Below are 144,179 nucleotides of genomic sequence, written 5' to 3' on the forward strand. Positions count from 1 at the left end.
TATATCCCATTCTCGCCCGACAGAGAAGACGGAGATCAGTGATCAAATCGATCTCTTCAGACCTCAAACCTGCCAGCAACGATTTCACCTCTGAAATCCTCTCTAATGGTGAAACCTAACCCTCAATCGGACTCACACCTCTCATAAACCCCCAATCGGACTCACACATCCTTGATTCCCTAACCCCAACCCCCTTCTCTACTAGTACTATCGCCTCCCCCATCTCTGCACCCCTTCTCCCACTCCCTTCTCTACTGTCTGGCTGCCCACTTTGAGTAGTTGCTACGGTCGAAACAGAGGTTTGTCTCTTTCTCTCTCTCTCTCTCTCTCTCTCTCTCTCTCTCTCTCTCTCTCTCTCTCTCTCTCTATTTATGGTTGATTTGAGTTTAATTCTTACTTGTGTCTAAGAATTGGGTAGATTAGCTCTGGTCTATTAGGGTGAATAGCAGAGATGGTTTTGCAGGAATTTGATTTTTATTTTTGTAACTTCCTTCGCAAAGTATAACTTCTGAAAACTTGATGCAGTGCTTGATTTTTTAACATATATCCAAGAAAGCGAGCGATACTTGCTGGATCTGATGCTGATATAATCATTCTCATTCCTAATGCAAGCTTTGAAATAAGCGCAGCTACTCACCACACACGCTCAGACATCAACGTCTTTGAAGGAAAGAGAGGAAAGGTAATTTTATCATAAAAAATTATTTCTTATATTGGCAGTGAATTGGTTACAGCAATATGATTCAGGACGGAAACAGTTATATCATATATTCATCTACTAACAGTTAACTGCTTGTCCCGCTTGCGACTTATCATGCTTTGCTTTAGGCCATCTAAGCTTAGATAGCCTCCCTATTGAATGGACCATACTAATTTCATCTATTAAAGTTATTGTCTTATATACCTGATCTCTATCATGAATGCTTAAGGTTTTTATAGAACTTATCTAAATGCTGAAATTATAGTCTGCTACCAGCATTTGGACAGAAAATTTATGTTTTTTATCCATGCCATCTAATGGATAGGCCTTACTTTGAATGGACCATATGCCCCAAAATCACAATGATTGTGTGAGCCTAGTTACAAAATTAAAGATGTGAAGATAGCTTTTACAAGAGTCACAAATCTTCTTTCATCTCACACTGCAACTACTATTATATACTGTTAAATATCAAACAAATTGGTGAGGAGCTTGCAAGGACCTTAGCAGCTAGAGTTGGATGGAAGGTGTATGGCATAGCTCGTAAAGCTGATGAACTCCAAATTCCAAGTTCTAACTATCAGTTCATCTCATGTGACCTCTTAGACCCAATTCAAACTACAGAGAAGGTCTCTTTGCTTGAAGATGTAACTCATGTGTATTGGATCACTTGGGCAAGCCAATACCCATTGGATTCCCCTGAGTGTTGTGAACAGAACAAAGCTATGATGTCCAATGCTTTGAATGCTATTCTCCCTAAAGCCAAAGCATTGAAACATGTCTCTCTTCAAACTGGAGGTAAGCACTATCTCTCTCTTACTAGCCCTTCTAATAGTAAACCAATTCTTTACTATGAAGATAGCCCAAGAGTTGATCAAGGTCACATCTTCTACTACATTCTTGAGGATTTGTTGATGGAGAAACTTGAAGGGATGATGGCTTGGTCAGTTCACAGACCAGGATTGCTTATTGGGATTTCTAATAGAACTTATTATAACTTCATAGGTGGGCTTTGTGTCTATGCTTCAATATGTAAATATCTTAACCTTCCCTTCTTATTTGGAGGTTCAAAAGAGTGTTGGGAAGAAGTTTATATTGATGGTGCAGATGCAAGGCTTGTTGCTGAACAACATATTTGGGCATCAACAAATAAAAATATCTCATCTACTAAAGGTCAAGCATTTAATGTCACGAATGGTCCAAGCTTCACTTGGTTTCACATGACCTCTAGCCCTGCTGCAACAGGGCAGCAGCTCCCAGTCTCCATCTCTTCTACAATGCTTCTTATATTTTGTCTCCTTCAACTTGTTCGGCCCATTCTACTCTTCTTCTTTCATTTTCTTCTTTAAAACATCATCATCAACATCTCTTTACCTTGTGATGGGTGTCAGCTTTATATCGCTGCAACCAGTAAGGCAAGTTGGTTGGACCCTTGACCATGTCTTTGGAATTGCAAGAGCTAAGAAGAGAGGAAGATGGGTTTTGCTGGCCTGATGTGAATATGGCTGCCTCTTTTTCAAAATTGGAGATACAATTAGCACAACAGGTGAGACTGTCTGCTTCTTCCTTAGGAGTGAAAGGTTTTGTTTCTGGCACTAGAGATGTGTTTGGAGAGAGAGAGATACCTTTGAGTCAAGGGCACTACAAGAATGAAAAAAAGAAAAGAAAAGATTAAATCTAATGCAAAAAAGGAATTTTAAAAAAAAAAAAAAAAAGAAGAAGAATCTCTAAATTTTCCAGTCAATAAAATATATTTTATTCACATTTGGTGATTATCAAAAGAAAATTTCTTCCAGATATATTCTAAAGAAGGGAAAGTGCAGGCTCAAATGGTAAATAAACTTGTGGTTTAGCCGAAAATAAACAATTAGATCAGTAAGTAAATGAACAAATAGAATGTATAAATAAAAAGATAAAGTAAAGAAACTAGATTGAATTTAATAAGTGGACCCTCTTTGAGAAGGTTAAATTAGAAGATATTTGGAAAAAAAAAAAAATCAAAACAATGATTACTTATGTATTTGTTTCAAAGACTCAATCATGAATATTAGAAACACAAATCCAAGCAAAAATTCAAGGTTTTTCTTGATATTTGGTTAAACATTTCATGGAAAGTTGACTGTAAGAACATCATACATGAATTATGGGTCATAGGAATCATGGCGTCTATAAAACAGAAACTAGGAATTTGCTAAAACAGTTCTATTCAAAATTATGCACTAAGATCAAGAGAACAGCTTTAGAAAACTCCAACAGCTTGGAATAAGAGATATACAAGTAATATAGGCAGCAAGAATTAGAAAATATGGACATTACAGAACCTCTTGTGTGTCAATCTTGTTATGTTTTTTGGATGGTGAGGTGGACCTTCTTAGATCCCACATTTCTGAGTGGTCAGTTTTCATCTTGGTCTGCATTTGTTTATCAACCATGAGACGGTCACTGGGTTGCTCAATTGAATTCCCAGATCCACATATCTGCTCTGTTCCTTTTACCTCAGCTTGGGACCCAGACTTCCAATTCAAATTTAAACTGCCTTCTAACCTGTTTGCTCTTGGTTGCTTTGCTTCCTCCTTGATTTAAGGCCATTGGCTGCACCCTTGGAATGGAGCACAATGGTGAAGGTCAGAGCTTTAAAATAGAATGGCAGACAAAGATGTCAATGAGGTATTCAAGATTGATTAAAAAGGAAAAGTAGGAACTTCCTGACTATTCTAGGGCTCTTAACTATTCTCTCTTTCTTAAAGGAAAAAAACTTTTAAAAACTGAAACTCCTAAAATTAATAGACTTTTTTAGATCAACATAAGACTCATCTAGAGTAAGACTGCGTACAAAGGAAAAGGGGGTGAGGGGTGGACGTTGGTTACCAATTGCTCACTAGGTGGGGGGCCTGCTGTCGATCCCTTTTGGCATTTGTAAAGATGCGTTTGAGAGAATTAGATAGCATTTGGCACCAGCTTTGGCAGGAAATTTAATGGGACGTATATAACTGTTCTCTGTCAAAATTTATTGCTTTCTAGTTGTTTTTATGGTTTTGTCATCCTCCCCAACTCTTTTTTAGCTAAAAGAGGAAGGATTTTATTTGGTTCATGGAGAGAGAGAGAAGGTTCCATGTTGTGGCCTTGTGGGTGTTATGAGAACAGATAGAAATTTCCATAGTAAGCCATTAATGAGAAGTGGGTCCAGACACTCACCTAACCTGAAGACAATCCTCCTATTCTTTTCCCTATTCTCCATTCCTTTTTCTTCTCCTTCCTTTTCTCAGTAACCCTCTTTCCATTGCATCGCCTTTTATCTCCCCCCCCCTTCCTTTTCTCAGTAACCCTCTCTTCCATTTCCCTTTTCTTCATCACCTTATACTTGATCCATAATGAGCTACTACACAATTATAGAAGTTCAGAGGAAAAAGACTAGAACAGCTGAGAAATAAAGATTACAACCATTCAGAACCCTTTTTTACTAAAAGTCCAAAGCAAATAAGCTTTTTTTTTCCTGTGATGTTGGCCCTAGAACCTTCCTTTTTTTTATTTGTTGTCTTTGACTTCTTCTTCTTCTGCTTGGTTTATCTTCTAACATGGATCTCTTATTTTGAGCTTGAGCTTGAATTTCTGCCTTTATTTGATGAGAGAATTGCATCAATGGCATCCTTTACTTGAGAAAACCAAACCACACCTGATGACTTTAAAGGGTTAGGTGCCATTGCACAATCCCTTGGTTTCATGGCAAATGCACCAACTACGTACACAACCCACAAAAGGTGTTTCAGGTTTGAAGTGTTTGGGCCTGAATGTGTCTTGGGTCACTAAATGGAATGACAATTAGCTTAAAAGAATGGGGAACTCTGTCATTTGTATGGTTCTCCCACATGCTTCAATGCATGTGGGGCAAAGTATCCTCTAGTCGGTCTGGCTTTTCGATGGCAAAAGAGCTTGCACTCCCATTGGGGTTTTTCCCTCCCCACCCCCACCCCCTATATTGTTATCTTGTTCTTTTAGTCCCAGGTTATAGTCATCATTTGTTTGGGAAGAAATTTCCCATTCTTTTTCTTGGGTTGGCTCAGTCTCGATGGAGTATATTGGTTTAGGAACCCCATATATGGATCTCTTTTTAGGCCAAAGCAGGGAGGGTTTCAGGTATACAGTGTATATGATTTTCCTTTTCATCAGAGAATCAGCATCTGGTGGGAGGAAGGTGTTCGATAATTGAATTGATAATTTTTGGTGGAATGTTGTCAGCTTAGTATGTCTTAATTTCTTTGTTCGTAAATGAGGGTTTTGGTTTTTCACAGGGCCTCTCGTGTGAAGGTCTCTGCTAATGTAAAACAGCTATTTATTCTTTATGTCATCTACACTCATACATTAAGAACTCTGTATTGTCCAACCCCCACTTGAATATTCTATACTGTTTCTATGGGATGGCGTTTAATCCTTGTCTCCCAAAATATTTAGCTGGTTGTTTATTCTTGCCATTTTTTGGTGCTTGGCTTCCCAGTTTCCAAGAGTAGAGGCTCCTTGGAAAACTGTGGAGAGTTTTTCCATTGGAGATCACATTGACTACTGCAAGTCTTGAGTTGAATTGGTAGAGTTTGGTCAGAAAGAAGGTTAAATGTTTACTCCTGTATCATCTTAGAACTTTCTTTCAGACCAACAAGTTCTGATGCAACTTGACTAGTATCGCTGATCTGTTCCTGGAATATTTATATATTCATGAATTTATTTATGCTGGCGTTTTCTATCACAAAAATCTCATTTTTAGATTTATTCATCAAGGGTTTTGAATAAGTTTCTCTGGTTTGGGGCTCTGTCATGGCATATGCTTCAACTCATGTCATTAGAATGAGATTATACTTCAAGTTAACTATATATTGTCCCCTATTATCATCAAATCTTGTATAATAATCTGAGGCCCTGCTGATTATATTTTTAATTATCAGAATCTCTGACCTTCATTTCGATCAATGCAAGTTCTATTTGGCCATAAATGTTCTTTGATCTTCATTTTTGCATTTTTTTTTTCTTCTTTTAGTCGGTAAAGTAGCTGAGAAATGAAACTTACCTCTTGAAGCAAGATCTACAAGTCTTTTGAATAAAAAGCTCCAAAAAGCCACAGATTTGTTGTAATACTTAAGAAGATACAAATTCTATTCTTAATCCCAAATGTAGCTCATAAGTTAGGAATTTATATCAAGTCTGTTCTAGTTCTTTGTGGCAAAACAAACAACTATTTTCAATATGAAATAACTTTGAAAGGTGGAGAGGAGGTTTTCCAGCCTTTAGCTGTCCTTTCGTGTCCATGGTGGCTAGGTGGAGGAGGTAGAGGACTATTTGAAAAAAAAAAACATATATATTGAAGAAGAGAGAGAGAAATTAAGAGCAAAAACGTTAAAGAAAGGAAGGAAGACATTCTTTTGAGCATTTTTGCAATAGCTATTTACGTGTTTTAGGGAAACAGAACTCTGTTCGAGAGTGTGACTTACACTAGCACTCCCATGAGTTTCTCTCTCTCCTCTCCATATGAAAAGACAGCTCTGTCCCTTTGTTTTAAGGGAGAGAGAGATAGACACTAGGTTTTGAATGGGATGCAATAACTGTCTCAGCTGTCGGAGTGTTCCTTGGTAAGTAGGTTTTCGCTCTTGTACAGAAGTGTTTGTTTTCCTTTTATTGTTGGAATATATATATATCATGATTCTTTTTTTTTTTCATTTTTTTGGTCATGTTGTTTGAACTTTATGGAATTGATGTCGGAATGACAACCTATATTTAATTAAATGTAGTGTTAGTGATTAAAAATGGTAGTTTGATTTGGCAAGATGATGACTTGGCAGGTTGGATATGGTTTGCCACTTCTTAGTGTCAAGATGATGACTTGTCAACATGATCCCTTTTTGTTTCTTTTTAGTCTTTCAAAGGATTTTAACTTATGTCTAATTTGTTTCCTTCAGGTGCAATGAAGTAAGAAGCTAGAAAGTTCCAACTATGAAATTCGAAAGGATGGAAATTGGAAGGAGGACTAGATTATGATGATCCTGATCTGCAATTTGGAGAGCAATGGTGATGATGTTTCTTTGGAGAGCAAGGAGGACTAGATTAATTATGACTTTTTCTCTTTGGGTTTTTATTTTTTTGTTGGTGTTTTGGTTAACAACATTGATGGAGAGTTGATTGAAAGTGAATTTTAAAGGAATCCTTTTGAGTTTTTTGTGTTAATGGAAAGCAATGCATTAATCCTTTTGAGTTTATATGGATTTTATAGTTAATATTTTTCTTTTATGGAATGAATATTATATATAGATGTAAATTACAGGTGAAAATTTTTCTTTCTAATTACAAAAAATGAATACCATATAAATGGGAGAAAAAAAAAAGAAGACTTTTTGGCGACGGTAAACAGATTACCGTCGCTAAAAATCCATTTTCCCCGACGGTTATTTAAATGTTCGTCGTCTAATATGTAAATTTATCGTGACGAATAAAACCGTCGTGAAATATATATATTTAGCGATGGAAACAAATACCGTCGCAAAAAATATATTTATACTGACGAAAACACAAAATGTCGCCATAAATGTATTTTTAGCGACGGTAATATAATACGTCGCCATAAAAGTATTTTTAGCGACGAAAAAAAAAAAAATGTCGCGAAATATCATTTTGCTAGACGGTAGAAGTTTTACCGTCGTGATTTTCCCAGATGCCAGTTTAGCCAACGGACTGGCGACGGTTAAATTTACCGTCGTCAATATTTTTAGCGACAAAAATCTATTTTTAACGATGATTTTTTATCGTCGCCAAAAATCAAATTTCTTGTAGTGTGGGTATCTACATGGTAAAAGAAGATGATGATTTGGGGAAGATAAGGGTGTTTTGGTCTTTTCAAATTTTAGCAAATAGGTAAGGGCAATTAGGTCTTTTCAAGTTTTAGAAAAGATAGAAGAAAGGGTAGTTTGATCATTTTTTAACATTTAACACTTGGTGTGGACTTAAATGGCATTAGGGGGTAAAGCAGGGGTGGTACGTGGAATATTGAGCGATGGTATGTGGACTTATCAGAAGCTTAGAGGGGTACGAGGAATATTAGGTGCATTACAGGGGGGTCCGTGTACTTTACCCTTATTTATATGGAGAAAAGAGTTATTGTATCATATTGATGAGGGTAATATCTTCACTCTTTGGATTTAATGGCCGCCAAGTTCAAAGCTGTTTGGACGATTGAATCGATTTCAGTTGTGTGCTTATCGATCGCTACCATGTCAGAGAAGAAATAGGAGGTTTGACCGATTCTATTTCGGTCACTATTTTGTGATTTCTTTCATTGCACAGACAAAATCGGTCAAGTGCATAATAAAAAATACATTGACCGATCCATGTTTGGTCATGCAAAATTTCTAAAGAATGAAATTGGCAACGGAATTGGTCATTGCAGATTCCGAAACAAATCGAAAAACAAACTCCACTGAGTCGAAACCCTGGAGCCAATTTCAAGTTGCATCAGCCTATCCCGAACCGATTGCATGGCCCTGGCCTCCCTAACCGAATACGGTCGCATATACACAATCCCATCAAACTAGCGTGATGACACCATTCAACGGGATTGTGAGGGACATTGTTTATACCCTATTTTTACAAATTTCGTACTCTACTTTCTGTCATTGATCGAAAGACTATACATGGTTTAAGACCGTGCATTGCACATTGTCAAAAGATGTTGCTTTTTGAATTTGAACAACAAAGTGGGAAGGTGCTCCAGGAGATTGGTCACTTAACCACCTAAAGATAAATTCAATTCAAATGAGAAGTGGAAGTTACTGAAACTACCCACAACTCAACACTCTGCAAGTTTAGTCTATATATAAGTATTTCATCTTTTACTTGAAAGGGGGGGGGGGGGAGGGGATCAACATTCGGAAGAGCTAGGCATCATGTTCTTAGCAACAACAGACTACTTAACATTATATTAACATCAGTAGGCCAGAAACGAAGACATCATGCTATAGCATCAGCAGGCCATGACAACCATGTGATCTACCAACATCAGCATGCTAGTGGCATCATGTTATCAGCATCAGTAGGTTTGAAATGAAAGCATCATGTTCAATATCAGTAGGTCCTTAGCACCATGTTGTCAACATCAGTAGGCCAAGAATGGAATGTTGATCTATCAATTTTTTATTTTTTTTTTTAAATCAACATCAATATCTTTCTATCTTCCTCTTCTTCCATTGTAATTTTCACTTTTTAAAAGTCCTTGGATTACCAAGGCTCTGATAGAATCCATCATCGCTTGGAGCAAATCAGAATAGTTTTCTCAGCCAACAACGATCTGTAGACTAGAAGAAATTCGAGGAAAACACTACTGCACGAGAATGACCATAAAAAAACCTACTGCACGAGAATGACATACGACCTAGCTCTTTGCAGAATCAATTTCCTCTCTCTCTCTCTCTCTCTCTCTCATCAAAAAAGAAGAAGAAAAGACTGAACCAAAAACTCAAAACTTAACAGAGAAATTCAATGCAAGAGGAAACTATGAAGTTGTCAATTGTCTTTTCCCTAGGAATGAAGCAAGAGAAAAGTAAGGTTATTATATTAACAATCGTACTATAGATGGAATATAAAAGTAAAAGAAAGACAACGGATGGACTTTAACAGAATGAAAATCTCTGTTTGGCTTTTGACACGTGTCGTCCAACCACTGTTGCAGGAGAGTAACTACTCTCCTTGCCACAGGAGATGATCCAGACTCGAGATATTGGGCGCACCGGATTAAATAGTTAGGGATTTCCTATCAGCATTTCAAGAATCAGGAATCGGATCGGAAAATTGGCCGGATCAAAATCGGTCAATACCAATCCCAATTTCTACCGATCCTAATCAAATACAAATTAGAATCGAATGGGCCGATTCATGTTCATTTTCTTTGTATTATAACTTGAATCAGATCAATTCCTTAAATCAATTTCTAATTCTTGAGTCAATTATGTTTTCACCTCATGGTTGGATCGGATCTATTCAGGTCGATTTGGATCAGTATCGACTCTGATCGATTCATATTTGATTCCTATTTTTAAAACCCCTACCCACCGGGTCTCAAAAGATTTCACTTGGTGGGCCTCTTTGCGGCCTCCGGCTTCAGCAAATGAATCTATTTGGTTACAAGTGAGCAAAAGTAAGTGAAATTGACTATGAAAAAGATTAAATGTCATTATGACAAATAATGATTTAATGTGTGTTTACACCCTATTTGGATCATTTGATCAAAACACTATTAATTTTCAAATTCGGTCAACAGAGTGGAACCAAAATTCCATCCTATCGGTCTGAGTGGATAGATATTCTAATTGACCGTAATGACCTACTCAAAGGTGGTTACAATTGATAAAGCATATGGGGAATCATGAGAAGTTACTTAACCACCTAGTAACTGCAAGAGAGTACCAGCAGAACTAAAAAAGAATGTTGGCGATGAAGAACGGACTCTCGAATCAACTGAATAAATTTATCTTTTTTCATTTTTCTTTTTATTTTAGGAGTAGATAATGAAGACTTTTAGATTTTACTTGTCTTTTTAAGATACATCTATTAGCATCAAGTTGTAAGCTTCAACAGATATATTTCTATAAATAAGCAATTTGATTTCAAAGTTCTTATTCTTCTTCTTGGCATTGCAATTTTTATATTTAAAAGCCCTTGTAGCGACCGAAACACTGGAAAGAACTCATTCTTTCTTCATTAGAAGTCAAATTCAATTCATTTTATGGCATGTTTGCGCATCTTCAACTTACGCTGTCGATGCCAGAAGATAGTGGTAACCATATGTGTCTAATTTATCTTTTGCGTAATAAATCGTTGTTTGGTCATGTAATCCCTGCACTAGCATGGTGACCAATGAAAGTGCACACAGAGACATCAACACTTATTAGGTTTTTTTTAAAAATTTCAGGAGGGGTTAGGCAATAATTTTGTGTGCTCCCAATGAAAGTATGTTGTAGATTTTCTTACTGAGGTAAGAATGTTAGGGTCCAAATCTCTGGTAGGTAGGGTTATGAATGGATTGGAATGACAAGGAATAAACCGATCCAACAATCCAATGGATCACTCATTCAGTAATCTATATTCGAATCCAATAAGGATTTGAATACTCTATTAGATCTTGATCCTAATCCAATCCAATTATATAATATTTTATAATTAATCTTTAAAAAAAAAGAGGTTATTATTATTAGTAAGGTTTTATTTATTTTTTTTTAAATGTCATGAAGCATCTATTCTGCCATGTGAATAAATGATATATCCATTCTAACCATTGGATAGAGAAGAAAGGGTTTAGATTAGCCTCGTGTCAACAACTAATCCAATCAAATACCCCCATTTTGCATCTAATCCATGCATGTTCAATTAGTACTCTAGATATTATTGTGCATTCTAACAACTATGAGTGGGAGTTGACGGTTTAGATTAAAAAATATAAAAATGGATGACTTAGATTTGTCTTGTGATTTTTGGAGCATCACCTTCTTGTTATGTGGATAACTACCAAAAATAAAAAAGATATAAAACTGCATGTATACAATTTTGACAAAAGTTAAAAAGGAAATAATTGAAAAATGTCTCCAAATTAGTTTTTCCTTTGGCCTTATTCATTTCATACATATTCCTATGTAATTCTCTTCATATAATCCTAATAGATTCGATCCTTGTTGGATCAAATTATGTATAACTGGATCCAATTGGTTCACTTGTTTGAACAATTCTTAGTGGATCAGGTTATGAATAGATTGGATCATAGTCAACATTTAATGGACTTTTAGACAGTGTTTGGTATGCATTCTAGCTCAATTTCACATTCTTGGGTGATAAAAACAGTTGTTTTTATTATTCGAAAATGCGAAATCGACCTAGAATGCATACCAAACACAGCCTTAAAGCTTTACCTTTGTCATATAGTCAATTCATTTTGGGCCTACAACTTGACAAGTGAGCAAAGGACCTTAAACCCTACCTACTTATAAAATTCTAGTCCAACCTAATCTGCTGTTGTGGTAAATATTAAGGCTTGACAAAAAGCTTCAACTTCAACCCAAAACCAAAAAAAGGTTTCAACCATATATAGCCAATTGCCTCTTGTTATATAGTCCTTGTAAAATACATGGCCATGAATGATGGTACACATTTTATTCATTGAACTTGTGATTCTCAATTAATACCTTTGTGTTGTTGGTGAAGCCTGATTTGGTCCACAAAGTGCGGTTGAGACCTACGGAGGGCCGTTTCGGCCTTGAAACGACCTCGGAATGTCGAAAAATAGCGGGGCACCATGCCTAAGGCTTGGAGTTGTGTTGGGCTCTTCGAGATCTTGGAAATGAGTACTTTTGAGCCATGTGTTATGTTTTGGTCCCGTTCAGATTTTTTGGCAATTTTTTTGGGCTAGGGGCATTTGTGTACTTTCTGGGGTTAGGGCTTCCATATATAATGTTCTTATCTCTTAGAGATAGGGTTATGAGGGTTGTAACATTTTCAAAGAAAATAGTGAAACCTGTTCTATTGCTCGACCGTGGATGTAGCTTCCATTTTGGAGGTGAACCACGTAAATCTCTGCGTTGTGCGTTGTGTGTACTCTCTTTATTTTCTTTTTTCTTCTGCAAATCGCCATTTCTGGGCGTTGTTTTCTTAACACTTTGTTGATTGTCTTTGTGACTATATAATCTTTCCTAGGAGATGCAAGTTTGGCTTGATGAAGAAGGAGAGGAACGACTTTGTTCAAACAAGATCGTCTTTGGCTCCCAAATTAGAGTAATGGAGAAAGGTTTATCGTTTACTCATATGATCATCAGCAATAGATTGAACAAAATATTAAGGGTAGGAACAATTAAAAAAAAGGCATAACCAATGCACTAGGCTCCTTTCACTTGGGGTCTCGAGGACGTAGCATTGCGTGTGAAAATCTCCGATGCTTGGTTCGCCCACGGATGAGCTGCAAAGACCAAGTGATGAGCACAAGAGAGCCGGTGTGGCTCGGCCTAGGACTCTCCGATGCTAAAGTTAGATCACCGATCAACAACAGAATCGCTAGTAAAAGTGAGATGATGAATGGTGCTCCATACCGGGTATTTATAGAGTGAGGATGAGATGAGGCGGTTGGGAGAGTCCTAGTATGGTAGGAGTCCTTCTTTTGGAAGGCTCTCTCGCGTGAGCGGAGTGGAGAGCTATTTTTGGTCGGACTCTTATTAAGGTAAGAGTCCATATAAATTGTGATTTCATATTGCGCTGGGATCATGGCTCGATCCTTATCCCGTGATTCTCGGGATGTCTTGACGTGGCCCCGCGATCCCGGTGGGGCGCTATGGTAGCCTCCGTGGAGGAGGGCTCGGCCTAGGAGGTAGGCACTGGTAGGTCGGTCTTGGCAGCCACCTCGGCTGGGAGGTCGGTTTGAGAGGTCGGCACGGGAGGTCGGCTGTTAGGTCGATCTCGCGATCGGCTCGGCTTAGGATGTCTGTGTATGCTCGGTCGGGAATTTATGGATCGACTTGTGTGGCTCGGCCTTAGCCCACTGACTTGTGTGAGCTCGGCCTCGGCCGGCCTCGGTGCTCGGCCTCGGCCGGCCGGTGCTCGGTCTCGGCCTCGGCCGAGTGCTCGGCCTCGGCCTCGGTCTCGGTGCTCGGCCTCGGCCGGGCTGACTTGTGCGAGCTCGGCCTCGGCCTCGGCTTCAGTGCTCGGCCTCGGCTTCAGTGTTTGATCTCGGCCTCGGCTTCAGTGTTTGATCTCGGCCTTGGCTTCAATGCTCGGCCTCGGCTTCGGTCTCAGTGCTCGGCCTCGGCCCCGGCTGACTTGTGCGAGCTCGGCCTCGGCCTCGGCTTTAGTGTTCGATCTCGGCCTCGGCCTCGGATTCAGTTCCAGTACGTTTACGTGGTAGCTTTTGGTTGGTTGGGGGATTTTATGACACATCACAGGCCCCCCCACTCATTAAGGCTCGGCTCGTCCTTAATGAGTGTCATCTTTCGGTCCGCTTAACGGTTTTGTTCTGAGGCTAAGTCCGAGCTCTTTTCCTTTGGTGATTTGACGTTGTACTGTCTATCAGTTGGGGTGTCTGTGCCACAGTACTCGGCGTAATGATGATGCTCGGGATTTTGAACCGTCTTTTGATTTGGATCGTTGAATCACACTGAACTCTTCCTCTTCTTTTTTTTTCTTTTTGGTATGTACGAGGCCGATGCCTCTCTATGTCTTGTGTGCCGAGCAGTCGGCTCTTTAATCAATGAAAATTTCTTTTCTCAAAATTTGTCTAACTGTTTTAGCTCGGCAATTTTAGCCTTCTTTTCCTTGTGTATGTTGTTCCATTTGATGTTGTGGCCGAGCAGCCTCCATAGTTGAGCGTAATGCCTTAGCTTAGTTTTGGACTTTGTTCAGCTCGGCCATGGGGAGAGTTTGCTCTTGTTGGTTCAGACGTCGGCCAGTCTTTGTGGGCTGGTCTTATGACTTGATTGCCTATCTATGAGGGTCGGTCTTTGAGGTCGGCCAGGTCTATGAGGACCGGTCTTATGACTTGGTTGCCGACCTATGAGGGTCGGTCTTAGAGGTCGGCCAGGTCTATGAGGACCGGTCTTACGACTTGGTTGTCGATGACTTGGTTACCTTTCACCCTATGAGGGTCGGTCTTTGAGGTCGGCCAGGTCTATGAGGACCGGTCTTACGACTTGGTTGCCGATGACTTGTTGCAAGTGCGCTAAGCAAGTGGAGAAAAGACTTTATTTCATTGAATCAAGAATGTCGAGGCCGAAGCCGAATACATAAATGCTTGTCATGAGTGCGCTTGCAGCGAATACTTAACAAAATTACTGAAAAATTTCTTCAAATTTTCTCGAGTTCCAAGGCCCCAGCACCGTCTTTGTTAGGTCTTCGTCATTAAGGGAGAATGGGATGAGGTCTTCCACGGGCCTTCTGCGCCTTTTGGTGAGGTCATCCAGCTAGTCTTCAGGGAGGTGCTCAACGCACATAGCCATTCCTCGGACATTTTCTTTGTTTTGCTTTACAAAGGTGGCGTAGCACTCTTGAGCTCTCATTTTATCACCTCGGATTTCTCCGATGCCGTTCTCGTGGGGAATTTCATCTTCAAGTGTATTGGCGAGATGATAGCTTGGAGGGCGGTAACCGATGGGCGACCAAGTATGGCGTTGAAGGCCACCACCGACCGTACCACCATGAACTTGACTTGGATCGTCGCTTGGTATGGAGCTTGCCCGAACGTGACCAGGAGGTCTATCGACCCCTTGATCGTGGCAGCGGCCTCGAGAATCCATGGAGTGAGGTGGCTTCGGTTTGAGCGCCTCATCCCGAAGCCGAATCGCCGATACACGTCCGGCGACATAAGATCCACGGATGCTCTCTGTATCGATCAATACCCGTTGAATGGGTCTCCTCGCTATTTCTACCTGTACCACCAAAGCATCATCGTGAGGTAAACTTATACCTTCGAGGTCGGCCTCGAGAGAAGGAGATGCTGCGCTTCGGACCTTTGCTCGGCATCTCCGCTACTCCGACGAATCGTGCATTCGCCTTCGCCCGGGTGGATTCATGTCCGGCCCTCCGAGGATGGTGTATATGGGAGCTCCTTTCTCATTGCTCGGCCCGGATCCGTCATCCTTCTTTTTGGCTCGAGACCTTGTCCGTTTCACGCTCGGTCCTCCCGGCTCTCGGACCTCGGCTCGGGCTTCCTTTGATCGTGGTCTTCGGGTCATCGACTTCCATGTTCTTCTCGGCTCCCCTTGATGTATCGCTTCAAGTGCCCAGCTTTGATCAGCTCTTCGATTTTCGTTTCAGTGGTAGCACTCCTCGTTGTCGTGGCCTTCGTCCTTGTGGAATAGGCAGTACTTGTTGGGGTTTCGGGATGACCCGGCTTGCATCGGTCGAGGTCGACGTATGTACCCGTCGTCTTGAATTTGCATCAAAATTTCCTTCCGCGACTGTTTAAGGAGTGTACTCGGACTACGAGCTCGGTCTCGAGCTCTCGGCCCCGCTGATCGTCTTGGTCCGCTTTTCATCCCTTGGTCATCGATCGCTGACCTTTTCTTCTCTCCCTCGTTTTCATTCCCCTTACGTGCTTGGAGAACGTCTTCCATGTTCGCAAACTCGTTACACTGTTGAGGAGCTCGGCCATACTTTTGGTCGGCTTCGAGCCAAGTCCTTGATCAGTCTTCATGTGTAAGTCCATTGCTCATTGCGGTGTGAGCTGTGGCCTCATCCAGGTCTCTAACATCCAAGGATTCTTTATTAAACCGGGAGATGTACGATCGGATCGACTCGTTCAACCTCTGTTTCACGCTGAGGAGGTTCACCGTCGTCTTCTTATGCTTCATGCTACTTTGGAAACGCGTGACGAAGGCTCGGTAAAGTTGGGCAAAGCTTGTAATAGAGTTCGGCGGTAGCCATGAGAACCAAGAAGTTGCCGCACCCTTTAAGGATGAGGGAAAGCTCGGCAAGAAACAATCTCGATCCGCCGTACATGGTCATCATTGCGTTGAAGTAGTTGATGTGGTCGGTCGGGTCGGTAGTCCCATCATGCCGGTCAAAGGGAGGTGGTTTGAATCCCACCGAAGCGATGCGGTCATGATCTCGGCGGATAGGGTGACTCCGAGCGGTGAGTAGGCATCCGGAGTTGCTTGTTTCTTAAGCCCTTCAACTTGCTCGGTCAGCTCCCTTAGCTTTTTCTCCATTTCGAGACTGAGCTCGGCCATTTTGTTCCTCGGCTCGGATGGGGTCTTGTACTTTCTCCCGAAGTAGGCCGTTATGGTCGGCCAGCTCATCCGATGAGGTCGGCCAACCTGATCCTCTCGCTCGTGTTGACGAGGCCGACCATTATGGTCGGCTCGGCCAACATCACTTCTCCTAGTGCGCCCGTCATCTCTCGTGGTGAGACTCATGTGGGCTCCTTTGTCCATCTCTCGGCGAAGTGGGCTTCGTCGCGAGGGCTATGGTGAGAATCCTCTTCTTCCCTTGTAGCGCGTCGCACTCGGGGCTCTTCACGTCGGTCTTGGTGTCTCCTCTGTCCTTCATCGTCACCAAGTCATCCAGAAAAGATCAATCTCCGCGTAGCTGACCCTACTGGCTCGATGGCCTCTGCGGCCCTCGGGCTTCGACGATGTCCTCGCTCATCTCGCCGATTACTCCCACTTAGTCGTGAAGGTGGAGTTCTTCGGCCTCGGGGATGGGATGATGCGGCTCGGCTAAGCTCGGCCCTCAGCCGATCACGATCACGGTCTTGTCGTGGATCTTCTATTTCACGTGTAGGTGCCCGCGGGGGCACAACCGGTGGCTGACCCATTAGCCCGCCCTGAGCCATCTGGGTCATGAAGGTGCGCAACATCTCGTTAGTTTGAAGCATCTGCAATTGCAAATCCATGACCTCGATTATTCGTCGGCCCTTCAGGATCCAAACTCTCTGGCAAAAGTGGTGGCGGCGACAAGTTCAATCCATTCGGCTCGGCCGAGTTTGGTCTACCGTCGTCGCGTCAGTACACTTTCCCCATTGCCCCGTTCACTGGTGGAGTGGGATTGACAGTGTACCAGCATTGCGTGAAGCACCTCCCCTCGTGGGGGTCTTTCTGGCGCCCCTTGCCGCGCGTCTCCGGGGTGGCGATTGTCTCGCCTGCCTATTAGGTTGCAAGTCATCTCCTCGAGAGGTTGAGCCATGTTGACTGATCTCGTGTGCACCATTGTTGTTTGCTCTTGAGGTTGGTAGAAACGACAACGACTTGCTGATGTCGTTCCCACGCAGGGCGCCAAATCTGCTTGCGTGTGAAAATCTCCAATGCTTGGTTCGCCCACGGATGAGCCTGCAAAGACCAAGTGATGAGCACAAGAGAGCCGGTGTGGCTCCGGCCTAGGACTCTTCGATGCTAAAGTTAGATCACCGGTAACAACAGAATCGCTAGTAAAAGTGAGATGATGAATGGTGCTCCATACTGGGTATTTATAGAGTGAGGATGAGATGAGGCGGTTGGGAGAGTCCTAGTATGGTAGGAGTCCTTCTTTTGGAAGGCTCTCTGCGTAGAGCGGAATGGAGAGCTATTTTGGTCGGACTCTTATTAAGGTAAGAGTCCATGTAAATTGTGATTTTGTATTGCACTGGGATCGTGGCTCGATCCTTATCCCGTGATTCTCGGGATGTACCGACGTGGCCCCGCGATCCCGGTGGGCGCTATGGTAGCCTCTCGTGGAGGAGGGCTCGGCCTAGGAGGTCCGCACTGGTAGGTCGGTCTTGGCAGCCACCTCGGCTGGGAGGTCGGCTTGAGAGGTCGGCTCGGGAGGTCGGCTGTTAGGTCGGTCTCGGCGATCGGCTCGGCCTAGGATGTCTGTGTATGCTCGGTCGGAGTTTATGGTGACTTGTGTGAGCTCGGCCTCGGCCGGCCTCGGTGCTCGGCCTCGGCCGGCCGGTGCTCGGTCTCGGCCTCGGCCGGTGCTCGGCCTCGGCCTCGGTCTCGGTGCTCGGCCTCGGCCCCGGCTGACTTGTGCGAGCTCGGCCTCGGCCTCGGCTTTAGTGCTCGGCCTCGGCTTCAGTGTTTGATCTCGGCCTCGGCTTCAATGCTCGGCCTCGGCCGGTCTCGGTGCTCGGCCTCGGCCCGGGCGACTTGTGCGATCTCGGCCTCGGCCTCGGCTTGATGTTCGATCTCGGCCTCGGCCTCGGATTCGATCCGATGACGTTTACGTGGTAGCTTTTGGTTGGTTGGGGGATTTTATGACACCATCAGTAGCCTTACCTCTTCTTTCTTAGAAAAACTACTGTTAGACCCTAAACCTATAACCACTTGATCACAATAAAGCAACCTTACCAATGCGCCAAGTCCCGCCCTCTTAAGGGTAACAACAATATCATATGAAATTTGAAGTTACTACTTCAAAAGCCAAGGAATGGAGTAACTCCAATTCTCTGAAAGTAGAGCCATTTTGCACCAACTAAAAAAACCCACTTCTAAATTCGGATCCACATCTGTCTGCTCCACATAAATGAAATCATATCACATTATCACCCAAAAGATAGAACAATCACAACCGTCTATTGCTTAGATTAAAAAGATAGATGCCCTGAAAGGTGGATTCTTTTTAATCCCACATCGGAGAACCACTTGAGGGAACAAGGGAGGAAAGTGTATAAACAACGGAAATCGAGAAACCACAAACATACTTACCTGGACGGGGTCGATGGGTGATCATGAGGGCCCATGGCCTAGGTTGGTGACCTCCATTGCACTTGGGAGGGGTGTCCGTCTAACATCTCCCCAAGTGGGAGAGTGCACGTCATAATTTGTGGTAGAGGGGGTACGCGTTCGCGCGGCCCTACCCAATTCTCTAGTTCAAAACTGTTCTATGTAAAGATAGATAATTTATCAATAAGTTGTTAAAGTAATTCTATTTTGTTTCAGTGTATCAAAATTAATATTATTTCATATTCTTTCCTAATTATTGTTCTAATTCTTTTTCCGTATCATCTTTCTGAGTTCAATTGAGAGTGTTAAAGCCCATACCTCTTTAATAGACTTATATTCTGTAAATTCACAATAGTTTTTTGGGTATAATGTGTTTCAGGCGTTACATTGTTAATGACTAATTTGACAAATTGATTGTGCATTCAATTGCAGATTCAATTGCAGTGGATGAAGTTGGTTTGAATTCCTCTCCCACCTTCCCTCCTCACTTGGAACTTTTAACATCTTACATGTGGGTGTAATAGTCTGAAGAAATGATTTTTTTTTTTGGTCTGCACCACTGCTTAGAGTGATCCAATTTGGGTTGAACATTTTCCTTTTCATTTTTCTAGTAAATTATTGCTGAAGAAGACTTGTAAGAATGATCCAAGTTGGGCTATATTCCCTTGGTTGCCAAAGGAGTGGCCCCCTTCAAATTCACATTCATCTGGCGGTCCTTCAGTTTAATTACTTTCCCTGATCCAACAACAGTATTCAAACATTTATCTTTTTCATAAATACTTAATTTTCTCCACTCTATCAAACCAGGTTGAATCATCCATGATGGTAATTATGATTGTACAGTTTCGGTTGGATCTCTTCTGATGATTCAAAAAAATAAATAAATTATCTTTAATCCTGTGTATATCTCCTGCAGTGAGAGTGAGAGTGAGAGCAAGAACCAGCTCAACTTCCCTATTTTGCAGCTCAGGCAAGTCATAGTAGTATTCCCCTATTTTGTTCTTAGCCCTTGGTGTAAGCTTAACGGTAAGGGGTTAAGCCCTTGAATAGAACAGTCAATCATCATTTAATAAATGCCTGAATCTGCAGTAAGATCTTATAAGTCTGTCCAGATGGTTGATCCAGAATTATTTATTTGGAGTTGTTGCTCTGTTCCACCATACTATTTCTAGCCTAGAAGATTAGGATCATATGATTACACTCCTTTATCAAAGTTTTGGACCATCAATCGGACGGTTAGGTTTCTTCGAAGTGATCTGTTAATCTGTTAAGGGACTAATCACAGTTGTTTCACATAAGGTCCAATCCAATTCCTTCATAATGTTATGTTTGACAATGTTTCATCTAGATGTGCATTCTCCATGAGTGATCATTTCTTCATTTTCTTACCAACAGGTTCAAGGATTTATGTGGAACAGACATTGTAACGAAATCATGAGTGGCCATGGGTGTTCTTTATTTTTGGTAAGTTTTAATCAAATTCATTCATCTTATGTAGAGTCTCTCTGATATCTTTAGAGAGACTCTACATAAGATGAATGATGAATTTGGCTATAACTTACATTTTTACACTTTACAATGATTCATCCAGATGTGTATTCTTTATTTTTCGTCGTAAGTTCTTGTCATTGTTTTAAGTTTTAATCATTGTAAAGTGTTCATGGTCATGGATATAAGACAGATATGAAAGATAAATATTGTGAATGTCACAGTCAAAATGGTGTTTAAGAACAAGTTGATCTCCAAACCTCCACTGCATTGGATACTAGTTCAAACTGAAGCACCTATTCTTTTGTTTGATGCCTCTTCCACCACCTTCAAGAACAAATGTCGAATTTGTCTCGCCACTGCTAAATAAGATACACCAAAAGAAAGGCCCTTTGTGCTTCCCCATCAAACCTACTCCCACTACAGTGTGTTCCTTGCTTCTTGCAATTGACAGGGTCTTCTTGTCTCGAACAAGAATGTGAGAAAAGGTTTGTGAGGGATCAAGATACTTAGACTGACATCTTCCTATATTTCCTGATATGGTGCTAAATGTTGGTAGCTCTACACCACAGCTGGGTGCAAAGACCACAGTGAAGTCATCTTCTATAGGTCGGCAGCTTACGGTATTGTTGCTAGTGTAGTTTCCTTTGCATCCCTCCATATATTGCAAGGCTTTGCACACAAGACCAGCATTGTCCTTTAGTCTCAAAAGCTTTTTGGGCTATTCTTTCTCATTAGTTATATCAACAAACTCATTTGTTTGGGTTTCCTGTTAAGAGATTAACTCCCAATGACCATGGACAAATAAAAAGTATAGGAAACAACAGAGTACAATGATTATAATGGGAAAATATTTGGAAAAATAAAACTGATTAGAGTATGGTATCAAAATGCATTTATCATGAGACTTGTGTAAATTTAAACACATGCGTGACCTTGCAAATCCCAACGTAACTACACTACATCATCCAACTCTACTATGGATCTATTGTCCACTATCATTATCATAAAATAAAGAAGTATAATACATATAATGCCATGAGATTGATCTTTTGACATAGTTCTGACCACATTGTCTTCTTTCTTACTCTTTCTCTTAATCTGTGCTTCAGACAGTTAATTGCTCCTGTTAGCAAGACCTATCTGAAAATGAACTCAACACATAATTGTTGGGAGAATTAGATTCAAAAGATTTCAACATCATTTCAATAATAAATATTTGAGATGTCCTATTTTCTTCACTTGATAAAGAGGCATCTCCTATCTTGATACTCAACCCTTTGAGTTTTATTTTAAATAGCAACATCTGGTTGACATTTTGTTTTGTATGGAATATCTAAACTGATGTGTGCGATCAACTTGTTCCCCTAGCATGGCATGATTTTTGGAGGAACAAAAGATAGAACGTTAGAAGAGTTATGCTGAAAGAAAGCTTCACACTTATGATGAGAAGAACCCATCTCCGATCTTTTGGGGGTGAAGCCCTTCTTTGCAGGATGAACATGTCTGAGCTTCTGGGCAAGAGCCAAAATAAACTCAATTACATCTTGGTACTGACTGTGGAGAACTTCCTTGAGTGCCATCTCTCGTGTTCAAGTTGGGCATGGCCAAGTCAATCCACCATTGCTGGATTGCTTCTAAGGCAGAAGCATATTAGGGTTGGAAGGCAGATGGTCAACATTCCCTCTTTCGTGGTAAGAGTGTACTCGCTGAAACACACTGATTTCTCACCCTCAAGTCGTCTAGTGCAGATCCAGGAAGAGCAAAGAGAAAAAACATGAACCAGCTGCCAAGAAGGTTGCTAGCAGGGATGGAGACAAAGAGGACGAAGATTGAGCCTTAGTTTAAACAGTTTTTTTTTTTTTTTTTTTTTATACCAACAGTAATCTATGCTTCTAGTTTTGTGTTTAGATTGAAAGCTCCCACTTGAGCTAATGTTATTAACCTCGACAACTCATGCAAAATCATAGTACTAAACTCTGTAAGTTCATATGTGCACTGTAGCAAGTCGCCTTTTGACTGTTAATTTGAAGAATTAGTGAGTCTGTCTTTCTAATCAAGAAAATAATAAAGGGAGGGTTACTTTCAAAGATATGCTTCTGGTTGTTTCACACCCACTTCTCAGAAAAATTTCCAAAGAAATGGAAAGGAAGAAAATACAATCATCTAATAAGGAATTAGTGCACATAATGAACTGGGCACTTGAAAGTTGTCTGAAGAAGGGGGAATGCAGAACTCATGCACTCTTTATATTGTCGAAGGCATGTTCTTCCTTTAATTTTCTTTTCAATTGATATTTCATTTTATGGGGTGTTGGCGATGGGGTTTGGAATGCTTGAGATTTTTCACCATGAATGTTGACAACAATTAGAATGATGATGTCCTGCCTAGAGTCTCACAGTATATGAATCCAGAACATCACTATGAAGATTTGGAAAGCATTGTATGAGTTATTGTTTAGTTGGAAACAGACAAAAATTTCTTCATGGTGTTTGAAGAGGCATTGGCCTATACCTGAAGCCAACATTGTAAAGATGGGTCCTGCACTCAACAGAACAGTACAGATATGAACTCTCAATGTCATTTTTAAAAAATAAAGGGAGGGAGAACTCAAGCACTCTTTATATTGTTGGTACTGCACTTGTCAAAAAGAGAGAATTGGAATGCTTGAGATTTCACCATGAAAGTTGACAACAATTACAATGAGGATGTCCTGCCTAGCGTCTCACAGCATATAGATCCAGAACATCACTATGAAGATTTGGAAAGCATTGTAAGAGTTATTGTTTGATTGGGAACAGACAATTTCTTCATGGTATTTGAAGAGGCATTGGCCTGTACCTGAAGCCAACATTGTAAAGATGGGTTCTGCTCTCAACAGAACCGTACAGATATGAACTCTCATTGTCACTTTTACTGAAGGCCATATGCCACAAGATTCAGATTTAATGCAATATACAGGGAGTGAGTGGAAGAACCAAAAAAAAAAATTGAAAGCTCCAATCACAGGGAAAGATCTAATGGAATTAACCAGAAGCAATTTAGTGTCTAATTAGAGAAATTCCAAGATGAAGTCTGGGAATTCTAAGAAGAAGCAACTACAACTTTGCCCATAGAAATACAAAGAAGTTGAAATCTGAGAAGAATAAAAAAGGTCCCTTTACGCGCAGAAAGAATAGGCAAAGAACCCAAAGTGGAATCAACCAAGTAGAAAGAGATTGATAAGTAACCTGTTCATGCCCAAAACCATATCAACAAACAGTATGTTGCAAAGAATGAACCACTTGAAGTAACAGAGTTTGGACCCCCTCATCACGGCTGGCACCAGCTGCTTACTTAAAATGGGATTTGTTTCTCAAGGGATCTAAAAGGGAAGGGAAGCAGTGAAGTCACAAAAAACAGAGACTGTGGAAGTGGGTTTTTTCCTTGTTGTAATTGCTTTACTTTCAACAAAGGAGCCCCTTCTAGAGAGGTCAGACTAGTTCATACTTAAAATTTCAGATTATGTGTTCTTACCCTTCGGCCTAAAGTTTTGTATAGCTCATATATGCTTGTGAACAAAAAAATACCAGTTTTTTCAGTTCAAGCAAACGGGTTCCTCTCCTCTTAATCCCCTGCTTACTTAAAACAGATCCGTTCATTAAAGAAGTGAATAAAAAGAGAAATTTCAGATACTGGATTCTTCTTCTTCCTTCACGCACTTTCTAGATGGCAAAACAGGTTCCCTTCTTCCGCCACATTTTGATTTTGGTAGTGTAAAAAACAGCCCAGAAGAGAACTAATAAAGCTTAAGAAAAAGACCCACCCGGCATTCAGTGGTAATGCCCTAATGGGAAATTGATCGCATCTTCCTTGAAAAAGGGAAGACAATGATCTAGCTTTGCAGAGTGATATGGGTACAGATAAGGGTGCCAAAAATCCAAAATGGAACTCGAACTGGAACTGACCATTTACGATTGAATCGAGCTAGACCGTAGAGAAATAACTCGATTTTGATATTATTGGTTCTATTTTCATTTCTGTTTTGATTTTCACAGAAAAACCGACGGTTTTAAATTGAATAGCAACTAATAAAAATCAGACTGGATAGAAACCGGTAACACTAGAACGAATAAACTCAATTTTCTGTACTGTTTTATGTTCGAGCAAAAGATGATTCTGTGTTTCTAAGGGACTATTTCTATGATGGTTTTTTTATAATGAAAGAATGTACAGTAAAAGAATCCGCAATATATATTAAGATGGTAAGCTTTAGTTATTCTATACTTATTAATACTCTCAAACTAGATGATATGAATTGAATTAAGGGGTACAAAAGCGAAAATAACCGTGAACCAACACTACAAACCACATATGAACTAGAATTAAACGCATTACATATATGAACCTAATATTGAAAATCGAATAAATCCGGAATGCAAAACAAATCTGATCTCAAAATTTCACTTTTTAATCTACCATCCCATAAAGACCCTAGCCCAACTCTAGTAGCCTTAACCTAAACCCAAGCCCAGCCTGATCCTTTTAAGACCAAGTACCCAGCCCAACCCTAGGAACCTTAACCTAAATCCAAGCCAAGCCTGACCCTTCTAGGACCAAGTATACCCTCGACCTAACTTGGTTGGGCTTTGTAGGACCAAGTACCTAGCCCACCAAGTATACTCGATCCTAGCAAGATTTTACAAGGCCGGGAGGCTATTACGGGGGAGCCTTACCCCCTCCACACGATTTTATATATTATGTAAACTGATTGGATCGTATGATCAAGAAAGATTGAACTATGTTTTGGTAGGGGTGCGCCAAGCCCGTGCAGAAGTGCAACGCATGGACGACGCTCGAGGACCCCAGTAGCAAGCTACTGTGGTGGACCTTCCCCCAAGAAAAATTAATTTAATATCATGTGGGTCAATGACCCACGTATCAGATATTAAACTGATAAGAACAGATACTACACTTGATCTTAGCCAAAAGGCCGAGAAAGGTATGCTTTGAATATTGGCTTATTCTGGTTTTTATAAACAACCTCAGCTTACTCCTCTGTCTTTTATTAGCGATGTGGGACTATTTACTATTTTGATGTTGTCTAATTAGGGTTCTTATAAAATCCATCCATTTTCCATAGGAGAATGGTGGTAGTACTTCAGACCAAACTGTGTGAATCTTGATTAATAATATCCAAACAGAAAGTGCAATCCTATCAGATCATCTGAGACTAAAGGTGTATATATCAAATCCTTTTAGAGTAAGGCAAAAAACTATAACTAGTAGTGATTTAAAGTAACTAGATTAAGGTGAAATATTATTATTTGCCTTCATCTCTTCACTAAGATGAGAAGATCTCCAGAGAATTTTTGGGCTGCTTTTGAAAACCAGAATCATGAAGGGTTTTCCTTCAGAATTGAAGATTTCATTCATTGTGTCAAACGCAGCTCAAGATTCCATTCATTATTCTGTTACTATTATTACTGCTGCTCTCCTTTCTTTGCAGCTGAGTCCATTTGCTATTCTTTCTAACACTTTCCAAGCCAAGTCATGCTTACTTACACCTAGAGATCGAACACTGATTCTCTTACATGCTCAACCTACAATCTGCGTAACTCGAAGGAGGAAAGGATACATCAGTTGTGCTTTGCAATCATCAACTTTGAAGAATTGGACAATAACTATTTGATTTGATTACATGGTTTTACATCTCTAGAAAACTATGTTGAACTGGCTAGTTCTCTATTTTTCTTGGGTTTCCTATTTATATTGTGGTTTTAAATTAGTAGTTAGTTAATAATTATGTTGGCTTGAACAGGCTCAGGCACCCTAAATTAAATATTTGATTTAGAACCCACATATAAATAACATAACAATTTTTCCACCTTTACTGTGATGAAACCTTGCTTTGGGTGTAGTGTTGGATTTATGTGTCCATCAAACCCGGTTCGGTCCGGTTTACATTGTATTGAACCGTTTATGTATTTTGGTTTAATATTATCACATGCGATATAAATTTTTTAAGCATTATGTTTCTATAAGTTTTACTTAAAATGGTAGACACGACTAGGGTTTGGACTGGGCACCCTTATCATATGGTCGTTACATTGGGTATGCCTAGATATGTTGATGTCTGGGTACGAATGCGAAAACACATTATGATGTGCATTGACGAAGAATTTACTGTTGATTCCCTCATGTATTAATGCCAGATGTAGCATGGAATAGACATGTGTCACCGAGAACCTATACCTAAGAGGACCTTGTCACTACGAAATGTGAATGCAATCTTTGGATCATCAATGACTACGATTCAAAAGAGTCTAAGCCGGTGTCTTGGGAATCCCCAAATAGTTCGTGAGCGAGAGAGTTGCTCAACATGGTCACCACTGCCCAATTAAGGAACATCAAGATAGAGATTGTCTGTGGATGGTCGGGTCAAAACCTGGATCCAATATTGTTTTAGAAATGATTTTTGTAAAACCTATTTTCACATAAAATGATAGATTATATGTAGCTTTGACTAAAATTATTTTATCGTGTTTTGCGGGATCCGATCACATATACAGACGCCCTTGTATGGACATGTACTATGAAAATGCGGTTTAGCAGTACATGTGTACATGCCCTAGATTCCATAATGATGATGTTGATTAGTGGTGGATTGGTACATAATAATTTATTATTATGTGAGGGTTTAATTGGAATTTGCTAATGAATTAATTATTTATTTAATTTAATGGATGTAGTGCTAATTATATTTATCCATTAAATATAAAATAAATAATTAATTAACTATTCCCTATTAGATTCTATTTTTCTGCTTCTTCACCAATTAGAAGCCCATTAGGTTTAAATAGGTCCAAGTCAAAGAGGAGTGACAGATATTGACTCTCACTGAGATTTATCCAAATAGGGTTTTAGAAATCCTGTCGATATAAACACACCAAGGGGAGGGGGACGCCCAAGCTAAGTTTGGACGTTTTTTGCACCCTCCCCCCCTTGGACTATTTTGGCTCCCTCTCTCTCTCTCTTTCTTCTTGCTCTTTAGCTTTTGAGAGTTAGGGTTTTGGAAACCTAGATCTGTGCTTGAAGATTTGAAGAAGAGAATCTAGGATTGGCTTGGAGAACGTTGGCGGTTCAAGATTGTTTACCTAGTGTGCTTATTGGAGAAAGGACCATTGTCTAGTGGAGGAGCAACGCTTGAGGGTCAAAATTTTCGCAAATTCTTTTGATTTCTTAGTAATTATTTATTTGTTATTCCATGGGATGAGAAAAGATAACCCGAATCGATTCTTTTTCCCTGCGAATTCGGGTATGGGATGGTTTTCTTTTTCCATGAGATGGAAAGAGATGTTTCTCTTTTCTTGTTTCTTTCCTATAATTTTTATGGGACAAGAAAAGAGATGGTTTGTATAATTTTTTATACCAAACCTTACTTATATTACTATTGATTTTCCCATGGGCAATTATGGAGGTGATCAAGAGAATTCAACTTTGATCTTTTCAATCCCTAGAGGATTGGATGAACCAAGAGATGGTATATCCTAGGACCTTCTATTGTAGTCAATAACAAGATCTTTATTGTGAGAGATGCATAACCAACCATCCACTCTTAACAAGTAAGGAAATGTCACAATTACATTTGATCGGATTAGGTGAAACCATACAACAGTTCCTCCCAAGATTGTAAAAATAGGACCAAGTTTCCCTTCAGGTATGGTTCACCGCGGGGCAGAAGAGGGTGGGAAAGAATATCAAGAAGGTATTTTAGAAAGATACCAAAACCTAGAAGGGGTTTGTGAACTCTAGGATGGTGACTTTCCATTCACTAGATGGTGGAGAGAAACTTAGTCCTTAAAAATAAGTTTGGAATTGAGAGATCTAAATCATATCTCCAATCTTGTTTGACCATGATTTTAAACAAGAGTAATTGGCAAGATCTACTAAATAGCAAAAAGATTTACAAAATTGATAGGTATAAATTATGTTTTGCATTCACAAGTTACATAATTTAAAAAGATTTACCAAATCCCCATGTGAGTAAAATAAGCTAATAAAATAACAACCTAAAATACCCCAACATCCTCTCTCTCTCTCTCTCTAACACCACCCCAACCACTCCCTCCTCCCTCCTAACTCCCCACTCCCCTGCAACCCCACCCCCAACCCGTCCCTGCAAACCCACCCCGTACCATCAATGATATCATTTGAGAAATGTATAGTCCCTTCATTCACCTCTCTTAAACCACTTTGAAGCCAAAACTAAAAGCTGGTAAACAAGAGACCTAATCCATTTGGCAAAGACTTTTTCGACAAATTCTCTCGCCCGAACCTTGTCAATGAGTAAAAAATCACGAATAGGAGAAACAACCTTGACCAGTACCTTTGACCAATTCGACAAGAGGATGCATTTGGCTTATAATAATAGCAGCTATTTCTGCAAACTATAGAATCCTGAATAATAGGAAAGTGTAAATTATCCCTTAGATTAAATCATGGGCTCTTACCATAATTGACAATAACATCTGTTACAAATAGCAATCCAATTTCTTGGAAAAATGAATGGATTGAAATTGAATAATAGCTTATGAGTTTACAATAATCTTTTCTGTACCATAACAATTTGATCTGTCGTTAAAATTAAGAAACAAATTCCGCCTCTTTGTTTTTGTTGTTTAGCATCCATATGATTTTTCAGCACTTGCAAAACTTCATTAACATTAATAAAAGATTAAAACTAACTAATTGGAAAATAAATCAGAAATAAAGAGAAAAATTCTTGGGTAGAAAACAAGGCAACAACAATTTAAAGACGAGAGAGAAAGAAGCCCCATGGTGGGGGTATTAGGAAACAACCGGGTTATCCGAATGCGGATGAGTATTAGCTTTTGCATTCAAATTTAAAATATCTTCTTATAACAAAAATAGACGGGAAACATAGGTTACCTTAGAACTGCAAGCGTAGTTCTTCCTCTAGATAATAGTTCTTCCACACTTGAGCAACGATAGGGATTGATGATCACCAACTCTTGATGTTTCAATCCAATGCCAAATTAACACGAACTATTCACCAACAAAAAACTAGGGTTTCAAAAACCCTAAACCATACACCACCAATCTCAAAGAGAGAAAGAGAGAGGAGAGAGAAAATTCGGCCAAAGGGGGGAGGGCACAAGTTCGACTAGCTAGTCTGGCAGACCCCCCTTTATGGTATGAATTTATAATCCTCAAACCCTTAGGGTTGAGATGTATTCCAATTCTCACTTTCCTAAAGTGAATGACAGACTTGTTGGTGAAGAAACTTGATTTGCAATCCGACTTGCTTCTAAAGACGAATGAGGTAGAATCTAAAAGGGTCCGTTTATTTTTTGAAAAAAAAAAGGTGGAATAGTAAAGTTAGTGGGGCCCACATATAGTTGGGGTAAAGGAACATAAAAGGAAAGGAAAGGGAAGAATGGACAAATGAATTGTTGGGCCCCACATTAAATAAAAAAATCGATTCAACTCTTATTTCTTCCTCCTCCTTCGTAAAGACAACCAGTGAACCAGACAACTTGACGAACTCCACTTGATTAACCAATCAAAATTAATTAGATACAGTGTTAAACATTAGCAAACATTAGCGCCTCCTTAATCTAGAAAAGAAATCAAGAAAGACACATCATAACTTAGTTCGTTCATTCATTCATTCTTTCTTTCTATACCTAAATCCTGAAAACCTTTTGTTATGTTGTGAAACATGAGATCAGATTGGACATATCCAATTGCCTGAGTGGGGTGAATATCGGTCTGTGAAGGCGCAACATATCTCCTGCCACAAAAAGTGAACCGATGTGATAATGGTGTGGCGCAAAGTGGCCGTAGTTCTATCTGAGAACTACAGAATTATAGCCATATGAATATCAATTTGTCTGAAACTATCGATCAACGACCTATTCCAATTTGGTAAAGTTTTTATTTGTTATACCATATAATGGCCACCCAATAGACTCCCGGCACGTGGCATCAGGAAGGACAGCTTACGGGTAAGAACTATCCATCCGAAGGCCCACGGTAGACTCGACGAGTAAGAACTATTCGCCCAGCTGGAGCCCACGATAGATCCGACGGATCAGGACTATTTGCCCGAAGGTCCATGGCTAAAAGGACCCACCGGGTCCCTCATAGAAGCATGAAGAAGCTGGCTCGCCCATCAAGTCAATCAATCTATCATCGCCAGCCCTATGAACCCCAAAACATCACCCCTTACTGGGGGTGGCCGTATGACAGAAGGCCTAAAGCACACCCTCAATCCCTAAAACAATGGTCAAGTGGGCAATACCACTCTCCAATGAAAAACCACTCTCCAGAAAGGGCAGCCACTCTAAGAAGGGCAGCCACTCTCCATCACATTTATGGGCATCTTATGATGCAAACCAGAAAAGGAGCTCCTACGCTCATAGGGGACCTCACCCCAATGAAGGAACTCTCCATACAGGACTCCCCATATCAGAGACAGATTAAACATTCTGCCTCCTCTCCTGAGGAAGGCTTCTCCACTGGTCACATAAAAAACTTTACAATGGCACCATGCCACAAAGAAATCAATCCCCATAAAAGGGAAGGTAATATCCCATAGAAGGGGATCGAGACTTTGAGAACCCTCATTGTTTCATCTATTTTCTAGAGAGAAACCTGACTTAGGCATCAGAGAGTCCCGCGTAGGTGCCCCGCGGCCCGGTGCTTGCCTCACCCTTGCCCGTTTGCTACTCTGTGCAGGTACCACCCGTGGGTGGACTCGAGGACCCGAGGTTTTTTGAAGCAACAATATCGATCAACCAATTCCCTCTAACCCATGTGAATATCAATCTATCCGAGAACTACGATGTTGTAGCGGCAAACTGAGAACTACAATGTTGCAGCGACAATCGATCTAATTCTTCAGATATGTTTTAGTCATGAATCGAAGTTGCAACGGCAATCTGAAACACCTTCCGCCCCAAATTTCCCTTTATCGTTGTATTATTTTTCATTGTGGGTTAGCAGAACGCCAGATCGAATGCTTTACCTTTCCTTTCCTACAAAGTCCTACCTAAAAGTGTGGGACTTTGGAGAGGGATGGGGTGGGGAAATTTCATGCCACATAAAGCCCAACAATCCCCTTAATTTCCGCATAGTTGTCTCTTCATTCTCTTGCCTCGTGCAACCAAACAAACCTAGGTTTTGGAATTTCATGGAAAACTTTCCTTTTTTCCCACCCCTTTTTTCCCACCTCATATTTTCCCAACAAACGAATGGGCCCTTTTGTGATATCTTTAATTATAGTTGATAATTTTATCAAATAAAATACTATAATTAAGAATGAATGGCCGTCGACCCCCTCTACTAATGCGGTGAGTGCTCTTTGTTGCTCACCTCTATTAATAGGATGTTTCAAGGTATAGGATATGCAGTAAATCGGACCCTGGTAATCCGGTGCTCATTCTGGTTATTGTGCTCATTCAGGTGATGGAAAGCGGTTGCCCCCCTACTTTATCTAAGCCCTCATAAAGCATTTTCCAGGAGTCTCTTTCTCCATTCAAATAAATTGACATAAATTCTTTTCTTACTTGTTGTAGACTTCAAAGAAGAAAAAGGAGGCATTAGTCAGCGTAGGAAGGCCAACCGAGCAAAGCTTGTTCTTTTTCTTGGCCGTGCCATGAAGTGAAATTGGATCGTATGTTAGTTAATCAATAGCCTATTTTATAATTTTTCCCAATTAAATGTGATGTATAATTAAATTCTTTAATTTACATATATGATCCTTCACTAAACAATATCTCATGATGGATTAGAAGATATATAAATAAATACTACCAAACCCCAATCCATCATTGTAAATCTTTTTTTTTATTTTTTATCTAGTAGATCTTGGGCTATTCGCAATTCCCCCTTTTAAAATTAGAGTTCCAAATAGGCTTGTAAACAGATAAGGATTCGGCTCGAATACAGATTGGACTTGATCAGATCTGAATATTTCCTGGCCAAATACAGATATCTCTAAACGAATTCGGATGCAAATCGAATTCAGATTTTCGACCATCCATTTATATCTGTGTCTTGTGCAACCCGGACCTTCCTCCCCCTAGAGGACACAATTCACTCTCAATCCATATCTCCTAGATCATGATTCTCTTCCCTCATATTCTAGAACCTGTTTAATCTTCAAATACCCTCAAGATCATTATTTACTTTATTTTTTATTATTAAATATTCAGATTTTTTTTTCTGGAAATCTCTAAACAAATACGGAAGCGAATTCAGATTTTCGCTTATCCATTTACATCCCTAGTTCCAAATGAGTATAACCAAATCTTGATATGGTCTATTCGAATTGGAATCGATTGAGCACACTTAAATTTACGAGTTCCCATTAAAAAAAAAAAAACAATCAAAATTCCCGAGTTTCAAAAGTTTGGTTTCTACAGGCTACAGGGCGTCAATGAGAGGAACTGCAGAGTTGAGCAATGTATATTGCGCATCACACAACATGAAATCTGGTCTTCAGTGCAGGTCAGGTCATGCTTTCATCGTGCTGGTCTCAAGTCCAAGAATCCGTACATCATGCAACTGAAATTAAGAAATTAGAGAAGACACGGCAGACAAGGTCTCCAAGAGGCAAAAATATTGCACATTTTCCCACAAATTTATCAATCACAATCTAGTAAAACAATAGAACTCGTCTCTCTCTCTCTCTCTCTCTATTCACAACGGAGCTTCAGTTCAGAGTTATGGACACGCTAATACTTCTTTCTACTAACAAACAGATCCATTTTTACAGTTGTAAAAAGAATATATACAACAGGATTTTCTTTTCTCCGTATCTTTTCTTCAGTTGAGGGAGTGTTAGGGGAACAAAAATAAATTCCTCCAACTTCCTCTGATCTTTCTAAAAATCAAGGATACATGCTCATGAAAAATTCTTAAAACTGCCATGCTACTATGAAGGATTTTCATGAAGCCAGAAGCTATCAGGATCTTGACTCAAAAGAGAAGGATCTGTAATCTCCAGGTTTGCGATGTGCCAGTCAACGAAGCGAGTTTGTAGAGACTTGACAACAAGAAGAATACTGGGCAAAATCCACCAGTTGTCATCTTCCCTGTTCACCAAAAATGATCCACAAACATGAAGACATTCAACAACGAAAACAGCCCAAGTAAACAATAATTAATGGTTAAAAAGCAGCTAGTTCTTTTAAGTTAGCTTGGTTCCAGAACCAAGCTTACTTGGCAATTATAACCGCACAGTAGTGGAAGGTGATTACTATCCAATGTTAAAAGGGTTCTCCTAAGGATATTAATCCAAATGACGTGAAGATAATTAAATTTTGTAACCATTTGTGCCCTAGCTACTCCAGACACACTCAAATTTCCTTGACCCCCAGGAGGATGTGATGATAAGATAATAGGGTGAATCTAGATCAGGTTGATTTATGACTTACCATATCTCCTTGGTGAATCTAAGATCACACATTGTATCTTAACCATCCTGAAGCAAACCCGATCAGGAAAATTTTTATGCCATCACCTGAAACTTCTTATGTATTGACTTTTCTTATATTATTGCACCCTAGTTGTCTAATCTATCTTTTATCATATGATCAAAGAACAATTGAATAGTCCCAAAAGAAGTCCCGTTTCCTAAATGGTTTACTATATGTTGGCTTATTCAAGGTGGCCTGGCTGCATGCTGTCAAGTTAGTAATAACCTCTTGGATCAACCAGATTTTGTATAATGCATGCCTGGTCCAAAACTTGGCCCTATTTTAATATCTATTGGGTAGGGATTTTAATTCTTTGGGTTTTATTTGTAATGAGTTGAATTATAAAGCCCAAAAGTAGAGGTCTAAAGGGTGCACAAAAATATGTAATTTAATTACGAGTGGAGCCCATAAGAGATTAGTTTAGGATTTTACTAGTAATAGTTTTTATAGAGATCTTAATGTAGTACTAGTTTTTTTTTTTTTTTGGGATCAAATATTGTAGTACTAGTTTGAGAATTCAAATCAGTAGCCAAAACCAAGATCAATATTCAGAGGGTAGATTCAAGAAGGGGCGAATTCAAATAACAACGAATTAAATGGATGGATGGGTATAGGATTACTATAGAGTGTAGGGAATGTAGAGGGGAAGCTATGCTGAAAGCCTGAAAGTTTCAAGTCAATCGGGAGGTTAGATGGGTAGGATATGGTAATCCTAGTAGTACTAGGAGTGAGGGTAATAAGGTAGTTTCAGGTACCAGTTTAGGGTTTAGAAGGTGGAACTACGTCACTGATTTCAGATGTAATGTAATCTGACTTCAAGTAGCTTAAATAGGTTAAGAAAATAGAATCAGTCAAGGGGATGAAGGTCTAAGTTGCAGGTTTAATGGGGAATAAGGGTAGAATAGGAAAACAGAACTTTATTCAAATCCAGCCGTCAGACTAGACTAAGATTTGAATAGAGTTCTGTTATAGGGTTGATGAAGGTATGGTACGAATTTCAGATTAATTGATCAGATGGCTGGTTTGCTTAATCTAAAAACAAAAAAAAAAACCTTGTGTATGATCTTCTAGAAGGAAAGGTTCTAGTTGCAGGAAAAAAGACGAATACTTACTTGTTAATGGCAATTAGCACTAGAAAAATAAAAAATCAAGTAGTATATCAGCAGCTTCAGAATAAGAACAATAGAAAATAACGCCTGGGCTTAACGCCACAAGGTGGTTCGATTGGATCAAACACCAATCTCCTTGATCAACACAAGAGATTCTTCAATGGAGAAGAAGAGTAGCAACAACAGCCTTTTCATTAATCAAATTCGTGTACAATGCTTTACTCCATTACAAACTTACATAAAAGACTCAAAAATAGACTCAAAAATAGACTCAAACACTGAGAAGGAAAGACCTAACCCAATCCTTAACTAATAAGGTAACCTAAACTGAGTAGGTAAGTGAAATTATCAAGGAAACAAACTCAAAATAAGATTGGACTTATAGATTCCTAATCCAGTCTAACTAAAACATTTAATGACAATTAAAATAACAAGAGCGAATTACATGCACCCCCCTGTTTGAAGCAATTACAGAACCCCCCCCCCCCCCATTGTTTGAACATTTACATGGACCTCCTCGGGACTATTGTGGGGCTTACAATTAAGCCCTGTCCGTTATGTTGAAACCGTTAGTTGAAGCTAAACATTCATAAATGGCCATATTACCCTTCAATAAATGGCCATATTACCCTTCAAAAGCTTTAAATTATTACAAAGTGATATATGAAATGATTAATAATGTCCAATCTTTTGTCTTCATGTAGGAAAAATGCCATGTTTTCAAAATCCTTTCTCAGGATGAGATAATGTTGGTGAACTTCCAATTCCCATTACCATGGAACACAATATTTGGTAGAATAAGACTAGTGCTGATTGGCTCTACATTTCGAGTCCTACTTTTCTCGTCTAGGTAGCGGCCTCTCAGAGAACAGGGGTCTTCCCTTTTGAAAATCCTTTAGCTCTCACTGTTACTTATGTCCCCTTGACCACTCAACACAGATGCATGTGTGTGAATGCTGAAGACTAGAAAAGGAAAGCTTTGATTCAATATGGCAATGAGACAAAGATATTTGTTTGTATATCCAGGTCTAAGTAAATCATTAAATTCATACCATATAAGCATAGCTACAATTTTCTTTTGGATGAGAAGCTAAGAATTGACATTGCTCAAGTGAATGCTTTTCCAGTTTTCACAAATCTCGACTTAATAATAAGTTGGAATAGCCAAAGTAGAAGTTGAGAGTGGACCTTCTGAGCTTCCACGTATTTGTCTTTTCGGGCGGGAGAGAAGAGAAAAATCCATAATGCAAGATTCCAGAAAAGAAAGCGACAGCCTGCAAGATCAATGCAATGATCTCATTAAAGAGGCAAAATTGCAAAAGTATTTCATCAAGAAGAACAGCTGCAAAGTATAAGCACAGCAAACTGCAAAACATACTTACATTAACATGTTTTCACTTTGAAAAGCTGTTGACACATTCTAATATGTGGCTTCTATGCCTAATTGAGTGGTTACACTGTTGTAGAAGCTATCAATTTCCAAGTAACAACCCTACAAACACTTTGCAGGGCTGGCCTTTAATGACACAAAATTTGAAGTTTTGGATTATGATACTTCAGAGGTAAAATATCAGCATCTGTATATGATGGTGGCGACGGCTGTTGCGGCTGCGTATACTCTCTGTTCCTGTTCTGCTGTCTGAGAATGCAGCTCCGGTAGGTTTATATCATGCATCTCGACAGTCTCGATCCAGTATCGAACCGTTTTGGGTTATATCGACTGTCTGGTTCGATACATGTAATCTTTTTTCCTGTACGATACCGTAACGTCTTGGTACCTTCTGATACCGATATGTATCGATACTTAATTCCTTGCCATCTATAACATATTGATGTACATTGGATTATTGTAAGCACATGTTTTTGGCAGTGGATAATTCCGTTTGTCTTCTTTTCTTTTCTTTTCTTTTTTGCATAACTATTACAACTCTACCTTGAATTGTATAGCTCTCATATGCTTTATACCTTTTTGCTTATAAAGAAAAGTTAGAAAGAACTCCATAAACCCAGTGAGATTCTCTGCGTGAAAACCAATTGTATTAGCCCACCTCCTGTCTCATAGACCGATTGATGTAGGACTGCTATGGTTTCAGATTTATAATGCTGAACTACAAGGAAATTTGGTGGGAAAGAGGGTAAGATTGGTTAAGTGTTTAACTAAGAAAAATTAGGAGACAATAAGAAATAAGTTACTGTTATGGGATTGCAAACAGTACCAATGTACAACAACCGTGAACAGTAAAATTAGATAGAGCAGAAGAGGATATAAAACTAAGAAGAGAGAATTGTAATGCAGAGAGCGCGATTATATGATAAGAGAAGAGAAGAGATAGGACAGCATACGACCGGCTATGATGTCTGGTGAGAAATGTTGGGCAGCTAAGAAACATAATATATATAAACTCAGAGACACATTCAGGTTTCCTCCTGCTGTGTTTGCTGGAATTCTGCTGAAGACGTGGATCACCCCTTCTTCGCTTGCCCTTTTTTCCTATCTCTTTGGAAATTTCTGCGTGCTAAATGGTGACCTTAAAGGAGAAGAATTCTCCACTTCGACCGGGAATGGAATTGGGTTGATATGACCTTTTCCGGCAAATCAAGTTGTGACATTGTTGGAAGGCTTGCTTTTAGCGCCGCCATCTATTACATCTAGATGAAGTGCTATCTCAGAAGATGGACAGCCAAATCCAGGATAATCCAACAGATTTGGGATACAATCCTCTTTGGTGTTAGATCCAAGATGTTAGGGCCCCCATCTAGGTGACTTGGCCCCCTTCCTAACTGAAGCCTGCGCTTGTTATTTCCCTTTTTTCCTTTCCCCCTCCTAAGGGGGTGCTTGTATATTCTTCTCTCTTCATAATAGATTATCTTATTTACAGAAAAAAAAAAAAAAGGAATGAACAAATTAGAGCTGATTTGGGAGTAGCTCCGATACATAATAAGCTGTGAGAAAGTCGTTTGAGGTGGCATGGCCATGTACAACAGAGGCCTTTAGATGCTTCAGTATAGATGAGTGATTTGATGCAGATTGAAGGGGCTAAAAGAGCCAGGGGCAGATTTAAAATGACTCTGGCAGCAGTGGTGAGCAAAGATATGCATAGCTTAGGCCTTGAATCAAGTATGGCTTTGAATAGAGCTGATTGGAGGGTAAGGATCCGTGTACCCGACCCCATTTAGTTGGGATAAGGCTGAGTGAGTTGAGTTGAAAAGAAGAGAATAGACACTGAGATAAAAGAGAGCATTGTAGTGCAGAGAGAGAAGAGGGAGAACAACCTTCAATTGGTCTCTGTGAGCTCATCTCATTCACAAAAATACAAATTTTATTTTATCACTTCCTTCACTGAATTTGTGGTAAATAAAATGCATTTATAAGAGTCTTGTGTGAAGAGAAAAGAAACGCTTCAAAAGAATCATCTAGACTAAAGACTAGACCTCCTAAATTCAACTTATTCCAACTTAAATCAACTTAAGAGTTGTCTAGAAATAAAAACTAGACATCCTAAAGTCAACTTATTCTAACTTAAGAACTTACCTAACGACTAAGGTTCAAGAACTCGATTTCGGTACTGGTTTCGCCCAGCCAAAAAACCGAGTTGGGCCGAGATCTCGGCTAGTTGGTGCATTTTTTATTTAACTCGAAGGCTGGTTTCAATGGGTTTTAGACCTAGTTTGGGCCTGTAACTTGGTACTCAGCCTATTTTAGGTCATTTAAACACAATGGCACTATTAGATTTTGTAAAAACAAAGTCCAAATAGGAGTTTCACTTTGGACCCTAGGTTGGTAGGCGACGACGTATTAAAATACCCTACTCTACACATAGTTTAGTAATAGAAAGCAATCAAAGCATTAAATTAATGTAAAACAACTTAAATAAACATTAGAAATGTAAAGTAGGGTATTTTACATCAATCTTAACATATATGATATACCTCTATCCTTCCAAGCCATGTTTCTGAAGCCAGTAAGGCTCAAACTGTGCCACATAGGATTCCCATGTCAAAGTGTTGTTGAAGAAATGCGTGTAGTCTACCACCACACAGCCTAGATTCAGGGAAAAAATGGTTTACCTTCAAAATTTCTTCAAACTTGAGATGATTTGTAACAAATCTTGCAAGTTTGTAACTAATTGATGTCTCCGGCAAGTTTTCCGTTGAAACAAGGTGGAAAAACCTCAAAAATCAGCTCACCAACATAGTTCCGTCACTTCCCTGTCGAGTTTTGGCGAGATCTGGACTATCTCAGTCGAGATGTGTATCTTTTAAACTAAGGCTTGGTCCAAATTTCGGTCGAACCGAAATCTCACCAAGATCTCGACCGAGTTGGTGCACTTTTTAATTTCGCCTTCAATCTCTTCTCGGTTGGCGAGTTCTTGAACTTTGTTAACGACTTCCGAAACAAAAGAAAACTCGTGCTCCCCCCCCAGGACCTAATATTCGGACTCTATAATTATTCCCACTACAATGAAACTACTAAAATTGCAAGCCTATATGTATCATAAATACTGCTATTGTTTTTGACTTTTATCAACATCGATAATCCCAAGTCCCGCTTTTTACAAACATAACCTGAATTAGAGTGTAATTGAAATTTTAAACTCAATATGGAAATGGAATCAAATAAAGACAACCAAATCCAAATAAATGTCATAAAGGTGAGTTATCAGGGGAAATAATGTAACAAATGTCAAAGTCCTAATATTGCATTTTCATATTTCTTTACAATTGTTTCCAGGAATCATGGTTCTAAATCTTGGTCGAAACATGCAGTTTCGATTGAGATATCTTGGTTTCACAAGAAACCAAGACGAGATGGAGTTGGATTTTATAAAATCTCATGTTTCAACAGTTTTCAACCGAGATGTTGGTAATTTCGCAAGTTTCAACACTTATGCTCATCGAAACCTGAGGAAACTTGACTTGAAACTAGGACAAATATTATTTATGCCAAAAACCAGGTCAAACACTTATTTATGCCTAATATCATTTTGTTGTAATATGGGTTCAAGGGTAGAATTGTCCTAGGGGTAATTTTGTCCTTGTACCAATTCCAGAATGTCCCCTTTACATTATAAATAAAGATGGTTGTAGTCACTCTGACTCAAGCCAATATTCATGGAATTCAATATGGCATCAGAGCCAAAAATATTCCGGGAGTGGGAATTAAAATTTTTTCCTTTTTTCTCTCTCTCTCTCTCTTCTTCGTGATCTTGCCCCAAGGACAGCCACCACTGCCAACCTCCTCCAGGCCTCTGCCACCACCACTAGCCCTCCTCTGCCTTCCGCCAGCCCCCACAGGCCCCTCCACCACCTACCGCCAGGCTCCGCAGACCCCTCGACCACTACTGCAGGAGCTTGACTTCTATGAGACATTTCAGCCCATTTGTTCTATTGATGCCGTTAATTTCAAGAAACATGATGAGATTCGCGTCTATGATTTTCTTGCTGGCCTGAATGTGATCATATCTCAGGTGCTCAGTCCAGATCCTTATCCTACTCTGGAACAATCCTATGCCCTTGTTCAGCTTGAGGAGAGCCATCAGTAAGCTATGCTTCAGCCCATTTTACCGGAGAGATCAGCTCTTTACGCTGGTCCTGGATCTCAGTGTAGGGATGCTCCTGTTCCCTCTGCTGGCCGCCTTCCTTCTGATCGAGATGGTTCCAGTTGTGATCCCGTTAAATGTGAGTACTGTGGGAATGAACACCATACGAAGGAGTGTTGTTGGAACTTGCATGGACGTCCCACCTCTGCTGCTTCACGTGGATGTGGAGGTTCTGATTCGGCCCACGCTCATCACACTGAGGTGACCCCTGCTGCAGTTATTAAGGGCAAGCTCTCACAGGATGACGTGCTTATACTACGCTGCATGATGTTCAGGATGGAAGCCCCCTCCTCATCAGTAACTCCATCTCCTACCACCTCTGTCACCTCCGGTTCATCTCTTCTGCCTCCAACTTTGTGCACTCAGGTATTCCTTTTGTTGGTCAGTGTAGTTCTGATATTACCTCTTCCTGGATTATTGACTCTATGGCCACAAGCCATGTCATTAGTTCTGCTAGCCTTTTTTTCTACCTTTTCTTCAGGTTCAGGTAAGGACAGTGTTCGAGTTGCTGATGGTTCTATTTCTCCGTCTTTGGAAAAGGATCCATTTCCCATTTTACTTCTCCGACGTTGTCATCTGTCCTTCATGTGCCCAATTTTTCTACTAATCTTCTTTTTATTAGTAGTATTACTAGGGACTTAAACTGTAAGGTCACATTCTTTCCTTCTCATTGTGTGTTTCCGGACTTGCTAACTGGGCAAATGATTGCACCTGTTGCAAAACTGAACACTGTTCGCATTATCCTCTCATGTGCTGTTAACTTGGGCTAGGACCTGCAACAAATTGATGTAAAAACTGCTTTTCTCTATGGTGAACTTGAAGAGGTATATATGGATGTTCCCCAAGGATTCACAAGCAAGGAAACTCAAGGGAAAGTATGCAAACTGAAACATGCCCTATATGGGTTGAAAAATCCCCGAGAGCCTGGTTTGGGTGTTTTTATAAGGCTATGGTCAAGGTTAGATATACTCAAAGTAATGCTGATCATACCTTGTTTATCAAGCGATCTGGTGATCATATTACTCTTCTTATAGTCTATGTTGATGACATTGTCCTTAAGGAAAGTGACTCAACCAAAATAGCAAAGTTGAAATCTTATTTGGGACAAGAGTTTGAGATCAAAGACTTTGGGCAGTTGCGATACATCCTTGGGATTGAAGTTGCCCATTCTACTAAAGGAATCTTCCTCTCTTAAAGGAAGTACACCTTAGACCTTTTATCTGAGACAGGGATGCTTGGTTGTCGTCCAATTGATATTCCTCTTGAGGCTAACACACATCTGAAGGGAAAAGATGGTGAGCCAGTGGACAAAGGAGGTTATCAGCGTCATTGGGAGATTGATATACCTTTCCCACACTCGACCAGACATTGCTCATGCTGTAAGTTTAGTGAGCCAGTACATGCATGACCCATACTCCACTCACCTTGATGTTGTGTATCGTATTATGAGGTATCTAAAGTCAGCTTTAAGGAAAGGGATCCTTCTTTCTCCTCACACTCATATGCGCATAGAGGCCTTCACAAATGCTGATTGGGCAGGTCCTCCAAATGACCGCAGGTCCACATCTAGCTATTGTTTTTTTGTTGGAGGAAATCTTGTGACCTGGCGTAGTAAGAAACAAGCTGTGGTTGCTAGTTCAAGTGCCGAAGCAGAGTTCCATGCTATGGCACATGGAGTGTTATGGCTTAACGGCCTTTTTCAGGACCTTGGTATTACCTCCAATTCTCCCATGATGCTATACTGTGATAGCAAGTCTGCTATTAGCATTGCCCATAATCTAGTTCAGCATGACAGGATAAAGCATGTGGAGATCGACAGTCATTTTATCAAAGAGAAACTTGATCAAGGAGTCATCTATATTCCGTTTGTCCAGTTCAATGGATAGTTAGCTGATGTTTTCACCAAAGGGCGTAGTAGTACGGTTTTCCATTCTATTTTGTGCATTTTGGGCATATATGACATCTATGCACCAACTTGAGGGGGAGTATTGTAATGTGTGGTTAGAGGGCGCTTTAGGTATCTTTGTAATTATGTTTTGTTCTAAGGGTGTCCTTGTAATTTGTTATTTTTCTCCTCATATTATAAATAGAACATGGCTATGCTGTCTTGAGACACAAGTCATTATCCCCCAAATCATTTTCATCATATGTGAATGTAATTAAAGATATGTATGAGGGCGTGGTGACTAATGTGAGATTTATGGGAGGTAAGGGCAAGGAATTCTCAATTACGATTGGGTTACATCAAGGATCAGCCTTAAGCCCTTATCTTTTTGCGCTTATCATGGACAACCTAATCAAGAGCATTCAAGACGAGGTCCTTTGGTGTATGCTCTTCGCCGATGATATCATTTTGGTGGATGAGACAAAAACAGAGATTAATGCTAAGTTAGAGCTATGGAGATAAACCTTGGAAACAAGAGGCTTTAAGATTAGTAGAATGAAGATGGAGTATATGATGTGTAATTTTAGTCACACTATGATGGATACTGACATGGTGTGAATTGAGGAAAGAGATACCGCAAAGTGACTATTTTAGATTTTTGGGGTCAATCATAAATAAAAAAGGTGACATAGATGATGATGTTTCACAGAGAATTAAAGTGGGATGGATGAAGTGGAGAGGTGTGTCAAGAGTGTTGTGTGACCGACATATTCCTATAAAGCTTAAAGGAAAGTTTTATAGGACTGTTATATCACCGGCTATGATGAATGGGGCAGAATGTTGGGCAATTAAGAAGTGTCATATTGAGAAGCTATGTGTAGCAGAGATGAGGATGTTAAGATGGATGTAAGGAAGAACTAGGCAGGGTGAGGTAAGGAATGGACGTATTAGAGCTGACTTGGGAGTTGTCCCGATCAAGGACAAGCTTCGAGAGAGTTGTTTGAGGTGGTATGGTCATGTTCAACGGAGGCCTAATGACGCCCCAGTAAGGAGGAGTTATAAGATTCCGATTGAAGGAGCTAAAAGTGCTAGGGGCAAGCCTAAAATGACCATAGGAGAAGTTATGAGGAAGGACATGCATAGTCTAGGTCTTGTACCAAGTATGACCTCAGATAGAACCTATTGGAGGGCAAGGATCCATGTAGCAGACCCCATTTAGCTGAGATTCCCCTGACTTGCTGGGCTGTGCCTCTTTCCTCTTACTTTCATCTTTCATTTGTCATTTTCCATTTCTCATCTCATTTCCCATCCCTCTTTTCCCATCTCTTCATTCCCCTTTTTTGTTTTAGAATTCAGTTGAACCTACTTTGTATTGTTTGGATCCATGTAACCAACCCCATTAGGTTGGGATAAGGCTGAGTTTGTTGTTGTTGTTGTTGAGAATTGGTGGCACCTATGTCAGTGGTACTAATGCAGATTCAGCATCTGTGGATTCCCCGCCCCACCCCCTTAAAATCGTTAAACTAAGGTTTGATTGCAACTATTTTGGTAAGCCAGCCCTTGTAACTGGTAAGGGTGAGTTTCAGGAACCAAGAACAGACTGGAATATCATGCTGATTTTTCCGGTTCTATTGGTTTAGTGAGGATATTATAGCTGAGTTTAAGTTGGTTATAAAATGGTTTGGAAGTTTTTCTATATGCTTGGCTGGATTTTCGGATTGAAGATGATTAACTGGTAGTAATGGTATTGGATAAATCTTCACCTTATAAGGATAGCCACGCCTTTGTGCTCTAAAGACTAGTACTCCATCTCCTTTTTTCCTTGAATGATGTGATCAGATAATTCTTTAGCTAATGAGTTAATGTGGGAGAGGGGGAGGGACTAATAAGCATTCACTGTTGACATATGAGGATATTGGCCATTGACCCTTCTAGTAGTTGTATCATATGATTCCTACCTGTCTCCATTTCTCCAACAACCACTAATAAAATCTCTTGGTTATTTCAGGTAAAAAAAAAAAATATCTTGGTTAACTATGGTAAAAAAATAAAATGGTCTGATAAGCATATTAGCACAACCAATGGACAGAAATTATCTGTGATATGCTTCATGATATCTTGGTTAAAACCAGATCTCTAACTTTTATTACTACTTCTGTAGCTAATTGAATGTCAAATATTTATTTGGGGGGGGGGGGGGAGGAAGCAGATGAAACCCTCACTATTAGAAGGTGTCTCAGACATCAAACAAATAAAAGTTAAACAACAGGAGCAGAGGATGGGCATAAAAGAAATATTGCGTTGAATTGGGTCATGGAAAATAAACCCCCCAATATATATATATATATATATATTTAACATCCAGAGACATGGGAGAGTTTCGAGTTTTGACACTTCTCATGTTTAGCTCAGTAAGTAATGAAGTTGCCAGAAAAAGCTTCAACTTACAATGTTAGACAAAGAGGTAGCATTCCACAATGCATAAACACGAGCAAGTGCAGCTCTTCTAGGCCCTTGACTGAAAAGAGCATTAAGACCAGCAGGAAAGGTGGAAAGCAAGGATAAAGGAAGAATAAGCAAAACAGCAAGGAAAGCCCCAAGAGAAATCCAATAGAATTGAAGTAATGTAAGGAGAGTGACAGCGAGATCTCCTAAGAGCATGACACAGATCAGAAGCTGCAGGGTATCCTGGAACACATTGACATCCAAATATTCAGTTAATTAATTAAAATCTACTCAATGAAATGAATTTAGGAACCATATGTAATACCTTCTGATTACCTGAAGACCAACAGGTCTTGTGTTGTGCAAAAAAAGAGAAAATGGGAAGAGAAAGTCCCTTCTATAATCCAAGGATTTCAAGGTTACTTCATTTATAATCCCTCCATTCATTCCTCCAGTTATCCTCTTACGGGACAATGCCTGGCTGAAGTATGACTGATTCTGTTGCAACTGCTTAATGATCTTATCTGTGACCATGGCACTTTTCCTGATATTTAAATCAATAAATAATAAGAGCATCGATTAACAAACATAAATTAAATAACAGTAAAAAACATATTCGAAGGGAAAATAAAATAACTTCTTTTAACTTTTAAGTAACTACTATTGAAATTAGACATAGTCACATGCATCAATGGCATAAACAAAGGTAAGTTTTCCATCAAAAGTATGGTCCATCTTCAAGAAATGTGACAAGTTCCATCCTTCAAATTCTTTTACAGTTCAAGACACTCCACATGCTGGAGAGAATATTTGTCAAACTCCCTATAGTTTTCATCCACCATGAGCTACACAAAGTGGCATGAAGGAAGAGCAACCAAACACCTTTTCCCCCTTACTGAACCCTCATAACTGCCACCCAAAACACTCCAAGCAGGCACATACCAGTTCACTCCAAGAAACCCAAAAATGTGGGGATGACCTCCAGGAGTCAAACGATTTAAATTAGAATGCTGTGCTTGAATGCATGCAAAATGAAGAAAAATGGGGGTGGGGAACCAAACTTTAGATGTCCCTTTGCACCAAATAGTGGAAGTGAGATGCTGGTCTGACCTTGAGCAGGCCTTTGTAATGAGACTTTATAGAGAATTTCCCCCGACTGTTAAAACACCAAATCCACCTATCACCCCTGCTGATATTTGGTCTGCAAAAACTGCAATTAAATTTGATGGATGAACCAACAAATCCATTTCCCAGTCATTCAGATTTCTTCTCAAAGAAGGCTGGCAAAATAACATCAGGCCCGGATAGATGCAAAAATTGGCTGACCAGCACATCTTTCACTGAATGCGATGTTGAAGAGAAAAGGCAAAGACAATAGCCCAACATCTTATCCATCCAAAATCTTATCTTCTTTCCATTCCCAACTAATATTATTATATTACCCTTCTTGAAGGTTACCATATGTCTCATTATAACTGTCAACAATCCCATTACATGACAACTAGTTACTTGCCTCTTGCCCCAGAATTACACATGCCATGGTTTTTAGGAATTAACTCCCCTAGTCCTTGAAGTTCACAGGCAAGTCTCCACAGCCAATTACCAAGCATTGCTGAATTCATATCGCCACAGTTTTTCACTTTGAGCTTCCCGATCTCTTTGGTTTAGAAACCTTCTCCATTCCAGAAGAAAGAAGTGGTGTAGCCTAGGAGGCTATCACGGCAGGGCCAATTTTGGTAGAATATTATCCAGATCTAAAATAAAATACCTGCGATGGTGATGAAAATGAATGATGGAGGTGATGAGGATGATGGTGATGATGATAGTTGAAGATGAAGATAGATAGGTGGCAGTACCTTGTGTGTAATCTAAGAGTAATAGAGAAGGTCCTAGGAGATTAAATCGATTCCTAAGAACCTAGCTTTCATACCATGTCAATAACAATGAATGAACAAAGAAGAAAAGAGAGGAGAAGAGAAGAAGAGAGAAGAAGATAGACTGCAATCCTTGGGAAAAACAACCAAAATTAGTTGAACTCCCCCCTTACCACCAAATATATTAGATTAGGTAAAGCAAAACACAAAATAACATAAACACTCCAAAATACCCGTGACTAAAACTCTTATCTCAAGTTACTGTTCACGGTTACTGTTAACGTGAACAGTACCCAAAGCACATTAACAATAACCATTAACCCCTATGAAAGCTTATATAAAAAACAACATACAAGATGATGCAGGAATTGTATAAACCATAACTAGCTATTTACTTTAAGCAAAATGATATGCAATCTCTCGAAAAAGGTACCTTGGATGTTCAAAATTATTTGTTTCCACTGGATCAGAATGCTGGATGCTGTGAAGAGAATAATCACCAGTTGATACCAAGATACCCAGCTGGTAATAACCAGAGGCTGTGGCCTGAAACCAACCCAGCTCTATTCTCACTCCATGAAACTCAAGTTGAGGGTTTGCATGACTATTTATCCACTTAATAACTGGAATAAGCGCATAACGTATGGACCCTTGCCTCACTGTCCTTAATTGAGCATTCAAACCAGCAACCAATCGATTCCAGATTGTTGGAGGAACATGCTGGAAATAAAACGACATTTTTCTTCACATAAGTCATGAAGTTAATTGGCGACTCTAGTATCTATTAAATGAAGCAAAAACTGAAAGATTCTAACACCTGGCCAAGAAGATTAGTCAGCAACGTATCACTGTGAAGATTGTAAGGCGACATATAACTTCCATCACCACCAAATATGATGCACATGGGGAATCTCTGCTGTATAGTGGAGGCTACATCTAACCGCTTCTCATCTCCACCAAGGAAGAAATCAATGTATGCAACCATCAAATCTAGTGTTGCTCCTACCTGAAATCAAAAGTACTCCAATGAGACACATAATAAATATGAAAAAATTGTAATAGTTTCTTATATACCATGAAGATCTAAGGAAGGATTCACACAAGGATGGCAGGGACAGTTTGAAGCCCCAATAAACGCATCATACATGAAGGGAGAAAAGGTGAGTCACAAAATCCACCAGTCAGAATGCTTCTTAATGAAAGATGGTGTATGGACAAGAAAGAGCATCTTTTTGATATATGAGGTTTCATATGTAATTTTATGTAAACAAGTTTGCTACAGTTGAGAACAGGTTTTATGAGATAGAAAGTGTAGGATATTTGAAGAAATTTTTGTTGCTAAAATTTTGAATGATATCTGAAGGACCAAACATGTTAAAAAAGAACATGGCGTATATGCTAGAATTTATCTGATTCTCAATTTTGGGGCTGTGACTTCTCATTATTTAATCAGCATCATTAGCCTTCTGATTAATCTGTACAAATTCTCTTGTCACAAAAGCATCATAAGCCAAACCTTCATCCCTTTGTAAAGAGCTCGTGATCTGCAAGAGCGCAGACATGAATGATCATATTCTGATTTCACATATTCCTGAAGGCGATGAATCTTATTCCTTCGGCGCCACTGTTTCCAAGACCATGCACAGGGATAAGCAAGCACTGAAAGTATGCTGTGCACTGACCCTTCCCACCATTCATATGCAGCAACAGAATTGATATCATCAATGAATCTGGTGAAAGCATCTTCATACCTGCAGATGGAATTTGTATGCATATTAAAAATAAGTTTGTTGAACTGATAAATGGAGGTAGCAGGAAACTACAAGAATATTATCCCCCCAAAAAAGTATGTTGCAAGAATATTTTATAACATTACAGGATTTTTAGGCCATGCACTTTGTGTAAGTGCTTATCAAGGGACTTTACTTACTGAAACATCATGGACTCAATCAACCTAACTTGAAAGGTTTAATGACAGGACTATTTCATTATTTGTAAGCCAAGAAAGTTCACTGTGAGGATCAGGATACAACTCAATTTGAAAAGGACTAAAGGTTTCCCATCAACCGTCTTTTGAACAACGTGTGCCCCACTGCCTGTACACATTAAAAGACCTGTGACCTTTGTAGTACTAAGGTAGGTAGCTTCATAAATCCTCAGAGAAGATATATTCAATAATGAAATAGTCCTATCATTAAACCTTAGTAGTACCAGGTAATTTTGAGTTGATTGCTTACACAATTTTAATAATTGCATCAGGTGGAGAGTAGGGAAGATGCCATGGTTCTCTAAAGGTATTGGGACCCATAAAATACAATCTGTGCACATGGCTTTGAGTTTCTTCTGCTCTGCTGCTTCCTCTAACCTATATTTAAGCCAAAATCACAAAGAATGTCATATACTCTTATACTATCAAGAAGCTATTATATCTAGTGAATATACAAGCCTGACGGCAAAGAGGTTTTATTGCTACTTGAAATGTAAGGGGGAAAGAAAAAAAGGTACCTCTGCAAGTGACAGGAGATGTGGGAAATGGTGATGATGACTGCGATGTTCAATAGAACCAGCAGTACGATACGAATAATCTGATCCAACCAACTTTATTCTCAAAGTGCTTAACAAAAGAGCTAGCAGTACCAAAATGAATGACAGAATAGGTGCAAAAAACCATGGCCCTCCAAATGTATAGATTAGCTCTTCAAGAGGTGTATAGCAGTTTGGCATCCTATATTTGTCAGATATACATTTATATGGACAACGAGGTTTGGTAACTCCTCCTGCAGTGAATAGTTAGCACACACATGAGATAAAAACCAGAGAGAGAGAGAGAGAGAGAGAGAGAAGAAGAAATTCAATATAGAGGCCATAGAAAATACCTCGTACATATATAAACTCTGCACGATGGGGGAGATACTCAAGCGGGCAAGAAGCACAAAGAAATGCCTCAGACCCATAAACATCTTTGTAAGTGCCAACAGGACACTCCTGAAAATAAATTATATATTTCGGACCATGAACAAAATTAAGCAGGAGAGAGTCCTCACAAGAATATCTAAAAAGCCAAAAAAAATAAAAATGGTAGGGGACATACATTGCAGAATGTACCATAAAGGCCTTCAGGACACTTTTTTCCTGTAACTGTGCCCTCTCCTCCTTGCTGACCACGTCTGTCCCCAGGTCCACCACTGTAAGGGGTAAAGCAATTAAAAGGAAAGAAGAATGTAGTTAAATTCAAAATCAAGCGGAAAATATCTTTACATTAGAAACTGAGATGTTAAATTTTTGTTGAAATAAAATGAAAAGGCAAGACTGAATTGCCAGCTTATTTATTCATGTATTTATAAGCAATAGTATGAATGCAGTACATCAAATAGAAGAGCAGTCCTCCAAAAGAAAGGCTAGAGAATCACTGGAATGAACCCCACAGACATCACAAAACGATAAGCTTTGAGCTCAAATACCAAACCTCATCAGATACACAGGAAAATTCGCAACCCTATCCCAAAGATACTTTTGAGTGTTTGACTTCTCAGGGAAAGGGATCTGAAAATCATTAGGCAATTCACCAAGATTTATTTTCTGCCCAAAAGCACCAGTTGCTAATTCTTTTTTGGATAGATAACAAGAGAAATTAATGATATGAGTGTTCCTATTATGTTAATGCTACTGCAGGGCGTATTTTGTGTATATCGGTATGGTTTTAATGGTCTGGAGTTATGCTTGTAATTTCCTCACTAGTTATATTATATCGTTCTAGTTTTAATAGTCTGGGGTCAACTGGGTTTACTCCCATCTTCTCAAAAATGATTCCATCTGGACTGTTCCCGTTCACTCCGATTCTTCTTGGGTCTGGTGTAAGATTCTCCTCCTCCGCCCTCTTGCCCTTAGAGCCATCTCCTCAGCTATTGTAGATGGATCAACCACCTCCCTTTGGCTTGATCCCTAGCACCCCTAGGGGTTCTCTATAATGTCTTTGGAGCCAAATCGATTTATTCCTCCGGCATTCCCAAATCTGCCCCCCTCTCCTCCATCATATCTCTTGGCTCTTGGTCTCCCCCCACCCTCCATATCCCTATCCTCTCACAAATCTGGCCATCCCTCCCCCCCAGCTCTTGCGGACAAGGCTATTTGGCTCCCCTCCCCAACAACCTTTTTAGCTTTAGATCGGCTTGGTATTTTGTTCATAACCCTAGCCCCTCTGTCCCTTGGGACAAACTAGTCTGGTTCAAAGGCCTCATCCCTCGCCATAGCTTCAAGGTTTGGAGAACCCTTAACGTTTGCCTCCCAACCGAAGCCTTCCTCCTTCACCGCAATATCCCTGTCTCCCCGTCTTGCATATTCTGTTGGAATGGTTCTGAGGACATTGCCCACCTTTTCTTTGCCTGCCCCTTTACATTCACCATCTGGAAAAAAGCCCTCTCACCCATTTGGCCCCGCAGCAGGAGACATTTGCCTTCTGATAGAGAATGGCTTTGGATGGACATGACCTTCCAAGGCTGCACTCTCTGTGACAGTGTTGGAAAGCCTGTGTTTGGCTCCACCGTTATCACATTTGGATGGAGAGGAATCTGAGGAGATGGACTTCCAACTCTCATTCCTTCGACTTGATTTGGAAAGCCATCTCTTTTGATGTTTCCTCCAAGCTCAGCTCTATCCCTCATAGATCCATTATTGACACCCCAAGGAACAGGCATATTTTTGTTTCCTGGGGTTTAGACAGCTCTCTTTTGCAGCCTCCTCCCTCTTTTAGGATGGGCTGAAGTTTGTGTTTCTGTTTCTCCCCCCCCCCCCCCCGTTTTTATTCTTTCCCCTTCTCCTTTGTATATCCCCCCCCCTCTTTCTCCCCCCTACCCCCTCCTGGGGTTTGGTAATGCATTCACCAAAAAAAAAAATGCAGCATAGTGGTCACGGTTTGGCATTCTGACCAAACCGTGAGAGTCTCAGGTTTAAAGTATCAATATCGGGTATCGTATCGGTCGGGTGATTTTAAGAGACGTATCGTATCGTATCATTTCGGAGATACGTATCAAACAGTACAAATACGCATAGAAATGGTCAAGATACACATGGAAATACACTTTTGGAGCAAAAAACAATATAAATAAGCAATATATAATAAGTGTCATGCATAAAACCTAAAATGGTGAATAATGTATAACCAAACAAGTGCATTAAATTGAAATTGTTATAAAAGATGAAGTTTCTCACATGTTGTAATCGTCTATAGCCCTGAAGAGTATTGGATGATGCAAAGGATGATGTTGTAGCACTCCTTGATTCGTTTTTTAGTTTAAAAGTGTGAGAAACCAAGATTAAATGCAAGATTTTAGACTCTTGGTTGAGAGTTTCCTTCATTTTTTTCGTTAGATTAGGAATTGTATAGAGTCTGTGAGTGAAAATGGCTTTTTATGGAATGTATCGATGGTATCCGTACGTATCGGTATGTATTGTTGCGTATCGGTATGTATCGAGCCGTATCGGCCGATAAGTATCGATGTATTAAACCATCCACTGAACCCTTTACTGGACATATCGATGGTATCGATACATATCGGTCGTATCATATCGTATCGGCCCATATCGGTCGATACATTTCGATACACTTCGAGATAGTTCATTTAAAAAAAAAAAAAGAGACATATCGGTATGTATCGTATCGGTATCGACCGATACCAATACGTATCGGTCTATATCGTATCGTATCGGTCGATACTTTAAACCATGCGTGAGACTGTTCTCTTCTCAAGATTTGCGGCTCTCCTCTCTTCTCTTCTTGTGCTAACATTTGTTTTCAGTGTTTGGTATTGCTTCATGGTACCAGAGCAAGTTTAATCAGTGTTTGCCATCTTCTTTTTCTTTGCTCTAAGAAAATCTACTTAGGGTTTTCTCTTGTGGTGTGCAGCTACCTATTTTTGCAAGTTTCGATTATGAACAAGGTTCCAAGGTTCGGTTTCAAGCCTAGTTTCGACCAGGCTTGAAACCTGTACATTTTTTTTTGCAAGTTTCAATGGTTGGTTCTAAGGGCCAAATAGCCAAATTAGGTCCTAAAACTACTAGAACATCCTATTTAAGGCCCTCTAAACATATGGAACCCTTAGACTTTCAAAAATCACACCCAAAATGGTAGTTTTGACTTCAGACCCTAGGTTGGTAATTTTTTCTTTTTGGATTAATAAAAATCATATTGCAAAGAAAAAAGGAGAAAATATACAAGTCCTATGGCCAAAAGAAAAGAAAAGAATAGAAGAAAAAGGGGGGGGGGGGAGCTAGCCAACTAAGAGGGATGGGCCGTCTGCAATAAAGAGGGGGCCAGACACCAGGAGATAACAATGAGCCTGTTCCTTGGGGAGTCCCTTACAAGAAGGTGGGGGAGAGAAGCAATCTTGGAAGACGTCACAGGAGATGGCATTCCAAATCTTATCCAAGGAGCCAGAGTTGGAAGTCCATCTTCTAAGATTACGTTCCATCCAAATGTGAGAGATGGAGGCACAAAAAGCTAGCTTGCCGATTGAGTCACAAATGGAGTTTCCACCAAAAGTCATATCGATTCAAATCCACTCTCTAAAGGGGGAGGGCTCTTCTTTTACCCAGCAGCTACTAAGAGCTCTCTCTCAAATGGTAGCAGTGAATGGGCAAGAGAAGAACAAGTGGTCTGCATCTTCATAACCATTCCAACAGAGGCAGGAAGAGGGGGTGACCTGAAGCTGCTGCCGGATGAGAAAAGCCTGAGTGGGGAGGCAGTAGGAGAGGGCTCTCCACATGGTGAAGCTGTGACGGGGGATGTGGCCTTTGAATCGGACGATCTTGTGCCAAGGGGAAACAAGGCCTTTGAGTCTAATCAAATCCCAAGCTGACTAGAAGCTGAATAGACTTGTAGCAGAGGGGAGCCAAAGAACCACATCATCTCTACCACGGTGCCCAGAGGAATGGGGGGAGGGAGCTCCATAAGTCAGCTAGGGAGGGGGGAGACCAAGAACCCTGAGAAATGATGGAGCCTACCACTCAAAGGCCAGAGGAGTAAATGAGCCTGGAACGCACTACTGCAGAGAGGACACCAAAGGGGTGCCACTTGTCATGCCGGGGGGAGGTAGAAAGACCATCATCAATCCTGGAGGACTTGGCATCAATAGCAAGGTGTCTAACCTTCAGGATCTTGCGCCAAACCCAGGAAGCATCAAAGTAACCAGCAACAAACCAAAGACTATCTCTACGAAGGGGCCCTGCATAAACCTAAGAAATCCAGATGTTGTTCTTCTTTGTGACTAGTTTCCAAATGAGCTTTAAGGTGCCAACAAGGTTAGAATCCTTGATTCTTCTCAGCCCAGCCCCCCTTCAGATTTGGGAAGGCAAATAGAGGACCATCTGATGGGGTGAAGGAATCTGGTTGAATCAGTTACTTTCCAAAGGAAGGCGCACATGATGGACTTTGCTGCTCTGATTATGGCCTTGGGAAGGCCAAACACACCATAACAATATATGTAGAAGGACTGCAACACTGATCTTGTGAGCTTAAGGCGACCTGCATAAGAGAGGAGCTTTGCTTTCCACAGCCGAAGCCTTTGATGCATAAAGTCTAAAATAGGGGTGCTGTGATGGGTGGACAATCTGGCTGCAATAAGGGGGAGGCCAAGGTATTTAACAGAGAGGGAACCAAGGGAAAAGCCGGTGAGAAGGGTAAGTTGGGTTTTGGAGGATTCGGGAACCCCTGCAAGGAAGATGTGGGACTTAAGGAGGTTGATGTGCAGACCAGAGAGCACTTGGAAAAGATGCAGGGAGGACATAATAAATTCAATGGACTAGGTGTTGGCCTTAAAGAAGATCATAAGGTTGTCAGCAAAAGCAAGGTGGGTGAGGATGGTGGCCTTACACTTGGGGATGGGAGAAATGAGGTGTTAGTCAGTTTTGGATTGGATACTGCGGGAGAGATTCGAGGGCCAAGCAAAAGTGGAAGCGGGAAAGGGGGTAGCCTTGGCGAATACCAATTGAGGAGGAGAAGTATCCAGCAAGGCTACCATTGACAAGCACAAAGAAGCGAGGGGAGGAGATGCAAGAGTGTATCTAGTTGATAAAGATAGGAGGGAAGGACATTTTGAGGAGAGTTTGTGAGATGAAGTCCCATCAAATGGAGTCGAAAGGTTTATGGATGTTAATTTTCAAGAGGGCGGCAAGGGAATGAGATTTGCGGTCGAACCCTCGAACAATCTCTTGGCAGAGAATGATGTTATCTGCCATGCTGCGGTCAGCAACGAAGGCAGATTGGTTAGAGCCAACGAGGGAGTTGACAACAAGCTGGAGGCGGTTTGCAAGGATTTTGGCAACAAATTTATAGAGGAGATTGTAGAGGGAGATGGGGCGGAAATCAACCATGGCAGAGGCTCCTTTTTTAGGGATGAGGCAAAGGAAGGTGCAATTGGTACCTTGGATTTAGGTGGGGGAATGGAAGAAGCTACGGATGGCATGGGTGAGGTCAGCACTAATGATATCCCAGCAGTAAAGGAAAAATCCTATGCTGAAACCATCAGGACCGAGGGCTTTTCTGGATCTATGGAAGTGGATAGCTGCATGGATCTCGGCATCAGAAGGGATGGCTTGGAGGGGACCAAGGAGGTGGGGGGTGAACTTGTTGAGGAGCTCATCAGGGAAGTATGTTCTAGACCTACTCTCAGAGACTGGTTTGTTAGGATGTCATCCTTGTGACACTCCTTCGGAAGCTACTACTCGTCTACAAGAGAAGGATGGTGATCTGGTTGATAAGGGTCGACATCAACAGTTGGTGGGAAGATTGATTTATCTCTCCCACACCAAACCGGAAATTGCATTTGCAATAAGTTTGGTCAGTCAGTTCATGCATGATCCCTACTCCACTCATATGGCTACTGATATTCTTCGTATTCTCCATTACTTTAAGTCAACTCCAGGAAAAGGGATTTTCCTGTCTCTGCATGATCATCTTTGTATTGAGGCTTACACTGATGCAGACTGTAGGAGGTAATCTTGTCACGTGGCGTAGTAAAAAACAAAATGTTGTGGCAAGATCAAGTGCTGAAGCAGAATTCTGTGCTATGGCCCAGGGCATTTGTGAGTTATTGTGGCTTCAGAGTTTACTCCAAGATCTTAGTGGTTCTGTTCATCGTCCAATGATGTTGTACTGTGACAACAAAGCAGCAATCAGCATTGCCCACAATCCAGTGTAGCATGACCGTACCAAGCATGTGGAGATTGACAGACATTTCATCAAGGAGAAGTTAGAGAGTGGGCAGATTTGTATACCTTTTGTGAAGTCCAATGATCAATTTGTTGATGTCTTCACTAAAGGGCCAAGTAGGAAGTTGTTTCATCCTAGTTTAGTCAAGTTGGGCATGTGCAATATCTATGCACCAACTTGAGAGGGAGTATTGAGTTATGTCACCCGATAAGGGTATTTTGGGTATTTTCTCTGTTTTTTCCCCATAGCTAGTATAGTCGGCTATGTGGGGATTTACTTGTAATTCTACCACTCTCATTGAAAGTTATAAATAAAGGTGCTTAGTGATCAAAATGATAATTCAAGCCATTCACTAAATTCTGTTTTGTTAACAGGTATTTTAGGGACTAGTCTTTCGTCTAGTTGCTTTATATTGTATTTTCTCCTTTTTTACCATTTTTACCTTTTACCTCCCAACGGAGGTGTATGTAATTTCTTTCTCAATGATTAATATAGGTGCGGTGGAGAATCTCTCCAACACAACACATTACCACCGAACTCTTTCCTTCTCTATTCTCTTGTCTTCTTCTTCTTCTTCTCCTTCTCTCTTCCTCCTTCAACTTCTTCTCCTTCCCTTACTTGCATTTACTACCTAAAATCCAACTATGTCTCAGTAAGTACAATAGAAATCCAGTTGTGTTTAGTTTCTCTAGTTGTTCAAGATATTAAGGTAGGGTAAGAAGCCACAAGGAAAAGGGTTTCAACTGTGTAATTTTTCCATTTTGTTCTGGGTGTGGGGGATTTTCTGTGGTTTTGGCATGTGGAGAGGTTCGCATGGTTTATTAGTTGAGTGCCATACTTAAATGTATTTTATCTGCATGTTTGGATGCCACGGATAATGTCAAAGTTGTCTTTTCTCACTCACTCACCATGGGAACCTCTTCTTTGGGAGGGGGTGGTGTGGGGAATAAATGAGCTTTTTTTGTGTTTTTTTTTTTCTTTTTTGGCCGCGGGGGAGGGGGGGGATTGCAGCTAGGCTTGTCTTAAACCCATCAGCTCTATTTCTGGATTGGAACTGGTTGGCGCAGATCCAATCTCTGGCCCCAAACCAAGGGATGGAAAAAAATTGGGATAAACAAAAGTCCAGGTCAGACAACATGCCATTTTTGGTGTTATACGTCCAAACAAGACCTGTTCTAACCCAGATTTTGATGATGACATATGTCCATGTTTGGCCAAATTTTAGTGTTAACTGTCTGTTCAATCTACCTATTTAAAATGTCTGTTGCACAAAGTATAACATTTGATTAACATGCTTTCTTCAAGGTATGAACTCAAACATAATGGTCATACTCTGTTGTGGTTACATGATTTTGGGATTAGGTCAATTTCAGGTTTGCACAATATTCGTGAGAGAGAGAGAGGGGTCATTTTCATGTTGATCCCATCAACCTGAAAACAATTCCATCATCCTGTAAGCATTTTATCAGAATTGTTTTTCCAACCATGTTTTAGGCCTTAGGGTCATGTCCAATAGAGTCATTTTGTACTCTAAGCAAAACACTGAACCAATTAAACAAGTTACCATGTCATACCTTGAAAATTCCTATTAATTATCACATCTTAATTTAAGATGCAGACAAACTGGGTTCAACATGTCTGAATTGTCAAACCTGAACCTGAACTGGATTTGAATTCAGACAACATTATTGTCCGGATCCCCATTTAATCAAGTCAGGCAAAATTAGTGGGATGGGTCAGTCAACATTGTTCCACCCCTACTTGAACCTGATCCCTAGTACAAGATGGATGAAAAATAAAATGATCCAAATACATCATTTCCAACACAAGTAACAAATATATAAAAGCCATAACAATAGCATATGGCTTATACAAAGGGGCTTGCACTAGCGTCTAAGCTGACTAAATGAAAAACTAATTCCAAGAATGTGAAAAAAGATAAAGAAATACTCTAGATTAAAATTTTCAATTGAACCTTGGCTTGAGAACAATCAAAGATGTCAATCATGCTGGTATTATTAAGCTGATTTGGAAGCTAGTGGCTAAGAAGAAGAGTGTTTGGATCGACTGGATCCTACTCTCGCCCCCTGCACAAAGACTCCATTTGGACAGCTCCTTCTCTATCTGATGCTTCCTGGGTCTGGAGGAAAATCCTGAAGCTCAGAACTCTTGCTTATGGGATTATCAAATCTTCTACTAGATTCTGGCTCGACAACTGGCACCCACAAGGAGTTCTTCTCTCAATAGGAGATAGAACTATCTATAGTTCTGCCTACAGCAGGCTAGACATGGTTTCAGATATTATTTAGCAGGATAGTTGGCCTCCCCCCTCCCCCCTTTTGACCGCTATCTGGAGTGCCCTGCCGAGCATCCAGAAGACCAATTGGGAATGGTGATATTGTCTCCTGGTCTACTTGCTCTTCACGTCTCTTCAATACCAAGTCAGCTTGGGACCATAGTTCTTCAGTCTCTTCAATACCAAGTCAGCTTGGGACCATAGTTCAAAATCTCGCGACAATTTCGGAAATTTCGAGCTGCTCGAAACGAAATGCTACTTTGAATCGAAAAAATACAATATCTCAAGCGAAACTCTCGAAATTTCGTGATATCTCGAGATTTTGGAGCGCGAGATTTCGAATTTTTTGTCAAACCCCTTTATATAAAAGACCACATTTCGTCAGTCTCGGTCGAAACGAGACTTCAAAACAGCTCTGGTTTTTTGGTTTTTGCTTGGTTTTTTCTCATTTCTTCTCCATTCTTCCACTTCCCATTTGAATCCTTGCCGCATCTACGCCGGAACCACTTGGAGAACACAAGATTCAAACTTCTTAGCACATCTGTGAAGCCTTTCCACTATTCCAGGTAAAACCATATTCTCAAAATTGGTTTTTTTTTAGGGAAATGCATGATCAATATGTTTGTTTGTGATGAAATAAATATATGTTAGACACCGGAAGCCGATCTACAACTTCACGGTGTCGAAAACACCATTTTGGGCAACTATTTTTCCAAAACACCATTTTGGGTGACTATTTTTGCAATTTGAACATTTAAATGTGTTTATATAGCCTAAAATAGGGTTTCCATGAAGTTTCAGGCCTTAACTTGGCCTAAAACCCACCGAAATGACCTACCGAAACATACCAGATAAATACAATATTTCGGTCAGCCCGAAATACCGAAACGAAACGAGTTCTCGAACAATGCTTGGGACCTCATCAAGGCCCATAGTAGGATTAAGGTCTAGCGCAATTTGGTCTGGTTCAACAGCCACATTCCCTGCCACAGCTTCACTGTCTGGAGGGTTTACCCGCTGCTTCCCTACGCAGTCGTTTCTCATCCGCCGACAGATTCCAGTCTCTCCCCAATGCCGCCTATGTTGGAATGCCTCTGATGTGGATCACCTATTTCTTGGCTGCCCCTTCTCTTCTGCACTTTCCAAATGTTGACTTAGAAGAAGAAGAATTATGCCCTTCAAAAGAGAATGGATCTGGGTTGACATGTCCTTTGCAGGGAAATCCTGTTGTTACATGGTGGGGAAATTAGCTTCTGGAGCTGCTTTCTCCCATATCTGGTTTGAGCGTAACCTCAGAAGGTAGACCTCTAAGGCTAGATCCTTTCAGCAGATTGGAACACCACCATCTTTGAAGTCAAATCAAAGATTTCGGGATCTCCAGACTGTTGTATTGACTACCCTAGAAATAGGCTTATTGTTAATTCCTAGAGCCTCTCCTTTTCTATTCTCCAAACTCAGGCCTCCCGCCCACCCCTTTGTAAAGGCTGAGTTTTGCTTTTTGTATATTCGTTGTTTTCTTCTTTGGTAATGAATTTTTATTCAACAAAAAAAAAATCAATTGAAATGGTGAACAGCATAAAGGTTGAACCATCTTTCACGTTGGCATTGCAACTATGCCAATTTTGATGAAGTATGTTATTTATTTTTGTGAAACATAAGAAGCATGCATGAATACCCATCAATCAAGTAGTTTTCACATGTCTAATAATAACATTGGGCATACCTACTGTCAATGGTGCCATTAATAGTTGCAATGGGAACATATTCATCTCCAATGGCTATCTGAGACCAATCAAAATGAATTCTTCCACCACCGCCACCGCCGCCACCAACTGGGCCACCATTTCCCCCAGCAACAGATATGGTAGAATTTTCTCTAATTGTAAGTGCTTGAATGAACAGAAGAATCGACCCACCAGAACCACCACCAAGCCCACCGAACAAAGTTCCATTATGATTTTTTGTTTCTTTACCATAGCTTTGGCCCTCAGCCCTAAGAGATCCATAAACATCAAGCTTTAAAAGCGGCCACTGAATAGAACCCATCACTGGTAAAAAAGGAAAAAGAATCAGCAGACAAAATTAAGATGCCATCATCATATCCATCAAACAATAAATACATAGAAACTCATCTATCCCCAACTATGTCCAGAAAATTGGACAGTCCAAGTAATGTAATTGTTTGCCCAGAGTGAAAAACAAAAAATGTAAGAAACAACTGTACGATACTACACTGGAGTTTTTTAGTAGAAGACGCAAACAGATCATTACCAAAAAAGCCATAGCCAACGTAAATGCCTTACCTATCATTCCTCCTCCAGCAACATGTCCATATGAATTATTTAGACCCTCTGTTCCACTTCCCAGTTCACAAGGAAGATCAGCACTACCATAGTCTTTACCCCCTTCACATTGCCCCCCATCATAAAATCCTGAGCCCCCTCTTCCCCCATGTCCAGCACCGCCTCCAGCTCCATTTGAATAAATCCCTTTGCCAGGACCTTCTTTGCAGCCTGAAGAGAGGTTCAACAAGTAAGAAGGTCATAAATTCAGAAATAATATAAAAAACAATACAATCTGATAGCTACAATGGTTCGTTCCTGTATGGGAGTAATGCCAAACAAGAAAAGAAAAAAAGCAAGAGAGAAACTAACATAAATGAGAAAGAGCTCACTGGAGTGAAAATGGGATATTTCATTTCAACAAACGGAAGATTGGAATGCTCTGGATCACCTAATTCTGATGCGCTTATCATGCCAGTTGTGTTGATAGTGACAGTTCTTGCCCTGTGGATTTGAAGAATACTTCCCTTGACAAGGCCATTAATCGTAAGGTCCTCAACACGACAGATCTGCCAAAAATTTATCTCAATAGCAATAAGGTTGTATAGTGAATATATTGAGCTCAAAGTAGGTAGTAAACATGTATTTGAATGAGAAGTTTGAGGCCCAAACTACATATAAGCATTTTTTGTTGATCAATCCAACATGTAATGCCACAACTTCAGATTCAGATATTTCAGGTTTTCAACTGTACAACAGAAAATAACAGTTTCCCAGTAACAGTTTAGACCATGATATCAACATTTCTTCAATGAAGTCAATACACACTACTAATAACTAAAGTAATCAAAATGAGGAGAACAAGAACAATGAAGCTAATTAAATGTTATGTGCTATACTGTTCTCTGAAGAAGCTGCCTTTGATATCCTTGGTCTGTAGCATGAATAGGTTAGGACATTGCACTGTGGTAGCCTCTACCAACAATTGGATTACAATAAGGACCTCTGATTTGAATTCCTATCTGAACATAATTCTTTTGTTTTAATTTTTGAATATATATAACACAGCTATTGGATATGGAACTATTTTTTATGAATATTCTCTAAAATTTCAGAACTTTAATGATTTACATTTTAAAAGAGGAAGCATAAAATGAAAAACCTAACCTCGGAAATATATAATGGAAAACCAAACCTAATTTGCCTTTTCTCTTCCCTAAAGTCTCTCTTCCATGCACCTCTTACTCATTAATTTATTCTTCTTAATCACTCCTAAATATGGACACTATTCTCCTCTCCCCACTACATAAATCTCTACAATATCCACCTCCTCACCCAACCATATCACCCTTTAAATATTTTATACCAAAGTGAAATTACTAAAAATAATTTAAAATTGCTGTAATATGGGTTCAAGGGTATTTTTGTCATAGGGGTATTTCAGTCCTTGTACCTATTCTAGAATATTCTTAAACTCATTATAAATAAAGCAGGGCTGTGATCATAATGTCACAAGCCATTCTCTCATTCTCAACATGGTATCAAAGCTAGGATCTACATCCGGATCCTAACCCTAATGCCAACCATCACGAAACCCTAGAACTCTTCCTTCCATTCTTCTTCTTCTAGCACCACCACCACCTCTCGGCCTCTCTCTTTCTCACCCTTGATGGTGATTTTCTTTCCCACCGAGCGCCTTTTTTGTTCCTTTATAATGCCTTGAGGATCTCAGGCCTTATTTCAGAGATCAGCTTTTCTGCTGTTTGTTCCACCGATGCCACAAACTTCAAGAAACGGGACGACAAGCTCTGAATGTGTGATTTTTTTGCTGGCCTCAACATTGAGTTTCATTAGATTCGGGCCAATGTTCAAGTCCTGATCCCTCTCCAACACTGGAGTAGGCAAATTCCATGGTTCAATCTGAAATAGTCATTGTACTGCGATGTTGCAACCTGTCTCCCAGGATCGATCAATACTTTTTTCTGGTTTGGGATCTTCATCTAGTGGAGGTCTATCACGTTCCATTGATCGCCCTAATTCTAACAAGGAACCGGTGAAATGTGGTCACTGTGGGAAAGAGCGTCAAACCAAGGAATATTGTTGGAAGCTTCATGGTCGTCCTGCTAATGGCTGTGGTCATTGTCGTGGCCGTGGTTCGGAACCAGCTCATGCAAATCAAACTGAGACATCTGATGCTGCTCCCACAGGGGCGTCCCTATCTCAGGAGGAGCTGCTGACACTCTGTTGTCTAATGACCAAGTTCGAGACCTCTCCTCCACCCTCTGTTGTCTCCCTACCAAGGTTTAAAATCTTGTTTCGTTTTGGTGTTTTGGTCTGGCTGAAATTTCCGAGATACCAAAATTTCTTCGAAATATGGTATTTTTTCTATGAGTTTTGCTTGGCCATTTGTGGAGGTAAAATGCCAAAATGACCAAAATAACCAAAATTTCCGAAACAAGATGACCGAAATTTTTGAAATATTGCATTTATTCAATTCGAACTTGTGTTTCGTTTCGACTCGACCAAAATACTCGAAATATTTGAGATTTCAACCGAGACAAAACGAGTTTTGAACTATGCTCCCTACCAGTGACCTCTGATTCGAATTTTGCTCAGTCCGGTATTTCTGTCGGTGGCCATTGTGCCTCCATTGAATCCATTCTTTGGATCAGGGGCTATCGACCATATGATTGGATCTTCAAATAAATTATCGACTCAGGGGCTACCAACTATATTATTTCAATTCATTCTGATGTGTGGGGCCTTGCCCGGTGTGTTTCAATGTTTGGCTATCAGTGGTTTGTAACTTTTCTTACTTGGAGTCTTGGACTATTTTGTTACATCAGAAGAGTGAGGTTTTCGCTGCTTTCAGTTTTTTCATCAAATGGTTCAAACTCAATATGATGCCAGGATCAGAATTTTTCGCACTAATAATGGCAGGGAATATGTGGATGGTTTGTTCCAATTATACCAGGCTGAGTATGGCTTTATTCATCAAACGAGCTGTGTTGATACTCTAGCTTAAAATGGTGTGGCTAAACAAAAGAATCAACATCTGTTGGAGTTGGCTCGGACCCTCATGTTTAAGATGCACATGCCTGCACAATATTGGAGTGAGGCTGTACTTGTTAGAAGTCATGTAATAGGGGTAGTTTAGGAACTAGTTCTATTACTAGTTGCCTTATTATGTAATTCTGTTTTTCTTCTTTATTTCCCTTATACCTCCCTAGGGAGGTGGATGTAATTCTCTATTAGTTATGATTGAATGAATATATGGTGTATGGAGAAGCCTCTCCAACACTATCGATTACAACCAAAATATTCTCTCCTGTCTTCTCTTTTCTCTTGCTATCTTCTTCCTCCTCCAACTTCTTCCTTCTCTCTTCTTATCTCCTAACCCTAGAATCTAACTTGGTATCAGAGCTCAGATTCAAGGTTTGAGAATCATGTTCAGTCCCTGTTTTCATTCTTTCTCTTCTCTTTGAAATCCTTTGTCTAAGGATTCCAAAAAGGATTTTTGTGTACAGCTTTGCTTCAAGAGTATGGAATAGGCTTATGCTAGCCTCTTTTGATGATTGAAGGATAAACCTGAGCTGTTTTGAAGCTCTCTTGAAGGTTTGGACCTCATACAGCTGCTGCTACCATTTCCGCCAAGTTCAGGTTCAAGTTGCAGCTGCTGCTGCTCTCGGATTACTTTTGTGCCTTGGTCTGGCCTATTTGCATCGCCCAAGGACACTTATGAGAGTGGCTATCATCTCCCTTGCTGATTGAAGAAGCCATATGAGCAGACTTCTTTTTTGTGTGGGATCCTCTGTTCTGCCCAGGTAAACCCGAGAGTGTTTACCCTTTTTTTCTTGCTTTGAGCTGCAGTTTGATGCTCTTGGTTGAGGGATGTGTATGCACAGCCTTTTTTGAGGCCTTTTTACTTGTTTGAAGTTGTTACTACTCCTTGCAAACCTTTGTGAGGCCTCCTTTTTAGGGACTGCCTGCTGGCCTGATGTTTTAATGCTCTAGAAGTGCTTGATTTAAGTCCTCTCAGAATTTTGCTGCTAGGATTGCTTCGGCAGTGTGCTATCCTAGGCTGCTTATTGGACTTCTTGCTTGTTTGGGTTGAGTGTGTACTCCCCCCTTGCCTTTTGTGATCTTGTTTATTGTTAGTATCCATCATGAATGATTCGAATACATCTGTGCTTGGTACTGCTAATTAACAGCCTCCCACTGTTGTCCCTCAGTTGGCTTATGAGAGTACTCATCAACAGATTTCTTTTGTTAAGCTTGATGGTACTAATTACCTAGATTGGTTACATTCTGTGAGACTTTCCCTTAGGAGTAAGGGAAAACTTGGATATATAACAGGTGCTATCAAGGCTCCCACAGCTGGTTCACCTGCCTTTGATAAATGGGAGACTGAAAATTCTACAGTTATGACCTGGTTGATCTTCTCCATGAAGCCCGAGATTGGGAGAAGGTTTATAAGGAAGGAAACAGCCAAAGCTATATGGGATAGTGTCTCTGTGGCCTTTGACAGAGTAGGTGACACTGCCAAGGTCTATCAACTTCATCAAAGAATCCACTCATTGAAACAGGGTGACAGGACTATTTCTGAGTACTACAGTGCGTTGCTTAGTCTTGTGGAAGAGTATGATCACTACAAGGACCTTCATTTGACCAACCCAGAGGATGAGGCCAAAGTGAATCCGACTCTTGAAAAGGAGCGTGTCTTCTCTTTACTTGGTGGTCTGAACTCTGACTATGAGCCAGTTAGACTCCAACTGTTAGGCCGGTCTCCCCTTCACTCTCTTAGTGAAGTCTGTAGTTACTTACAGAGTGAAGAGACCAGGCGGCTTACTATGGCACCACCACCAGCATCATCTGAGAGGTCAGCTCTCAATTCCAGTTCTGTTCGAGACACCCGTGGAGCTAGTAGAGGCCCAAGGCCTAATCATGAGGAAGCCAGTACTGTGGAGACAGTTGGTGCCAATGGAGTTGGGCGAGACAGATTTAAATGTGATCATTGTGGACGCACTGGACACACCAAGGATAGGTGTTGGTCTCTCCATGGTCGTCCTCCTAGTATGTGTGGTCATGGTGGCCGTAGAGGGGGAGCTCGAGCTCATTCCGCAGCAGCGACTGATGCTGATGCCCCACAGAATGACTCCACCTTCATGGATGCAGTGGTTCGTAGGGTTGTGTCACAGTTGAGCACATCTTCTACATCTAGTATGGCTGGATCCTCATCATCCTCAGCTTTGCAGGTCTCCACCTCAGCTTCTACTGCCGCCCAGTCTTGGGTCATTGACTCGGGTGCCATGGACCACATGACTGGTACGTCTCATTATTATGATTCCAATACCATTTGCTCTGGTAAGGATAAGGTTAGGGAGGCAGATAGCTCCCTTTCCTCCATATCTGGTAAGGGTAATATCCCTGTGACATCATCTATTTCCCTCTCTTCTGTTCTTCATGTCCCTAACCTTACACTGAATCTTTTATCTGTGAGTCATCTGACTAAATCTCTCAACTGTTGTGTCACATTTTTTCCTTCTCACTGCCTTTTTCAGGATTTGGTGATGAAGAGGATTATTGGTAGTGGACGTGAGGAGCAAGGCCTCTACTTTTTTGATCCGTTTTTGCCCACAACTCATTCCTATGTGTGTGGTCGAAATGATAGTAGTTCTGTGGATTCTGTTATGTTATGGCATCGCTGTCTTGGCCATCCATCTTTTGTAGTAATGAGGAAACAATTGCCTCACTTATTTTCATCTATTGCCTCTTCTCATGTTTTTCAATGTGAACCATGTATGTTTGCCAAACATTGTCGGTCTTCATATCCTTATCATGGTAATAGAACTGTTGCTCCTTTTCATATTGTGCATACTGATGTTTGGGGTCCTTCCCCTACTACTTCTTTATTTGGCTTTCGTTACTTTGTGTCCTTTGTTGATGATTGTTCCCATGCCACATGGACTGTACTTTTGAAGCATAAGAGTGATGTTTGTGATGCCTTTCAGAATTTTTACCAAATGATCCTTACTCAATTTGAGACCCGCATCAAAATTGTGCGATCTGATAAAGGGGGAGAGTACATGTTTGGTGGCCTTCAAACCTTCTTTACTACTCATGGCAATATCCATCAGCTAGCTTGTGTTGACATGCCCCAACAGAATGGGGTTGCTGAGAGGAAAAATCGCCATCTACTGGAGGTCACCCGTAGCCTATTGTTTGGCATGCATGTCCCCAAGACCTTCTGGTCCGCAGCTCTTCTCACTGCCTCCTTTCTCATCAATCATATGCCTACCAAGCTTCTTAATTTCAAATCTCCTTTGGACATCTTATCTCCCAAGGCCTCTGCTTTTTCTCTTCCACCTAGAGTCTTTGGCTGTGTTTGTTATGTGCATGTTAACAAATCTGCTCGCACTAAACTTGACCCCAAAGCTCTAAAGTGTCTCTTCCTTGGGTACTCTTCTACTACCAAGGGGTACAAGTGTTATCATCCTTCTTCTCGCCGATGTATCATTTCCAAGGATGTTACCTTCCTTGAGTCTATCCCTTTCTTTGTCCCTTCTCAGCATCCTCTTTAGGGGGAGAATTGTGGGAGTGAACAGGCTACTGATGATTTCTTTCTTTCTCCTCTACCTACATCCCCTTTTATGCTTGACATTGGGAAACACAGGACTGTAGATGTGGTTGAGGTTGATGATCAACCAGGGGGAAATACAGATTTGGTTGTTGAAAGTGGTTCTAGTAAAGAGAAGGTAGAGAAGGATTACCACCTTACATACAAAAAAGGTGAAAGCTTGCATAATACAAGAAAGATGATCTACCAAGAGTCCTCTTCAGATCCAGATCCACATCCTGAGATTCATCCTCCTCAATCAGGTGACATTTCTTCTCCTCCATCTGATTTGGACCTTCTTATTGCTATTAGGAAAGGGAAAAGAACTTGTACTAATCCTATATCCCAGTTTGTTTCCTATGATGCAATTTCTCCTACAGGCCTTGCCTTTATTACTGCTCTCTCTACTGCTTCCATTCCCAAGAATGTCATTGATGCTATGTCTGACCCAAAGTGGAGACAAGCCATGTCTGAGGAGATGATGGCACTTAAGAAGAATGGTACTTGGCAACTTGTTGACCTCCCCAAGGGACGTGTCCCAGTTGGATGCAGATGGGTCTATACAATCAAGTATAAATCTGATGGCAGTATTGAGAGATACAAAGCAAGGTTGGTGGCCAAGGGGTACAGTCAAGTCTATGGAATTGACTACCAGGAGACATTTTCCCTTATGGCTAAAGCATAACTCGATAAGAGTTCTTTTATCCTTGGCTGCCAATAAAGATTGGCCTTTATATCAGTTGGATGTGAAGAATGCCTTCCTTCATGGTGATTTGGAAGAGGAAGTATACATGCACACTCCACTAGGCTTCAAGATGCCTTCAGCTGAAGGGAAAGTGTGCCTCCTTAAGAAAGCCCTATATGATCTCAAACAGTCACCAAAGGCATGGTTTAAGCGCTTCCGACAGGCTATTCTGAAGAATGGATACTCCCAGAGCCAAGCTGATTATACTCTTTTTACCAAGCGGAGTAATGGTACTCTCACAGCCCTCATTGTCTATGTTGAGGATATCGTGGTCACAGAAGATGATACAGCTGAGATAGGTAGATTGAAGAGCTACTTGGCACAGCAATTTGAGATCAAAGATCTGGGTCCCTTGAAGTACTTCTTAGGAATAGAAGTATCAGAGGACCAAGAAAGGAATCAACATATATCGAGAAGGTTTATTCTTGACTGTTGTGAGACAGGGATGTTAGGCTGCAAACCAAGAACTCTCCTATTGAGCGAGAATCACAAACTAGGAGAGGGACTGTGGTCCCTCTCTTGTTGATGCGGGAAAGTATCAAAGGCTAGTGGGGAAGCTTATCTATCTCTCCATGACTCGGCCAAATATCTCTTATGCAATGGGAGTTGTCAGCCAATTCATGCATACTCCCAAGAGTGGCCATTTAGATGTTGTGTATCGCATTCTGAGGTATTTGAAGTCCTCTCTAGGGAAAGGACTATTGTATGCAAGGCACAACCATATGAGAGTGGAAGGTTTCACAGATGCCGATTGGGCTGGTTCCATTACAAACAGGAGATCTACCTCTGGCTATTGTACATTTGTGGGAGGTAACTTAGCCACATGGAGGAGTAAGAAACAGCATGTTGTGGCCAGATCTAGTGCCGAGGCAGAATTTAGAGCTATGGCACATGGAGTGTGTGAGCTCATCTGGCTGAAAAAGACTGGTTCAAGAACTGGGATTTGACACTGAAGGACCCATGAGACTGTACTGTGACAACAAGGCTGCCATCAGTATCACTCACAACCCCGTTCAACATGACTGGACGAAGCACATTGAGGTTGATAGGCATTTCATTAAGGAGAAGATAGACTCTGGCTGTATTTGTACTCCTTTTGTGAAGACTGGTAATCAGCTGGCAAATATCTTCACTAAAGCTCTTGGCTCTCCTCAGTTTAGCTCTTTCCTAAGCAAGCTGGGAATGCATGATATATATTCTCCAGCTTGAGGGGGAGTGTTAGAAGTCATGTAATAGGGGTAGTTTAGGAACTAGTTCTATTACTAGTTGCCTTATTATGTAATTCTGTTTTTCTTCTTTATTTCCCTTATACCTCCCTAGGGAGGTGGATGTAATTCTCTATTAGTTATGATTGAATGAATATATGGTGTATGGAGAAGCCTCTCCAACACTATCGATTACAACCAAAATATTCTCTCTTCTCTTCTCTTTTCTCTTGCTATCTTCTTCCTCCTCCAACTTCTTCCTTCTCTCTTCTTATCTCCTAACCCTAGAATCTAACTGTACTCACGGCTGCATATCTCATTAATCAAATGCCTTCCCGTGTTCTGGAGTCTTGTTGTCCTTTAGAGATGCTACTCGGCTCCTCCTCCTTTGTTGTTCCTCCCAAGGTCTTTAGATGTGTGTGTTTTGCCTGTAATCACCACCAACATGGAAAATAAGATCCCCGTGGTCTCAGGTGTATTTTTCTTGCCTATTTGGCAACGCAAAAAAGGATACAAGTGCTATCATTCTCCATCTCGCCGCATGTTTGTTCCCATCGATGTGGTGTTCCATGAGACTGAGGCATATTTTTCCCCTTCCGCACCTCTTCAGGTGGTCACAGGAAGATGTGCTTCTGGTTGCTCCAATGGAAAGTCCCTTGCCCCTTGAGGAGGGCAATTCTATTCAGGAGGACACGGTCACTGTGCCTGCCCAGGGGGAGCCCCATGGTTTCTGCTCAGGGGCAGCCCATGGTTTCTTCTCAGGAGGAGCCCAATCCATTGAAGGTTTTTGTTCGTTCTCGTTCTCAACATCAACAGAAGCAAGTTGATGCTACCACTACCACTGAATTGAGCCAATCATTACCTCCTGATCCAAGTTCTCCTACTTCGTCTCTGTCTGGTGAGTCTTCTTTTCCTAGCACTCCTACTAAAGATCCTAACATTGACTTGCCTATTGCTATTTGCAAACCCCGTAGGACTTGCACCCAACACCCCATTTCTAATGTTGTCTCATATGATTCTCTTTAATCTTCGTTTCGTACCTTTGTTTCTTCCTTGTCTTCTATTTCTATTCTTAAGCATTGGCAGGAAGCTTTAGCTGATTCACAATGGAAGGCTGCTATGGTTGAAGAGATGAGGGCACTTGGGAAGAATGACACATGGGTCTTGGTACCTCTTCCTCCAAGGAAGTAATCTGGGTTTTCGCTGTTAAACAGAAGATGGATGGAACGGTGGACAAATACAAAGCAAGGCTGGTTGCCAAAGGTTTTACTCAAACATAGGGCATCGACTAGACGACTACCAGGAAACATTTGCTCCGGTTGCACAAATGAACACTCGTTCGTGTGATTCTCTCTTGTACAGTCAACTTAGGTTGGGAGCTACAACAGCTTGATGTGAAAAATACATTTCTCCATGGGGAACTTGAAGAGGAGGTATATACGGATGTCCCTCTCGGTTTCTCAAGTCAAAAACCCCAAGGCAATGTTTGCAAATTGAAACAAACTATGTATGGACTGAAGCAATCTCCTAGAGCATGGTTTGGTCGCCTTCATAATTCAATGGTGTCTGTTGGCTAGAAACAGAGTATTGTTGATCACACTCTGTTCATCAAGAAGTCAAGTGAGCTCACTACGGTCCTCATCGTATATGTTGATGACATTATGGTTACAGGAAGTGATGTTGCAGAAATTGCTCGTCTGAAGACCTTTTTAGGGACACAGTTTGAGATTAAAGACCTGGGGAAGTTGTAGTACTTTCTCGGGATTGAGGTTGCTCGGTCAGCTCAAGGCATCTTCCTTTCTCAACATGAAGTATACGCTTGACCTCTTATCTGACACAGGGATGCTGGGTTGCAAACCAACTGACACTCCGCTAGAGACAGACCACAAAATCTGACTTGTAGCCAATCCAAAGGGCCCCTTCTCTCTCCAACTGTCAAAATTGGCAGCTTATCCCTCCAAATGGGTCAAATCAAGGTCTAAGATACATATATTTATGAACGTATGCGTATATGGATGCATGAAATTATGAAGGTAATTATGTACATAAGAACATATTAACATGAATAAGTACTAAGAAAAAGAAAATCTCTTACTTGGAGGGAAAAGGACAATGTACTATTCACATGGCAATCTTCTGGAGGACTCAACAAATCGATAGGGCATGTCTGACTCTCACAGCGGGATTTAGTTGCCCTAATGAAAACAAATTTTAAATAATTAAGGAATAGAAAGGTGCTTATACATTATAGGTCAATATGTCCAATCTGCAATAGCCAATCTGAACTAACAGTGCATACTTACAAACTTCTACCAGCTTCATCATCAAGTGGAGCCTGAAGCAAGGCACCTTGACCAACCTATCAAATATATATGTACATATATATAGAGAGAGAGAGTTATGCCCAATCAAATGGAAGAGAAATAAACATACCTAATAAATCAGACATTATTGTGCAAATAAGGCCATAACAGAATAGGCCTTCTTATGTAAATATAAAAGAAATAAGTTCAGGGATAAAAGCACTGCAAATACCTTGTTAAAGAAAAATCATATACAAATAAAACTGTAAATTCAAATAAATTATGACCAGCTCCCCAAGTAACATTACAATATTAGAAGGAAGATCATAACTCTTGGCTTGATCAAAAGGTCTGAACTCTTGATTGGCCCAAATTCCAGATTCAGACCTGCTAAAATTGGAAAGATGTGTGGGGGCAACATAAATCTAAAATTATTATTTATCATAAACTCTGTCAGGACTCTCTTGCCCAAAGGACTAGAATTGTTCTAGTTCCTCCCAATCCAAAAACCAAAGGAAGGATTTACCTGGCTTACAAAATGAATCATAAAAACCTCCAAATAACAGCACCCAGAAACTCCGCTCCACCCCCTAACCTTGGGAGAGGAGCCAGTATTTTCATGGCCAGATGCCATTTATACTTTTCAGTCTGCTAAACTCTAACCTTAATCATTCATGAAATTCTTTAGGAGATGGTACTTCTAAGGCTATCTTTGGTATAGATTTTATTTTTTATTTTTGTCTATTTAACAAAAATCATTAATGAAAACCATTTTTGATCAAAAACTAAAAATCGTTCAGTAAACATTAGACATAATGGAATATAAAAATGAAAAATGGTTTGGTATGGTCATGTGTAGAATAGTTTTTTGAAGAAATGGTGCATGAAGATATTCCCTCTCCACCCATCTTCCTTGTTGGAAAAGGGAAAGGGATGAGAAGAAGCGCAAATTAATGGGAAAGACACCCAGGTGCGAATTGAAAAGGGATTTCAGATCTCGCGATCTATGCTGAGGAGAAAAAAATTGCTGGTGATCCCAGGTGCGAAGCTGGCCTCTTCACCTCCACCGCGGCAGGAAGGATCGCAAGAGATCTAGAAACCATGCTTGCAAAAGAAGCCGACAATTCACCGGCTTGAGGAGCAGGGTCTGGTGGCCGGCCCTCCCTAACCTGGGGAGCAGCAGCCAAGATGGCCGAATAGGGCTTCTGTCGACAGCTCGAATTATTCCTCAGAAACCCTACATAACGAACAATCTTGACTTCGTTCTGCCCAAAAGATTACAACTCCAGTGCTCACAAGAACAAAACTTCCCAACTCATTATCACCAAGAAAACCAGCAAGTCTAGGACCAAAGCCTCAGACAAGAATCAAACCACCAATGAGTCAAAATCCGAAATCTCTTCGTCTTCTACATCAAAGAAACAAACCAGAAGATCCAAATCCAAGAGCCCAGACAACAAGCAGTTGACGGAGACAAAGAACCAGCAGCAGAAGAAAAATTAGAAACCAACGAAACCCTCTTCAATTAATTTCTATTGGCCTGTCCCAAATCTAGCGATTTCCACCCTACTGCGATCTGCGATGAACGATTCTCTCTTTTGCAGAAATTTTCCCTTCAATCGCCTCCTTCCTGCTACGACAAGAATCACCGATTGCATCTCCTGGAACGACCCTCCTCTGCATCTCTCGGTTTCCGAACAAGTCTTCAATCAGAACACTCTTCAATCTTAGTCAATTCATGCCAGATGGCTGAAGCCGCTTGAAAACCCTAGGACTGCTGAATGGATTTTACCTGGTCGCATTAGCTGCGATCGTGGTCTCTCCATTCTCTCTATTGATCGATGAAGAAGAAGGAGGAGAACGGGTCAGAGGCTTGCCGTTTTAAAAAACAAAAGCAATTTACTATTTTAACCTTCAATTTTGGGGTATATGAACACATGCTCATTAAAGTGTCCACACAAATAGCGGAAAACAGTTTTCAACCAAAAACCATAAACAGCTTTCCATCTATTTTTGGTTTTTGGTTTTTTTCAATCTTTTTTAAATAGAAACAAGCTCCATAAACGATACCAAAAGCAACCAAAAACGTTTTTAAAGGTAAAAATCACAAATAAAAACTATACCAAAGATAGCCTAAAGACGCTATATTCTCGTCATGCAGTTGTCGATTTTGTTCATGACTCAGATTCAGGTACTCTTAGCATTCTTCTGCATTATATATAATAGGTTCTCACCTTGTCGCAATATAAGATTAAGCTACAAGGAGTTCCCATGAGTCATCTCTTCTCTAGGTTCTATCAAGCACAAATACAAGGTATCCGAAATATATATTTCTACAGGTCCTTTAAGATACAACTAGCATTATTCAAGCACAGGTTGTGCATTTACACATAATGAAGTTGCTAATCATATGAATTATGAACAACACAGACATGCAAGTAAAATGTTGTCCAATAACTGCATCTGCAGAAAGACCCATTCATATACTAAATTACTAATGTCTTACGGTTATCTGATAAAACAATGACAGGGAAAGTCGCTGGCCTTTGATTGCATCACCATGACCAGTTAATTTTAGAAGACCTTGACCATAGACGCCCAAGTCAGCATTTGAACTCACAATGGAATTTTCCTATGAAAGAGAAGGCAATATAATCAGAAAATTTGTACTCCAAATGCCAAAACATAATGTAGATGTCTATATCAGTTATAGGGATTAGTTTGAAACTAGCATACCCTGAGAACAACTAGGTTTCTAACTTCAAGAACCGAAGTAGCAACAATAGTATTCCCACCACCATCTATTTGTATTTTGGAGTTCCACATTAGTAACATTTTGACAGCTATTCTGAATGCACCATAAACCTTCATCCATAAGAAAAACTATTAAAGACAATGAATAACTCTATTTGAAATGAGGTAAATTTAAAAGTTTGACAACAGACAAATAGAAGATCTGACACTTTAAAAGAGCACAAAATCTTCATAAAGTATTGTACCAGAGCTAAATAGATCAGTCCCAACAGTGAGACAAAATGATGTGAACATTGCAAAATACTAACTAAAGTTCTAGCTCCAATTATTCATATAAAATATTTCAAAAAAACAATCAATAAGGGGATTGACAGCTTTCAGTGACCAAGAAACACTAATATAAAGGTAAAAATCATCAAATTGCAGGTATGCTGAACAACTTTTCCTTTTTCTTTTTTTTTGGGGGGGGGGGGGGCGGGTGAGGGGGTGGTGAGAGGGAAGAGAGGGCGGTTATTTGAAAGTAAAAACAATAGAATAGGGGTGACTTAAACCGAAAAAGTAAAACACATCAGAGATACCAGTTAAAATCTCAGAACATTAAAAGAAAGAAGGTAATAGGTTCTTTCCTCTTAAGAGCAATGATTGCACCTAGATCAGAAGGAGCAATTAAGCAGGGTTTACCTTCCAAGGGTGTGTTGAGATAGGAAGAACTTAGTATTTTGGAGGGAGGGATAGTAAATTGTTAAAAGAAGAAAATGATACCAACTGTTGAGATTAGTGTATTTACTCCTATGCTATTGAAGACTACTACAAGGATGTCTCGTCCATGTGCATGAAGCTCCTTCTTTGCTGCTGCTCCCTACAACTTGTGGAGTTGTGGTTCCCTTGTTTTTTGGCTCTATGGCTGCACCTGTGAATTAAGGATATCTCCCCACCTAACCGTCAACAGGTTGAGATTTTTTGGGGTTCATTCCAATGGTCAAAGGTCTCCTTATGGCTCCAAGTTTGATGGTGATCAGATGAGTAGATTGTTGGATCTGGAAGAATTATTAATTCTGCAATTTTGAAGTTTCTATTTTGGTGCACCTACCAATTCTCCACATCCACCAGTTGGATTGCCCCTATATTTTGGGCTTATTTTCTACTATTTTTGCCCCCTACTCTACCTGGTCTTTGGTCTCATCTGAGTCCCTAATTTGCTGCTACAAGATTTCTCCCGGCTGGTGGCTTGTTACCTCTTGCGGTATTGGCCTTTGGTGTCTGTTTTGCCCGTCTGTTTTGCCTTCTCCATCTGCAGGTTATCTGTTTATGATCTGGAGGTGATATAGTCTTGCTGCTTTGTGTTGATTGTGGCTCAAAATAAATAAAGGAAACAAAAAGAACCACAGATAGGAACTGAGCTACATACCCACTTTCACACTTACAAATATATGAACAATAAGGGTTTCAAGAAGAAACAAAAATCATGCCAGAAGTATCACCTCAAGTTTGTTCATACACAGTGGGCAGCAAACCATATTTATCTCCAACTTTAGCATATTATATCCATGCCATCATTCATAGCCTTAAAACAGTAATAGTTTCTAAGCAGGCACTGAATAAACATTATAAACTAAAATAATGAATCAATAATGAGCTACATTGATGAATAAAGGTACGACCTAGCAAGAGAAGCATAGAGAGAAACAGCCAAACCTATCTAGATGATACAATATACCAATTACATGATTCTTTTACTTACTAAGAAACAAAAGGAAAAATTTAGAGAGGACAAAAAGTACAATAAATATTCAAGAAATTTACATACCTTTATGATGGAATCGCTCATCAAAAGTTCCTCTGCAACAAGCTCAAACTCTGAAACTGGATACTCAGACAATCCAAAACTGATGCTACCCCCACAAAGTATACTGATTTGACCTCTCACCTTTACACCCAAAGAGTTTAACTCGGTTATGATAAAGTAACTCTTCCAGAGGAGGAATGAGCTTACAATCAACATAGTAAAGGAGACAGCATGTCATACATGGCTATGAATTATGATTGATGAATTGTTTTTTTCTTTTTTCTTCCAAGTACCAGAATATGGGAAGCAAACATCAAGAGAAGATTTTGAAACATAGAAATAATGCTATTTCATACATCCTCTTCGACAGGCTCACACCAATACATAGAATAATTAAATAATTAGTACACATTACAAGCTTCACCTCTTAAAGCAACCAGAGACTATTCCTATTAATAAAAATTAAAGAAAAAAAACATCTATTTTTTAGAAATCAAATTAACACAAGATTTATAATTCCTTCTCTAGCTCTAACACCCAAGTACCAAGGTTCTAAATCTCGGTTTTGACCTAGTTTTTGACCATATCTTGGTCGAAACCTGGTACATTCTCCAGGCTAACTCGAACCTTGGTTTTGAGGCCCAGAGGTAGTTTTTTTGCTCTGATTCTTGTTGCCCTGCCTATTTTTGACATTTTGAACCCAACCCATGCATTAGTTTCACATAGAGAACACTAAAAATAATACTTGTGGTTTTTACCCAAGTTTGATAGTGTATATTGTTCTTGGACATGGTATCAAATAAGGTTTGACTGGCAAGGTACTAAAACTCGGGTCTCGGTACCAACTCGGCCCTAGGGAAAACCGAGTTGAGTCAAGATCTCGCCGAGTTGGTGCATTTTTTTTTTTTCGACTCGAAGCCTCAACTCAGTGAGTTTTATACCTAGTTTGGGTCTGAAACTTAGTATTCAGCCTATTTTAGGGCATTTAAACACAATGACACTATCAAATTTTGCAAAAACAAAGTCCAAATATGAATTTCAATTCGGACCATAGGTTGGTAGGCGATGACGTACTAAAATACCCTACTCTACACATAATTTAATAATAGAAAGCAAGCAAAACATTCAATTAATAGCTAAACAACTTAAATAAGAATTAGAAATGTTAAAGTGATACATCACACTGTTTAACAGTGTTACAACTATCATCACATAAAATGACTTTGAATCAAGTATTTAGTCCCCGCTATTGTCACATAGTCTTCCCATGACATAGTCTTGTTGTAATGTTGCATATATTGCTCTACAACAAGCATATAAGAGTTCTGTCAAGGTAGGTAAGTAAATACATAGTAGATGGGTCATTTCCATGGGTCAACCCAAGATCTCGCCGAGATATGTTGAGTTCTATCGAGTTAGGTAAGTAAATACATAGTAGAAGGGTCATTTTCATGGGTCAACCCAAGATCTAGACTCGAGATCCGAGATCTCGCCAAGATCTCGGCGAGATATTGTATTTTTATGTACCGTATGTCATCTCGTGTCAGTTTCTCAATTTCTGAGAAACTCCCCGAGATCTCGCCAAGTCGAGACGAGTTTTAGAACTATGTTGACCGGAACAAAACTCCTTCAATATAAATTAGATTTAAGCAATCTTGGATTTGTTGGAAAGCTTTCCAACAAATCAAAAATTGCTTAAATCTTATTTATATTGGAGTTAGGTTCCAGTTAAACTTAATTTGGTGTCCACGAATGCTGTTTAAAATCGCTTTAAATGTAAATAAAGTTTAGACATCAAAACAAATGAATATTTTACCGCTCTTTTCGTTTTTAGCAATGCTTTATCATATTAAGAGTTATGGAATTTTTTAGATTTGAGAAAACCCTAGCATTTAAAAGTTGAAAATTGCACCAACCGCAGAAAATCTAGTTTTTGCTCTTGAACTGGGGGGTTGTGTAACATCCCGCATGCATGTCATGATTATTTTATTGATATTTAGATGGAATTGAATATATTATTAATATTTGTATTAGGGTGGGAATGCCTTACTGTTCTTTGGTATTATTTATATGATGTAGTTATAGTATTTTAATGAGTCTTAGTGCTGCTAGAGCAATGAATTGAAAGGAAATTAAGAAGAAACAAAGAAGTTGAGTCAAAGGTGAGGAATCCATGACTATATCCTATAATACAGTGTGTATGTTGTGTGAGAGAAGCATGGGTATGAATTGTATCATGTGATGTGTTTATTGAATGATGCTTGATTTATATATTGTTATATGAATGAATGTGTCATATAATATTTGGATGTTGTATGAAATATGACATGAGTTGTTTATATGAAATGATTTATGCATATGGTTTATGAATGTGATATGAAATCTGATATATGCCATGCAATAAAATATATATGAGAACGATTTCACATGTTATGATAGAAGAAAGTAATGAATGATTATGAAATGAAAAGGGTAATTAACAGATGGAAGTAAATGAATGAAAGAGAAGTATGTATGTATGTATGGTTAATGGTAACTTTGTAAAACATCCCTGTGGCTACCGTCCCATTTCATTTATGGGGTTATTTATTGGATGAGGACCTTATGATGAGTAGGACAACGTCCATCCTAGGGATCAAGTCGCCTGGAACAAGGTGTAGATGTGGTCTACAATGAACTAGAGTTTGTCCTCCCCCAAAGCTACGGCGCCTGGACACATGGGAGTAGATATGTCTAGTATTATGTTTATAGATGAGGGTTCCTCTCCCAGGGCTCTAGTGCATGGATACACGGGAGTAGAGTCCGTCTATATTAGTATGATGCTTATTAGATGAGAGTTCCTCCCCCAGGGCTCCGGTGCCTAGACACATGGGAGTAGAGCCCTTCTAAATAGTATGATGTTTATTAGATAAGGGTTCCTCCCCCAAGGCTCCGGTGCCTAGCATGGAAGAAGAACTCAACCAAAACCTATCGAAACCACCGAGTTACCTCGGTTTCGCAGGTTTTCGAGATAAGTTGAAGGGTGATTTTAAAAAATCCAGAGTTTCAACCGAAATTCGATGGTTTCGACCAGTTTCGACTGAGATGTTGGTAATTTCGCAAGTTTCAACACTTATGCCCATCGAGACTTAAGGAAACCTGGCTCGAAACCAGTATAGATAGTTAAGTATGCCAGTAACCAGGCCAGAACCAGGACAGACACTTATTCATAAAGTAAATGTTTTTATATTTGTATTTCATTTACTTAAGATATTATTCAAAAATAAGCATATACCCCCTATTTGAATCTAATAAAAATAGTTAAAAAATCAAATTCCAAAAGGAAAAAAAATCAACCCCCCTATTCAAGAACAAAAACTGGATTTTCGGCGGTAGGTGCAATTTTCAACTTTCTAATGCTGGGGTTTTTCTCAAATCTAAAAATTCCATAAATCTTAATATGGTAAAACATTGTTAAAGCCCAAAAATGCGGTAAAATATTCATTTGTTTTGATGTCCAAAAAAATATTTTCATTCAGAGCGATTTTGACAGCATTTGCACACACCAAATTAAGTTTGACCGGTACATAACTCCTTCAATATAAACTAGATTTAAGCAATCTTGGACTTGTAGGAAAGCTGTCAAAACAAAGCTTTCTAACAAATCCAAGATTGCTTATATCTGATTTATATTGAAGGTGTTATGTTCCGGTCAAACCTTATTCGGTACCATGTCCAAGAACAATATACAGTATCAAACTTGGATCAAAACCACAAGTATTATTTTTAGTGTTCTCTATGTGAAACTAATGCAGGGATTAAATATGAAGTGTCAAAAATAGGCAGCACAACAAGAATCAGAGCAAAAAAACAACTTTGGGCCTCGAAACCAAGGTTCGAGTTAGCTTGGAGAAAGTTCCAGGTTTTGACCGAGATATGGTCAAAACCGAGACGAACTCGGTTTCTAACTGGTCGAAACCCGAGTTTTAGAACCTTGGTGCCTAGATACACGGGAGTAGAGCTCGTCTATAATGCTCACCGTATCATCCTCCCCAGGGTTGCAGTTCCTAGGAATACGAGTAGAATAATGATATGAGGTCGACTACTACCCTCAATAGATTGTGCACTACGGTAGTTTACTAAATGGCCAAGACCTGACCTAACTAATTAAGGAATGAATTTCTATGGTTTGTCATTTATGTCTTTGTAACCACTATTGTATCTTTGAATGCTTATGTGCATAGAATCATGTGTACCTCACTGGGCGTAAGCTCACCCCATATATATTGATAAAATTTCAGATGAGGAGGTTTGTGCAACTCTAGTGTATGTGAGTTAAGAACCCAAGGTTAGGGCTCAAAAGACATTTCATAATGTTAAGAACAGTTGAATTTTTTAATTGAAAATAACACTTTGGTATGTTTGATTCAGACTTTGTATATGCATAAATGTAGCCATTTGCCAACAGTACATAAATTAACTCTTAAAATGTAACTTAACCTTTATGCTTCTGCTGTGTTGTATGTGATACCGGGACTTTTGCTACTAAATTTACATGTTTATTTGTGACCTTTTGGGTCGGTGCTTGCGAGAGCAGTGCCTAGTACCCTGTCTGGGTTCGGGATGTTACATGTTGACTTTTTATCCTTTTATAATTTGATGATTTTTAATTATTTGTATTGGATTCAAATAGGGGGTGTTTGCTTATTTATGAATAATATCTTAAGTAAATGAAATTAAACGATATTTGGCATAAATAAGTGTAATTATCGCGGTCCTCGGGGGTTTCGTGGCCTTATGGTGATAGAATTTTCCTTTGATGGATTATGGCGTACCATTCTGATACATCTTCATGGGGGTTGGGATCATGCTTCATAAAAAATGGAGTTGCCACCTAGGATTCGGGCCTAAGACCCAATGGGTGTAGCCCCATCCTAGATGAGCGGAAAGGGCTACATGATTCTATATGGTCTGGTCAGAGATTATGGGTAAGTGGTCAGGTTACGAGCGGGGGAAGGTATTAGCACCCCATCTCGCCTAGTTAAACCTGTATTTCTACTAGATGCAAGATTTCGAAAATTCTCCCTTAATAATGTGTCCTATACTAACATTAGGCTAGATTATGATGCACCAAACATGATAAAGAAAAGAAAAATTCATTTACTATGCACACTAAAGTAAACTACTTTAATGGTCTACATTGTGCCAAAAAATAGTAAGAAGGAAAGAGACAGATAGCTATCAAGATATAAAAGAAATAAAGGAAAATATACCAAATGCGAAATATGCGATGTCCCACGACTTAGGTGGAGACGGATGATCGGTTTGCCTCTCTCTTGTTAGACAAAGTAAAGACTATATGAGATGGGTTTCGTTATTCAAACTTTTGGCAGAGTAACAGTTGTATATGGGATTCATTATTTGTATATAGACAGAACAATGGCTATAATAAAGACTTCTTCGTTATCTGTATGCAAACAGAATAACGGCTGTAATAAAGGCTTTCGTTATCTGTATACAGACAAAATAACAATTGGGAGAGGTAGTTAATAGGATCACTTCTTAGGCGGGGTAATCGACAGATCTACCCATCACCATCGCCAGAGTGATTCCCTAATGGGGAGAAAAGGGGCTAAGAATGCTCTAAAACGGAGCTGGGGGGGTCTCCTTCACCCTTTCTTCCTTCATTTGAGGGTTGGGGGACCCTCCTATTTATAGGGGGAACCCCACAAGCGCGGCGCCATGAAGACCTTCCGTGGTGCCGTGGAAGACCTTCCGCGGCGCCACAGTTATAAGTGTGGCGCCATGCTTGTAATACTCCTTCAACACTTAATTTCTGGGCTTTTCTAGGCTTTTTGGGCCTTTTGGCTGTCTCCATGGGTTTTTAAGGGTATTTTGGGATTTTTCAAGGGTGTGAGGGTAATATGGCTTTGGTGCCAGGGCAAAAGTCCTTCTTGAGAGAGGAACCGAAGTCTGTCCGTGTCCTATTATCATCATCGCCGAGGGGTGACAAAATTCAGTGTCTACAGTAAGTGCCTATCCTCCTTTCAAGTCAAGTTTCCTCAAGTTTCGATAGGGATAAGTGAATTTATATGGGTGTTCAATGTCGAAACTTGCAAAATTACCGAAACGAAATTACCGAAATCTGGTCGAAATAGGTCAAAACATTGTATTTTTTTAAACTCCCCCTTCAACTCGTCTCGGTTAGCTGTAATACCGAGAATTAGTTCCATGCACCCAACAACCTACAGAGCCTTGGGCACACTCAATTATTTTACCATATCCTCACCAACCATCCCCCCAGAATCTCAATCAGTTATCAATACAGAAAATTATTTTAATCATGTTTAAAATAAATAATTCCCTATACATATTAAAAGTATACTCCTAATCCATCAAATTAAGAGATTAAAGTGAGTTTCTGCCACTAAAGTACAAATCCAACCACCAAAATTGAGTGAACATTTGCATTTACTAATGGAAGTAGAAAATTTTATATGATGCATTTGTTAAGGTTAACAAACAAAGCATTTGATCCTGGCACAATATTCATTAGGCATTTAAAAGGGGGGGGGGGAGGCTTCAAACTACAGAGTCATAAAACCATTTTGGCATAGCATTCGTAGGGCATTTCAATAGAACGAGCATGTTCAATCAGTTCATGATAGAGTAAGAATCAAGTGAAGGAGAATATATCACAAATACCTGAACTCTAGTCCATAGCAAAGGAACCAACACTTTTGCATTGTTTTCCACAAAAACATTTGACCAAAGAGGGCCAGTGGGGAAGTCCAGCAAAGGTGTTTCAGTCTGTGTTGTGACATTACTATTGCTAACCCTTAGACTAAATAATGTTGCATCAAAAGAAGTACCAGCCGCACCAGAATTTCCAGGACATCCAATACTCTCCCCACCTGAAGCAATGGTAGACAGATAATGAAACACTAAAGAACACTAACATAGACGAAATGTACAAATGAGAAACCTTCATGAACTAAGAGCATATACCAAAGAATAAAGTCAGAAATTTAACACACATAGCACAGATATGTTTTTCACAGACAGTTGTAGGATCTTAAAGGAAGAGTAGGTTTTATGGGAATTAGGGCAATGAAGAATGATTTCAGAAATTTAAGGACAAAAAATAAGGGATATGAATTGGGGCTTGACTTTAACAAGTATGATGTAATGACATGAATAAAGACCCAAGGTACCCACACAACCTTGAGAAAATCCACTCGTGTTTTTACAAATTTGAATTTTTTACTTTCCAAATTCTCCATGTAACTTGTATGTGGAACACATTCCACTATGGACACCGTTCTAACTTAATTGAATCGATGGCCAAGAAGTGAACCTCAATTTTTCTCACCGATAAGCAACTTTTTTCACCTTACTAGGAGAGTCCACCAAGAATAAGTCAAAACCGAACTGGTCCACTGATTCTTCCTCCTTACAGCACATTTATACCCAAACTACTTAAAACCAAACAAAACCATTTAACAAAGACGAGACTCAACCCTATACCCAGACAAGGATTCAAAGCCTCAAAATAATAAAATAATACTTGCCTCCCAGACCAAAATTTAAAATGATGTAATTCAAAAGAACAAGAAGGCCAGCAGCAAACCTAGGTTGGCGCTGGTGGGAATTGTGGGATTCCATCTCCACAGTTAGGTGAGAGGCCTAATATATCCTTATTTCTTCTTCTCCTTCTTCCATTAAAGGTTCAGATCGTTGCTCTCCTTGGTGTGCTACGGCAACAACATACCTGTCCTAGTTTCAATTTTCTGTTACTTTCTATTTTCTACACCCTCTTCTTACTTTGTTTCCTTAATTACTAATTTCATTCCCCACTTTCTATTTCAGTTTCACTTACTTTTTTTCAAACTAGTTGCCATTTTTCTGTAGTTACTTAATGTCTACATCTGATTTCTATTTTGGGTAACTTACTATTTTGATAACCCTTTGATTTCTTCTAATCAGGTTCCTAATTGTTAATTTCTGTTAGTTACTAAATCTGGTCTCTCTTTTGGGGCCTTAATATTTTTTAGACTACCCCATATCTTCAAATCTGACCATTAGAACAACTTAAGATTTAAGAGACTTGTTCTACTAGACAAATAAGCCATTCAACAATAATTCCATGCATATCTGATTTGTCCCTACCCGTGATCCTTTCATAAGCTGATCTAGCAATGTACTTCACTAGTTCGAGGTTAGACTGCATTACAAAATAATAGTGAAAAAAAAAAAAAAAAAAAAAAACAGAACCTACTTTACATCGCTGACTCAGCTGCCTGATAAAGTTATTTTGTGTTTTTGCAATCCTATAGTAGATCACATTCCCTGGGAAAGCTCCGAAATGGACCCTGGACCATCATGGTACCAAAGAAACACTTTGGCTTCAAGATCTAACCTACAGCTTCTTCCCTTATAGATATATATATATATATATAAAAGAGGTTGGAGGTGATTATGATTACTGATGTAATATGGGTATAAGTGTATATTCGACCTAAGGGTATACTTATACTTGTACATATTCTCTTCTAATACAAATAAAGAGTGGTTGTTGTCATATTGACACAAGCCAATTATTCCCCCAAATCACATCATGTTATCAGAGCGAGGATCCAACTTGGGATCCAAACCCTAGTACCACAGTGCCGCCGCCACCTCCTTAGCTGCCCTCGCTCTCTCGTCTCTCTTTCTCGTTTCTCTCTCTTGCCTCCTTTCCTCTCACCTCTCTCTTTCTCCCATCAAGTCGCACTACAGCCACTGCCCTCAGTGATGAAATCCTTCTTCACCATGGGCCTTGCCTCTGTTTTCTGCTCTCTGGCCTTGAGCTACATGACCTGAGAGACCTTGTTATTGTGGAGATTTGCTTTTGTGAAGATCCCTTGCTGCAGTTCTTACATCAGGCCTTCAAGATTATGTTCCAGTTGCTGCCTTTGCTATAGCATGTGTTAAAGAGATATTTTTCTTCTCAGTTTGTGGTTACTTTTGGATCAGCAGTTATGTCGAATATCAGTACTGCATCAACTGGAATTGACGGAGTGATCGTGGGACTCATGGTGACTTTCCTTCGTTCCCTATTAGTTCTATCAAATTGGATGGGAGAAATTATTTGATGTGATCTCGATCCTGGTTCTTATCTATCGATTCTCGCAGGTATGTCAGGTATCTTACAGGTGAAGCTGAGAAGCCTACTACTGCTGGTCCATCTCAGAAAACATGGAGTTCTGATAACTCCCTGGTTATGTTGTTTCTTATCAATTCCATGCAACATAATATTTCACGGGGTTATCTATTGTTGTATACTGCTGCGAAGATCAAGAAGGCTGCTAAAGAGACCTATTCACAGGTAAGTTAATTATCTATTTTGATTGATGAGTTGAGGTGCTGCATCACTGTTGATTGAAGGATAACTGAATTAAGAGAAAGAATTAAGATTAGAAGCTGCTAACATTTGTAATCAAGTGGGGATTGAGTCTTGGAGACTGCTGAATTATAAGCTTTCCAAAGGGTTCTGTGTAAGAGGGAAATTCAGATTGGATTCAGCAAGGAAATCAAGAAGAATTGAAGAGAGAACTTGAGATCTCTGGAACTGAGTTTTAAAGTGAGGGTTACCTTATCAATTGGGATCTGGAATCGAGTGTAGAAGATCTGGAGTGCTAATTTGAAGAAAAACATAGAAGAATTGAAGAAGAGAAGCTGAATACCTAGCAGTTGCTGTGGGCTGCTGCATTTCTGTGAAATCAAATGAAAATCTGCGAATTGAGGTGCTGAACCAGTGTAAATTGAGAAGGAATTGAAGCTGAAGGAAGGTTTCCAAAAGGGTTCCAGAATTAGGAAGAAAAAAGTTGGAAGGAAACTGATTTGGGTCCAAGAGTTGAAAGGAGAAGATAGGAGCTGAAATCAAAACTGTTTTGGGTTCTAAGGAGTTACATCGGTTTGGATCTGGGATTAGGTATTTGAGCTGCTGAAACATTTGAGTTGCAGAGGAATTTTATGAATTACAGTGGAACAAGGTGTTAATTAGCTACATTGGTACTGCCATTGTTGGGAGATAGGCGTACAATAGTCGAACACGCTAGCATCAAGGTGAGGGTACATGATTATGTTTCTAATTGTAATGTACTTAAGATTTATGAATAAAAGAGTACTTATCATATTAGAAATGAATGATGTATATGTATTTACAGATTGAATGATTGTTATGTTTTCATATGGATGTTTGATGATGTAAAAAATGAAATGAGATATTTATACTATGCTGAAATGCCAAGTGTGTTGGAGTGTATGTTGACATTTTAGTACTTGTATGAAATGATTTATGAACTTCATGCTGTAATGCCAACTATGATAAATAAATGTAAGAAAGAGATATGAAATGAAAAAGAAAGAAAGAGAATGAATAATGTTCATGTATTTACTGAATTAAATGAAATTACATGGATGTTTGGTTTTGTATGCCATATAATGATATATGAAATGTTGAAATGTCTAGTTTGTTGGAATGTGAATTAATATCTTTGTTTTTTTTTTTTTTTTTTTTTTTCTGAAGATAAAATGAAAATGCATAGTCATATTACAAATGTGCTGAGAATTGGGATTAAAACATTTTTTTATCACAGATACCAAAGACCTAGAAGTTTGGAAATTTTAAGTTCAAAGTTGTAATCTGAGACACAATATTAAAATTGAAACAGATAACCTCAAACAATTCCATTTAAAACCATATGCATAAGATGCTCAGATCTAAGGTGGCAAATTTATGAGTCCTTAAACATGGAGAGAGCTCTCATTCCTTCTTCCCTATCCCATTAGCCTTATTGTAGACTCCTCGTGCAATGAGAAACAAAGAGGTAGATGCCAACGCAAGAGGAATGGCAACTGAGGTGACCTTGTCAAAGGGTCCTTTCAAGTATGTGTGTTTGCTAATGCTTTGGAAGTACTTCTGCTTTCCATAAGCTTCTCCCTGGGTCTAAAAGGTGTCTCCGACATTCTGGATTTGATGGATGTGGATTAGAACTAGGAATCTTCGAGGTTGATCAGAGACCCAGAGTCTTTCCCTGACTGTGAGAGTGATTAATATCTTAATGTATGCTGTGGAGTATGCCAAGGAATGTCTTATGAGCTCCATGAAAATGTTACCTTCAAATAATGAATGAAAATGGAAAGGAAAGATTGAATGGAAGTGAAAGAAAGAAAATGAAAGAGAAGCATGTGTGTTTGATTAATGGTTATTATATTAAATACCCTTGTGGCTACCATCCCTATCCAGTAGGGAGTTATGTATTAGATGAGGGTCTTAAAAGAGAAAGAGGATAGACAAGGGATCCTCCTCAGGGCTACAGTACCTGGACACATGGGAGCAGAGCGCATCTATTATGATGTTTGATTAGACAGGGGGTCCTCCCCCAGGGCTACGGTGCCTGGACACAAGGAGTAGAGCGCGTCTACTATGATACTTATATTTATGAGGTGTCCTTCTCCAGAGTTACGGTGGCTTGACACACGGGAGTAGAGCGCATCTATAATGTTGGGCTACAGTGCCTGGGAATGTACGTAGTCGACTACCACCCTTAAGTCCTTAACTATTTGTGCACTATGGTAGTTCACCAAATGGCTAAGACCTGACCTAACTAATTAAAGAATGAATTTCTATGGTTTGTCATTTGTCTTTGTATCCATTATTGTATCTTTGAATGTTGTGTAAATAGAATCATGTGTAACTCACTGGGCGTAAACTCACCCTATATGAGATGGTGTTTTTTAGATGTAGAGACAGGAGAGGAGGTATACACAACTTCTGGTTTTGAGGGTGGAGAGCCATGACTTACAATTTAGAATCTTTGGAAGTTGTTTTGGGGATAATGTTTCATTTTGAGTTGTATGTAGTGTGATGGATGATGATCAGTTTGTATATATGTTTAAATATCTGGAACAATTTATGTAATCTATCTTTTTGACATGTACAGGTTTATTTATATATGTAGCCACCAGTGTATAAACCATTTTGAGAATGGTCCGTAATTATTATGCTTCTGTTGTGTTTATATGTGATCTAGGACTTTGTTTGTACAAATTATTTGAATAAATGTGACCTTAAGGGGTCGGCGCCGTGAGGGTGGTGCCTAATATCCTACCCGGATTAGGGACATTACATTGGAGACTCCAATTCCACCTACTTCCTTAGATCCCTCAAGGCTAGAACCAATTCCAACTCTATTCATTCGCTCACAACCAACGATGGCTCCCTCCTCACCAGTGTAGATGCCATTAAGTCTGAAGTTGTTTCCTACTTCTCTAAGATCTTCTCTCCTCCCCCTCCCCCCAACCCCCTTCCCTGATGACCTCCTCAACCACCTTTTTGGCCCTCTCCAAGCCATCCCTTCTGATGCAAAGATCCTAGAAGTCTCCTGGTCCCATAAGTCCAGCAAAGCTCCTGGCCCTGATGGTTTCAGCATGAGATTTTTCCTTTCCTACTAGGATATTATTAGTGCTGACCTTATCCTTGCCATCAGAAGTTTCTTTTACACCCCAAACCAAATCCAAGGTATCAACCACATTTTTCTCTGTCTCATCCGCAAGAAAGCAGGAGCCTCCTCTATGGCTGATTTTAGACCCATATCCCTCTCCAACCTCCTCTACAAATTTATTGCTAAAATCCTAGTTAACCACCTTCAGCTCATTGTTAAGTCCTTTGTTGGTGCTAACCAGTCGGCCTTCATTGCTGGTCACAGCATTGCAGACAACATCATCCTCTACCAAGAAATTGTTGTAGGCTTTCACCGCAAATCACATTCCCCCTCTACTCTCTTGAAAATCAAAATAAAGTCATTGACTCTATCAAATGGGACTTCATCTCCAAACCCTTCTCAAAATGTCCTTTCCCCCAATCTTCGTTAACTGGATCCACTCCTGCATTTCTTCCCGCCACTTCGTTGTTCTTGTCACTGGCAATCCAATTGGGTATTTTCCCATCTCTACCGGTATCCACCAAGGCTGCCCTCTCTCTCTCTCATCATTTTTTGCTTGGCTCTCGAAGTCCTCTCTCGTAGCATTCAGTCCAAAATCGGGTCCATTATGTGCTCTTTCCTTTGGAAAGGTGTCAATTCAGACAAATTTCTTGACCCCATGAGACGAGCCTCCATTTGCCTCCCCAAATTTGAAGCAAGGTTCAAGAACTCAGTGCCGACATTGGTTTCGACAGGCCAGACACCAAGATTTCCCAGATTTCAACTATATCTCGGTCGAAACCCATTCCTTTCTCCAAACCAACTTGAAACCTTGGTTTCGAGGCCCAGAAGTTGTTTTTTTTTTCCCCCTAATTCTTGTTGTATTGCCTATTTTTTGACATTTTGAACTCAATCCATGTATTAGTTTCACATAGAGAACACTCAAAATAATACTTGTGGTGTTAATCCAAGTTTGATGTATATTGTTTTTGGACATGGTATCGAATAAGGTTTGACCGGAACATAACTCCTTCAATATAAATAAGATTTAAGCAATCTTGGATTTGTCGAAGATTGCTTAAATCTGATCTATATTGAAGGAGTTATGTTCTGGTCAAACTTAATTTAGTATGCACGAAGGGTGTTTAAAATCGCTATGAATGAAAATAAATTTTTATACATCAAAACAAATGAATATTTTACCACTCTTTTGGTTTTTAGTAATGTTTTATCATATTAAGATTTATGGAACTTTTAGATTTGTGAAAAACCCCAGCATTTAAAAGTTGAAAATTGCACCTACTAGCTACCACTGAAAATCCAATTTTTTGGTCTTGAACTGGGGGTTGACTTTTATCCTTTTATAATTTGATTTTTTTTAACTATTTTTATTGGATTTAAATAGGGGGTATTTGGTTATTTATGAATAATATCTTAAGTAAATGAAATTTGGCATAAATAAGTGCCTGTCCGGGTTTCGAATCAGGTTTTCTCAAGTTTCGATGGGGACAACTGAATTTATATAGGTGTTCAGGTTGAAACTTGCAAAATTACTGAAATATGGCCGGAATAGGGTTGAAATCCAGCGAAACATTGTCGAATATACATTCGACCTTATCTTGTCTCGGTAGGCTGCGAAACCAAGACAACTCGGTCAAAACCCGCAGTTTCGACCGAGTTTCTTCTTCCATGATCTAAAAGGGGCCTTGGTTTGAGAAGAATAAAGGATGTCAACCTTGCAGGTACTCTTAAGCTGATCTAGAACTTGTCTCCAAGGACAGCATCTGGATCTCTTGGGTTTACGCTGGCCTCCTTCATAGAGACACTATATGGTCTGTTGGTTCCTCCTCTGATGCTTCTTGGGTTTGGAACAGAATCCTGCAAGTCAAGCATATTGCTATTGATGCCATTTCCTCTAGGATTGATGACGGCCTCTCCACCTCCCTTTGGCATGATAAGTGGTATCCTGCCGGTATCCTATCTTTTGTGGTATGCTCTAGAGACATCTACTCTTTAAGTCTTCACAGAGGTTCCTTGGTTGCTTCTATCATTTCTCATGGTGCTTGGTCCCCACCCCCTCCTCCATTCCCCCTTCCCCCATTCCTCCTGGTCATTGTGGTAGAGGCGATTTGGTTCTTTGGCTCCCCTCAGCTTTAGGTATGTTCAGCTCCCATTCTTCTTGGAATCTGGTGAGACACAAAGGTTCCCCTCCCCTGGCACAAGATTGTATGGTTCAAAGGCCACATCCCCCGTCAAAGCTTTAGCACTTGCAGTGCCCTCTCCAACTGCCTTCTCATACAGGCTTTCCTCATCCATCGCCACATCCAGGTCTCCCCTTCCTATTGCCTTTGCTAGAATGGGTAGGAGGATTCGGACCATCTGTTCTTCTACTGTACCTTCGCTGCCTCTATCTGGAGAAAAGTCCTTAGTCGGTGTTAGCCTAGCAGAAGAATCATCCTTCCCCTTCAGAGAGAGTAGATCTGGATCGACATGACTTTTGGTGGGAACTCTATCAATGACTCTGCACGCAAGCTCACATTTTCTGCTTCCATCTCCCACATCTGGATAGAACGTAACCTTCGAAGATGGACTTCCAACGCCTGCTCTTTTGATAAAATTTGGAATGCAATCTTCTTTGACGTTTCATCCAAGCTTGCCTTGCTCCCTCATTTACCTATAAGGGATTCCCCAAGGAACAGGCTCATTGTTTTGTCCTAGAGATTACTCATTTCCATTTTGCAGCCTAATGGCTAGGCTTGTGGTTTGTTTCTTTTGTTCTTTTGCTTCCTTTTCTTTCCCTATGGCTTGTATATTCTCTCCTTCTTCGCAATAGAATTTTTATTCATCCAAAAAAAAATTTATCAAAAGAAAGAAGAAAATAAAAGCCACCTCTTCATGAAACAAAGGCAGTCTTTATGATGAAGGGATCTTAAGAATGTAAAAAGTGTTGCTTGGGATTATAGGTTGAAAGCTTTTGGTATAAAATGGATTATGATTACCAATTACCCCACCACCACCACATGGCCTACTGAAATGCTCCTTTCAAGAGATGCAAAGGCAATCTTTATAAAGAACATCACTGAATACAAAGCATATTCATGAAAGTCAAGTATTGTTTAAAGGATTCACCTTTAAAAGAAATCAAGAACATATATATAAGAAACCATTTCAGCAATAATGGGACATCCATACAAAGGGAAAATGAAAATGATACATATTTTATACATCATATATCTAGTCTTTCATTACAAAGGGTTCGAGTCTGGAAACAGCCTCTCTGCAAAAGCGGGGGTAAGGCTGCGTACATTACGACCCTCCCCAGACCCCACAGTGGTGGGAGCCTCGTGCACTAGGTATGCCCTTTTTATATCTAGTGTTTCATTTATAGTTTATTTTATAATTTCATTTTGGGCCTAAGGGCCTGTCAGGGAGTTTCATCACTAAGATATTGTGGCTTCCACCAAGAATTTCAAAATACTAATACGGGATAAGTACAAACCATGCACAGATATTTTTATATCCTCTTGTATGCTGTAACAGTCCAGAGATACTCTTCCGCCTCCACCTCCACCCCATCCTCTCCCTCCTGATGCACTTATAGTACCATTCCCTTTCCTAACCAATTGAAATGATGCCAAAAATTAGATACAATCAATAAACAGGACTCAAATATGTTCATTACATAGCTCTAAGGGTTAATATATTCAAATAAATGTTGTATGCAGTTTTCTCATAACAGAACAAGTTCAGTTTTAAAGTTTTATTCATCATTCAAAGGAGGGAAAGTAGAACAGCAAAAGTACATTATTTTTTCTTGGGTGAATAAATAATTCATTATCAAAGGGGAGAAGGAGATACAAGGAGCCCCTAAAGAGGGGAAAGAAAAAATACAGAATGGACTAAATACAAGCAAAGCAAAACCCAACTCTCAAGGAGAGGAGATGGAGGGCTGCAGAAGGGAAACGGGCAGATCTAGTGATTAAGTGATTGCAAGCCATGTTATGAATGATTATGTTAGAATATGAAATGTGGGAATGCAAGCCATGTTATGAATGATTATGTTAGAATATGTAATGTGTGAATGCAAGACATGCTATGTTTAACTATGTTAGAATATGAGACGTTATTTTCTTGAATGGAGTGGAATTTATTGAAATGATGCTTAATATGATGATGAATGAAAATGAGGAAGAAATATTGATTGGAAAAGAATGAAAGAAAAGAGACTGAGAAATGATTTTGACATGTTCATCCCCGGCGTTGAGGTGACCTGCCAGGGCGGAGACTAAGTCTTTCCCAATGCCTTGACGACCGGCTAGGGTAGGGAGCATCTACCTACAAAGATGAGATCCTCCCCAACGTTTGGGTAACCGGCCAGGGTAGAGACTAGATCTTCCCTGATGCCTTGACGACCGGCCAAGTTGAAGAAATTGTGGGAGAGGGTTATTGAAACCCACCTCAGACAAGAAACTACTATTACGGAGAACAAATTTGGTTTTATGCTAGGAAGATCCACGACATAAGCTATTTACTTACTTAGGAGACTCATGGAAAGACTTAGAAATTGCAAGAAGGATCTCAATATGGTCTTTATTGACCTAGAAAAAGCTTATGATAGAGTCCCTAGAAAGTTAATCTGGCAAGTACTAGAGAAGAGAAGTGTTTCAAGTAAATATATGGACATAATTAAAGAAATGTATGATGGTTCGGTGAAAAATATAAGAACTATGGGGGACCAAGGTAGTGAAATCCTAATTACAATTGGGTTACATCAACGATCAGATTTAAGCCCTTATATATTTGTGCTTATCATGGATGACTCAACCAAAGACATTCAATATGAGGTTCCTTGGTGTATGCTTTTTGTTGGTCATATTGTTTTAGTGGATGAGACAAAAGCAGGGATTAAAGCCAAGTTGGAGTTATGGAGATCAACCTTGGAATCAAAAATTTTTAAGATAAGTAGAACGAAGACAAAGTATATGATGTGTAACTTTTGTTACACTAGGACGGATAATGAGGTGGTGAAAATTGATGAGAGGGAGATTCCACAAAGTGATTATTTTAGGTATCTTGGTTCAATCATAACTAACAAAGGTGATATAGAGGATGATGTTTCAAAAAAATTAAAATAGGATGGATGAAGTGGAGAGTTGTGTCCAGAGTGTTGTGTGATCGATGTACTTTATAGGATAGTCATATGACCGGTTATGATGTATGGTGCGGAATCTTGGACAACTAAGAAGCATCATCTAGATAAACTCAGTATGGCGGAGATGAGGATGTTGAGAGGGATGAATGGCAAAACTTATGCTACGAGAAAGTCGTTTGAGGTGACATGGCCATGTTCAATGGAGGCCTTAGGATGCTCCAGTACGAAGGAGTGATTTAATTCAGATTGAAGGAACTAAAAGGGCCAAGGGCAGACCTAAAATGACCTTAGGAGAAGTGGTGAGGAAAGACATGCATAGCTTATAGTCATGCCACAAAGACGAGGGAAGTGAGTGAGGCGAGAGAGATGAGAGAGGCAAGAGTCACAAGAGGAGACAGAGGTGAGATCGAGAGAGATGGGGAGGTGGATCGGCTAGGGTTTTGGCATTAGGGCACAAATCTCAGTATGGATCTTTGCTCTGATACCATGTTGAGAATTGGGAGAGAACTAGCTTGTGTCTACACTAGCCACCTTTATTTATAAAAGTGATAGAAGGCACAAGTACAGTAATGTCCCTAGGGCAACAAAATAGAAACCCTAATGACATAAATACCCCTATACCTAGGTTGGTTGGTCATCTCATTTATCTCTCCCATACTTGCCTAGATATTGCATGCGCGGTCAGTTTGGTTAGTTGGTTTATGCATGATCTTTATTCCTCTCATATGGAGGTTGTATATCGTATTTTACGATACTTGAAATCAGCTCCCGGAAAGGGTATCCAATTTTTGCCTCATAGTCACATGCGTGTGGAGGTATTCACTAATGCTGACTAGGCTGGCTCACCAGATGATCGACGCTTCACATCAAGGTACTGTACTTTTGTTGGCGGCAATCTTGTCACTTGGCGGAGCAAGAAACAATCGATGGTTGCAAGATCAAGTGCTAAAGCCAAATTCAAGGCCATAGCGCATGGGATTTGTGAGTTACTTTGGTTTCAAGGTCTTCCCCAAAATTTGGGTGTTCGTGTTCCAATGCCAAATGTTGTACTGCAATAGTAAATTTGCTATCAGCATTGCTCATAATCCAGTTCAACATAATAGGACGAAACATGTAGAGATTGATAGACATTTCTTCAAGGAGAAACAAGAGTAGGGTCTTATTGGTATACCTTTTGTGAAGACAGATGATCAGTTACTAGATGTTTTTACTAAAGGTCTTAGTAGTGAGGCTTTTCATCCTATTTTTTGCGAGTTGAGCATGTGTGATAATCATGCACCAACTTGAGGGGGAGTATTGTAATATGTGTATAAGGGTAATTATGTCATTAGGGTTTCTATTTTGTTGCCCTAGGGGCATTACTGTACTTGTACCTTCTATCAATTTATTATAAATAAAGGTAGCTAGTGTCTAAGAGACACAAGTCAGTACAAGTCAGTATACATTGATGCTGCCCTTCCCTAATAGTTCGAGCATTTAGGTGAAACACTAGCGAACATGGTATCAGAGCAGGGAGGTCAAGTGTTCGACCCCGAAGAAGTGCATCGGAAGAGCTTTATCGACATGGGATCTTAGCCTGCACTTGAAGGGGAGTGTTGATGTATACATTGACGCTACCCTTCCCTAACAGTTCGAGCTTTTAGGTGAAACGGTAGCAAACATATATCTTGACAATCTGTGCCAAGAGTAGATAATTTGAGGCACCATTCAACCTGATCGATGTTATTTGAACATTAATATAGCGTACTAAAGATTTATTATCAACCATAATAAACAAAGAGGACATGCATAGTCTAGGCCTTGTACCAAGTATGACCTTAGATAGAGCCTATTGGAGGGCTAGGATCCATTTACCAGATCCCATTTAGCTGAGTCCTGACCTGTTGGGTTGTGCCTCTTCCCTGTTCCCATCTATTTCCTTTTTTCATTTCACATTTTCCATTTTTATTGCTCTTCTCTTCCCCCACCCCCTCTTTTCCCATCTTTTCCTTCCCTTTTTTGGGTAGAGCTCAGTTCTCCTTACTTTGTTTTGAGGATCCATGTAGCGGACCTCATTAAGTTGGGATAAGGCTGAGTGTTGTTGTTGTTGTTGTTGTTGTTGTTGTTGTTGTTGTTGTAATAAACAAAGAGCCAGCAAAATAAATAGAATTCCAAAGACAATGACCACTCACAGTAGCCGCAGAGCATAAAAATACACAAGTACCCAATCGCAGGTGGTAGGAAAATCAAACAATTCTATATATGGTGAATATGGGGTGGAAAATACCCAGGGATAATTCTGTAATCAGAACATAACATGCAGAGCCAGTCGCAAAATCAAAAGAGAACACAGTTTCATAGTCTCCGGAGAAGAGATGACCAGATTTAGGGGGAAATTCGATACCAGCCACACCACTGATCAGAAAGCTTGTAATCCTGATCCAAACCTGTATTTGATATGAGGAACAAACTCACAAATTTTGAAGATGATCTGACTACTCTTCTTGTATGAGAAAGTCAAAGAATTAGCAGGTTTGCAAAAACCTACCAAGAACACGATCTAATGACCAAGAGAGGATAATCAGGTCGTCATATACTGGTCACAGCCTTGTTTGCGGATTATAGAAGCAAAACAGATCACAAACTGCTCCAAAAATACCTAGTCATATGAAGAACCAGCACCTACTTGTACAGGAGAAATTACAAAGATATCAACTGCAGCGTACAGCAGGGAAACCAGCACCAATAAGATCAATTGCAAGGCATCAATGGACCTTCATTTCATCATCAAGCAACATATTGAAAAGCAACTCTAGTTTTTGTTCTTGTTCTAAAAACTAGGGTGTCACAACAAATAGGGCAGCACAGGTTGCTGCTAACCACAGGAGAAAAAAAATTCCTAGACCTCTCAAACCAGGAAGAGAAGTACAGGGTACTGGTAAATGTTCTGATACCATGTAAATCAGATATTAGAAACAGTACCTGCGCAAGATAGGAGAAACGCAAGAAGAAGAACAGAGAATAGGGCTCACGGTTTCACTGAATGTGTAAACCATGAGCCTTATATGTCATTATATTATGTCAATTATTAATATTTACAAAGGACAGAAATAACACTAATGATATAAAAGGACAGAATAACAAGAACCATGACCATAACCCCTGGCATATAATACTTTAACAACCTCCAAGTGCTATAACTCAGACATCTAGTTTTGTTGTAGGCACCCCCACAGGCTTTGGAGTAACAGAAAAAGATGACCAGCAGCCTGCAGGAGGGGTGGTACAAAGATAGGGTTGGAAGTATTACCTCCCATTGACAGACCCTTCCTCCTTGTTTTCCCACCTTTTCTCCTTAACTTTTCCCCCCTCTCCTATTTTTGAATTTGCAGTAGTAGAAGAGGTTAGTCATGGTAGAAAGGTGCCATAGAGGAACTTTGTCTGAAGAAGGTTTTATTTTTTCTGAGACATTGCTTTGAGCAAATGGGCCTGCTGTCTTGTCTTGAGAGGTTACAGGGTACTAGGGTTTTGCTCGCTTTGCTGTTCTTTTCTTGTCTATTTTTTCCTTTTCCCTGTGTTATATAGCTCTCTTACAATAACGGAAATCAGTTTCCTACTTAAAAACATAAACAAAAAATATCATTTTACTCCAGTAAATAAAAGCGGAGAATCCTGATATCCTGTTTCCATTAGACAGGTCTGTGTATGTTTAGGGGAAGCCTACAGATATGCAAACAGACTGGTGCATTTGCATTATTTGATATGTAGCAGAATAACCAAATATGGATACAATATATTAACAATGAAAATACAGGAAACAGCACTTCTCGATGCAGATGGTGGTATACTCACAGCTTTAGAGCATAGATCATGATACTTCCACCTGATCCACCTCCTCCTTTTAGTCCTCCTTCTCCTCCTTCTGCAATCACAGATCCATTTAAATCTAGTACGTCCTTCACTTGAAGCTTGACTCTTCCTCCACCATTCCCACCAAATTGTATTTTAGCAGATGTACTTCCACCCTTACTCCCATAATACCATGGATCAGACAAAGAAGACCAACCATAAACATCACCACCCCAAATATTTTTCTTATCATCTTTCAGACAGGAAGCACCTCGGCCCCCATGCCCTCCACCAGCTCCATCAAGGCCAATTGGTGTACCACTAGTCTGAGAAGGTGGTGGTCCACCCAATGATGTCGTGTTTATGGATGAATGGTGATCCAGACTCAGATTGGTGGCAGAGACAAATACAGAAGCAGCAATAAGAGCTGCATGCTGACCAATTTTAATGTTGCCACATACATTGAAACTAATTGAACAGTCTTCGGTAGGACATACAATTAAAACATGAGGGAGTATCTCCAAGTTTCCTGCCCCAGTTACATTAAGATCACCGTCTAAATACAAGTCTGAACTTAACAGGCACGTAGTGTCCAAGGAGCCAACGCCTTTCAGGTCCTTACAGGATACCGAAGCATTCCATGAGGGCAGAGAATCTACTGGTATAAGTAAACCAGAGCTGCTACTTTCATTTTCGTTCCTTGGAAATGACCCATAATGATTCTGTAACTGTGTTTCTGATTCAATATTCTTGCCCATACAATGCCTGGAACTTAGAAAAAGAATGGAGATGAAAAAGCATGCCAACAGAAAGCACTGACTGAGGCACCCATTGTTCAGCACCCGATGCATCACAGTTCAGAGGAACATCAAAATACCAGAACGCAAATTATTTCTTCTGCATTCATATAAAACACATAGGGATTAGAAGCCATTGTGACATGATAATCATGTACCTAACATGTATACACTATACAGTTGAGTAGCTTCAAACCATCTTCCTTCCTAGAAACTCTTTGATGCTCTGCTAATCATGGTCCCTTCCACAGTGACCATCTACAGAAGCACAACTTGCCGTTGAGGACAAAATAATATAGTAAGAGGAAATGAACCAAAAGATGTGATGAAAGTACTAAACCTGCAAGGCTGCAACAGACAACTTGCAGTTGAGGACGAAATAACATCGTAAGAGGAAATGAACCAAATGACGTGATGAAAGCACTAAACCTCCAACAGCAAAACTAAGGGATCACTATGGCATAGGGAAAGTTGTACCATAGAACAGTGAAAATAAAGTTAATGCACCATAAACTAGTTCTGGTATAACTAAACAAAATCCAATATTCATTCAGGAAACAAGAAGAAGAGCCCTTACATCAGCCAACCATGGAAAATTGATGTCCAAGTACCAAACATTTCTATAGCACTCAGAACAGACAAATGGTTGTATCTACCAATTAAAGGTGTAATGAACAATAAGAAAGGCTTTCAAACAAGTCATCAAAGTCAATGTGGGTGCTGGGGTATCCAGTGAGAATCTGGCAAGACAAATATTGTGAAGCGTGGAGACTAAAGTTTTCAATGTGCTTTTTTCTGTTGTAAGCCACAGGTGGTCAGTTATGACAAAACCCAAAGCTCTCTAGGAACTTAAATGATTTGGAACTAGAAAATGTTGTTGATCTGCTTGACCTCTTAACGAGTGTGGTGATTGATACTTTCAAGACAGGTTGGTAAAGCTGGACTCAGTAATCAACTAAGATGTTTTTTGTTGGGTCACGGGCATTGGTGCTTTTAAAAAAAACGAACCTGAAACTGGACTCCAAAAAACTTATGCTCTAATGGACTACATCACCAACAAAATTCTTCTAGTGAACCACCTGATTACAAGAGGCTAGAATATACCCAATAGCTGCAATGTGTTCAGAAATGACAATGAGTCTGTCAACAAGCATCCGCTAGCTTGTGCTACCACACGGAATCGGTGATTACGTTATCAAGGGATTCAGGCAAAACTGGTTTGCCTTATGGATATCCCAAACTGCACTATCCCTAGAACAGAAAGCAAGAATTATTCCAAAGCTTGGTTCCTGTGGCTTGTTGCTGAATTGCTCTGGAGGAGAAAAATAACAGAACCATTTAGAGCTTCCAAGTGCATCTGGCTGAAGGTGTTGATATGTTCTGTTTCTGGACCAGGAACCTCACCCAAATTTTAATACATTTTCCTTTCCAATCCATTATCTCCCCCCCCCCCCACAAAAAAAAAAAAAAAAAAAAGATAATTAATGTTGTCACTGTTTGCAAAAGATCAAGCCAGATCCAAAGAACTGAACCAGTATAAACCATATTTTGATATAGTGAAACTACCTTGCCTTTCTTCATGAGAGCAAATAGGCCTCTTTTTTCCCCTTAATCTTTGAAACCAAGGTTTCAAATATGTATTCTGGTTGAACAAGGTGAGAAAGATGCATATATCCCACCAGGATTTTAGACATCTTTGTATGCTTATAGTTTTGGAAACCACCCTGTGGCCCAACTCAAGCCGGACTGGAACAGAGACCAGGTACAAAGTTAACTGAGAATCTATAATGTTAAAATCCAAGGTTGACCAATACAAGGAATGAGACAAGATGAAAACATTACAGTCCACAATTCAGGGTGGATGTTTTTATTACACGGTACTTTTTAACCTCTACTTTTTCCATCTCTCTAACTGAAGTGATGAATACTGTGCAAGACAGATAGACCTTCTCCAATCCAACCACATCGTTAATTGGATAAATGCATTTGACTCTCCATAAATTCATGATTCAGTTGCTTTTATCCACTTTAGCTCAGCAATTAAACGATGTGAATCAGATACCGCACTACAAAAAGTTGATATGTTGCTAGTTTCTCATTATTCTGAATTTCTTATACAGTTTCTTACGTCTTAAACGGTTTCAAACAAATACGAAACTTGCAAGTTTCAAACAACTATGAAACTAAAGAATGCAATTAAATCCACATTTTTCTTTTCCACACGAACAATCGCAAGATCTACCATTCCACTTCCAAAGTTTACAGTCTTTTTCAAACAACAAATCTAACGTCGCAGCATCAGAACTCAAACATAAATGATCAATCTCTTCAAAATTCTCTGTTAAAAGCTACGAACAAGAAATCTGAAGACGAAATGCAACAAAATTCAATGTATTCAGTAGTAAATGAAGTATAAAAAAAAAAAAAATTTAAAAAAAAAAAACAAGAGAATTGGAACAGAAAAAGAGCACATACAATTCAGCTTCGAGATCTCCAAAGATTGGCTAGATTGTCCCCCTGAATCTGATGAGCTCTCAATCTCAATCTCCCTATTTCTTTAGTTATTATTCTTCTTCTTCATCGGTCCAAACTGACCAAAATACAAAAACAGTCACCTTTTCCATTTTTTTATATTCTTCTTTCTGTTTGGACCCTCACTGTCTCTCTCTCCCTCTCTCCCTGTCTCTCTCTCTCTCTCTCTCTCCCTCTCTCCCTCTCTCCCTCAGGATCTGCTTTTTCCTTTTTCCCTCATTTATGCAGAAAAGTCTCGATGAGTCCAACTACGTCTGCTTCGCTGGACTCCGCTCAAGTGTTTGCTACTTAGATTGCGAAGGGTTGGATTGTAATTTTCAAAAACACCCTTTTAATCTCCAAAAATTTCGGTGCTGCCCCTATTCTTCAGTTTTCAGTTTATTAATTAGTCATCATTAATTTACGCCTTAATCTATTGTCAGATCGAAACGATTTAACTACCTTCTTAAGCAACTTGTGCTGCCGTTATTACAGCAGAGACGATCCAGAACAAACGTGCTTACCTGCTGATGAACGGTTAGTTATCTATCAGGATTCCAATCCGACGGATACAGTAAGTACACGTGTCAAGTTTCTGTTTGATTAAATCTATGCTGACAGTTCATGTGAACAACACCTCGTTCGCTTTTTACGCGAAGTTGCCATGGATAAAACCTGACCTTAAAAGGATCCATGGTGTTTCTGCATTTGGAAGGTGGAGCACCGGAAGATCATGAAAATGATGGATTCTTAACCGTACACGTGGTATCTCTATTACCCCGACATTCTGTTCTTATCGGTGGTCAAAGTGTGAAGGGAAGTAGTATCAGTTACCGTTGAATATTCACGGTATCATGGACCCACCATAGTGCGAACGCGTGAGGGCCCTCGAAGACCCCAGTAGCAAGCTACTGTTATGGGCCCTACTCCCTAATAAAAATTGATTTAATATCATGTGGATGGTGGATCGATGACCCACGTATCTTATGACGTATCTTAAGCCAAAAGGCCGAGAAAGGTATACGTACTAACAAGTGGTGAGGAAGATACGGGACAATCACGTTCTATGCTTTCTTTCTTTCTTCATGTGGATGGTGGATCGATTCTTCTTTCTTCTTAAGCCAAAAGGCCGAAGGTATTACTAACAAGTGGTGAGGAAGATTCACGTTCTATGCTTTTTTCTTCTTCTTCTTCTTTCTTCTTCTATTTTTCTTTTTTTTTTTTTTTTTTTTTTTCCGTAAATAATAGCTTTATTGCAGAGAACGAAAAACACTCCTCGAAGCCGAAGTAACATCTTCAAACAACGAGGGATCGGAAATAGACCAAACCATCCTTTCTGAAACGGATAAGACCCTCCCGGCAAGGCAGTCTACTAAAGAATTAGCAGCCCTTGGAATATAAGAGAAAATACATTCACGTTCTATGCTATTACCTTGTAATAAAAAAACTCCATCCAACTCAAATGTATTGCGTGTTAGATTAGATTTTATTTTATATTAGTATCCATTTGCTTTATAATAATCTTTGATTAAAGGTTGCTTTATAATAATATGCAAAGTGAAATTTGGGAAGCACGTGTTTGGCAATGCTGAGCCACTTGAAAATTATATTCCTTGTTCTTGAATCATTGGATTGGAACATTTTATGTGTGGGTTGATGAGATAAAAGGGGTCAATAGGTAGCCAATGGATTGGAATATCCAACTACCGGCTCTGTTTGTACTTTGTACTAAAGTATTGTGTTCAACCAAGGATCAAATTCCTAAAAAAAATAATTGTTAGACTTAGAAGATTTCATTTATATGTTATGTGTTTTGAATATGAAAACCATTATATGATCGATATATGATTGGGTATACTAACATGTGTGCTAATGTACTAAGAGTTTGATGTTTCTCAAGCTTCTGATGAAGAAATAGTTGAAGAAAGAACAAGCAAGGCATGTTGTGAATGAAGGACTGCTGAGAACGGTCTTCAATAACTTGAAAGATCAAGGAGCTGAAAGTAACATCAAGTGTGAAGGAATCATTCAAGAACAAGATTAAGATTTGATATTCATTGGCATATCATTGTAATCCTAACGTATAAAGATCCACAAGATATATAAAGCCCAAGAAAATGACATCAAAATGAGCTAATTGGACAACCCCAAGCATGGCTTTCTCCAATTTTAATGGGGTTTATACTAATTCGGTGGCTGAAATGAGAGCCATGCTTGATGGCTTGAAGTTATGTTCTAAGTTGGGGTATGCAGGGTGTTATGTTAATTCAGATTCGGCAACCATTGCGTGGTTTGTGACTCAAAGAAAAAGTCATTTGTGGAGCTACAGGTACTACTTTCATGAAGTTCTATCTCTTTCTGAATAGCTGGAGCCACCATCGAATTCAATTACAAAGAAAGTTATCAAACTACTGACTTTTTGGCTCGCGGGTGAGTCATTGTATAATTCCTTATTCCATTATGATCACGAGTTACCTCAAGAATTTGGTCGCATTTTACGGGAAGAAAAAGGTAGATTACTAGTCTTTAGAATGTAATTTTATCTTTTAGTTTATTTTTACTGGTTGGGGTGGTTTAGTTTTTAGCTCTATGAGAACGAGTGTTTTGTTTCCTTTGAGTAGGGGTAAGGCAGGTTATGTCCCCCCCCCCTCCCCCCACCTTTTGTATTTCAGATTCATACCTGGGTTTAAGGTAATATTCGGGTTTTAAAAAAAAAAAAAAGGACAATCCCAAGAAACTAGGTGGTTTGACTTAGAAAAGTGTCTAAGTCTGTCATCCACGGTCTTTTGTGAGTACAAACGGACGATCAAGCTTAAATGGCAAATTCACAAAATATTCTAAATCCCTACTCATGGACTACTGTTTTTTAAAATTCTAAGTCCATAGACGATCTTGATCATAGTCTTTTGTGTGAGCTTATGTGTATGTTTAAGAGTAATGAGACTAAGTAAGTCACAATAAGACAAACGATCTTGCAGTCTTTCATGACCTGCTTTTGTCCATGTCTAAGAGTGACAGTCTTGAATACTTACAGCTATGGTTTTCCGTGACTGTCATGTGGTCTTTCGTACGATAGCATTTATTGTTGTGTGGTTGTGGATTTGAATGGTTTTGACTCATCATTAATTAACCACTTGGACTCTAACCACTTGAGTAGAACTTTTAAATATTTTCATTGATGTTGAAATTCTCCAACAGCTAGCTTGAAAAATATGAGTTGAATATTGAAAACTAAATTAGATTAATATTTACAATATAAGTGGTTCTCCAACAATTAGTTTTCCCTTGAAAATGCAAAGATAATTCAAATGTTTGAATGAGAAACTAAGTTTAACTCTAACAACTAGTTTAACATATTAAACCCGCGCCCAATAACCTGGTTTAAAACATGGTCTAACTTTCCGGTCTGGTTGAACCTCGTGTGTAGGAGGGGGAGCGTATTACGTTCGTGAGTTGTGGGCCATGATACTCAAGCCATCTCACAAGATTTTCGATCGTGACACGAGGAAAGTCGTTGAGGACAGATTCATCGACAAAGAAAGGGGAAAATTCGTCTATGATGGTGTATTCTTGGAATTCCCTCATTTCAAGAATCCATAGGGCCTACATCGTTATTACCCATGCCCACTTCATGACGAATGGGAGTAAGTCACTATCCAAATAATTCATGCCTATGCACTATCATTATTATATATATAAATACTAATTGGGCTCTAGGCCTCTTCTTTAGAATTAAGTTTGGGCCATGGGCCCAATGACTTAAACTAGACCTAGGGCTTATACCATCCAAACATGTCCTATCTAATGGACCTAGAGACTTAGATCTACCCAAACAAACCCTAAGGACTAAAGCAACTTAACCTAATACCCTCTCTCTCTCCCTCTCATTTGCAAACACAAAGGAAAGAAATAGAATAGAGAAATTGTGGGAGCAAGAGAGGAGGAGAAGAAGGAAAAGAGAAAGTGAAGAAGAAGGGAAGGAAGAAGAAGAACATTAGGGAGGAGGAGGTGGTGGAGCTCAAGCTATCATCATCAATCCTTGGTGACCATTCTCTTTTTCTCTCTCTCTCTCTCTCAATCCTATCAATAACTCTCTCTTATTCACCCATTTAATGTGGGTTTTTGTTATGAATCTCGTACCATTAATGGTCTCATGAACTTTAGAGTGGAACCGTTAATGGAGAGGGGATTTATGATAACAAGGGTAAACTACAAAAAACCCATATATACACTTTAACCCTCTTTTGTTTGGAACCCCAACTTCTATGGGTAAACCCTAGATTTGGAACTTGTGGTTTGGGAGCCTCTCTACCAAAAGGGAAATGATACTCATGAATCTTAAGTTGGAACACATTGAGAACCCTAGGTTGTTTTCCACAGTTCTAATGGTCTTCTTTATTGGACTCTTCAAGACCTTGATGCCAAAGCCATAAAAGAACCGTTGAATCATGACCCATCATGGATTGGAGCCCTAACCTCTCTAATGGGGTAATGCTCATGACTAAAAAGTCCCTAAAGAACCCTAGATATACCCCACTTCAGCCCAAGACCTTGGAAATCCAAACCAATCTCAGATTTGTTTTGACAGCAGGACAGGCACGAGTGACAGGCCGATGCATATGCTTGTCGGCAACAAACGCATATGCCTATTAGCTAGTGTCAAGGATAAGCAGGAGTGACAGGTAGGAACTCATACCGGTGGGAGGCTTGCTATTCATGCCGGTGGCACTGTGTCAGCCCTATATGACCTCTTTTGGGGCCCACCTCTTATAACCCTGAAACACTAACCTCACCACACATTGTATATCCTCTTTAGGTTGACTCATTCGGCTCGGGGGCATACTAGCGTGTGGGATGGAGAACTTGGGTATTGAATGCCAATTCGAGGAACTTGATATTGAAAGCTAGTTCGAGAACCCAGGTAAGTGAGTTAAGCAATCGTCTTAATTTATGGATTGTTTGTGTGTCATGTCTTGTGAATGTCATTCATCCATGTTTGCTATATTATATGAATGTCATTAAGACATAGGATGATGTAAGTATATAGAGGTTGATAGTGTTATACCCGTACCCTGGGATATAATTAAATATCATTTCTTCTCGTGACGTGTAGATACCGCTGCCATGTATGCTGGTGACCTGTTCTCCATGATGGTCAAACCTAGCTACAAAATCGTTGACCACAGCACGGGTTTGCCTGTGGAGGAAAGATTCCTCAACCGCCAGTGGGGAAAGTTCGTTGACGGCGACTTCGTCGACTACCCTCCAAGTACCAGCCCGGGAAGCGAGGAGTTCAGGAGAGAGCATCCTGGACCGTCACCTCAGCTGGATATTTCGTTCGGTGATGAGCTTAGCGTTGCCGTGGCGAAGCTGTTCGGGGTCATGGGTAATAAACCATGACAGGGGGAAAAGTAAGTTCTAGCCTCAAGTCTTATTAATTATTCTTCCCTTGGTAACCTCGAAGTGCGGGTCCGGGCTTGAACCGCTCGAGCTATTTCATGAGAGAAGGGAATAATTTAAGTTCGGGTCCCGCGTACCTTTAGGAAGTACATTGGGGACTTATACCCATCTCATATGAGCCCATCTAAGAATGGGCTTTTCCTTAATTAAGGTTGTGGGCAGGCCCATTTAACCTATTGGCCCAATGATGGGTTATTCCATCCACTTACCCACATAGGACTAATGGGTTGACCCATTAGGCCTCATGACCCATTTGACTAAGGGTACCCATAGACCCATTTATTATAAAGAGAGGAGGAGGGGGAGAGAACATCACTTCTTCTTCAACATCCTCTTCTACCCTAAATCGTGGAGGAGAGAAAGAGGAGAGAAAGAGGAGAGGAAGAGAAAGAGGAAGGAGAGAGAGGCTTGGAGAAAGGTGGAGACCCCATCTCTTGGGCCAGAAATCGTGGAGCTTTCATCTTGGGGGTAGGTAAGCTTCTTCCTTCTTCTATTTTGGATTTCAAAAGGGGTTGGGTAATGGGAGAGATTGACCTAGATCTCTCTTGGAACCTAGGGAGTAGATGGAGCTTTAAAGCCAAGCTATGGTGGAGTTGGTTCACTCCATTATGAGCTCTAATGTGAGGGTTCTCATTGCCAATTGGGAGATTTAAGGTTGGACCCTAAGGAGCTTAGGATAGAGTTTTCTAGAAGTCCTTGTGCTTTAAAAACCACTTGAAATGGGGTCCTTGGAGGGGAATCCCTGGATTTTGGACCTGAAGGTGTGAGGGTTACATGTGATTTCAGACCTGCAAGAAACCCCCCTGAAACTACCTTCCCGAGAAGGATTCTGTGAAGGTCGGATTTACACTCGGATTCAGTTTTTCTGAAACCACATCTGCATCCGACCTTGACAAAAATTGTCCTGAGCCCCTGTGAAGCTCGGATTTACACTTGGATTCAGTTTTTCTGAAACCACATCTGCATCCGACCTTGACTAAAACTGTCCCGGTTTCCTAGGATTTACATGTGGTTGCAGAATTTGGGCATGAAACCACTCCTGCAACCACTTCGTCTCTGAAACCTTATACTTAAGTGTTTATGGGAGATCTTTTGGGGATCCGTTCCTTTCGCTCGTTTAACCTTATTCCACTCTTTGTATAGGTTAAAATATTCACTTTTGTGGCTTATTGCTTGATCGAGGCGACAACTGATAAACTGGGTGCTTGGCGTATACGTAGTGAGTGGGTTTGGTTGTTTGGGCTTGTTATTACTATTGCACTATATATTATGTACTCATTATAATTAATAAGCATGTGTGCGCATATTGCATAATTTTATATCTATGTGTTATAATGTTGATTGATAATGTTGTATCTTGATGGGTCTCGGTGCGGTGGGTACGGTCTAACCCCGAACTCTATAAACATTTATGAAGAAATTATGTTGAATGTCATGTTGAATGTATGCGCCGTGCCGTCTTGTGCTAAGGGCACTAAACCGGATGAAAAGTTGATGCGCCGGATTACCTCTCGGGACGATAGGACTTGCATGTAGTATATTTGTGGCTAGGATTTCACACCCTTATGCTACGACCCTTACCAACGGGGTTTAGGTGTTGGGTAATCGTACACGGATTACGTGGAGGTGGGAGAGGCCGATCATGGTAGTATTGGTTATCGGGTCTGCCACCGAGTGGTCTTGGAGGCTTCGATCGGCGTAGGTCCCACGTGACAATTGAGGTTTCATTGTGGCGATAAGTTAAGTGACCCACAGTGTCTCCCGAGTTGTCACGATAGCATATGCCATTGACTTAGTTGTTTGTTAGGTGGAAAAATGGACTTAACATGTGCATGCATCATTGGACTATGTGAATTGCGTGTTTGTGCATTCCCATCCCCTCACGGCTCAGTGGAGCTAACCCCTCGTGCGCACATTTTTTTAGATTATGGTGCGGTGACGGATATCTCGCGGGACTTGGAGTTCAGCCCTCGGGATACGATGAGATCGGTGAGGAGGAACCGGAGGCCGTGTTTGAGGAACATGGCGACGGGTGTCCTTGCGATGATTGTGCCTACGGGCCGTGAGGATATTCGGGACTCGATCCCTTTTGATTACTTTTGAGGCTAAGGCCTATGGTGAAATACTTACTGTAATACCGTTTTTGATAGTTATTAGATGATCATTGGAAATGTAACTAATTCTTCTATTTATCATCTAGCTTTGAACATCTTGTAACTATTCGATTTATACGCTTCCGCAATACTACTGATCCTTGGAATGTAATATTCCTCTTTTCCGCATTCTAATGTTACATTGTGTTAATATTGGATATGACTGTGCGTTGGGACACTGTGTCAGTGATCCGGGCGGTTTAGTAGGATGACACGCGTCGTCCTAGTCACCCTTTATATGATATTATATTCCTTGTCTGGAATAGGGGCGTGACAGCGTGGTATCAGAGCGAGATGCTCTGCACCAGCCACAGTCTAGCGGAATTGTGATTTACTCTACACAATAGGTTGCTAAAGTAAAAGCTTCTAACAATGCATAATTGGAATGTGTGTGAATGCTAGGGAGAAAGCCGAAGACAATAGCAAATAATAGACAACAGTGAAATGAAAGACATGTGTATATAATTATAGATATATTCCTTAATTTCAGCTGTTAATACATTTCCATAAGCCAAACGAGTGATTACAACAAAATTCAGCTGAACTGGAGACTTCGAGTTCTTACAACCAAGAAAAAAAAAAAAAAAAAAATAAATTTGCTGCATGGTAAGACAAAAAAGCTAGGGGTCCATTGAGAGCATGGTGGGAATGGACAGGAGGTCTACTGCTCCATCTCATCATCACTACTGGGCTCGTCCTCTGTGCCCTCATCATGGAGGTAGGAGTGCAAGTCCTCCATCTGCTGCTCGAGGCTCTCCATGCGTCTGTCTGATGCATCGAGCCTAGTGTTCACTCCTTCAAACCCCGAGCCATGTTGGTGCTCATCGGCCCAGAGTTGCAAGAATCCTATCGATGTCGGACCCACTAGGAGCAAGTCTTAGGATGAAGAGGCCGCATGCACGCCGGGCCGAGGAGGAGGCTCCTGACTGAGGCTCGGGCCCGTGACCCTGGCTGGGACCAATGGCTCCCCATCACTATATGCATCCATCGCAATTCGCATCCTCGCCACTGCGTTACGATCTAGAGGTGGATCTTCGGTTAAGTCTTGATCCTCCTCACTCAAGTCAACTCCAAAATGCTGGAAAATAGTGGTGAGCAACCTCCCATAGGGTAAATCTAAGTTCCTCCTGGGATTTCGCCCCGCATGATCCATAGTCCGCATGATAATGTAGGGCAGGCAGATGGGAATGCCTTTGTAGAGGTGATAGGCCACATAGCCTACGAAGATGGAAGGCATGGTGCGGTGACCGGCTATAGGCACGATGTTGTGCTGCACAATCCGGCTCAGTATCCTGGGAGAATTGGCAAAAGAAGTCTCAGGCACTTTCTTCTCGAATGCCCCACGTGTAAGCTCCCTGTATAACTCCCTGTATGCCTCTCTCTCGAGAAAGGAGTAGGGATTCTTCCATGGTGCGTGATGGGTCTTCTCTCCCGGATGGCTACATTGAGGATGCCCGCTGCCTGCCCCGTGAAGGATATGGTGACTCCTTGACATAAGAGAGGATCCGGTAATCTCGCGTGCCTAGGTTCTCGGTGTGCAGGTTGGCGTAGAAGTGACGAACGAGCTTGGGATAGAATGGCTCTGGAAGGTTGAGGAGGTTGGACCACCCCAGTGCTTCAAATCTCGGCCCTACCTTGTAGGCCTTGAGGTCTTCCAGTACCACATCTCTTCCCTCCAAGATATTCTTAAAGCGAAAGTGGTCTTGGTACATCTCCTGTTTCTCTAGGTCTTGGAACCATTGCGTATCCAAAGCAATGGGCAGCTTGTTCGGCCCGTGCACGCCTTGTTCTAGGAGCCATTTAGATTCCCTAACCTGCAACCAAGGAAGGCCAAGAATACGAAACACATTAAGTCCATGCTTGGATATTAAGGTCTAAGCAAATATACAATGAAAAGAAACAAGGCAGTAGAACCTAGACCTTGATGCATGGCCACTATGTAGATGCAATCATAGAGGATAAATGTACATGGCCACATTATGCTTGGAGAAGCATTATATCATACAAGCAATTAGTTCAAACAAAATTGGACTGAATTGAAAACAAAATTATACTATGAACCCAAAGAGGAAATTTTCAGAATTTGGTTGGAAGTTGAATGATATAGTACACAATATATATACATGGCCATAGTACACCTAACACATGAAGTTTATACTAAATACCTAGTTCAAGCAATATATGGAGCTAAATTGTGGTAAATAATGCTTGAATCTCTAAAAGAAAATTCAGATGTGATTCTTGAAGTTCCAATTTGCAAGAAATAAATAAGTAATGGCTTGAGACAACCCCAAATGATATACACCAAGCCTACCTAGCAAAACCGAATTTGAATTGGGCAAAAAGACATAGAATTTCGGTTAGGGTTTGGGGATTTCTCCAAAATCCAACCCAAACCCATGGTGAAGGTGCAAAATTGGGGGAAATGCCCCAACTAGGTTGCATATGAAGGGAAACGAAGGTAGGATGGACAAAAATCCATCTAAATAGCTAGGAGAAAACAAAAAAAAACCCAAATCTTGTAAACCCGAAATGGATTTTGGGGTTTCTCCATAATAGAAGTCGAAAGGAGAAAGAGATAGATCGATAGAGAGGGAAGAGGGCATACCGAACTCGATCGGAGCTGTTGTGCGTGGATTGAGTGCCAAAAATCCACCTAGAAGGGAGAGGGAGCAAGGAACGAGTGCGGTTTTGGGTTCTCCAGAGCGTAGGGGGTGTTTGGAAAAAGAAATTTGGGTTTTGAAGGAGAGTTCGAGTGAGAAATTCTGTTTTTAGGCCATGCGGTTTTACACTCGGATTCAAAATCTTGCATCCGATTGTGAATCCGCGGATTCCCGAGACCAGCCTTTGGTCTGTGAAGGTCGGATTTACACTCGGATGCAGCCTAGTGAAACCGCATGTAAATCCGACCACCAGAAAAGGTTTTTGGCCCTGTTTTGCTTAACCAACTTGTTTCTAATGTTTATTACCCTCATAATTGCTTCCCTTACCCCTCGTGTAACCTATGTTTACCTTTGCAAATCGATTTTTTTGATTGGTTTGCTTAATATTGCAATTGTGCCTATAACTGTGGGTGTTGACTGTAACCAGGTGTGAACCATGGTTAATACACGGTCAAATGCCAACCGTTCTCCTGCTAGGGAAGAGGCCGGTGAGGCTTCGAATACGGTTCTACCGGTAGCACCGCCAATTAGTAATAATGCGGATGTCGCCGCGTTGTTGAGCAATAGGTTGCAATCCATGGAGCGAGCATAGGGAGGCGCAACAAGAGCGCGCCAATTTATGCAAAACATGACGGCTATGTTCCAAGCCTTTGTTAGGGAAAGGCAGCCGAGTGCCTCCTCTGTGCAAGTCAATCCTCCCCACCTGCCCTGTGGGTTCTGCTGTACCTAGTGTTCCTCGGCTCAAGCCCCTGGAATTCCTTTGACACAAGAGGTGCCAGCACCTATTCTACCTTCCATACGTGGCTCCTTCGGTCCAAGCGGTGACTCCGGCTTGGGTGGATCTTGCTAGGTTATCGGAGAGATTTGAAACATCGTCCTCCAACCTTCTACAAGATGGCCCATGATTCCTTTTTCCGGCAACATTTATAAGGGATCTTGAGAGAATCTTTGAAGTGATACTGATGCAATGACACGGACATGATCCGGTGTGCTACCTACCAGCTCCGGGGTGATTCGATGCGTGGTGGCTCTCCTCTAAAGACCATTTTTGGGCAACTCACCCAGAGAGGCAACTTGGGCTCAATTCAAGGAAGTCTTCTTCAAAAATTTCTTCCCTCAAAACTTAGTGATAGGAAGGAGTCGAGTTTATGAGCTTCTTTCAAGGATCCAAATCGGTCCTTGAGTACCAGCAAGCTTTTGAGGAGCTGTTTTACTTCGCCCGGTACACATGAAGGCCGAGAATGTGAAGGCTAGGAAGTTTGAGAAGGGGCTTAGACCTAGCATTAGTATACGTGGTGCTACACAAGTACCCTACTTACGCTGAGACGGTCCGGCCGCTAAGGTGATTGAGGAGCGAGAGAGAGAATTACAGGGCCATTCAGGTGGTAAAAGGCCCATGACCTCTCACGAACCTAGGGGATCCACAAAATTCCAAAGGAGAGGATCTTACACTACTACTTTTCGGTCCGATCCGGAGGTGAGATGCGGTGCAAGCACCAGGCCTACATCAACTCCTCACTATGGTTCCCAGACTCTTATATGTTACAATTGCAAGGAGTCCGGGCATATGGTTCGAGACTGTCCTCATCCGCGGATGATAGGTCCTCCAGTGCAGCTACCGAAGGCACCCCAAGCCAAGGCAGTTGTGCGTTCTCTTCTTCTGCTCCGGCCCATAGATCTCAAGGTCGGGTGTATTCTGTGACAAATGAAGAGGCCCAGGCCGATCCCAGTGTTATTACAGGTAATGCACTCTACTCTTAAGATGTGCATATAATAGCTTTTGTTTCTATGATTGGTTATCTGTTGCTTGTCAGGTGTCGTTCTTGTTTGCTCTCAGCCTGCTTATGCTTTATTTGATTGGGGCATCACACTCTTTTGTGTCCCCTAGTTTTGCTAAGAAGATGTCCATTGAACCAAAGCTAATGGCCGAACGATAGTCGAGTACACCAACGGTAGCAAGGTTGAACTTAACTCGGTTTATGATCCTTGCCGGTATGTGTGGGTGGTCACGGACTCGAAGCAAGCTTAGTGCTGCTGGATATGAAAGACTTTGATGTGATTTTGGGAATGGATTGGCTATCAACTCACAAAGCCGGTCTAATCTGTTCGAGAGAGGAAGGTTCTATTCAAACCGGTGAAGGTGAAGAGTTTGTGTTTATGGGTACTAAGCGGGAGAGACCCAAGAAAGTTATCATCTCTGCCCTCCAAGTACAGAAGTTGTTGGCAGAGGGATGTCGGTGTTATCTAGCATCCGTGATAGACACGAAGCCAAGGCGAGCCTTTGGAAGAGTTGCACGTGGTGAAAGACTTTCCAGATGTCTTTCCGAAGATCTAACGCGGTTGCCACCGGATCGCGAGACGAGTTCATGATAGATCGATTCCTGGTGCAGCCCCAGTATCCAAGGCACCTTACGGGATGGCCCCAACGAGTTAAAGGAGCTACAAGAGCGAGTTGAAGGACTGTTGAAGAAGGGTTTCATTAGACCCAGTGTATCTCCTTGGGGAGCACTGTGTTGTTTGTGAAAAAGAAGGACGGTAGTATGCGTCGTGCATTGACTACCGTGAGCTCAACAAATTGACAATCAAGAACCGGTATCCTTTGCCTAGGATCGATGACCTATTCGATCAACTACGAGTGCGAAGGTGTTCTCAAAAATTGATCTCGGTCGGTACCATCGATTGAAGATCGAAATAGTGATATCGGCAAAGACGACATTCAGATCTCGCTATGGTCATTATGAGTTCTTGGTCATGTCCTTCGGGCTGACCAATGCCCCTACGCCTTTATGGAGTTGATGAACCGGGTGTTCCACGATGTTCTAGACAAGTATGTCATTGTCTTCATTGATGACATCTTGGTCTATTCCAAGAGCGACGAGGAGCATGCGAGACCATCTCCGCCTAGTATTGCAACGCCTAAGGGAGAAAGCAGTTGTACGCCAAATTCGGTAAGTGTGAGTTTTGGCTACAACAGTGGCATTGCAGGACACCTTGTTTCGGTAAGGGTATAGAGGTTGACCCTGGCAAGGTGAAGTCGATGAGTTGGTAGGCGATACCCAAGAATGTGGTAGACATTCGTAGTTTCTGGGACTAGCTGGCTATTACGGAGATTTATTGAGAACTTCTCAAGGCTCTCCGCTCCTATGACACGGCCGACCGAAAGGGAGTGAAGTTCGAGTGGTCGATAGGTCGTGAAAAGAGCTTCCAAGAGCTCAAGCAGAGGCTGGTTTCCGCTCCCAAGACTTACCATTCCTAATGGTACGGAGGGATGGTAGTCTACAGTGATGCATCTAAAATGGGCTTGGGTTGTGTTCTAATGCAAGATGGGAAGGTAGTGGCCTATGCTTCTCGGCAATTGAAGGACTATGAGAAGAACTACCCGACCCATGATTTGGAGCTTGCATTTGTGGTTTTCGCTCTGAAGATCTGGAGACATTATTTATATGGTGAGAAGAGCGAAATATACAGTGATCACAAGAGCCTCAAATACTTCTTTACACAAAAGGAGCTCAATATGAGGCAGCGACGGTGGTTGGAGTTGTTGAAAGATTATGATTGTACTATCCATTACCACCCAGGCAAGGCAAATGTAGTAGCGGATGCGCTGAGCGGAAATCTCGGTCCTTGTCCTGGCATCACTAGCGGACGGTGAGAAACTCATCGAGGAAGCTAGAAGGATGGACTGGAATTCTTGGTTGATGGTGTTACCTTATCTCTATCGGCTTTATCAATACAATCCACCTGGTAGGGCGAATTCAATCAGCCCAGGCTTCGATGAGGAGATTCAAAAGGTTATTGAGGCTATCAAGGGGGACACGCAGCGGAACTGGATTTTACTTTAGAGTGGTGTTCTCATGTTCGGACAACGGCTATGTGTTCCTAGTAACCCTCGATTGAGGAAGGAAGTGTTAGGCGAGGCCCATGACTCTCCCTATTCTATTCATCCAGGTAGTACGAAGATGTATAGAGATCGAAGGAATATTCTGGTGGAGTGGAATGAAGAGGGATGTGGCTGAGTATGTGGCAAAATGTCTTACTTGTCGGCGGTGAAGGCGGATAGACAGCGACCTCATGGCCTCTTACAGTCATTACTGTTCCAGTGGAAGTGGGAGCATGTTACCATGGATTTTGTCACGGGTTGCCCGACGCCTAGAGGTGTCGATACCATATGGGTTGTCGTTGCAGATTGACAAAGACGGCTCACTTCATCCCCATGAAGATTACCTATTCGATGGACAAGCTGGCTCGCTTGTACATTGATAATGTAGTTCGTCTACACGGAGTTCTGTCGGCATCATCTCCGATCGGGATCCCGATTTACATCTAAGTTCGGGAGGGTTTTGAGAAGGCAATGGGTACCTTTGTTGAGTTTTAGTACAGCCTTCCACCCTCAAACCGACGGACGATCGGAGAGGACTATTCGAGACATTAGAAGATATGCTCGAGCTTGTGCCATTGATATGCAAGGCGGTGGGACGAGCATCTCTCACTTATTGAGTTTGCTTACAATAACGATTACCAGGCTACTATAGGCATGGCACCGTTTGAGGCTCAGTATGGGAAGAAGTGTCGGACACCGTTATATTGGGACGAAGTAGGTGAAGCGGCGTATTCTTGGACCCGAGTTGATTCAGGCAACATGCGAGAAGGTGGACTTGATTCGTGAGCGGATCAAGGCGGCTCACCGAGCGCGAAGGGTTATGCAGACTTGAGACGGAAGGACCTTGAGTTCACTATTGGCGATAAAGTGTTCCTTAAGGTATCACCCTCCAAAGGGGTGATGCGTTTCAGCAAGAAGGGCAAGCTGAGTCCGAGATTTATAGGACCTTTTGAGATCCTTGCACGGATTGGACCGGTGGCATATCGGTTAGCACTCCCTCCATCTTTAGAAGGTGTGCACGACGTCTTCCACGTGTCCATGTTGAGGAAGTATGTCCATGATCCAAGCCATGTATTGACGCATGAACCACCAGAACTTGCGGCCGACATGTCCTATAAGGAGCTGCCTGAAAAGATTTTGGACAGCAAGGTTGTTCATCTTCGCAACCGGCCCATTCATTATGTGAAGATAAAATGGTGCAACCATCCGGAAGAGGAAGCTTCTTGGGAGGCAGAGGTAGAAATGCGGGCAAAATACCCTTTTCTTGCCTATCTACAAGGTACGTCAAATTTCGAGGACGAAATTTCTTATAAGGTGGGGGGGGGATGTTATACCCGTACCCCGGGATATAATTAAATATCATTTCTTCTCGTGACGTGTAGATACCGCTGCCATGTATGCTGGTGACCTGTTCTCCATGATGGTCAAACCTAGCTACAAAATCGTTGACCACAGACGGGTTTGCCTGTGGAGGAAAGATTCCTCAACCGCCCGATGGGAAAGTTCGTTGTGGCGACTTCGTCGACTACCCTCAAGTACCAGCCCGGGAAGCGAGGAGTTCAGGAGAGAGCATCTGGACCGTCACCTCATGGATATTTCGTTCGGTGATGAGCTTAGCGTTGCCGTGGCGAAGCTGCTATTCGGGTCATGGGTAATAAACCATGACAGGGGGAAAAGTAAGTTCTAGCCTCAAGTCTTATTAATTATTCTTCCCTTGGTAACCTCGAAGTGCGGGTCCGGGCTTGAACCGCTCGAGCTATTTCATGAGAGAAGGGAATAATTTAAGTTCGGGTCCCGCGTACCTTTAGGAAGTACATTGGGGACTTATACCCATCTCATATGAGCCCATCTAAGAATGGGCTTTTCCTTAATTAAGGTTGTGGGCAGGCCCATTTAACCTATTGGCCCAATGATGGGTTATTCCATCCACTTACCCACATAGGACTAATGGGTTGACCCATTAGGCCTCATGACCCATTTGACTAAGGGTACCCATAGACCCATTTATTATAAAGAGAGGAGGAGGGGGAGAGAACATCACTTCTTCTTCAACATCCTCTTCTACCCTAAATCGTGGAGGAGAGAAAGAGGAGAGAAAGAGGAGAGGAAGAGAAAGAGGAAGGAGAGAGAGGCTTGGAGAAAGGTGGAGACCCCATCTCTTGGGCCAGAAATCGTGGAGCTTTCATCTTGGGGGTAGGTAAGCTTCTTCCTTCTTCTATTTTGGATTTCAAAAGGGGTTGGGTAATGGGAGAGATTGACCTAGATCTCTCTTGGAACCTAGGGAGTAGATGGAGCTTTAAAGCCAAGCTATGGTGGAGTTGGTTCACTCCATTATGAGCTCTAATGTGAGGGTTCTCATTGCCAATTGGGAGATTTAAGGTTGGACCCTAAGGAGCTTAGGATAGAGTTTTCTAGAAGTCCTTGTGCTTTAAAAACCACTTGAAATGGGGTCCTTGGAGGGGAATCCTTCGGATTTTGGACCTGAAGGTGTGAGGGTTACATGTGATTTCAGACCTGCAAGAAACCCCCCTGAAACTACCTTCCCGAGAAGGATTCTGTGAAGGTCGGATTTACACTCGGATTCAGTTTTTCTGAAACCACATCTGCATCCGACCTTGACAAAAATTGTCCTGAGCCCCTGTGAAGCTCGGATTTACACTTGGATTCAGTTTTTCTGAAACCACATCTGCATCCGACCTTGACTAAAACTGTCCCGGTTTCCTAGGATTTACATGTGGTTGCAGAATTTGGGCATGAAACCACTCCTGCAACCACTTCGTCTCTGAAACCTTATACTTAAGTGTTTATGGGAGATCTTTTGGGGATCCGTTCCTTTCGCTCGTTTAACCTTATTCCACTCTTTGTATAGGTTAAAATATTCACTTTTGTGGCTTATTGCTTGATCGAGGCGACAACTGATAAACTGGGTGCTTGGCGTATACGAGTGAGTGGGTTTGGTTGTTTGGGCTTGTTATTACTATTGCACTATATATTATGTACTCATTATAATTAATAAGCATGTGTGCGCATATTGCATAATTTTATATCTATGTGTTATAATGTTGATTGATAATGTTGTATCTTGATGGGTCTCGGTGCCGGTGGGTACCGGTGCCGGAACCCCGAACTCTATAAACATTTATGAAGAAATTATGTTGAATGTCATGTTGAACTGTATGCGCCGTGCCGTGCTGGTAACCGGGCACTAAACCAGATGAAAAGTTGATGCGCCCGGATTACCTCTCGGGACGATAGGACTTGCATGTAGTATATTTGTGGCTAGGATTTCACACCCTTATGCTACGACCCTTACCAACAGGGGTTTAGGTGTTGGGTAATCAGTACACCGGATTCTGTGGAGGTGGGAGAGGCCAGTCATGGTAGTATTGGTTATCAGGGGTCTGCCACTGAGTGGTCTTGGAGGCTTCGATCGGCGTAGGTCCCACGTGACAATTGAGGTTTCATTGTGGCGATAAGTTAAGTGACCCACAGTGTCTCCCGAGTTGTCACAGTAGCATATGCCATTGACTTAGTTGTTTGTTAGGTGGAAAAATGGACTTAACATGTGCATGCATCATTGGACTATGTGAATTGCGTGTTTGTGCATTCCCATCCCCTCACTGGCTCAGTGGAGCTAACCCCCTCGTGCGCACATTTTTTTAGATTATGGTGCAGGTGACGGATATCTCGCGGGACTTGGAGTTCAGCCCTCGGGATACGATGAGATCGGTGAGGAGGAACCGGAGGCCGTGTTTGAGGAACATGGCGACGGGTGTCCTTGCGATGATTGTGCCTACGGGCCGTGAGGATATTCGGGACTCGATCCCTTTTGATTACTTTTGAGGCTAAGGCCTATGGTGAAATACTTACTGTAATACCGTTTTTGATAGTTATTAGATGATCATTGGAAATGTAACTAATTACTGTATTTATCATCTAGCTTTGAACATCTTGTAACTATTCGATTTATACGCTTCCGCAATACTACTGATCCTTGGAATGTAATATTCCTCTTTTCTGCATTCTAATGTTACATTGTGTTAATATTGGATATGACTGTGCGTTGGGACACTGTGTCAGTGATCCGGGCGGTTTAGTAGGATGACACGCGTCGTCCTAGTCACCCTTTATATGATATTATATTCCTTGTCTGGAATAGGGGCGTGACAGATAGGACTTTACGTTCTTGTCTTACGATATTACTAGTACTTATGGCACTGTGGTGCGGATGGTATCGGAATTGGTTATGGGACCCGGGTGCCGATTGATGCTGGACCTGGGGTTTTCATATTGTGGAGCAAACTCATGGCATGTAGATCTAGGTTTGGAAACGGGATCTAAGTGTCGGTGGGTGCTGGGCTTGGGGTTGTCGTACTTATAATTGCATTACAGTTGTCTATTACATTAGGTGGAAACAAGGTGGTGACCAATCGACCGCCTTTGATAATCACATCTCATACTTGTATGTGTATGTATAGACTAGAGGGGTGAGAGGACAGTCGACCGATTGTATTTTGGTATCTATGGACTCGACCTCTGGCTTATGCATGTGCGTACCTTACGCATATAATAGATGAATGCTGGTTAGGATAAATGTATACCCAGTACTATGACCCTTACCGACAGGGGTTTAGGTGTCCATCAAATCCAGAGTCTCGACTGTTATTTGAGGTACAACTCACTGGGAAGTTGGGCACCGACTATCATTCGGGCCAAATGCTAGGACGGGGTTTGACTCGGGGGTTTGCGTACATCTCGTGGTGGAGACCCGTACGACAGGCTTCCAACGTAACTTGGGTTTGTCATCACCGGTATACCATCCGTTTATGGTACCGATGTCGAGGATGCTACCTAAGGTGTTGCTATAGTACTATACCTGACTTAGTTGTGTTATTAGGTGAATAACAATGAAACTATACATCATCATACATTCATGTAGCATGATTGTAAATTGTATGTGATGTACGATCTACCTTGGTGGTATGGGGCACCTTGGCATCCGTCCATTATGTACGGTTTACGGTCAACCTCATTCATTACTATTTGTGTTTGCTTATGTGGCTTAGCTACTCATTGGGGTCAATGGAGCTCACTTCTCTAGGAAACATGTTTTTAAATGATGTAGGTGCATTCGAGCAGATTGGCATGGAGTATGAGGCTCCTGCTGTTGGATATGAAGATTGGTGGACTCCGGTGATCGTGGAGCATGGACCGGAGTGCTATTGCGAGGTGTGTTCCCCGAGGGAACAGTGATTATGGCCGTGTTGCCATCTTTTGATACACTTGGGCACTTTTACTTTTTGGTTCTTAGTGTATTATTTTGTTTTCCTGTCATGAGAAATGTATTGCATAAACCATAAATATAATACATAGGTCCTGATGGGAGATGTTGTACCGATGTTACCAAACACTGTTATTTATTTGATACAATGTAGCTTCCGTTGACTCTGATGGCAATTATATTAATACGTTCTTTATTGGTCTATTACTTGTCATTGTGACTGAGTTAGTCCTTGATAATGCATCAATGGTTCTGCTGGTTGGGGAGTGTGTTTGTACTCTTTGATTACATTACCCTATGGTTCAGGGATGGGGGTGTAACATAACAGGTAATTTGTTTGCCTATAAATAGGTAGAATCATTTGATGTCATTGCAACAATAACAAGAGATCACAAAATCTACAAAGTATATGCAAATCATTTCATCTTCTCGAGAAGATATTGTAGACTGTGCTATAGTGTCTTCATCATCTTGAAAGGGTTGTGAAAAAGAACTGCAACGTGTTTTAAATCAAAAGCAAAGCATCTTATGTTGATCATCACTATTTCAGGCTTAAAATAAGAAGTCATTTTGTTGTAAGAAAGCTTGTGTGGCTTTGTAAATACTTTGTGTACTTGAGAAAGGAAATCCTTGGCCTATGAGGCCCGGGTGGAAATCCTTGACTTGGGCTAGTCCAGGTGCTCAATCTGAGGTTAGTGGTTGAGTTGTGTAAGGACTTTATTCTTGCATGGGAAAAGGAATCTATAGTGGAGAAAATATTTGGTTTCCGATCAAGGTAGTGGATGTAGGATCAGTTGGATCCGACCACTCTAAATTATTGCGTGCACTCTTGTTTCTTTTTTACTATCTCTCCCTTGCATCTACTTCACATCAAGCTACTGGTAATATCTCACATGGCATTCAATTTGTTTGTTGCTTGTTTATTTTCTTTTGGTTTACTATTGTATGATGTTAGGAATTAGTTTGGGTATTTGTTACATTTTGTTTAAATTAGCCATAACAAAATTCATCCCCTTTTGGGTTGCATTCGATCCTACAAAAACAATGATTAAGGATAGGATCCATTGTTTAGCCCAAAAAAAAAATATGAGGATCCTCTGCTCATGTTCATTCATACTCATGATTTGCTTCTCTCAAAAGTCCTTAAACAAAAGGCTAACCATAATCCTGTGAACTTCTTCAAGCTTGCAGTCCAATCTCTTTGTTGGAAAATTAACTTTGTATTTCTCCTCTAACTATAGGGTACGTATACTGTTGGACAAGTGTGTGTCCATCAAACCCAGTTCGATCCGATTCAACCCGGTTCACCTTTGTATTAAATTTTTATACATTTTAGTTTAATATTATCACATGCGATATAAACTTTTTGAGCATTATGTGTCCGTAAGTTTTTCTTAAAATGGTAGTCACGACTAGTGGGCATCCTTATCATATGGTCATTGCATTGGGTATGCCTAGACATGTGATGTCATGATACGAATGCTAGTGCTCACATGATTGATGTGTGCATTGACGAAGAATCTACTTTGTCGATTCCCTCATGTATTACTGCCAGATGTAGGAAGGGATAGACATGTGTCACCGACACCTTTTGCTTGAGGGAACCCTGTCGCTGCAAAGTGTGATCGCATTCTTTGGTTCATCAATGACTGAGACTCAAGCAAGTCAAAGCCGGTGTTCTGAGAATGCGTGAACACTTTTGTGAGTGAAGGAGTTATCCAACATGGTCACCACTGCCCGATTAGAGGAACACCAAGATTGAGACTGTCTGTGTATGGTCGGATCAGAATCTGAATCCAGTGCCGTTTTGAAATGGTTTTGCAAAAATCTATTTTACATAAAATGATAGATTATGTATAATTATTTAAACATAGTGATTTATCGAGTTTTGCGGGACCCGATCAGATGCACAGACGCTCTTATATGGACATGTACTATGGATTGGGGTTTAGCAGTACATGTGTACATGCCCTAGATTCCATAATGATGGTGTTGATTAGTGGGGGGGTTGTATATGATAATTTGTTATCATATAGGGAGTTATTTAGAATTTACTATTTTAATTGGTTCTTTATTTAATTAATGGATATGGTGTTAATTGTAATTATCCATAAATATTAAATAAAGTAACTAATTAATACTTTCCCTAGTAGATTCTGCTTCTTCACCTTTTTGTAGCACTCTGAGTTTAAATAGAATTGCCAAACTGAGAGAGAGAGAGAAACAGACTCTCACTGGGATTAATTCTAATCCATTCAGGATTTTTAGAAAACCCTAGGTCTATTTATAGGCGACCAAAAACGCAGAGAGGGGCACTGGTCTGCGTTTTCAGCCTGGCCTCCTCTCCTGCGTTTTGGTCACTCTCTCTCCCTCCTGTGATCTCTCTCCTTCTTCTTCTAGTTTCTCTCATCTGTGTTTGAGAGTTAGGGTTTTAGAAACCCAGATCTGTGTTGAAGAATTGAGAGCATCTGGGATTGGCTTGAAGAACCTTAGTAGTGCCATTAGAGGTTCAGATCTGTTTACTTGGAGCGCTCACTGGAGGAAGAACCATTGTCTATTGGAGGAGCAACACTTGAGGCTCACCAGGTTAGCAATTCTTTGTTAATTCCTTCAGTTATTGATTATTTAATATTTATGGGATGCGAAAGCAACTCGAATCGATTTATTTCCGCTGCGAAAGCAATCGACAGACAAGTTGGAATCTAGGACTTCAAGATGCTATTTTTTAGGCTACCCCAAAGGCACGATAGGCTATTATTTCTATGACCCAGTTGACCAAAAGGTCATTGTAGTAAACATGTCACATTTCTGGAGGAAGAAATGATGACCCAAAGGTCCAAACCAGTAGTCATTAAAGTGCTATCGGATAGGTCCGTCACTTCCAGAAGTGAGACCAATTGACATACCCACTGAAATACCAACACTTGAAGAACCTCGACGCAGTGGGAGGACTATTAGACCACCCACTAGGCTTACTCTTCCAACCGAAGAGGAAACAGTGGAAGAGTTCCACATGGTATCGGTTGAATCGGATGATGATTCGATAATATACTCTGAGGCTCTAAAAGATGTTGATGCCACTAGGTGGCTGGAGGCAATGCGCTCTGAAATCGATTCGATGCATTCCAACAAGGTCTGGACTCTAGTCGATCCACCACTTGGCGTTAAGCCAATTGGATACAAATGAATCTTCAAGAGGAAGAAGGGCGCAGATGGAAAGGTCAAAAGATTCAAAGCAAGACTGGTGGCAAAAGGCTATACCCAGAAAGTGGGTATAGACTATGAGGAAACCTTTTCACCAGTGGCGATGATGAAATCCCTAAGGATTTTATTAGCTATCACTGCATACTTTGATTATGAGATCTGACAGATGGATGTGTAGACTGCATTTCTAAATGGGTTCCTTCAAGAGAAAATCTACATGGAATAGCCAGAGGGGTTTTCTTCCTTGGAGGAAGAAGGAAAGGTGTGCAAATTGCAGAGGTCCATTTATGGGCTGAAGCAGGCTTCCAGTAGCTGGAACATCAGGTTTGATCAATCAATCAAATTGTTTGGTTTTGATCAAAACATAGATGAACCATGCATTTACAAGAAGATCAGTGGGAGGGCAGTATGTTTTCTTGTTTTATACGTAGATGACATATTGCTGATTGGTAACGATGTAGTTTTTCTTTCATCAGTAAAACAGTGGTTATCCACAATGTTTTCGATGAAAGACCTTGGTGAAGCTAGCTATATCCTTGGGATCAAACTCGTGAGAGATCGCCAGAGAAGGATACTAAGCTTGTCACAGGCTACCTATATAGACAAAGTCCTGGCCAGATTTAGCATGGAAAACTCTAAGAGGGGAAGTGTTTCCTTCCGACATGGAGTCAGTCTTTCCAGATCTCAATGTCCTCAATCTCAGACGGAGGTTGAAGAGATGAAGAGGATTCCCTATGCTTCTGCAGTTGGGAGTCTTATGTACGCTATGTTGTGTAAGAGGCCGAACATTTGCTATGCAGTAGGTATGGTACGTCGTTATCAATCTAACCCTGGACGCGAGCATTGGAGTGCTGTTAAGAATATCCTTAAGTACCCGAGAAGGACTAAGGAATATTTCTTGGTTTTTGGATCTAATCAGTTGTCAGTATTGGGATACACAGACTCGGATTTCCAAACTGACAAGGATGATAGAAAATCCACGTCCGGGATGGTATATCTAATGGGCGGAAGTGTCATTGTATGACGGAGTACAAAATAAAAGTCTACAGCCGATTCTACTACCGAAGTAGAATACCTTGCAACTTGCGATGCAGCAAAATAAGGTGTTTGGCTGAGAAAATTCATATCAGATTTGGAGGTAGTCCCTGACCTTGTCAAGGGCCCCATTCCCCTATTATGTGACAACAGAGGAGCCATTGTATAAGCTAAGGAGCCTAGGGCTCATCAGAGGAACAAGCACGTGCAGCGAAAGTATCACCTCATCAGAGAGATTATCTAGCAGGGTGACGTGAGTATCTCCAAAGTAAACACAACTGAGAATGTGTTTGATGCCATGACAAAGGGTTTGTCTCCAGAAATGTTTGAGAAACACATTTAGGGCATGGGTTTAAAATGTATGGGGAATTGGCTTTGATGTACAAGTAGGAGATTGTTGGACAAGTGTGTGTCCATCAAACCTGGTTCGGTCCGGTTCAACCTGGTTCACCTTTGTATTGAACTTTTATACATTTTAGTTTAATATTGTCACATGTGATATAAATTTTTTGAGCATTATGTGTCCGTAAGTTTTTCTTAAAATGGTAGTCATGACTAGGGTTTGGGTTGGGCACCCTTATCATATGGTCATCGCATTGGGTATGCCTAGACATGTGATGTCAGGATACGAATGCGAGTGCTCACATGATTAATGCGTGCATTGGCGAAGAATCTACTTTGTCGATTCCCTCATGTATTATTGCCAGATGTAGGAAGGGATAGACATGTGTCACCAACACCATTTGCCTGAGGGAACCCTGTCGTTGTAAAGTGCAATCGCATTCTTTGGTTCATCAATGATTGAGACTCAAACGAGTCAAAGCCGGTGTTCTGAGAATGCGTGAACACTTTGTGAGTGAAGGAGTTATCCAACATGGTCACCACTACCCGATTAGGGGAACACCAAGATTGAGACTGTCTGTGTATGGTCGGATCAGAATCTGGATCCAGTGCCGTTTTGGAAATGGTTTTGCAAAAATCTATTTTACATAAAATGATAGATTATATATAATTATTTGAACAAAGTGTTTTATTGAGGTTTGCGGGACCCGATCAGATGCACAGACGCTCTTATATGGACATGTACTATGGATTGGGGTTTGGCAGTACACGTGTACATGCCCTAGATTCCATAATGATGGTGTTGATTAGTGGGGGGGGTTGTATATGATAGTTTGTTATCATATAGGGAGTTATTTAGAATTTTCTATTTTAATTGGTTCTTTATTTAATTAATGGATATGGTGCTAATTGTAATTATCCATAAATATTAAATAAAGTAACTAATTAATACTTTCCCTATTAGATTCTGCTTCTTCACCTTTTTGTAGCACTCTGAGTTTAAATAGAACTGCCAAACGAGAGAGAGAGAGAGAGAGAGAGAGCCAGACTCTCACTGGGATTAATTCTAATCCATTCAGGGTTTTTAGAAAACCCTAGGCCTATTTATAGGGGACCAAAAATGTAGAGAGGGGCACTGGTCTGCGTTTTCAGCCTGGCCTCCTCTTCTGTGTTTTGGTCACTCTCTCTTCCTCTTGTGATCTCTCTCCTTCTTCTAGTTTTTCTCATCTGTGTTTAAGAGTTAGGGTTTTAGAAACCTAGATCTGTGCTGAAGAATTTGAGAGCATCTGGGATTGGCTTGAAGAACCTTGGTAGCGCCATTGGAGGTTTAAATCTGTTTACTTAGAGCGCTCACTGGAGGAAGAACCATTGTCTATTGGAGGAGCAACACTTGAGGTTCTCCAGGTTAGCAATTCTTTATTGATTCCTTCAGTTATTAATTATTTAATATTTATGGGATGCAAAAGAAACTCGAATCGATTTATTTCCGTTGTGCATTCGAGTATGGGATGGATCCCTCTTACCATGTGATGGATTAGAAATGTTTTTTTCCGTCCCTATTGTGTTCTATAATTGTATGGGACACAACAGAGGAGGAGAAACCCCAACAGGGATGCCCATGGGAAACCCTAAAAATTAAACGGGGCACCCATGGGACACCATGGGATAACCCAGGGCGTGCAAAACCCTAATTTTTCTGTATATTGGTTTACCATGGTGAACCATAATGATCCCATGGACCGTAGGTTTGCCTACATATACTCTCAAAATAAAGGCGGATTTATAAATACATAAGATTTGGAGTTAATAACCAAACCCATAAACATGTCATTTTTTATTAGTTTTAAAAAGCAACAGTCAAATAGACATGAACATTTTTCCTTAATATGTCTTTACCTCCTTTTTCAGGATAAAATGAATATAAATAATAATAAATTCTTATATGAATACTAAGGCTCTCCTTGGCATGGTTTATATTTATGTCTATATTGTTTTTTTTATGAAAAAAAATTATTTACATGAATAATTTATGGATCATAAATAAAACACCTTTGGTAAGAATAAACATAATGGTTTGCACAATGAAAACTAGGTTTGGTATAGATTAGTTTCAAAATAAATTTTATAACATGAGAGAGAGAACTAAGCCGATCCAAGCACCGTTTCTGATCATCACTGCAACGTAAGTAAGTTGAACCTCTCCATTGATAGATAATAGTTTGGATGATATCTCTCCAATGGGAGTAAATCAAGCTCGTAAGTACGATGTATAGTTTTTCTTGTAAGATAACATGGTAGTAACGATCTTGACTTGGATTTCAGACCAACAGATAGTCCCGAGCTCAAGCAGCTCCAAGAACTTGTGTGAACCAATAAAGACGATCCTTCATCAATGGGTATCTAACTAAAGAGTAAAGATCAAAATATGTGGTGAAATTCCAATTGAACAAAACAACGTGAGTCGGACAAATTAATAAAGATCAAAATGTAAGGTGCAATGCCAATTAAACGAAACATCATGTGATGAACAAACTGTATCTCTTTTGCATTCACATGAGTAAGGGGCCTCCTCTGACAGATGCTACACATGTTCCTCACATACTTAGCAGCAACTAGCAAGCCGCAGTATTGCAAGCGTTTAACACCTTCAAAATCACAAACACCATCATGGATTCATCTCTTGAAGGTAAAGATCAAAGATTGGTGTAGGGAAGAGGGGAGGGTAGGATTTCAAGGATGGGGGTTATAGAGGGGGCTTTGAGCCAGAAGAGGGGAGGGGCAGGGAATTAGGGGGCTTGGTGTGGGGAAGAGAGGAGGGGTTGGGAGTTTAGGGGAGTCGTGGGATTTTAGGGAGGGGCAGGGAGTTCAGACAAAGAGAGTTTAGTGGAGGAGTATGGAGTTTAGAGGAAGGGCAGGATTTTAGGGGGGAGAGAGAGAGAGATGGTGGGAGTTCAAGGGGCGGGGAGTGCTAGGAAGTTCAAGTGACGGGCCAGGAGTTTAGTAGAAGGTTAGGAGATTAGAGAGGAGTGGGGAAAAGGAATGTCCGGCTGTACTATGGGAGGAGTATTTTGGGAATAAAAAGTGGGTAATTGCACCATGGAGAGGTTTGTCAGTGCCACTAGACCTCCATATGGTGCTATCATGTGGCAATCCCCTAATTGGTCCAAAAGTTGGCCCCAAAAGCCCTATTTTGTTTTGTTGCACAGAGAATTTTAGATGGTGATATCTACAAATACGATCGTCTGATTTTGATGATCGGTATATCGTTGGAAAGGTCTTTTAGATTAATATCCATTGACATACATATCAACCACAAATTTGGTCAAGAGCATAGTCCAAGTCAAAAGCTATACTCAAAGTAGAAGGTTTTACAGAAAAGGTATGATGAAATGATGGCCAAACAATGTCATCTTTGCATTGAAGTCTAGATTTATCCTTAAAATGATAAAAAAAAAAAAAAAAAAAAAAAAAAAAGGTTCTCCTAAAAGTTTCATCTTATTTTGATAAGGTTTAGGCACCCAAGTCACCCCAGTGGAAACTGGTCATTTTTTGCCGGGAGACTTCTGTAGATACAAACAAACATCGCGATCCCCCCTGGGACCGACACACACACCCTTCTCGTAGGGGGTGGCGGTCGTATGTCGTCATGACGAAGATGCCTCAATGGCATTGATGATGTCCCTCCTTTTTCCTGAGCAACTCGAATTGAATGGGTAGGTGTTGTGGTTCACCACAATTTAAAATAACAAAAGAGAGTCGCCACCTAGGTTGTGAAGGTTCTAGAACCCCAAATAGGTAGCCCAAATCCTGGTTAGAGGATAGGGCCACGATTGATTCCATATGACCTGGTCAGAGAATGGGTAAGAGGTAAGGTTACGGAGATGGAAAGGTTTTACGCACTTCACTCCGTCCGGAGGAGTCAATCTTTCGTGTTAGATGCTGGGATTCATAGATTCTCTCTAAATAAGGTCTCATATAACAATATGCAAGGTTGATCTAAAGTCAAAATGTCATGATCATGCATCTTAAGACATTAAATATGCAACCCAACATAGAGTAATGGAAATTACCAAAATACTCTTGGAGGGCATAAAGGCAAAAAATGCAAATATAGTCATGTTTGAACATCACCACTGATCTAACTATGACGAAATGCATTAATAACATATCTATGAGATATTCCTAATATCAAAAAGGCATTCTAGCTCAAAATGGTGATAATTACAAAAATGCCCCTAGAGGGCAGAATTGCAGAAAATCATAGTTAAACATAACCAATGATATTAAACATGACCAATTATATTAACAAAACATATGTGAGGTATTCCAAACGCCTAAAATGCAATCCAACTTGAAATGACAATAATTATCAAAATGCCAATGGAGGGCAAGATTTAGAAAAACCATATTTAAACATCACCAATGATATTAAACATGACTAGATATGTTAATGAAACATATGTGAGATATTCCAAATATCTAAACTGCAATCCAGCTTAAAATGATGATAATTACCAAAATACCCCTAGAGGGCAGAATTGTAGAAAATGCATGGAAATGATGCCTTATGTCCCAAAACATGTTTATTAATGTCAAAACATGTGTTACATTTATTTGGAATCCTTCTGGGATCCTAAACAAATTTTGGCTATAAAATAACCAAAATACCCCCAAGGTCATAATGGTAAAGGGTGTCAAAAAAGACACTCTGAGGGGCTGCAAAACTCAAAAGTGATATTGATCAACTTAAGATGACCAAACATACTAAATGGAATGGGATTTCAGGCCTGTAATTAGTAAATTACCCAAATGCCCCCAAAGAGCATAAATGCAACGAGTGCGAATAAAATCATATTTGAGCATCACCAATGATTAAAAACATGATTAAAATGCATTTATATGCATAGAATAATGTTCCGAACCTAACGGGTGGATCAAACTTATTTTTAGAAAAAGTTGGTATCATGACGATACAGGGTTCGATAGGTTTTTTAAGAAAATGTGACGACGTAAGGGCCGAGAAAAACTGAAATTCTAGAATGACCAAAATGAAGCAGTAAGATTCTGTCAAATGCCAGAGTCATTTATTCTAAAAGTAATAATGAACAATAGTGGGTACAACCACAAGACATCGGCTGAAAACTGAAATTCTGGAATGACCAGAATGAAGCAGTATGATTCTGTTAAATGTTAGAGTCATTTATTCTACAAAGCAATAATGATCAACGGTGGGTGCAACCACACAACATCGATCAAATCGTTAATAAAATAAACGCACACACACATCACTAAAACTCATGACATCAATTAATGATTGAGGGTAGATGCATCCAAACACCGTCAATCCGATCGTTTGTGAAAATAACGCACACACACATCACTAAAACTCTGAAAATCAATTAAATGCTCGATGATAAACATCCTAAAATGACTAAATACGCCAATTTAATGATAGTGGATGGCCATTTTAGGCTCTTTTTGATAATTATCAAGATGCCCCTAAAAGGCTATATGTGAGATTATGATGCATAATGGACTTGTACATGCATGAAACCATATAAAACACCCTAACTAATATTAATATTATACTAAAGCAAGTTACTTTAATGGATTACATTATGCCAAATGTACAGTTAGTGAAAATACCTGGATTTGACTTTTGAATAGGAATTTCGGCAGTGCTTCCGCTCTATATCAAGGTTTGTTGATGAAATGCGGTAAAACCTCCGCTTATCAAACGAAATTTTATCGATGAAAATCGAACAGAACCTTGGTTCAAGTGGAGGGAAAAAGACTTCTTCTCTCTCACTTGAAGGGCTATACCTCCCACAAGGTAGGATTTGCAAACATCCCTATTATCTGTGGATTTGGGACTTTGAGGGACTTTTTGCAGAGTAACAGAGCATCAAGGGGACAAAGCCATGTCGAAAAAATAGATGAAAAAATGAGAAGCAAAGGTGAAAACCTTACTTACTCAAAGCATCTAAAAAGAAAACAAAATATGAAGAGGGATAATCGGATATTTCAAAACTTGTTTGAAAACATCTTTGAACCTTCTTCTTCTTTCTTTTCAAAACTCAAACCAAGGAATGAAGCCATCTAAAACCCATCTCAAAACAAAATCTTGAAAAGGAATTTCAATCTCAAAAACCCTCCACGATCAAAACAACCTTCTGGACCAAAACTACCCAGATTTTTAAAGGTCGGGAGGTATTTATAGCTAGGATTTTTGTAAGATACTTCTTTCCTTTTTTTTTTTTTTTAATTATTAAAGCTTATCTGAAGGCCTCCATGGGTACAAGGAACCTCCCTTGGGTTCCACGGATCTTTGGAGCTTACATGGATCCGTGGAGCTTCCACGGATCCATGGATGCTCCAGGTTGAACCACATGGCCAAAATGGAATCTTTGGCCAGTTTTGGACCCTGCTTCGCGCTTGGGTGTTGGATTATGACACAAAATATACCGTTGGATCTGTTTTTCCGAGCACTATCCAAAGGTATAATTTTTAGTCCAAGATTAGGTTAAAAAATATTTTGATTTTGAACACAGTAATTATCCCTAATTTAGTGCTGGAAAAATTCCCGACAATGTTTCCAACCACTACTTCTGTACCCTTGGCTATCATTGAGTATTTTCCACTTAAAAACACTTATTTGAACCTTATCGGGGTCAAGATGAGGTAGATTAGGTGGTCGAGCCATTCTTGAGGGAGAAACTTTGTCAATCCACGTCTGGTTGTCATCACTGCCAAAGGGAGTGACAAAACTCATTCATTAGTTGAAGGGTGACAAATTTAGTTTCTGCAATATGCTTCACTTTCTATAGGTCATTCATAATCCATACAAACTTATCATTAGCAACATTTTTTTAGAGGTGCAAGGTAGCTCAATTGGTGAAGTTTTTGACATGTCAATAGCACTTGGGATCAAGTTTCCCTACCTTCGCCTTGTGCAAAATATGTCTCTCTGTCCCTTACCCAATTTCTAGTGTTTTGTACTTCATTAATAGCATAGAATACCATCATAGTCACAAAAGGAGGATGAAAAAGAAAAAAAAAAGTTACAACTTTTTTTAGGTAGAAAAATATTTTTTCATAAAGACGTGGCAAAACACGTAGTTACTGGAGTATATGAATTCTACAATCACGGAGCAGAATTAGCCAAACTGTCGTACGCATCAAGGACATTGCCTCCATTGCTAGGGAGTTAGCAAGATTGTTAACCTCCCTAAGTACGTATTGAAACTTACATGAGAGGAAATATGAAGATAAATGCAAAATGTCCTCTACTATCATTTGGATAGATAGTGGAGGAACCCTTATTGTTTTAGGTAGATAAGAATAGAGCTCCTTACAATCCATTTCCGCGATGATCCTATCCATACGATCGGATAGTGCTTTTAAGAACCCACTATGAATAACCATTTCCTCACCCATTAGGATAGTGTTAAATACTATTGGTTCAAATTTAAAAAATTGGGCTTGGCCAATTGTAGACATTGGGATTTGTCACTCCATTTCATACCCTCCCTTGTTACTAGTGATTTGAGCCTAAGACAGCTCTCAGGGATTTTACTTATAAGAAAATTACCATTTTTCCCCTGAAGCTACTTTAACGCTCAAACATTGTCAGAATGGACTGATTATCTTCAGATAGCATATTTCCATGATATTAAATCACATTCTAAAATTTGGTGCAAATACGATACTGCTTGGCCATCATCTCATCAAACCCAAATTTTACGAGCCTCACTTGCTTTGGGACACTAATCTAACTACATCCCAGGCCAAGTTTGTGGTAGATCCTTGAATCATTGATTAGATCATTGAAAATTGTTTCTGTTGATATGTGGATCATCAAAATTTTACGCTCGGATCTCGCATAATCACTCCCAGATGTCTGTCAAAATCTCCCAGAATCAGTCTCGGAAGACGATCGAAAACATGACAACACCCAAACCCTAGGGGATCTAATCTAGGGCCAATAAGGGGCTGCCATGTGGCACACCCAAACCCTATTCAACTAGAGGAGCTGCCAAGTCCCAGGCGGCTCCCCAATTGTGCCCTCGGTGAATCTAGGGGTGCCTATCCCTCTTCACCTAGCTCTCTTTTACTCTACAAATAGGGCACATTTCTTGCTTCAAATCCTAAATTCAGAATCCAGTTCTGAGAATTTCTGAATTGTCCTCTCTTTGGCTTAGTCCCTTGATAGTCCGTCAATAAAGCTGGAAACCCTAGAGAAGGCTTGAAATCTACGAAAATCTGATAAAAATCCAGTGGGAGCCGAAACTCTGCGATGAAGTTTGAAAGCTCAAAAAATCTTCAAGATATTGTTGGAACTGGAACTTCGCGAGGATTGCACCAGCATGCATAAGAATTCCAAAATTCTAACCCGATAGTGTCGAAAATCACACAGGCCCATTTTGGGATCTAAAAGTATTTTCTCTCTCCTTTTTTTTTACAAATACTTTATTAGTTTTTTGCATATATTTCAAATATGTAGATAGCTTCACTTAAGTATAGATAGGGGATCTATACCTTCTCACGCTCGTAACCTGACCACTTATCCAGACTCTCTGACTAGACCCTATGGAATCATATAGCCCTTTCCACTCACCACGGACGGGGCTACCCACATTGGGTCCTAGGCCTGAACCCTAGGTGGTGACTCCATTTATTTTAATATATGTTACATGATCCCAAATCCCCATTGCCAAGGGACCTCAATAAGCAACTACTCTTCGGGATCCCACCCGCAAGGTGGATTAAACCCAACATGACTTCTCTTTTATACTCTTGGGATAGTGGGTATGGTCCCTCACCACCCATATTTAACTAAATTTGTCTCTACAGCCCTACCCGGTTGTCCAGGTCCTATCGATCGGCCCACAGGTCAAACCAGTAGCCCACAATTGGAAAACCTAAGCCAAACATATCATTTCTACTACTTTTTCTTCCATAACTTTGTGGAACCTTATCTCTTTTATATATAATTTGTTTTAATACAATTACAACAATAATAGAAAGCTTTAACAGATTAAATCATTGCTAAACACCCAAAGGAATAAAAAAGAAACTTAGGGCTTACATTTTGAACAAAAAAATCCCTCTTTGAACTCGCTTTTAGGTCTCTTTCAACCCAAGGTGTGTTTCCCCTCAATCGTGCAACGATCCTATATCTCCAAAATCCCTTTTCTTCTCTTTATTTCCTCTCTTTTCTCTCTCTTTTCTAACTTTGAAACGACCTAAAATGAATTGAAAACAAATTTAAAAGGCTTGTCTTGTGCTCTGACGGTTGACCATCGTGATTTGTCAGTTGATCGTCATGATCTGTCGGTCAACTGTTAGGCCACCTACCCCCTTTAAGTCACTCTGATAGTTGCTTGACGATCAACCATCATGATTTGGTTGACTGTCAGCTCTGATGGTTTCAACTGTCAGGCTGCTGGAACCAATGCTCTGCGCAGGTTTGTTCACGCCTAGCCGACACTAAAAACACTCATAACTTTCTCGTCTTAACTCTGTTTAACTCTATTCTTTTTTATAATGGAGGTAACTCAATTACCCACGTTTTTCATTTTTTGGGCTTCCTCAAATTTTGATTCAAAAGTCATATAAAACTCACGTGAAGTCAATACTTCACCCACTCAATACCATAAATGATATAAATCATATTTACTTATAACGTCAATAATTGTCAGTTGGACTAACTTGAACTGAATTTCGTTGAAACGAACCCGCATTGTACCTATCAGTCATAAACCTTATTAATCAATACTTTTAAATAAATCCTTTTTCTGGGACAGGGTATTACAGGAATAGTCACTCACTGATAGGAAGAGAAGATCACTCACAAGGAGTTACATCGAAAGGTAAGGAATAAGGAGTAAGGACCAAGAGCAGTCATGAAAACAAAAATCAATTACAATGCTTATAATGACAGCTACTTGGATTAGAGATTGATAAAAAGGCAAAGGTTGGGAACATATTAGAAGAGGACTTTAATAGGTTAAGTCTATTAATTTGCTGCATGACGCACAAAAATAGAAAGTCCTTATAAAATGGGAATATATATTTTTTTTGAAAGAAAAATTTATTGAAAATCTAAATTGGATACATAGTGTGGAGGTGATGAACATATTCCCCTGAGAAGGAGTTTATGCGTGAAAGGTTTGCTAGGTGGTGCGATAATGATGTGATATGATAAGTCTATCTACTTTAATAATACAAACTGAATTAAGTTCTTGAAATAGAGAGTTGATATAAAAAATAAACCTAAAAATTTCCAATGGCTAAGGTTGTTGAAGATGGAGGTAGTCAACCATGTTTTGTGAGTCCGTCCAAACTTCGATCGTTACTCCTTGTCTTCCCACACAAATTGAACTTGAGATTCCTTTCAAGATTCCTCTAGTTTCTGTTGATCTTGCATCATTAAAATCCATAGAAGCAGAGATAATTCTATTATCAGTGATTATAATAGATGCCCATTGTCTGTTTTTTTTTTAAGTTTGGTCATAACTTCCATTTATTATAACGACCACTTTGCCTTGAGAATGCAGGTTTGTGTAAAACCCCAAAGGTTGCAAAAATTCAACTGGTTTTGGTTTATCATCCAGGGATGGTAGTAATTTGAGTTCACATTCCTACCTTCTGATAAGGTTAAGAATCCTAGAAGGTTTAGGTTTTATGTTTCTGAAGAGTGCATGATTCTAAGCCTGCCAGATGAAGTAGGAGTTGACATGGGAAAACGTTGTACAGTCAAAGACACTTGAAAGATGATAAAGATGGATTTGTAATAGTGCAATAAAAATTTGGGAGAAAAAATGCTGACCGGTGTGTACCTGCGCCCTGACACAACCCATCACGAAAAGATCGGCACACCCCTGGTCCTTTCTGCCTTTCCAAGGGGTGCGCCAGTATTTTTGCATTGAATTGTGTCTGGCAAGGTACACGCTGCGCCCAACAATTGGTTAGCGTTCCTTTTCCCTAAAAATATATGCAATTTCTCTCTCATATTAATTATTATTATTATTTTCTGAATATGTATGTAGATGACAATTTTTTCAAGACACCATTGATGTGTGGCATGCAAATTACTTCCCACATTGGCAGTATGGGAAACCCTCTCCCATAATAACATTTAGATAAGAAATGAGAGTCGTTTCCCTCATTGCCAAGGTGGGAAGGAATCTGCACGCCACACCGATTGGTGTTTACAAAAAGATATCATCCATGTGGGACCCATGTTTTCTAAATAAATGAAAAAATAATTTGTGGGCGCTCATTTTTGTAAGAGGGTGTGCAAAAGAACATGCACATGGACAATGTACAAATCTTTTCCCCATAGAAATACATGAATCTATTCATATTTATTTCATAAAAATGGCGTTAATATGCATTTTTCAAGACTTTTGTACAAATTAATTTCCAAATAATACATTATTTATTTTTCATTGGTTACAACAATGAAAAGAAAATTGGAAAAAAAAAATTGTTGTTTGATTCCACGGCCTGAACTAGTGCGGGAACCAACAAAAACACATGTACAGGTATCAACTTGGATTAGATTTTTATTTTATGAGGGTGGGATGATAATATTGTGCTCTACAATTGGGAGCAGGTTCCACGTGACCAGTCAACGTTTTTTTTTTTTAAAAAGGGAAGTAGTTTTCTTCCGAGAGTGTGGCCTATGCCAACATTCCCATGTGCCTATCTCTCGCCTCCTCAAAACAAGGGGGCAGAGGTGTCTTTTCATATGGGGAGGAGAGAAATACTCATGGGAGTGCCAGTGTAGGCCACTCTCGGACATAGTTCTTTTTTCTTAAAAAAAAAAGGGAGAAAGAATGTTAACCGGTGCTGTGCCTCGGCATTTACTTGCGCCTATACACAGCTCAATGGAAAAAGACTGATGTACCCCTAATCCTTTCCATCTTTCTAGGAGGTGCATCAGTCTTTTTGCATTGGACTGTGTCTAGGTATTGGTACACCGTACGCACCATGCCAGCAACCGGGTAGCGGTCCTTTTCTCAAAAAAAAATTACTAATCATATTTGGGTAACTTCTTGAGGAATGAAAATGACCAAAATCCATTTAAATTCTAGATTGTCTTTTTTTTTTTTTTTGGTAAGAAATTCTAGATTGTCAATATCGGCAGTTTTGTCACTTTTTCGGTTAATGCAAGCTATGTTAAGTACTATTTGGTGACTACGTAGCGAACAGGGGTAAAGTAGACAATTGAATTCAAAATTGCAACGATTCTCGTTTGTCGTCCCTTCATGAATGCGGCTGTAAGGGTCCCATTGTAGCTGGAAACTGTAATGTGGTCTCCGTTGTCTGACTTTTTATTGTGTCGATAAGTATCCCTGTCAAGGTTCCTACTCTCAGGATCGGTCTTGGGATCGGTCAGCAGCAATACCGATCCGATACTGATCTGGATCGGTCAGAATTGCATTAGCTCAGCCAAAAACGTCTAAAATTTAGGTTTTATTGGATCGGTTGTTGTCTCGGTCATAAAAATAATAAAAAATAAAAAAATAAAAAAAGAAGGCTTAATAAATGGCAATCACTTCCTAATCCTATTTTTTAGGTTAAGCTTATCTTTTTTATCTTCTCAACCTCACCCACTTCCGCCATTATCTAAAAAACTCCAAGTTTTGTGGGATTGAATCAATGTTTTTAAAGAATGAAATGTTCCCATAGTAGATTCCTAATACAAAATGGTTTTACACTTTTACCCCCCTTTTCACTCGCGGATTTGAATCTCTAAATAATACCCTAACCATCTTAAGAAGATCAATCTTTAAATGGAATGAAATATTCCCTTAATCGATTTTGGTAAAAAACCGTAATATTTCCCCTTTTTCTCACTGATTTGAAATCCCAAACGTATGATTCAGCTTCAAAGGCTTAGGATCAAGAAAAATATGGGTTTTAAAACCTCCAAAAATGGTAAATATCGGATTGGATCGGCCGATCCAACTGAGTTGGCCGATCCAGGGAACGATCCATCATAACCTTGTCGTATCGGTCCAATCTCGGGATCGGCCTCGACCAATACCGATCCGATCCGAGATTACGAACCATGATTCCTGTTGCTGAGTCTGACACCTACCGCAACATGGTACACCGTGTGCGGAGAGGAGACTGACGGTGTATGATGCCCTCACCCCAGTCACGTGGTCGAGGGAGCACAATAACGCTTGTGGGCCCTAGCGCACGAACACAGAGAGCAATTTATCCGGGTGTTTTTTTGGTCCTGCACCGACAAAACCGATCAAGATTCAAGACCGCCAGACTGAACCAAAAAGATGAACCGTTTGTTTATTTAACGGTTTGGTTTCGATTTTAATATATGTAGGGGGCCATAGGGCAAGAGATCGTTGGTTGGTCATGTAGCATCTGCATCAGTGTGGTGGTAATAAAAACGTGCACATGTAGGGGTTGAACGGTCAATTCATGTGGTCTTATGTCTTGACACAAGAACCATGTGACCGGTTAGGGTTCTTTTTCACTTATTTTTGAAAAGAAGAATGCAGCCAGATCCTTAGTTCCTTACACCAAAATAGGGCCATTGAGGGAATGATCAAAGGTATCGACCAGAGGAGATTTCTCATTTTGCAAGAGGCAGGACAATCATTTTAGGGGGCAAGCTGCTTAAAATCTGATCATTTAAGGCCATAGTTAGTAAGTTCGGGTACGACAATAATATGGGAACGGATACGTACAACAAGTAATCGGCCTATATGGCAATAGTACGTTTTCAAAAATTTGGCATAATAAAACATGTACAGCAATGATATGGTACATGTTTAATACATGTATTAATGCAGTTGATCTGTAAAAGTATGGGAGCAAAAATACGGGTTTATCCTAGTAAAAATCAGCAAACTGATTTTTTTGCAACTAAATTCAATCTCCCATGCTTCCATGAACACTTAAAACCAATATGGTTTTCCTATTTGTAATCATTTCTCATGAATACTTAAAACAATATGGCCGCCAAAACTATTAAACAGTTGCACCACCCAACCATTTATAATCAATAAAATAAGAAGATTAAACTATAATTTTATTACCCTAATAAAATAGAAACATACCAATTTGGATAGAGAGAACAACCACCTAATCAAAATACAACACATAAAGCATGCATAGCCTCGTCAAATCCAAAATAAAAAAATGAGAACAACTATCCTTAGAGTTTGACTAAGGGAAGACGGAAAAATGGGGGCAAATTCAGTCACCCTCCCCCCTCCCCCCCCCCCCCAAAAAAAAAAAAAAAAAAAAAAAAAACTCCCAAAAGAAATAGAATCCAGAGATTCTTCCAAGTATTTTCAGATTTGATGAATCCAAATTCTAGACTAACATAAACCCTAAGCAGAGAATCGAGAAAATAATAATATCACAAGCAACGAAGCAAAAGAAAATACCAATTGAAGCAAAAATGGATTACCCTGCACAATGAATTGAAAACAACTAACACAAATAAGAAAAAACCCCTAGTTCGTGAAGAATTGTAGATCTATATAAATCTTATCAACACAAACACACACACACACACACACACACAGAAAGAGAGAGAGAGAGAGAGAGAGAGAGAGAGAGAGAGATGAAAGATACTTGGATTTGATGGATATGAAGTAGAACTAGAGTCTTCGAGGTTGATCAAAGAACCAAAGTGCTCACTGGCTGAGGGGTTTTAGGTTTTAGGTTTGCTAGAACGAGAGTCTTTAGGTTTCAGGTTTGGGGGTTTTCTCAGCGGCTTTTAGGCTTTTAGGTTTTAGGTTTTAGTTTTTATCTTATTTAATTAAAACTCATAAATATGTATTAATATGCGATTAATATGGCAATTAATACGGTGTTTTTTAGAGTCGCATATAAAATTATAATACCTTATAGAATACGATATGAGTTGAATTATTGATTCATACGGTTGGATACAACAATTAATACTCGAGCTTACTAACTATGTTTAAGACCAATTATGGGGGGGGGGGGAAATCCTGTGCAGTGCACTGATCTTGTGGTGCACTGCAGTTTAGGCTTGAGAGCTCGACATGTGGAAGATGCGACATCCAACGATGTCGAGCTCGAGAAGAAATAAAAAAACAAGTGGGTCAATCGAGCTCGCACCATTGGATGAAGCATCTTCCACATGTCGAGCTCTCAAGCCTAAAATGCAGTGCACTGTAGAGGATTTTAATCTCTGTTAAGGACCATACATTAAAGAGTAATTAACCTCTCTTAATTTTTTAATACCCTTTGTAAAAAATGACTTTGATTTAAACCACTTAACCAAAACCAATTAAATATCAATAAACTGATTATTAAGTAGTCTCTGTCTTGCCCACTGTTAGTTAAAACGGGAAACGGCAAAAAAATGGTGTCTGGTACGGACGTGTTTTAAATGGAACAAAACTTGAACAGAACGATCAGAAATACGGTCAGAGACATCAAGAACGGCACAAAAAAAAAGAAGAAGAAGAAGAAGGAAAAATGGATAGTATGCATTTTAAACGTTTATACATATAAATTAAAGAATTATTACCTAATTAATGTCTGCATTCAAAGTTTTAAACAAACATAACATCCAATTATTCAAAAACTTTATCTATTATTCTTCTATTTATCAATTAATCTCTTCTGCTTATATTTTATATTAAGGCCTATTAATATCTTTAAGCCGAGTGTCACATGTGACGTATAGACAAATGAGCATAGCAACCATTGGAAGTTTGCATCCAGGCGCTTAGTGTTCTCAAGAGAGCATTTTTAATCCCACATCGTTAGTGGATGGACTTGAATAAAGTCAGAAGGCTATAAATAGAGTCCAAGTCTCAATGCAAGGTAGGGGTAGAGTCCATCTTTTCTCTGTTTCACACACTTCCCCTGCAAATAAGATGGCTCTAAAATTATTTTGCTTTCTGGGTTTTTCAGTGTTATTAACGCTGAATCAACTTGGGTCCCATTAATTATTCGGGTTCCATTAATTAAGTTTAAAAGTTTATTTATTGCAAAGCCCTTTTTGAATAAGCTGAATCAACTTGGGTCCCATTAATTAAATTAAGTTTAAAGTTTATTAAAAAGCCATTTTTTTTTTAATTTAAAAATTGGTAGATGTGTTTTAAACGCATTTAGAACTTCTTCTTCAGCCTTTCACGTTTTTTACCGACTCTTTGAGAGTAGTTTGGCAATTCCCCTGTTTTAAACGTAAAAAAATGGGATGGCATTTTATTCGTATTTTAAACATGTTTTAACTACCAGAAGTCTTGCCTATGAGGATTGATTACATAAACTGCTGGTTTCGGTCTTGGGCCTCGATGGGAGTAGAAAGGTAAATGGTTGTGGTCCATATCAGACCCAACTATCTTTTGCATATAGTCCAATTGTTAGTGGAATAAAAAATCCTAACCATATAAAAGGTGTAATGTAAAGTGATTTGATGGTTTCCTTGATCAATGATCTTGAACAAGTCTTGATAAGGCACAGACAATTGGGGAGGTTGGGTGGAATCCGAAGGAGGAGGCAAGGGAGAGAACAAGGTGTTAAAAACAACGCCCGGAAGTGGCGATTTGTAGAAGAAATACGAAAAACATAGAAGAACAAGAACATACAAACAAACAGGATTTGTGCGGTTCACCCCCAAAATGGAAGCTACATCCACAGCCGAGCAACAGAACGAATTTCACTATTCTCTGGAAATGTTACAAAACCACTCTTACAGTCCTCTCAGAGATAAGAACATTATATAGAGAAGCCTAACCCAAGGAAGTACAGAAATACCCTTAAACCAAGAAATTGCCAAACTGGACAGGGTGACCAAAACATAACATATATCCCAAAATATACCGTTTCGAAGATCTTAACGAGCCCAACACAACTTAGTGCCTCTGGCGGTGACGTACACCATTTTTTGGCAATCTAATTTCGTTTCAAAGCCGAAATGGCCCTCCGAAGATCTCAACCGCACATTCTAGATCAAAATCAGGCTTCACCAATAACACAAGGGAGAGATGAAATCTGCCTTAATTGTTAACAATTATTTTTGGAAAACCTTTATTAATCAAACTGTTTAAATGCACAATCAATATTAAAATAAGAATAAAGATCTAATTTAATTAAATTAAATATTTTTATTACCTACATTAAATTAATGGTCATTATTGCATGATTCTAATCCGACACTTTAGAGGTTGGCTGTGTGGAATATACACTACGTACAAGACCAAGTAGAGTTCTTTCTCCCTTTTCTTTTATATCTCATATATAGTGAGTGATACTGGATATCTATGTGTTTTCTTGTTGAGCTATTTGCACCATTGTGTATCAGGCTTATTGCTGCTTGATTATCATAGAAAATTTTCACTAGATTATTTATAATATCCAACCCAAATTCTATTAATTAAGAACCTTCTTATCCAGACTACATGAGTACTTGTCATACTATAAGCAATGTACTCAACTTCCAGTGTGTGCCTCACAATACACCCTTGATTCCTGCTACCCCCAGAAACAACTGCACCTCTAAATATAAACACCTTACCAAAGGTATACTTACAGTCATCTCTATCACCTCTGAAGTTAACATCGGAGTATTCAATAATCTCAAAATTTTCCTCTTTAAAACACAATTTTAAGTGTTTAGTTTCTTTGATGTACTTCATTACCCTTTTCATTGCCTCCCAGTGGACAAAGCCAAGATTACTTTTGTATCTATTTACCAGACTGACTGGGTAAGCCAAATCCGACCGTGTACACAACATACCGTACATCAAACTACATATTGCCTAAGCATAAGATACATTCAACTTTTCCTATCCTTCTTGAGTACATTGACTTTTTGAAAAAATCTTTCCTATAACAATTGAAGTTGATGAGGGATTGCAAATCTACGTCCCAAACCTTTTTAATATAATGTTCAAGTATTTTTCGTGATTCAAACACAGCCTGTGTTGTGTTCTACCCCTATAGATCTAAATTCCTAGGATATAGGCTGCTTCCCTCATATCCTTCATTTCAAAATTTTTGTTGAATTCATACTTGGTCAGATTCAACATCTTTAAATCATTTCTAGCCAACAGTATATCGTCAACATACAATGAGAGAATTATAGAGCTACTACCACACTCTTCAAAATATATACACAGTTATCTAACTTATTAGTCACAAATCCTAATTTAAGGATCGTTTTATTGAATACCAAATACCATTGTTGAGAAGACTGTTTCAATCCCTATAAAGACCTTTAAGTCTATATTCTTTATTTTCATGTCACATTACTTGAAAACCTTCAAGTTGTTGCATGTATATGGTTTCTTCCAACTCGCCATTTAGAAAAATAATTTTTATGTCCATCTAGAATAATTTTAAGTTTAGATGTGCAACGAATGACAATATCAACCTAATAAAGGTAAATATCGCTATCGATGAGTAAGTTTCCTAGTAATTTATTTCTCCCTTTTCGATAAATCCCTTTACAACCAACTTGGCCTTGAATTTATCAATAGATCCATCTATTTCATACTTTTCTTAAGCACCCATTTGCAACTATATATGGTATTCCTACCTTTTGGTAAGTCACATAGTTCCCATATATACTTGATCTTTGTGATAGAATCAATTTTCTCCTGCATGACAGTCAATCATTTATCTGATTCTCGCGATTTTATCGCTTAACTCAAGTGCCTAGTGCACTTGGTAACTAGTGGTGCGTAAAGGTCCATTGCTACCAGGAGGTCTTGAGTTCAAGTCTCCTGGTTCACATCCTACATTCCCCCCTATCTATCAAAAAAAAAAAAAGATTAATTACTTTCACATTGGTATCAATTGTATGCCAAGATGGCTCACACATATAGAGCTAGTAGTCATCTATCTTTTTGATCCTTATGGACATCTGTAGATACAATGACCTAAAGAAAGGAAAGTGCATGGCATAAAAGGAATTGATACCTAGGATAAGGGCCTAGGACCCATTGTGGGGAGGCTCAATCCCTGGTCAGGTAAAGAGATGGATTTGATTCCACATGATCTGGTCAGAGATTCAAGTAATGGATAGTTTACAGAGGTGGGAAGGTGTTAGGTATCCACTCCGCCCTACAGGTGTGGTCTTTCTACTGGATGCTAAAGTTTGAACATCCTCTCTAGTTATACTAACATGCATGACTAATTTCAATTAACTACTATACAGAGTTGTACACAGAAAAGACTACATAATACCCCCCGAGCATGCATTTTATTATAATTTGCACTCCTCCTGCTACTGTATCGATCCACACTGCTTAAAATTAAATAGAAGGGGAGGAAATTATACCTGAGTTCGACCCTTGATGACAGTTGAAAGAGGAGGGTCCCTTCGCTCCAAACACAAACTTTTGGTTGGCTCCAGGCTCAAGGGGAGGGGACTGACTCTCTCTCTCTCTCTTGGGACTTTAATGCCTTGGGGAACTTTCTT

The 144,179-nt window shown here is 40.2% G+C and overlaps 2 protein-coding genes, 2 non-coding genes and 2 pseudogenes across 7 annotated transcripts in view; 2 read left to right on the forward strand and 4 right to left on the reverse strand.

Annotated features, from left to right (window-relative positions):
- LOC122652579 ((S)-8-oxocitronellyl enol synthase CYC2-like) overlaps positions 1-2,194 on the forward strand; it is a 6,453-nt gene extending 4,259 nt beyond the window's left edge. The window contains exons 2-3 of the mRNA XM_043846370.1: positions 1,095-1,913; positions 2,092-2,194. Of these exons, the coding sequence (XP_043702305.1) occupies positions 1,095-1,913; positions 2,092-2,194 (922 nt within the window). The remainder of the gene's footprint in view (positions 1-1,094; positions 1,914-2,091) is intronic.
- Positions 2,195-18,871: 16,677 nt separating this feature from the next.
- LOC122649328 lies at positions 18,872-19,032 on the forward strand. The gene has a single exon (XR_006331287.1). It is a non-coding gene; the product is annotated as a U1 spliceosomal RNA (small nuclear RNA).
- A 6,142-nt stretch (positions 19,033-25,174) lies between these two features.
- LOC122649233 lies at positions 25,175-25,370 on the reverse strand. Its single transcript, XR_006331207.1, has one exon. It is a non-coding gene; the product is annotated as a U2 spliceosomal RNA (small nuclear RNA).
- Positions 25,371-33,111: 7,741 nt separating this feature from the next.
- LOC122664679 lies at positions 33,112-100,823 on the reverse strand. 4 transcript variants are annotated; one of them, XM_043860628.1, is made up of 24 exons: positions 100,676-100,819; positions 98,397-98,540; positions 97,407-98,297; positions 91,923-92,038; positions 82,662-82,870; positions 75,999-76,118; positions 74,174-74,302; positions 73,944-74,069; positions 71,438-71,493; positions 71,230-71,329; positions 61,020-61,137; positions 60,590-60,799; positions 60,010-60,334; positions 49,877-49,970; positions 49,662-49,770; positions 49,291-49,562; positions 49,023-49,150; positions 48,302-48,536; positions 47,603-47,791; positions 47,219-47,505; positions 45,248-45,455; positions 44,915-45,154; positions 36,170-36,255; positions 33,112-33,488 (listed from the first exon to the last, which is right to left on the reverse strand). In XM_043860628.1, exons 3-24 carry the CDS (start codon positions 98,252-98,254, stop codon positions 33,329-33,331), a joined length of 4,365 nt encoding a protein of 1,454 aa, XP_043716563.1. In that variant the 5' UTR covers positions 98,255-98,297; positions 98,397-98,540; positions 100,676-100,819; the 3' UTR covers positions 33,112-33,328. The 4 variants fall into 4 exon arrangements, 3 of the variants coding, with proteins under 3 accessions (XP_043716563.1, XP_043716553.1, XP_043716570.1); XM_043860618.1 differs by having other exon boundaries at positions 97,407-98,300; XM_043860635.1 differs by lacking the exon at positions 75,999-76,118 and having other exon boundaries at positions 97,407-98,300; positions 100,676-100,820.
- Positions 86,552-87,044, reverse strand: LOC122664700 (annotated as a pseudogene).
- A 737-nt stretch (positions 100,824-101,560) lies between the features above and the next one.
- On the reverse strand, positions 101,561-101,733 carry LOC122649257 (annotated as a pseudogene).
- Between the last annotated feature and the right edge of the window lie 42,446 nt (positions 101,734-144,179).

The sequence above is a fragment of the Telopea speciosissima genome, chromosome 1, assembly GCF_018873765.1.
Source record: "Telopea speciosissima isolate NSW1024214 ecotype Mountain lineage chromosome 1, Tspe_v1, whole genome shotgun sequence".
Lineage (NCBI taxonomy): Eukaryota > Viridiplantae > Streptophyta > Magnoliopsida > Proteales > Proteaceae > Telopea > Telopea speciosissima.

Coding starts and splice junctions, on each gene's coding strand:
- LOC122664679 (XM_043860628.1), bottom strand. CDS start 98,254: ATGCATCGGGTGCTGAACAATGGGTGCCTCAGTCAGTGCTTTCTGTTG. Junction 45,456..47,218: donor AATAATTTTGAACATCCAAG/GTACCTTTTTCG, acceptor TTTAAATATCAG/GAAAAGTGCCATGGTCACAG. Junction 36,256..44,914: donor CTACCTCTTTGTCTAACATT/GTAAGTTGAAGC, acceptor TTGATCTTGCAG/GCTGTCGCTTTCTTTTCTGG.